The sequence below is a fragment of the Diceros bicornis genome, chromosome 32 (genome assembly GCF_020826845.1).
Source record: "Diceros bicornis minor isolate mBicDic1 chromosome 32, mDicBic1.mat.cur, whole genome shotgun sequence".
NCBI classification, from domain to species: domain Eukaryota; kingdom Metazoa; phylum Chordata; class Mammalia; order Perissodactyla; family Rhinocerotidae; genus Diceros; species Diceros bicornis.
The window spans coordinates 23,829,632-23,965,156 of NC_080771.1; the positions used below are offsets into that span (position 1 = coordinate 23,829,632).

Here is a 135,525-nt window from a genome sequence, read left to right on the forward strand (position 1 = left end):
AGACTTCACTTTCAGTTGCCCTGTTATTTAGAAGCCCCGAGACATTGGCAAGATGGCCACTCTTACCTCAAGATTCTGCCCACGTGTCGGCTTTCTCCCTGAAAGGCATCTCCCTTCCTCCCAAGATTTAGCTGTTCCCCAAATTTTCTATTAGCATCCATCTCTCACTCTACAGTGAACAGCTGTAGATGAAGGTCCCTCCCACTAGGCTGCTGTAACTGAAGGGTAAACATTATATCTTATCTTGTTTACAGCTACATAAAATGTACAAGTGATTAAGCCTCTTTAAACACTTGTTGAATAAATAAATAGTTGAAGGTGGAAAGAGGCATGGTCATTGCTAGAAAGCAGATAACTGAATGAGATCCATCGAGAAACTGAAACTTGTCGTTTTCTAAAATGCACACAGATGTCTCATTAGTATCAGTTACTAAAATTTAGGTGATTCTGTTGAGTACCGAGCAGAGAACCAACACTGTCTCAATTGCATGGAGCAAGATATTGATCAAGTCAGAGGCATAGGTTTGATGCGATATGGCACAGTTAACCTCACTCCAAAAAAAAATAGTTTCTACACTGAGCAAGTGTTAGTTAAAATCAGGAAAAAAAGTGAATATTATTTTTAAAAATGTTGATAAGAAATAAAAGCCTCTTTGGAGGGCAACAGACTACTTTCCTTGCTCTAACCAACTCAGAAAAAGAAGGAAGAAAAAACCCTTAGCACATCCCATCATCACCTCCCCCCAAAATAATTTAAAAACATGTTGCCCCAATGATGGCCGAGTAGTATCATCTTAGCACACAAAGGATAGTCCATCACTGAAGAGTCAGGAGAACTTTAGGATCTTGAAAAACATCACCAAAGGGATGGTAGTGAGGGAGCACCTACATCAGGCACAGGGACCATGAGGCAGCAGTATGGGCGACCTCATCCAGCAGGCTGAATTATAGGTGACCCCCAAATTGGTACCATGTAGCTTTTTACAAACAAAATGAGGAATCCTGAGAAAAAAGCAAACAGACATCAATTTAAGAGCCCTGGAGTCCAGCCACTGGCATATTCCTAGCTTAGATTCCCCAGTGAGATTAGGCCCCTGAAACCAGAAAGTAGAGATGGCAGGAGATATTTGCACAAACTGAGAGAGAACAGAGCTGGGTTGGGGAAACCAGCCACCACACATATAGCTGCGGACCTGGGAAACCTGGGGAGATAAGTGCACCTGGGCAAACGGTGTCTCTATAATAACTAACTAGATTGAAAGCGCCAGGAGGACTGGACGTGGATCCTCACCATTACTGTGTCTTGAGGGCCAATGACAGCGCCTGGCGCATAGTAGGTGGTCAAGAAATATCTACTGAATGGATGACCGAATGAACAAACATTTGTAGAGCATTGTTTAGCATTTGAAGTGCCTTCGTTGATCCGGGTGTGGAAGGCAGGGCAAGACATTCTTATTTTGCACATATAAAAGTATTTCAATTCCAGTTAGAAATTCCAGACTTGCCCAAGGCCATACAAGATAGAGGTCTCTTCTACCCTGGCTGATGTGCTGGCCTCATAACTTAATCTTATTTTACACCTGAATGGTGTTCCACAACTTTGAAAGCCCTTTCAGGCACAGTCATGACAAAAATGCTATTAGATAGATAGGACAGTGATGGTCCACACCCCCATTTTTCAGAATAAGTAAAGTGAACTTTGATTGACTCCGCGGTGGAAAGAGCCCTGTCTGAATCAGCCCAGGTCTTTTGGGTCCCAGGTCTGAGTGTTCAATTATCACATCACACCTCACCTGAGCTAGAGAAAACCCGCAGCTCCCTGGACCTCCACTCTGCCACTCCCCAGCACCTGAGCAGAGAAGCTGCAGGAAGTTCAGAGACTTGAGCTCAGAAGCCAGGATCTGAACAACTTAGATGCATCAGGGGACCGTCTACAAAATAGACCTCAGAACAGCCCTACCATTCTAGGCTGTTTCGGACCCTGTTAGGGATGGAGCTGGGTGGGGATAGGGGAGCTGCTGGTAGGCAGCTTGTGCTTTTTCAGGAATGATTCCAGGTGATTCTGATTCAGCCCCCCTCCACTATCCCCCTCCGCCACTGCCAACGAAATCCCCAGATTAGCTGCCCGAGTTATCGGATACTCAGCTCCAGTAGCCCTGGGATAATGGACCTGTTGTAGAGGTGTACACAGAGAGAACTCTCCTTACCTTGTGAATGGCTCAGGCTCCCCCACTGCTGTAGAGAGGTTCCCGGCTAGCCAGGCGGTGCAGCTTTTCTCCTCTGACTCACCAACTCCCCTCTCGGCTTCCTCCTCCTCCTTGCATAACCGTCACTACTCAGAGCAAATTCCACTGCCCTATCCCTTCTGCCAAAGAAATGACCCACCTTCCAAGACGGGGTTGAGAAAGCAGTCCTCCCGGGAACCCGGAGTGGGAGCCGTGGTATTAGCAGCTCTAACACTGAGAGACTCAAGGGGTGGGGTGAAGCAAAGGAGGAAGCTTGCTCTCCCACAACTGGGAGAGGATCCTGGAATATAGACTCCTTGAAAGCAGCTGAAAAACTTAACTCCCTTAGGGCAAAGTGGAACAAGAAGAGACCCATGGAGAACTGGGAGATGAGGAGATGAGGTCGATAAGGAAATCACTGACAATTACAACCCAAATGCCCACAAGATCTTAAACCTTACTCTTCTGTCTTCATCTTATCTCTGTTGCAAAAAAGATGAGAAAACGGGAAAGCTATTTTTGGATTGTACCTGCCAGCTCACTTTGCTGGATTTGGGGAGATTACATTTTTTTGGCCTCTGTCATATTCACCATCTTCACCTTTCTTGCAGGAGGTAATAACTAGATGTATTACCTAGATGTAACAACTAGATATATGGGAGAACGGAGATGTATTGGCGCTTAGTTGGGATACAGGAAAAAATATATCCACCTCAAGAGAAAAAAGAAACAAATCATCATTAGAGATTATAGTTTCTTACTAGCTGTGTGTCCTTGGACAAATCACACAACTACCCTGAGCTACTTTACATGATCATCGTGAGTATAAAACAATAGATGCAAAAACTCTTTACAACATGTGTGCGAATAAATGCCAATTGTGGTGGAGTATAAATGCCACTGACTTGGGAGTCAGATATCTGGGCAAGTCGTTCCTTCCACCTCTCTGAGCCCTAGAATATCAGTGTAAAACATATACCCATCTTACAGAATTCTTGTGAATGTTGGATTAATTGGATTGGATTAATGCCTATAATGCCTCTACCACGATATTATAACAATAGTCAGCTAAAAAGCGGTAGTTATTATTAAATCATAATAATACCTCTTTCTTCTTACTCAACTGCTGGCTCATTTTCCAGGCCTTGAAAGAGAGCAGGCAGAGTTGTATCAGTTCTGGGATAATCTAGAAGTATCTGCTGGTTTCCATCAGCTGAGCCCCCTAAGGCCTTATTATTGGCACAAAAGGCCAGACCTGTAGTGGTGCCTTGTACTGATTTCAGCTGTGTGGCCCTCCCTACAGAGAGCTGTAGGTCTCTCTGACAGGGAGAAGAAAAATTTCTCTTCCTCAAAGAGATGTAAATTGAAGAGCCAGAGCTGGGCAGTTGGTGGTTCTGCTTTTATTCTTATTATAAAAGTAATACTTGTTAATTATAAAAAATTTGAAAAACACAAAATATATAAGGAAGACAATATATATCCTTTTACATTTTGCTGCCCAGAGAAAACCACTGTTGATGTTTTTGACACGCATACAGAAATCTGCATAATTGAGATCACACTGGAAAATACACTTGTTTGTACTTGTTTCCCATTTGTCTTTATTTTATTTTAAGACATTTTAAATTATGAAATTAAAATTAGCGCATAAAGGTACAATTTAACAAATAATATAAAGGAACTGCCACTTAAAAAAATTTTACAATTTTTAGAATTAATTTCTAAAATATATAAAGAACTCATACAACTCAACAACAAAAAAATGAACAACTCGATAAAAAAATGGGCAGAGGATATAAACAGCATTTTTCCAAAGAAGATATACAGATGGCCAACAGGCACATGAAAAGATGTTCAACATCACTAATTATTAGGGAAATACAAATCAAAATTACAATGAGATATCACCTAACACCCATCAGAATGGCTATAATTAACAAGGCAAGAAATAACAAGTGTTGGAGAGGATGTGGTGAAAAGGGAACCCTTGTACACTGCTGGTAGAAATGCAAAGTGGTGCAGCCACTACGGAAAACTGTATGGCGATTTCCCAAAAAATTAAAAATAGAAATGCCATATGATCCAGCTATTCCACTACTGGGTATTTATCCAAAGAACATGAAATCAACAATTCAGAGAGATTTATGCACCCCTATGTTCATTGATGCATTATTCACAATATCCAAGATGAGGAAGCAACCTAAGCGCCCATCAAAGGATGAATGGATAAAGAAGATGTGGTGTATATATACAAAGGAATACTTCTCAGCCATAAAAAAGATAAAATTGTGCCATTTGCAACAATATGGATGGACCTTGAGGGTATTATGCTAAGCAAAATAAGTCAGAGAAAGACAAATACCGTATGATTTCACTCATGTAGAAGATAAACAAACACATAGATAAGGAGAACAGATTAGTGATTACCAGAGGGGAAAGGGGGTGGGGGGAGGGCAAAAGGGGTAAAGGGGCACATATGTATAGTGACGGATAAAAACTAGACTATTGGTGGTGAACACAATGCAGTCTGTACTGAAACCACTATATAATAACGTATACCTGAAATTTACACAATGTTATAAGCCAATATGGCCTCAATAAAATAATTTAAAAACAACAACACCCTGGGACATTGCCAAAGCTGCTTCAGTATCCCTTCCCTCCCACAACCTCCCTCACCCTCAGAGGTGATCACTTTCATGGTGAGTAGTTTCTTGCTTTTCCTTATAGTTTATCACCTTAAGCATTACAATTAAATTTCCCAATTTGACCTTTATATAAAAAGAATCAAACCACACGTATTCTTTTGAGATTTGCTCTTTTTATTTCATATTATCCTTATAAAATTCAGCACATTGTTGCATATAGTTATAGGATTTTTGGTTTTTATTACTGTGTAATATTCCATGTGTGAATATACCACAATTTGTCCATGATCTTTTTAATGGAAATTTGAGTTGTTTATAGTTTTGAGCTATGACAGAACTTTCTTGACACATCTCCTGGCACACATTTACACCAGTGTCTCTAGCAGGTGCTGGGACGTGGCGGGGTGTTTGGCTCTGATTTTTTCACTTCACACTCTATCATAAGCATTTGCTCCTGTCAACAAATATTTATGGAAGACATTATTTTGAAAGGATTTATCATATGCCAATATTTCAGTGCTCTGTTGTTAGACATTTACACTGTTCCCAATTTTTCCCTTTTACGTATAGCACTGTGATGAATACAGTGATATTAATGGTTAATGAAGCTCCTGGCACAATCCTCAGCACAAGTGGCTGCCCCTTACCTGTAATACCATAGATCTTAGCCTCTCTAGTTTGTGATACATACAGTTAGGAAGAACTTTTGGAAAGGCTGGGCTGGAAGCAGCCATTAAGAAATAGGTATTCACAGTAATCAAAAACCCGAGGTATCCAAAACAGAGGGTGTTCCCAGTAAGGAATTATGTAGCACGAAGACTATGAAAGAAGAGAATTATAGCTACTGCTTGTTCAGAGCCTGCTACAAGCCAGGTACTGCACTTAACGCTTCTTTGGGTTATTGTATTCAGTCTTGCCATGGCCTTAGGAGGTAAATCCCATATTTTCCAGGTGATAGAATCAAGGCTTGAAGAAGCTAAATAATGTATCCACAGTTACATGGCTTATAGTGGTAAAGTCTGGACTCAACTCCAGGTCTGAGACCAAAGCCCAGACTTACTCATCAGGCAATGCTGCCTCCCTACATTATCATGGACCAGGACTATGGGGACTGTTCCCTTTCGCTGTGCTCCTGAGAACAGTCAACCTGCAGGGCAGAACTCTTTCTACAGTTATAGGAATAGAAATTTAACATTCACAACGAGCAAAGAACTGCCAAAATTCCCTGTACCACCATGTAATCCCCAGCCCTGCTACCTCATGGGGGATTCTACTAACCTCATATGAAAAGAAAAAAGAAAGAAACTACATCTTTGTCAATTGCTGGTGAACACTGATAGTTTTAATCTAGCTTTCTAATGTTCTCTTCATGCTTTTTTTTTGTGTCTGTGAGGCAGATCGGCCCTGAGCTAACATCTGCCAAGCCTCCTCTCTTTGCTGAGGAAGACTTGCCCTGGGCTAACATCCATGCCCATCTTCCTCCACTTTATATGGGACACTGCCACAGCATGGCTTGACAAGTGGTGCGTTGGTCTGCACCCGGTATCCCAACCGGCGAACCCTGGCTGCCGCAGCGGAGCGCGCGCACCCTTCTTCATGCTTTTTCTAAGCCTTCCAAATACAATGTGGTCGCTCAAATACACCATAACCCCTAAATACTTCATATCACCTACCATCTTTTCCTTGATAGGAATTTGTGCTAGTAGAATGCCAAGCAGCCAAAGAAAAGCATCCTCTGGCCACTAGCATCTGGTGGTAGTCAGCACGTGTAGCTATTGGGCTTCTAAGGGTCTACAGTATTCCACAGCACCAGGAAGAAATTTGAATGTTGGCCTCTGATATCCAAGCCTTCTCGTGGAAATTTCATGGAGAAAACACCATATCTCTAAGGAAGCACTGTCCAATAGGACTTTCTGTGATGAGGGAATATTATGCATCTGCACTATCTAATACAGTAGCCACTACCACATGTGGCCATTGAACACTTGAAATGTGGCTAATGCTACCACATTGGAGAGTGCAGTTAAGGTTGCAGAGACCCAATCTCTTTCTTTCTGAGTCTCAGAAAATCTGATGAAAGATAAGGACCTCCTCTCTAGAAAAATGCACATTTACTCATCATACAAACACAAAATCGTATCCAATTTCAAGGGGTCTCAAGTTAAGAATCCCTACAAAATGCTGCGTGTACTTCAGGTGCTTCTTAAAACATGATTTGAAGACAGCTGTCTCCCAGGGACCACTATGCAGCGGAGCTTTGTGCTCCATCCCTTGACCTTGGGTCTTTACCATCTTTACAGTCTAGGGACCCACCTGAATGGTGAAGAGACCCTGAGTCAGCCACTGAGCTAGAGTCTGATTTTCTCAGGGGTGAAGAAGGATCTTTCTGCTGTACACTATCCACTCCTGCTACCTTTACCCAGACCATTGCTCCTTGTGTACTAGGATTGGAGTTTCTTTACTGCTATACTTGGCTACATGTCTTTCCTGTCTACTGCGAGATTAAAAGAACAATCAGGATTCCCTTGAGTTCATTTTCATGTGGAGGCTCCAGCATTCCTCATTATGCATCACTCAGTATGCATCAGCCTGCAAAGTGGATTCAAGACCTGAAACTTGAGTGACATTACACTCCCTACATTGGTCACCAGCTCTATGTTGCTTACCAAAGCCTGGTGTTGGACCCGACTAGGGTGCTTGCTAAGTGGCCGGGTTTAAAGATTGGATTCTGGAGGACTAGAACTTTCTGCTTTGGCTAAGCATCTGCAGGCTGTAGAATTTTGACTTCAGTATCCTAGGGCACCAGCACCTTCTGAAGAAATGTGCCAGGAAAGGAATCTTGGTTGCTATAAATGCTGTTATCAATTGGACAACTGCCTTCAGTAGAACCTGACTCTTTGAGCTGAGCCCTGGGGGTGGACACCTGGATAGGGATCCCCTGGCAATAGAATGACCCTTATCTCTGTTAGAAGTATTTGTTTCGATAGTGGGAGAACAAGTTGGATTAGGGTAGGTCAGGATGAAGGAAAAGAACATGGTTTTAAGTTTCTCGTTGGTTCTTGCCTTCTTGAGGCTCCTTAACAGGGCAGAGAGGATGACAGAATGGGAAATAAAGAGCCAGGAGTTTTTCATAAAGCCCAGTCTTGCATGTCTTTGGTAGTTCAGGAGTTGGCATTGTTGGATAGTGGATGCCTTACCTGGGATCAGGCCAGGATGTGATCTGAGAATTCTACCTCCATGCTTTCAAAAGTCTCCAGGGACTGCTGCAGGTGATCCATGATGGCCCAGTCAAGGAGTTTCTGGGGGTGAAATCTGGGGAGATAAAAGGGTATCTTCTGGTGGGCTGGAACCCCATGTATCACACTGATCACCAAGGTCTGTCTATTCTACTCCTAAATAAACTCGTTCTCCTTCTCGTTATGTCCACAGCCACTGTCTTTGCTCAGGATCTCAATTTTTCTTTCTTAAATTTCTGCCAACAACCCCTCAACTATTCCCTGTACCTCCAATCCTACTCCTTGCAGTCTTTGCCCCACCCTGCAGCTAGAGTGATCTTTCATTGTATGGATCCGATCCCTATCACTTGTCTGATGACAGCGCTACAATGGAGCTTGTTATAGATGAGATGAAAACTCCTTGGCATGCCATTAAGCACCTTTTAAGAGCTGGTGTGTCTCTACTCTCCATCATGATCTCCTTCATGCAATAAATTCCAAAAATATTTGTTGGGTGCCTGTTACATACCAGGCTCTGCTCTAGGCCCTGAAAACAGCAGTGAACAAAACAGACAAAATTCTCTGCCTTTGTGGAGCTTGCATTTTGTTGGATGGGGGACAAACATATAAATAAAATGCGTGGTATATCAGATTGTGATAAGTGCTCTGAAGGAAAATAAGGAAAGAAGAAGACGGAGATTGTGACTGGGGGTGGAGTTTGTTCCAATTTTAAATAGAGAGTCAGGGAAAGTAACATTTTAGTGTGGCCCTGAAAAAAATGAGGGGAAAAAAAACAAACAGGAAAATAGCTGAGGAAAGACCATTCCAGGCAGAAGGAACATGTAAGTGCAAATGTGCTAAGCCAGGAATTGCAGAGAAAGCAGTGTGAGAGTGAATCAGAGTGAGTCAGAGGGAGAGTAGTAACAGAGGCAGTTGAGAGGTAACAAAGGGAGGGAGGGACAAATTGTGTAGGAATGCATTAGGCCTTACTAGTGGGAGTTTGACTCCTACTTAGAGTGAGTTGGGAAGATACTGGAGGGTATGAGTTTAGGAATGACTCATCTTCTAAAAAGATCATTTGAGGGGAAGAAACCATAAGGAGTTGAAGGGAAGGAAGACTATCCTCTACCCGCTCTGAGTCCTTTCTGGCTGGGCTACAAATTAAATTGACATGAGACCGAATAGCAGGAGAACATCAAACAAAGCTTTAGAACATGTATACATGGGAGAAACCAGGGAAACTGAGTTTCTCGACAAATGGCAGAGGTTTTCACCTTAAATAGCGTATTCAGGTAGACAAAGGAGGATGTTGGGGGCGGAGGAGCCAGTTATGGGAGATGACCAGAAAGCACAGTAATCAAGAGTATGCAGATTTAAGTCCTCTCCTTCCATACTGATAAGAGTTTCTAGAGATGAGGTCATCCCCCTCTCTTCCCAGTACAGAGAAGGAGATACATTTACAAATGGAGATTTCCCTTACAAATGTAAATGTTTGGTAAACAGAACTTTGATAAGAATGGGCTTAGCAAGGGTGCTCCCAGTCTATTGTTACCCAGAGTTTTCTATGGTGATGTCCTGTCCCCCTCTTATCTTAAATCCTTTTATGCAGTTAGTGCGAGGGGAGGTCAAAGTTTCTCTCAGCCTTTATTGTCTTCATCTCGATATAATCCATGTACCAGAGTGGCACATCTTGGGGCGGCCTGCCCTGAACCCCATCAGGGTCAAGGGCAGAAGCTGGGATATCAGCTGGGAGGCTAGGCAAGAGATCAGTGGCTTGGGTCAGGGTAGTATCAGTGGAGGCAGTGGATTCTAAAATATCTATGAAAATATATGTTTTAAAGGTAGAATCAAATAACTCACTGATGGATCAGATGTGAGGATGAGAGTAAGAGAGGAGTCAAGGCTGACTCAAGGATATTGTTGCAATTTTCAAAAACAGGAAGAATTAGGTTTTGGGGTGGAAATCAGAAGTTTGATTTTGGCTGTGTTACATTCAAGGTGTCTATTGGACATCCAAACGGGAATGTTAAGCAGGCAGTTGGATATATATAAGTCTAGAGTTCAAAGGAGAGGTCCAGGTTGGAAATATACAGTTGAGAGTCATCAACATAGAGATGGTATGTAGAGCCATGAGGCTGGATGAGAACACTCAGGAAGAGTGAGAAGATGGAGAAGAGGACAAAGGAAAACCATGAAGGAGTAACCAGCAAGTTAGGAGGATGACAAGGTGAGTGTGGTATCCTGGAAGCCAAGACAAGAAAATGTTTCAAGGGGAAAGGAGTAATTAATTGTGTTAAAAGCTCCAGAAAGATTAGAAAGGATAGAGACTGTACATTGACCATTGGATAGAGCAAAATGGATGTCATTAATGACCTTGACAAGAGGATATTCTGTGGAGTCATAAACATGAAAATCTTATGAGAGGAAAGGAATTGTAGATAGGGAATATAGCCAACTGTCATTGTCTAAAGGGAAGGAGAGGGCTGGCCTGGTGGCATAGTGGTTGAGTTTGTGTGCTCTGCTTCGGTGGCCCAGGGTTCACGAGTTTGGATCCTGGGCGCAGACCTACACACCGCTCATCAATCCATGCTGTGGTGGCATCCTGGGATGCCACCACATACAAAAAATAGAGGAAGATTGGCACAGATGTTAGCTCAGGGACAATCTTCCTCACCAAAAAATAAATAAATAAAAAAAATAAAGGGTAGGAGAAATGGGACAGTGGTTGGAAGAGGAAGTGAGGTTAAGAGATGGATTTTTTTTTCTTTAAAGATGGGAGAAATAACAGCTTTTTAAATTTGCTGATGGAAATGATCCAGGAGAGAGAGGAGAATGGTTGGAGTGATGGAATCAGGTGTACACAAGTGGAGGAGTTGGCCCGAGTTAGGAGTGCATATACATCATCTTTACTAATAGGAGGGAAGGCGAAGTATATGAGCACAGATACGGGTAGGTGGGGAGATTGATGTTCTAGGAGTTTGTGGACATTCTCTTCTTATTGTTTTTATTTTCTCAGTCAACTAGTCGACAAGGTTGTCATCTGAGGGGCCGGCCCCGTGGCGTAGCGGTTAAGTGCCTGTGCTCCACTGCTGGCGGCCCAGGTTTGGATCCCGGGCGCGTACTGACGCACCGCTTGTCAGGCCATGCTGTGGTGGCGTCCCATATAAAGTGGAGGAAGATGGGCACAAATGTTAGCCCAGGGCCAGTCTTCCTCAGCAAAAAGGAGGAGGATTGGCATGGATGTTAGCTCAGGGCTGATCTTTCTCATAAAAAAAAAAGGTTGTCATCTGAGTCTGAGGATGGGGAGGAAGTTACAGAAAGTTTGAAGAGACAGGAGAAGGTAGAGAATGGCCATTTGTGAGGATGGGTTAGTGACTGTGCTAGGGTAATGTAAATGGGATTGATGAGTGACATTGCAGGCCTCTCTGAGGTGAGCGGTCATGAACTTAAAATGAGAGCAGTTAGCATAGGTGTGTGAGTTTCCCAGCCATGTTCAACTGCTGCACTTGTGCAGGCATAGGTGGAGAGTTAGATTTAGTTAAGGCTTGTGGTCTGTCAGGAAAGTACAATGAAGTGAGAGAGCGGAAAGGGAACCAATGGTGTACTGGAAGGAGTGATTATAATAATGGGCCATGGAATCTAAGCCAGATAAGAGGTGAGACAAGGACATGAGGGGAACAACTGAGCTAAGATGGAGGACACGCCTTTTGGAGGAGAGAAGATCAAGGATTTTAGAAATTAGCGTCTTGGAAGGATCATCTATAAAGATATTGAGATCACGTAGGAGCAGGATTGGAGAGTGACAGTGGCCATATGACTGCAATGAGAGTAGCATGGTCTGGTTAACATCAGAATCAAAGCTGTATAGCTTTAGGAAGGAGGGAGGCAGAATGGTCTGGAAGCAGCAATGAGGAACAAGGAGGACACCTATTCCACTGCGGCGTGTGGGAGAAAAACAGCCACTGCTTGAGAGGGCTGCAGAGGAAGCAGTGTCCTCAAAGGAGACCCAGGTTTTCTTTACAGCAAGAAGACGAAGGAAAAATTCAGAGCCTTTGAGAAAAGAAGGATTTTGCCGATCCTGACAATGTATTCCCGAGGATCTCAGAAGATGAGGAGAGTAGGAAATGGGGTCAGAAAATGGCATGGACAGGGCCATTTGGGATGAAATGCAAGGGATAAAAAGTGACCTATGATCCTAGGCTTCTTGTGTGACTGTCACAAACCAGGATAAAGGGAATAATGATAACAGATAATGAGGTCTCGATGCAGATAGTGGTGGCCAAACTGTGAATACTGAGGAAAGGGAGGTGGGAAGGACCTGCCAGGAGAGTCTGAGGTGCCCCTCTTTACTCTTGGCAATGATTAAGTGGAGGCCAGGGGAGAGGTGTTGTCTTATCCAGGGCTCCTGAATTTCCAGAAATTTAGAAACCTCATCCTGGAGATAAATAGTATCACCACTTCTGCAAATGATGCAAAGCATCTGGAGTCAGCTTGACTGAAAAAATGGGAGTTTTGATTGAAGGAAGAAAGGGAAGGAATGGTGGAGCATGAAACACTGAAGGCAGGGTAGTTCTCCAGGGGATTTTACAGGAGTTCCTGGGTGCTGACCTACATGACAAGAAGTCTGGGCGTAGTCAATTGGGGCTGTTACAGTGGCTTGGTGATGCTGTTAGGTGCCTTCTTTCTGTAGACTTTGAGCCTAATGCTTTTTGCCTCACAGTCATAAGAAGGCTGATGCACATCTAGGGCTCACACCTAAATTCCAGACAGGAAATGGGGAAAAGGTTAATAGGTGGAGGGTGTATGCATTCTGTGAGACAAAGACGCGTAAGCATTTACAATCTCTGAAATTCTTAGCTAATGTGGGTTGCTCCATTTAATTTTTTTTTTGATTTTTATTTATTTATTTTTCCCCCAAAGCCTCAGTAGATAGTTGTATGTCATAGCTGCACATCCTTCTAGTTGGTGTATGTGGGACACGGCCTCAGCATGGCTGGAGAAGCGGTGCCTCAGTGCACGCCCGGGATACGAACCTGGGCTGCCAGCAGCGGAGCGCGAGCAATTAACCACTAAGCCACGGGCCAGCCCGTGGGTTGCTCCATTTAAAGCACGTTTCTTCCTTTATTACCTAGCTATCTTCCATCTTCTCTTTCAAAATTCAACTCAAGTCAGCATCACCTTCTCGGAGAAACCATTCCTTATCTCCCTAGGCTGAGTTAGGTGCCCCTGGTGTGTGTGTTCAGAGCCTGGGATAGATTGCAGTAATGACCCCAATTCTCCTGTCTCTGTATCCATGCCCTGTGCCATATAACTCTGATTCTGGTCTCAGCCATGCAACTTGCTTTGACCAATGGGACATTTTTAAGCAGAGGCTTAAAAATCACTTGTGCACATGGGCATGCTCTTCCTCTTGTGTCTAAGCCACTGCCATGAGGACATACCTACTGGAGGAAGAGGCACGTGAAGCAGAGCTGAATCATCATGGTGAGGCCGTCCTAGATCAGCCGCCAGCAGCTAACCCCAGACACTTCAGTGACACCAACCAAAATCAGCAGAACTGCCTAGGCAACCACCACAGATGCATGAGAAAGTAACAGTTATTGTTGTATCCACTGAAGTTTTGTGGTTGGTTGTTACTTGGCATCATTATGGCATTGGATCATTGATACAGAGTCCCTTGGACATAGCACAAGCTTAGCCCTGTCTCCTAAGGCACTTAGGGAGTGCCTTTAGGACAGGGCCACCTTTTATCTGTGTAAATCTGTGTAAATCATAGTAGCACAATGCCTGGCACATAGAAGGAGCTCAGTGAAAGCTTGTGAAAGGAATGAATGAATGAACCTTTGTTCAACCTCTGTAAAGGAACTTACTGCTTTGTGCACAGCAGGTGCAAAATTCACCATAACTAAACAATGTAATCAAATGAACGCACCCACAGAAAACCTGGTTCAACAAGATACGTGAAGCTACAATATAAAATGAACTCTCATCACAGATTAAAGTGCTTTTCTACCTCAAGTATAATGGTCGTTTCTTAAACACCGGGCACTCGATTTTATATTTTATTATATAGATCAATTTAAAGATAATCTAAACCCCATAAAACATATTAAAGGATAGAGTGTAAATAAGTGGATATGACTCAGTCTAGATATCCTTACCATTATCTTCAGTACACAATACCAAACCATTGTAACTACTGATATTTCCTAAATCATGTCAAGAAACTTGCAGTGCTTAAAATTATATAACAGTATTTGTATTAATATAAAAAAAGAGAGAGAGAATTTCCACTAGGGGCCTGCAGGGGAAATTATATCTAATAGCCTAGTCAGGTATGGGGTGGGAAGGCAAGAATGTCATCCTTATGAAAGGTCAATGATCACATGGTATGGCATGTTTTGGAGATGCTGAGCAATCCAGTTTTTCCAAAGAAGAGGGTTTCTGTAGAGAAATAGTAAAAAAGGCTGGGAGTGGTAGGGCAGGATAAAGCCCAATTGTGGAAATCCTTGAATATTAAGTTAGGGGCATTTGAACATTATCTTTTACTCAGCAAGAGGGTTACAACTTTTGAGCAAGGGAGTGAAGTAATGAAGTGTTGGATCAATCTCAGCTGCTAGATTGTAGTAGTATGGTGTGGGATGGTTTTTGCAGAAACACATTTAAAAGTCATATTAAATCATTTAATGCCAAAATACTATTATGCCAATGATGTTAGCATTTATTTTTAAATCACATTTCTGATTAAAGTCTAGATTTATACTGGATGCAAATGACGAAGAAATTATTTTGAGATCATAAGGTTTGCTCTTCTCTTCCTGACAGTATTAGCCTGTTGTCCATTGGGAGTCTAGAAATTATTTGGGGTTTTTTTTTTCTTTCTTTCTTTTTGGCTATTGGGTTACCTCATTTTCTTCTATTTTGCTCCTGCTGGTCCAGTTCTGTGACAAAGTAATTATAGCCAGGGGTAGAGGTCAGAAGAATGAATGAGACTTCATGTAGCCCAAACCAGAATCAACATTGGGTTAAACCGTTCTAAGTGCCTTTTCCAAGCATATCTCACCTGAGTTGTATAGCAGCATTTACGTTTCAGGTGTGAGGGTGTCATTTTGTCCTTGAAAGTGTTTATTATCCACTAATTGTATTTGCTATGTGGTGTCACTATTTCTTTTTCTGCAAGTAGAACTTAGAGTCAGGAACGATAAATATCTTATCCAAAATCTCATGTCATGTTAGTGATAGAAGCATGTCTTCGCGCTCCTTTCTTCTATACCTGTTTTCTCTAGAATGTTTTCTGTTTTCTCCTCTCCACCTTACTCTCATCCCACGTTACAAACTCCTATTCAGCCTTCTAAACCCTGTTCAGACATGCCTTGTCTGTGCAACCTTCCCTTATCCCCATGCTCAGTTCTGTCTCCTCTCCCTTCCTCCTCCCCCCATAGAAATCATCCTCTGGGTTGTACAAACTTCTGTAATTATGCACATTCCCTTACATGTCTGTCTCCCCTATTGGATTAGAGGGGCCTTGAGGGTCTTCCCTTTTGTGTCCCCAGCACCAAGCATAGTGTCTGGTACACAGCAGGTGCTTAATTAATGTTGTGGAATCCAAGGGGGAGAGAATCTAAAGGCAAAAAGGGAAATTCTAAACTTGGCTAATAGTCTAAGCAAAAGATAAAGGGCAACATGTAAAACTATCCCCACTTAGATTCATTTGTTTCTGCTCTGAAATGTTTGAGAAAGGAGGGTTCTCAGCCCTCCTGCGGCCATCAGGGAAATGTCAGCGCGGCCGCCATATGGTGTTCCTCTCAGGGCCTCCCGTGGAGACTCCTGGCAGCGCGCTGAGCACGTAGACCTTGACCCCTCCGGGCGCCCGGCAGAGCACGGTTGCCTTGTCCGCCCTGCTGCGTACGTGGATGCTCACTCTCCTTTACTTTGTCACGGTTTCTCACATTTCCCCCACCCAGGAACTTCTCTCCTGAGGAGGAGATCCGCCTTGGCCGCCACATCCTCCTCCACCCTCCGCCTCCCAGCGCGGGCCTCCCGGAGCGCGGGGCGGAGGCGCGGGCCGGGGGGAGGGGTGGGGGGCGGGAGGGGCTTCCCCCTCTGCGCCCCGGGATGTGTTTTCTCTTACTCAGTGAATGTTCCTTCCAGCATTTAAAGTCTGTAATCAGACGGGCGTGAATTGTAATCAACAGGTGGTGAGGACTGAATGAACGTGCCCACTGTTTATTTAGGGGGCGAGGAGGAAGTCTACCTTGGCGGAACGGCTCTTCCCGCTGCCTCTAGCTCGCTGTGGACAAAACCACTGGTCCCACTGGCTTAGGGTTGAATCCGGTAGGTGCGTCTTGGGAAGCCAAGTCCTGAAGCTTCCCATACAACCCACCCAGTCCTCAGGATGCCAAAAGAAGCGGGAAAGGAGCAGGCATGGTTCAGGGGCTGGGTGGGGGGCCAGTTAGGGGAGGTTGAGGGTAGACCATGGGGCAGAGCTGTGCTGTTGCCTCCTTGAGTTCCTCAAATCTATGTCAAAGGAGGGGCCCAGGTGGCCCCAGTGCTCCAGCTCTAGGGTCTCCTTCCAAACACTTTCCCAGGTGACAGTCAGGTAATTGCCCAGCCCCACCCCTCACTATCCCTGCATTCTATTGAGGGAACAATTCAGGTTAAAGTCACCCCAGGCTTCAGGCTCCAGGCTAGAAATTGGTGGAAATAGAGTTTGGCCTGGGAGAAGAGAGTGAAGCAGGGTAACCTGTCCCTTGTAGCAGAGGCAGAAGCAAAAACAGAGAGAGCACAAATGATGATTTTTGCTTATATTTTTCTCAGGCCAGTCTTCACAAGTAGGATATTTTAAGCTAGTATAGGAACAGTTTTCCTATACACATAATATAATGACATAAAACACATAATAATATCATCTTTATGGAGCCATGAAATTAACAAACATTTCTTTCTTTAAAAAATGCCAATATCTTTGACCTAAAATGTTGAGAGTGGTAGTAACGTCAAGGTTCCTGTAAGAAACAGAGGCTCCCTGGGGCCTGCCCGGTGGCATAGTGGTTAAGTGTACGCACTCCGCTCCAGGGGTTCACAGGTTGGGATCCCGGGCGTGGACTGACAGCACCGCTTGTCAAGCCATGCTGTGGCGGTGTCCCATATAAAGTAGAGGAAGATGGGCACGGATGTTAGCCCAGGGCCAGTCTTCCTCAGCAAAAAGAGGAGGATTGGCATTGGATGTTAGCTCTGGGCTAATCTTCCTCACACACAAAAAAAGCGAAAGAAACAGAGGCTCCCTGAATTGGAATTTAGACAGAAATCCTTTCTAAAGGGTCAATTTACAGAAGTGTGGGCAGCATTAAGGGATCAGCAAGAGAACTGAGATACCCAGGGTCCCGCAAAAGCAGGAAGCCATTAGCACCTCCAGGCCTGAAGCGGGAAGGGGAACTCTGTGACAGCGGAAGGTGTGGGAGAAGGGGCTCTTTGCAGAAGAAGTAACCACTGCCAGAACTTAGGTCATGAGAAGGGAGGAAGTGGAGAAAGAAATACCTGACCCTCTGGTTTCCTACAGGTTGGCTTGTACCTTGGCTGAACCCAGCGGGAAGCCAGAAGGCAAAGAAGCCCGTTGGTGCAGTCCTCAGGGATCAGCCTCCCAGGGCCCAGAGTAGGGCAGAGAATGGATCTGGAGGGGAGAGGGGACTTACAGGGGCATGACGAAGCAGTCAGGGCCAGGATTAGGGTGGCAAGTAAGGCTGAATGGGCCAAGTGCAGGGTTGGATCCTGCCTTTATTTAAAATCGATGTATTGCCCCATCCTGGATTTTTTTAAATAATTTTGATTTTTAAAAAATATTACATTAAAATATCGTTTATCTTGATTACTGAATTTTTTAGTGCTGTGTCCCCTCCACCCCCTTTAAATTTTGCACCCGAGGCAAATGCATCATTCACCTCACCCTAATTCTGGCCCTGACGTGGATCTCTCTGGATAGGAGGATTGTGGGTGGTTCTTATTTTCTCATTTTTGCTTACCTGTATGTTGTAACTTTTTAAAGTGAGCATGTGTTCCATATATAATAAAAACAATTAAATGCAAAAATGCCTTCTTTGCAACAGAGATCCTTTGTTTGTGCAACATGGAACAGAGTCAGCAGAAAAATCAAATGTTTGGTGAATGAGTGAAAGAACATGTACATCAACCCTATTCCCACATCCTATCTCTTCTTAAGTGCTCACTCAAATACCACTTTCTTTCTTTTTTTTTTTTTGTGAGGAAGATCAGCCCTGAGCTAATATCCATGCCAATCCTCCTCTTTTTGCTGAGGAAGACCGGCCCTGAGCTAACATCCGTGCCCATCTTCCTCTATTTTATATGGGATGCTGCCACAGCATGGCCTGACAAGCGGCGCATCGGTGTGAGCCTGGGATCCGTAACCCGGCCGCCAGCAGCAGAGTGCGCACACTTAACCACTGTGCCGTGGGGCCAGCCCCACAAATGCCACTTTCTCATGAAACATTTCTTTATGTCCCCAATCACATTAGCCTACAAAGGCCTACACAGTGTGTGCATGGGCCACTCCCATCTCTTCGCTTCTCCCCCTTCTTCCCTGCTGCCCCCGCTCCCTCCCTCTCACTCGCTTGGTTCTGCTACATTGGCCCCCTCCTGGCTGTTGCTCTTGGCGCATGGGGGGCAATTGGTTAATATTTGTTGAATGAATGAATGAATGTGACCTCTCCCTCTTTTATATCATTCTTGACATAATCCGTTTTGTTCTATAGATATGTATTTATCTTATGTCCCCTACTCTTTAGCAACTCAGACCATCTTACTCACTTGGATATGACCCTCAGTTCCTGGCACAATGCTTGGTATGTAGTTAATAACAAATCTCAACAACAATAGTAGGAAGAGCCATCATTTGGGTAATTACTATGAGCCAAGCACTGTATTAAACATTTATGGGTATCGCCTCACGTATATTTAAATGATGGTGAGAATACAACATTTGCAGGAATCCACGGCATAAAAGGGACCTTCCATTATTAGTCCCACTTTACAGCTAGGGAAGCTGAGGCCTAGAGAGGTTAAGTAACTTGCGGAAAGTCACATTGCTAATAAGTGGCACTACAACAAAGTGCAATACTAAATTACATGAGATCGGTGGTTCTCAAAGAGCGGTCCAGGAACCACTGGGGTCCCCAAGACCCTTCAGGGGGTCTGTACCTCAGAACCACTCTTGTGTGCATACAGTGATGTTCCCGGGGCTACATGCCATGTGATATCAAACACCTTAAATGCAGAAGCAGAGATGAGAATCCAGCTATCTTGTATTAAGCCAGACTAAAGAGATTTTTGAAAATGTAAAATAATGCCAATCTTTTCATTTAATTTTTTTCTGTTTTGGAAAATATAGTTATTTTCCATAAAGGCATGTTATTTATGTTAACATGTAATGTGTTTTTTTATAATTATTTTAAAATAAATTAATAAATATTTTTTAAAATTTATCAGTGTTAATTTCTAATATGAAAAATATCTATAGATATAGCCCATATAAACAAAAAGTCTTTGCAGTCCTCAATAGCTTTAAGAGGATTAAGGGCCCTGAGCCCAAACTGCTTGAGCATAAATGTATTAGATAAAATTTAAGTTTCTTCTCAGCTCTAAAATGTAGGGGTTCTCTGCTTGTCAAGCAGTTTAGATCATATATAACTTTTGGAGGGCAGGGGCTCAAGATCATTAAGCAGTCTCTGGGTCAGCTCAGAAAGTGGGGCAGTCTTGGCACCTGACCCCATGCCTAGGTTCTGTGTTGTTTGACTGGTCTTGGTTACCTGGATTTATTCTGATCTTAACTGCTCTATGGACCTCTGGAAACTTCTATTCCCGTCTTGGGCTCATGCATAACTCTCCGTTATGACTGAGTACTCCCTGACTCATGATTTCATTCATTTGTCCCTCATTCTCTTTTTTTTTAATGCTTATGTGATGTGTCAGTTTTTACCTTGACCCTTGAGTAGACCCTGCTTCCAACTTTCTATACTTAGTCTTCCGAAACAAAGGTCTTGCAATATCCAAACCCTTCCTGCACTACGGATTAGCCCCAAATGGTTTATTTCAAGTTGCCCATGGTATGTGCAGGATTACAACAGATTTCATGTTTTAAATTCTTGCTTATTGGTTACCTCTGGGGAAAGGAACGGAGTGGTAGGAAAAAACGAGTGGAAGGGAAACTTCCTCTTTTGTAACACCTTTTGTATTACTAGTCAAAAGACAAACTAAACTTTGCTTCAAATGAAGCCAAAAAAAAAAAAAACTTTCTTGAATTGTAATTAGTTCTAAGAACTTCTTTGTTTGGCTGGCAGCATTCCATGCAGGGGGGAATCACCTTGCAGGGTGGTTCCAGAAGTATGAAGTATGTTACAGATCACTGGACAGGGAAGAAGGAATGTGCATTTTAGGATGGAGATTGCCTTTGGGAGCTTCAGTTTTTTGTTTCTTCCCCCTTCAGTTAACTGTGTCATAGTTTTGTGGAATAGACTAAGAATATTCATTGGCCTCTGTTTCTTAAGGAAAATGATGATTTTTTAAAAAATCTGGATGTACTATAAGCCTAGATCTTACTATATATTGTGTATAGTACACATACTGGGTATACTTCATTCTTTCTGTTTATTTGCTGATGTTTAATTTAATTGGTAATTTCTTCATGCTCTGCTTTCATTGTTTTCTTGGTACTTTCCCATGCTGATGCATTTGGAGAAAGGAGGTTAAGTGTAAGTGCTATTCTCAACCAGGTCTCTTATTTGCCGTGAGATCTTTGGCAAATCTTGCACTAGGTCTCCATGATCCCCATCTGTCACACAAGGGCAAGTCTTGCCTTTAGGGACAGTTAGGAGGGAAACACAGGACCCAGACAACAAAAGTCTTTTGAAAAGTTAAAAGTGCTATTCAAAACCTAGGTAGTGTTATTAACTCATGATTAATTCTCAAAATACCATGGGAAGGAAACAGGAAAATAGATATTGGTTCTACTCTCCAGATTAGAACAATAAGGCTAAAGAATGTTCCCCAAGTTCCAAAGCAAATTTGTGGTTAAGTCTGCTCTATCTGCCTTTTGCCAGTCCAAGGAAATATCCTCGAAAGCAGAGGTCAGCAGTCAGTGGTCTTCAAAGTGGGAACAGCAGCATGGATAGTTCTGAGGGAATCCATGTCTAGATTGTCAGCTTCACGTTCAGTCTCTGAAAGCAGGCCTGCTTGCTCATGCTGGTTGTCCTTTCCGAAGCACCTTTCATCATCTGCCCTTCTCCTGCTTTCACAAAAGGAATGCACGCTCTTAATCTGCCGGAACTGCCCCAGGGAGTCAAAACCTCTAGGTCACCAAACAAAGGGACGCTTTGAAATATGGATTTCTGAAAAGGTTCCTTTAATAATTAATCAAAGGAGGGGAAAAAACTGCCTACCATTTGTCTTCCATTGTCTTGTACATTTTTTTTATTGGGAAGCATTGGCCTGCATTGGGATATTCTGAATTCAGATATTGTGGAGAGGGATAGTGGGGTAGAAATGACTTCGCCTCCTCTGCCTCTGGTTTATTGTTGAAGAAAGCTTTGCTCCTGGCAACAACTCCATGAAAGCGAAGCAAACATCACGTCCTCAAAATGGCTTTCTCTCTCCATATTTAAGGTAAACCATTCCATTCAGTACATTCCATTCAATACTCACCCCAGGACATATCTTTTGTGGAAAGAAAGTTTCCTCCAAAGGGGTAAAAGTTAATAAAGCTGATTTTTTTCAAGGAAACTTGAATGTGTTCTGGAACTAACAAATTATTCAAGATATACTGGATAAACTTGCCACCAAATTTTTATGTGATTTCTTTAGGATTTTCTGTACATTACTCAATCTGGTAGTTAATTAAGGTAGTTTAATCAAAATATATCATGAAATGTTTATTCTAGTAGCAGTCAATCCTCATTTTATCCTACAAAATGTTTAATGATGCAAATGCTGGACCAATTAGTGCAATATACATCTTTCTCTTTCATAGGGAAAATTCAATCTTGATGTCTAGCAAAATTAATAAAGTTAATTCTGATTTTTATACATCATTTTATTTAATTATTTTCAAAAGCTGAACTCCTGCTATTGATATGTGCATATGCACATATCAAAGGAATATATCCTCCCTCATATTCTTGCTTTGTAAATAACTTACAATGTTAGCTGCACATTACATTGGAGTATTATAATTGACGTCAAATTGCATAATTATCTTGTAATTATTCTAAATGTGAATAAATTTAATTACATAACAGCTGTATTATTTGATTCCTGCCTGCTTTTAGTAATGTATCTTACAAGATGTGTTCCATAAGTTATTTCTCAGTAATTTTTATAATATTCTTCAAAAATGCCTAGTGACACATTTATTAGAATTTTAAAAGCCAGAAAGAAATTAGCTCTGATTAGTTTATTGGTTTGAAAATGAGTATCAGAGTTGCCAATTAGGTTATATGGCAAGTATTTTCCATAAATGGAATGAGATAAATCTCTAAGACTTTTAACAAAAAAATATTTAAACTGTGGGGAGAGATAAAATTATTTTTATTGAAAAAAGATTGTGGGGCCAGCCCCGTGGCTTAGCGGTTAAGCGCGCGCGCTCCACTACTGGTGGCCCGGGTTTGGATCCCAGGTGTGCACCGACGCACCACTTCTCCGGTCATGCTGAGGCTGCGTCCCACATACAGCAACTAGAAGGATGTGCAACTATGACATACAACTATCTACTGGGGCTTTGGGGAGAAAAAGGGAAAAAAAAAAAAAAGAGGAGGATTGGCAATAGATGTTAGCTCAGGGCTGTCTTCCTCACACACACTCACAAAAAGTCTAGGCAATCTGATGAATGTAAAATTTTACTTTGGGGGCCATGGAGCCAGGGACACCATTCACATTGTGTTCTATATGAACAGTGCCCCCTGGAGTTATGCAACTGCAGTGGCCCTTCCTAGAGGTCCCCCACAAAAGACGCTATCACCCTCCAGAGCAGCAGCAGGAGTTATTTTGCAAAGGAGTTGCTTCTCCCATGTGTAACTCCTATTGGCCTGTTCCCCGGGGTGTGATTGTAGTTAACGATCCTCCTGAACTATACCAGGGAGGCCAACTCGTAAGCAAGGTGAATAATAAGCAGCAAAACTTCTATTTGTGGAGATGTCCATTCCAGCATGTTGTGGGAAACCTGGGTTCCTCAAAAAAGCAGTTAATTCTTCCTCCTTCCAACCACCTTCAACCCTCAAGTCAACTCACAATTGAATGAGAATATATGGAAATTTTCCAGTTCCAACTCAAACTACAGGGTTGAAAGGAATTTAGCCATATAGTCGAATATTCTCTAGCAACAGGCCTCTAGCTTTTTTCCCCCTCAAACTTTGCTGCATATTAGAACCAAAATCCATGCCCAGGCTGAACCTGTACCTAGAGAGTCGAATCTCTAACAGGGTTTCTCAACCTTGGCCCTAATGACATTTGGGACCAGATATCCTTCACTATGGAGGGCTTTCCTCTGTATTATGGGATGTTTAGCACCATCCCTGGCGTCTACCCACTAGATGCCAGTTATTCCCTCCCCTAGTTGTAACAGCCAAAAGACATTGCTAAGTGTTTCTTGGTAGAAGGAGCAAATCACCCAATTGAGAATCACTGTGCTAGGGGGCAGGACCCAGGCATCATGTTTTTTTAAATCTTCCCAGGTGATTCCAATACGCAGCCAAGTTTGAAAACCAGTACTCTGATGGAGTTTCCTTTGGGAAGTGTACCCTGGTGGAAAGTCCCGGGACTTTTGGAGCGGGTTTGTATAAACTGTGATTTAATATTGCTTCAATAAGAATGGACATATGCCAAGCCAAATGAGCAGTTCCACTCATCCTATCTAGTAAGCATCTGTTTCTTTCTATCAAGGGGACTTTGGAAAAGAGGCTGTGAACATCTCAAGAGGCTAGCAAAGCCAGCTGAGCCTGTAACTTACAGAGGACATTTACAGTGAGCTAATAAGAGGGACCAGAGCTAATCAAAGGTCTAAGCAACACTCGAGGGCCCACAGGGTGGACCTTATTGGTGCCAGGATAGTATCTACCAGTGACTGGAGGTCCCCTGTGGTCCAAGGTTTTGTGCTTGGGATCTATTTACATGTCAGCAACCAAGAAGACATCTAAGTTAATAGTAATAATAATAATAAATAGAGTTGGCTTAAGGAATAACCATGTCAATACTTCTGAATCATGTTTTAAACCTAACTGGTGTACATAGCATTTACACATTTTGACTATGCTTCTCAGTCCCATTGTGGCAGGAACTGTAGGTTGGTTCACACAACACCCTTTCCATCCTCTTTCTACTGTGGAAGCCAGAAAGCTGAAAACTTGCCTTCCAGGTTCCTCTGCTGTTGGGAGGAGCCATGTGACATAATTTTGGCCACTAAGAATGCAAGATTTATGAGGACAGAGATTTTTGTATATTTTTTCTCTGCTGGTCAAAACTCACCAAATTGTACACTCTAAAAATGTTCACTTTGGGTGGGGGGACAGGACAGTTGTTGTGTAAGGGCACAAACTTGCAACCAGTACTAAATAAGTCCTAAAGACTTAATGCGCAGTATAGTGAATATAGACAACAATATTGTATTATAATCATCAAACTTGCTAAGAGACTAGAACGTAATCATTCTAACCACTAAAAAGAAATGATAATTATGTAATGTGATAGAGGTGCTAATTATCATTACAATGGCAATCATATTACAATATATAAATGTATCAAGTTAACATGCTGTACAACTTAAATTTACAGTTATGTGTCAAATATAGTTCAATAAAAATTAAAATGTCCAGTTTATTTTACATCAATTTTATTTCAATAATGTGAAAAATAAAAGAGCAATTGTTAAGAAAATTAAAAGGCAAATTACACATTGGAAAAACAAAAACAAATTTCTTGGCTCTGCAGGAGGCTGAGGTGAGAATCCTGAGAGGAAGGGAGGCACCAAGACCCTGTTTTTCTCTAAAGTTCAGGTAAATCACAGAGCTGTTTGAGATTTATCCAGCCAACACTAGATGTCACCATTGTTCTGTGCAAATATAGCTGACGCTCAGGCGTGCTACTTAATATTCAGACACGCTCAGCCTCTTCAAGGGTATGAAGATTGTTCATTCCCCACACCACCCCACCCCGCCCCCCACTTGATGCCAGAATGTGATTATTGTGGCCTTAGTGAAACTCCTTGAGTCTTGGTTTTCTCTTGTTTATGATTCATTCTACATCCCTTGCACCCGGTACGGCTTGGGGCCAAGCTTGAAGGAAGACGAAAGGAAGGGCACCGGCGGCTGGGTTAAGGGCGTCCCTGTGCACGGTTCCCGCCACCGGGTCTCCGCCTGGGACCTGTGTTTGCTTCTCCCCGGAGGCCTCACAGCTGCAAGCTCCGCTACGCGAACCCGAGCTGGAAAGAGAGCAGCCCAGGGATGGGGAGCATGAGGAAAGTGTCTGTAGATGGTGCTGCCCCTGCACGAGGTGGGGAGAGACGGAGAGCTCAGCCAATTCTCACTTCCTAGGGAGCCGTCCTTCAGCACTTTCAAAATGGGGAAACTTCCTGGGCCAGGGAGACTGAACAGCCCCCTGGGGTCTGTCACTGAAGTCTGAGACTTTAACCAAGGCTGTTGTAGCGTCCAGTTGCTTTGGAGTGTCCAAATCCACCAGTTTGATACCAAAAAAATACATGTAACACAAAAGTTATCGTCCCCCAAGTCTTTAATGATTCCTGGGCTTTGTCAAGAAATATCAGGAAAGCAAGTATTGTATATGAACTATAGGATAATGATTAGTGAGAAGAGATCTCCTTTATGCTTAATTTGTTGCATTAGTAATTTAGGAATTTGTTCAGGACAGTGTACTTCATGGGTATATGGGGTCCTGTTCTCAGTGAAAAGAGCAAGGGCTCTCTAGATATTAGGAAAAAGATCTTCCATTTGTGAGGACTGTTTAGGTAAAGGCAATCACCCTGTTCACAGGCTTATTTACCCTTGGACTTATGGAAAGTAACCTAATTATCTAGGCAGAGTATGTCTCATCCATTTGCTGTATTGATGCTTTTAAGAATATTTTAACCTATTTACATTTATTGTTATAAATTTTGGTCTAACATCTGTCATCTTAAGTGCTTTTAGTTTTTAATGATTTCTTGTGTCCTATTTTGTCCCTTTTGCTATATGGATTCTGTTTTCTTTGCTCTTTTATCATCCTTTATTATTTTGGAAGCTATTTCATCAGTTTTTATTCTACTAGTGGTACTATTTAGATAAAAACAAATTCTTAGAAATATTTCAGGTGTAGAAAAATATAAAGAACAATAAACACCTATGTACTTCCCATCAGCTTTATCATATCTTAACATTTTATCATGGTTTTTTCATATATTTTTGAGAACTAAAGCATTACAGACAGAATTGAACTCCCCTGTATACCTCTCTTGAATTGCATTTCCTTCTCTGTGGCTCCAGAGGTAGTTACTATCTGAATTTGGTGTTAATCATGCCCATAGATGCTCTCAAACTTGTTATATATGATTATTTTCATAAACATCATAACATTATTTTGTATGTTTTGAATTTATATAAATGGTATACTTGATATATTCTTTTGCAGCTTACTTTTTAAATTCAGCATTGTGGAACCGAGATTTAACCACATAACCCAAGTTCATTCATTTTCACATGTTTAGTATAGTAGTTCATTGTATGGGATATACTGCAGTTGATTTAGCCATTGTCTTAATAATGGACATTTAGGTTATTTGGAGTTTTTCATTTTGACAAACTGATGCAGTGAACATTGTTGGACATGTTTCCTTGTGCATATGTGAAATAATTTTTCTATGACATGCTTTCTACAACATACTTAGAAGTAGAATTGCTGGGTCAAATGTAGGGTGAGGGAAAGTACATTGCTGGTGATGGAAAGAACACGTAACTGGAGACAAGACCTGGTTTATTATTCTACCTTGGGTATTTTCCTTTTTCGAGATACTGTGCATTTCCTTTATAATAGCCTCAGCTTGTCATTGGTTAGTTGAGGTGATTGGACCAATGATATTTAATAGTCCTATGGTTTTATGATCCTGTTGCCTTTTCAGGAGCAATTCTTAAGTGCAATTTTGTTTTCTATTTCATAATATAGATGATGTAACCAAGACTGCTAATGAATTCACAACAACAAAAGATATGTCAAAGGAAGAGATTATGATATCTAGTAAGTTCCAGAGAGACATTTTCCAAGGAACTACCTTCCTAGAAGACTAGGAACTAAAGAGGCTATAGGAAATATCCATGGTGGGGAGTGTGACGGGAATAAAATTATTTTCCAATAGGTGTGGGGAGGATGAGAGTCTCCACTGGAGAGGTTATTTTAATCAATGTACAAATATCTTCTCAGTTTCAGATCATTTCCACTAAAGAGAGATCCTGTGAATGTAAGATAAGTCGGAAAGGCTTCAGTTTTAACTCAAAATTGATTCAGCACCAAAGAATGCACACTGGGATGAGACCCTTCAAATATATAGAGTATGAGAAAACCTTTGGATATAACTCCCAATTTAGCATGAGAAAATCCATACTAGAGATTTGAAACTATATCAATGTAAGGAATGTGGGAAAGCCTTCAATGTGAGTGCAAAACTAATCTGGCATCAAAGAAGCCACACTAGGGAGAAATCCTTCCAATATATAGAGTGTGGAAAAGACTTCCAGTATAGTTCTTACCATATTAGACATCAAAAAATCCATACGGGAATAAAGCTCTATGTCTTGACATGAGTACAGCCATGTTTGGCTGCTCCATTGACCTACAGCCACCAGCACAAAAAGAAATATAAAAGCTGCTTTCTGCATGGTGGGAACTGGCCCTTCTCCCACGGAGATAGTTGCAATGTGTAAAAATTTCAAGGCCCTTCTGGTGCCGCAGCCTGGGGCAGACTGGCCATCTGTGCCGGGCTGGGATGATAACCAGGGTAAACAATGCACATACACAACTGCCAGGCTGGGATGATAGCCAGGAGATTCAGTGCACGCACGCCACTGATAACCATTTGTGTATGGAAACACTGAATGCTTGCTCTGTAAACTCTGTAACTGCTTATATAAACTGCTAGAAACCAAGGCCTGGTGAGAGTCTCACCTGTGGAGGGTACGCCCAGCCCAGGACCTCTAATGATAGGATTCCCGCCCAGCCGTGTCAATCAAAGGGACTCTCCCCGGTAGTGGGGCATGGATGTTGTGAGTAACCAATCTGAGGTGTTCTCTTTTCCGTCAACCTGGTGTTTCTCTTTCCAGTTGATTTGTGTCATTTCCCTTCAGTTGATGTGGATGTTTTTCCTTTCCCGTCGATCTGATGTTTTTCCCTCTCGTTATATGACTTATTCAAATCTGCTGCCATCTCAGCCCACGTAGATGTTTTCCCTTTCCAGTTGAGCTGATGTTTTTCCCTCTTAATATTTGACCTATTTGGATCTGTTTGCGGACTATCGCCTTTACTATCCTCTATATAATAAAATATACCTTCAGTCCATTTGTTTGAAGTGGAAAGTTTCTTTTATGTCTCTGATCAAATCCTCAAACCTCTCATAACACCCTATGAATGTAATGAATGTGGGAAAGCTTTCAATGTCAATATGTCAATGCAATCTAGTCAGGCATCAAAGAAACCATAATGGGGATAAATCTTATTTGTGTATGGAATGTGGGGATGGTTCCAGCCATAATTCTAACTATCTTCAACATCAGAGAATCCACACTAAGAAGAAACCTTAAGAGTATAACGAGTGTGGGAGAGCCTTCAGATGTAGCTCCCAATGTAGAAAGCATCAGCTTATTCATACTGGAGAGAAACCACTTCAATGTAAGGAGTGTGGAAAAGCCTTTAGCATCAATGCAAGACTAATTCAGCATCAAAAAAATCCACAGTGGGGAGAAGCCATGACTGTATTAAGTGTGAGAAAGCTCTTAGGTATAACTTCAGACTTTGTCAGCATCAGAAAATCCACACTGAGGAGACACTTTATGAGTGAAGTAATTGTAGGAAAGCCTTCAGGTGTATCTCCCAAGTGAGTTAACATCAGAATACCTTCATTAGAGAAGAGCCCTGCACATTGTTAATGAAAAATTAATTGGGCATTCAGGAATCTGCCATGGGAAGAAACTTATCAAATGTATGTAGAGTGAGAAGGGCTTTAACTGTAGTTCTGAAAGTACTTTCCAATTTGATATGCATCAGGGTATGTACACTGGAGAAAAACTCTACCCATGTAAGTACTACAAGAGTCTTCTATATTGTTAATGCAAAATTAAATGGTCATCATGATAGGAAGAAACACTTCATATGTATGAAGTTGAGAAAGGTTTCAATTATAGTTCTAATGGTATTATGCATTACAGAGGTGAGAAATCCAATGACTGTAAAGCACGTGGGAAAATCTTCAAGAGTTACTCCCAATTTAGACAGCCCAGGGTATACTCAGTGGAAACGAAGTTTTAATAATATATTTGGAAGGCTTCAGTATTTAAGCAAAACTAATATATCATCAGACAGTCCACTTCAGTGTGAAAGTCTAAGAGTATAATGAATGTGATAAAGGCATTATTTCTACTTTTAAATCTTTTATTTTTAATGTGAAATAATTGATAAATATAGAAAAGTTCTAAAAGTAATCAATTCTCATGTACTGACCACTAGGCTAAGCCAATATTAGCGTTTTGCCAACATTTAAAAAATGTTTCCTCTACAGCTAAAGCCCCACTTCCCTGTCCCTCCTTCTTTCTCCTTCCCTTCCCTTCCGCCAGTGTAAATGCCTATGCTGGGGTTTGTGTGTTCATTGAACCATGCATGCTTTTCTTTTGGGACTTTTACTATATATGTATGTTCCATAAATTATACATTAATATTATATATATTTATAATTTATGTATTTTTTAAATGTACAAAAATGTTTACACTGTATCTTTTTGTCATGTGCTTTTTTTCACTTAACAATGATATTTATGAAATTTGTTCACGTTGAAGCCTGTAGCTCTAGTTCATTTTAATGGATGAAAAGAATTCTCTACAGCCTACTTATCTACTCTATCAAGGAGTGCCATGGTGAATATCCTTGTATATGTTGAAGAATTAACTCAGAGGTCTATAGAGAGAAAGCCAAAGCAAAGGGGTCTTAATGCTGAATAGTAGGTAACTTCTTGCTACTTATAATAGGAGAGATAGAGAATAAAGGTAATGACTCATAGATAGTAAGAAATAGAAAGGTAAAGCTCATTACTTATTAAGTAAATAAACTCAATTTCCTACAACAAGCATATTCTAACAAATGTTTCTTTTAGCAAATAAAGCATGCCAAAACAATTTCCCACAACAAATATGTAAAACAATTTTGCAGTCATCATAATCTTGCCATTTAGAGTAGGTTCCCTAGGAGATGAATATAAAAACTTTGTAGTCAATAGAAGTGCTTTCTCTTTATTAATGAACGGATTAGACAGAAACTCAAATTCATTATAATAACTCATAGTGTGTATTTTACAAGGTTTAGTTTAAGTAAGCCAGATTTACCACAAGGCTTTAGAAACTTACAAAATAATTGGCAAGGTTGAAGAAATAGATTCCGGCTAAACATCTGGGAATGACTCCCAAAGCAACACCGCAGGCCTGTACCATCAAAGGACCTATGATTTCTGCAATAGCCATGAAACTGCCTTCCAGACTACAGCTGGGGGCTTCTGAACCATGCTACCTCTGTGGTGAGCTGCACCACTCAAATCACCTACGTTAGTCTTTCATGAATACATGTGATCAGTGGAGCCTAAGTCATATCCAGAAGCCCCCAGCCATAGGGAATATGGGAAATTTGGTGTTTAGCTTTCCATCCTTGCAGTACAGAAAGGCACATTAGAAGAAGTTTGGAAAACATGTTGAGTGAGCCACTCCACAGTATCTACCACACAGAGGGTGCATTGACTCAACTCAGGCTGGATTGGTGTCCCATCTGGCTAATGCTCCTCTTTTTAATGCCTTTAGGGAACTGGTATGTAAATATTTTTAAATATTTCTTTAGAGAAACTTAGACATTGATTTCGTAAAAGCATCTATAAGAATATTCACCCCTTTCAGGGTTTCTCATTAAATTATCATTGTTACTTGTGACTTATGCTATTAACAAAGTTTAAACTGTAACTGAATCAAAGTTTTGGGGCTATAATTTTTTATTACACAAAATGACTCCTCGTGCATGTGTGCAAGAGTTTATTCAGTTAAAGGAATATAACCTACAGGATTCTAGGGTATACGCATTTTCAGTTTTATGTGATATTGCCCAGTTGCTCTCCAAAGCCTTTGTATATTCCCACTCTCACGAACAATGTATGAGTCACCATTTCCCTATAACTTTATCACTTGTTCTCATACTTACTGTTCTCTTCCTTTGGATCTCTATTAGCTGTATATTGGGTAGTCTCATTTTATTCTTCCTGTATCTTAGCCTCTCTTTTATATTTTCCATCTCTTTGTCAAACTGTGCTATAGTCTGTGCCTGTATTGTTTCACTTTCTCATCAACTGCATCTCCTGAGCCTCCAAGAACCTGAGTACGTTACCTGCCCTTCCCTGGAAGCCAGAGTGCCACAACCCTTCCATGGAAGCCCTCCAGGAGAGACCTTCTGGTTGTATCCAAAGCAATAAGCTAGGCAGAAGAATTCTGCGTAGAGTCTAAGCCCCCTTTATATTTCTCCTACGTCGTTGAATTTGAACTGAATTACAGAGCTTACAGTCCAACCTCATCAGGGCTTGTTACTTATCTGTCTATGGAGAAGTGGGGCTGGAAGACTGCAGATCCTCAAGAGATGTTAAGGCCCTCAGCGAGTCGAGGGAATGAGAACAGAGATAAAAGCCAGGGTCATAGTGCACAGTTGGCCAAGAAACCTCCTACATCACTGTGAGATCTCGGATGTCTCCTCTTTCTAGGATTCAGTTTCCTCATTGGAATAATGGAGTGATCTTGAAGTGAAGAAAGGGTATCTCCAAACCTTTTGCTTTGTCAAGCCAAGGGCACCAAGACAATAAACGGAGGTGCTTTTGGAGCAGTTTAGATGCTAATTACGTGTAATGGGAAATTGAGAATTAAGAAAGATTAATTTCTAGAGCGGTACCATCGAGAAGGCAGAATAAATGCATATGTGGTTCATATAAATGTGTTTGTTTGAATGTATAGTTACAGGTGTTTCCCGTTATAGAATAGCTTGTGAGAGATATTAATGTCAAAGAATTATAAACAGTACCGCCTTGATCCAGCTCTTCATTATCGTGACTCGGCCTTTTGAATAGCCTCCTGATTGCTCTCTTGCCCAACTTTAATCCATTCTTCACACTACAGTTACAATTTGATCCACAACGAAATCTGGCGCCATCTAATGACCAGAGCCAGCTTGAGCGCAGTCGAATAAGAGAATCCCGCAATGCTAGCGCTCATCCAGCTTGGCCTTTGGCTTTCTCCGCCCCCTGCGAAGCCTGAGAGGCGGTGCCACCGTAGAGCAGAGACAGCAGGCAGCCTTCTCCTCGCAGGGCTCGGCCCAGGGGAAAGAGGGAGACGCCGCGGGAAGCGCTGCAGTATCCTAGAGGAGAGGAAGCGCGGACCCCCGCGAGGTGCGCCGGCTGGTGACGCACTTCCGGAGCGCCGCTCGCTCGCCGCCCTAGGTGAGTGCGGGGTGAGGAGGCTTCTTTCCGTGTTCCGGGCGGGCGGCGCCTAGGCTTCCCGGAGCCTCCCCGGGGCCGACCGGGGAGGCGGCGCGGGGTCCGGGAGAGTGAGGCTGTCTGCGGGGGGCAGTGCCGCCCTTCCCCTGCGGCGGCCGCTTTGGGAAATGGGGGCTGAGGACTTGGGCCGCGGGTGGAAGGTGTGGCCCCGGGTGACCGACAGGCCCAGTTTAGTCCGTTCCCCTATCGTTCGCCCTATCGAGTGTTGTTGCAAGTTCCGGGGATGCAACTGTGAAGGAGACAGACGCAGGGAACTTACAGCCTAATGGGAAAGTCATTGTTAGTCAATCTGATCATACCTCTGTCCCTGCTCATAATAACCCGTTGTTTTGGGGTAGAAGATCAACGTTCTGAACGTTCACGGGCCCCTGAGGCCTGGCTCCTTGCAGCTTCTTGCCGCACACTTCCCTTCGTCTTGCCGCACACTCCCCTTGGCCTTGTACTTCTAGATCATGTGGTTCCTTCGATAAAGAGGCCCCTCTGGACTAGTTAATTCCATTTGTTACGTCCACCCTGCTTTCTGTGGCACAGCTTACCTCTTCATGGGATTTCAGACCGCCACATACGTTTTTCCCGGCACTTAATACAGTTGTAGCCTCACAGTTATTTTAGTGCAAGTTACACTAGAACAAGAATTTTTTCCCCTGGGTATTTGAATCCCTAGTGTCAACTATGTTGCCCTGCAGAGCATACCTCAATAAATATTGACTGAAAAGGCAAATATATTTATGATTTCAATGTGAGATACCTGGTATAAGAAAGGAGAATCTGACTTTATTTGGATTTTCCAGGATGTGACTTTCAATTTGAGATCTGAAGGGTGTAAAGGAGTTAACCAGTTAAAGACGGGGCAAATTGGGAAAGGCTGTTAGAGGCAGAGGGCATAGCAGGTGCTGGGATCCCGAGTTGGGACCCAGTCAGCCGTTTAATACGTGCCCTATGACATTTATTCTAATTCAAAAAGTAGTACTATATTTCTAGTAAGAAAATTGGGGAAATATCAAAATGGCACAAAGAAAAAATAAAAATCATCAATAGACCACCGCTCAGAGGTAAATACTGAGTTTTTTATTTATATCCATTAAGTGGTTTTGTAGATGTAAGTACACACGTGATTTTTACATAATTGAAGGCTGAAATGTAAGTACTTTTATAAAAATTTTTTCACTTACCGCGTTTGAGTATTTCCCCATGTTTTGAAATATTCCACATGATTTTTAATGGCTACCTTATATTTTCTCGTTTGTACCAAATTGTTGGATATTTAAGTTTGCGTCTTTTTTCTATGAGAAATAATTGCAATGAATGCTTATGAGCAGAAATCTTTGAGCACATGTCCAATAAATTCCTCAAGTTGGAATTTTTTTAAATTGGTTTTAAAATTTAACTAAACAAATTTAAACAGTACTACATGTACGTGGTAAGAAAAAAAACTACCTAAGACTGTGTGGTAAAAAAAGATATCTCCCTCTCTCTCTCATGTCCATTATCCAGAGATAACCACTAGTAACATTTTTCTATATGAAAGCAAATCACATACAACTGAACTTGGCATTTTATACTTAATGGTATATATAGATATAGATAGGAATACACTTAAACAGGTATTTGTCCTCAGGAAAAGATGTAATAATTTACACTCCTACCAGCAGAGTGTATGGTTCTGTACATTTTCTCCAGTATAAAGTATTTCTTTTTTAAGTTCCCAATTTGATAGATAGAAAAATGACATTTGGTTGTTTTAATTTGCCATCTTTATACACTAGAGAGTAAACAGCTTTTCATGGCCATTTATGGGTGAATTGCCTATTAATGATATTTTCTCCAAGGGTGTCCAGCTTTTTCTTATTGATTTTGTAGGAATTTGGGATATTAACTGTTTTTGGCTATGTTATAGATTTAGTTTCCTAGTTTGCCTTTTAGTTTTCTGTAATCTTTTAAACCAGAAGTTTAAAAGTGGTTTAATTTGTCATTTTGAGTTTTCTCTTTGCTTCTTTGTCCTTTGGCTTGTGACCTCACCACTGTGCTGGAACTGCTCTTGCTGGATGTCTGCACCCTGGCATGGAGACTTAAGTCACTTTCATTTTCTTTGGTTTTGTTTTTCACACTCAAAATTTTAGTGCATATGTAATTTATTTCAGTGTATGGTAGGAGATAAAGAATCTTATTACATATTTTCTCCTCAAATTGTTAACCAGTTGTTCTGGTGTCATTCATTGAATAATCAGTTCCTTTTCCCCACTGATTTGGAATGCCGTCTTTGTGTTATACTTGATACTTTAGTCTTTCCTGGGGTTTAGATTCTGTTTTGTTGTTCTAGTGGTCTGTTCTTGTACCAGTCTGCTTTATTTGTTATACATTTAGCATCTGGTATTGCAAGTTTTTTGTTTCCTCTTTTCCCTTTTTATTAAATTTTCATGGCTATTTTGACTATTTATTCTTCTATATCAACTTAGGAATCACTTTATCAGATTTCTAAATAAATTCTGTTCGAGGTTTGCTTGAAAGTAATACTAGTCAGCCTTTAAGAGTATGGCGTTTTGGGGGCTGGTCCCGTGGTGTAGTGGTTAAGTTCACGTGCTGCACTTTGGTGGCCCGGGGTTCGCAGGGTCGGATCTTGGGCACGGACCTACGCACTGCTCATCAAGCCATGCTGTGGCAGTGTCCCACATACAAAATAGAGGAAGACGAGCACAGATGTTAGCTCAGAGCCAGTCTTCCTCACACACACAAAAAAGAGTATGGCTTTTGGAATCCGGCAAACTTGGCTTGAAATCCAAGTTTGGCTTAAAATCCAAGTTTGACTATCGATTCATTATGTGAACTTGATAAAGTCTCTTAAACTCTTAGCTTCTGTTTACTCATCTTAGAGAGGGGAGTGAGGAACTAAAAACCTAAATCTCATTTAAAAGAATGTTGTGAGGACTAAATGAGAAGATATGTATAAAGCATTTAGCATAGTGCTGAGCATGGGGAGGCTGTTAATAAAAGGAAGTTATTGTTAAATATGTAGATTAGTTTGGAGGAAAGTTGACGTTTACAAAATACTTAATATTGATTGTATCCATCCAGGAACATGTTTTGCCTTTTCATTTATGTTTCTCAGTGATACTTTATAATTTTCTTTATATAGATTTGGTATGTTTCTTATTAAGTTTATTACCTGGGTTTTTTTTATGTTTTGTTTTGTTTATGTATATTTTTGCCCTACTGTATTGTTTTACCCAGGAGTGATAGCACTACATAGTGGTTATTAATACAGATGTTGTGGCCTAAGATAATTACTTAAACTTTCTAAGTCTCATTTCCTTGTTTTGATAAAATGAGGACAATAGCATTACATATCTCCTAGGATTATAGTGCATGTAAAGCACTGAGCTCTGAAGCTGGCACATTGTAAGCCTTCAGTGAATGTCAGCTGTTGTTATTAGCAGCTAATACAGATTTGCAGGTTTAAAGGAAAGTCATTGACTGGGCCAGGCTCACTCTTGGTTCTCTTTGCTTCTTCCCTCAGCCTCTGCCCTTCACTGAGAGGGAACCCAGGTGATGGCAGCCATGCCCCTGAAAGCCTGGCACCAGGTGAGCTGTGAATCCCTTAGGTCAGCCTTCAAGAGATCTGATTTGAAGGAAATGGGGGATGAGAGGGGTGATTCTGGCAAAAGGGTTAGAGCCAAAGCAGCATGAAGCCCCTTGTTCATCCCCTGCAGTGGGACTGGATGCTGGGGAGAAACAGCTGATGGTGACTGAGCAGCCAGAGACTGGAGGGCCCAAGAGGCAATGGCTGGAGAGTGTCCTGGGAAGAGAAGTACAGCCTCCTGCACTCTGAGGATCTCTGCTGAGCTAGAGGGTCCCCAAGTTCAGTAACTCCCCCTGTAGAGGGATCTGTGAGAATGAGGGACTTAGGCTGGTGGTGTAGGTATCCAGTATTCGGTGGGAGTGATGGAGATCAGCAAGGTCTCAAGGTTCTTGGGAAGTGGGGGCAGAGGGACACTGGGAAGAAGACAAGAAAAAAGGGGCCTATACTTGTCTTCCAAAAAGAGAGTGGAAGTTGGGGGCTCAGTATCAATGAGGGAAAGAATTGGTCCAGGAAGGGCACATAAATGTCTTTCTTGAGAGTTAGTACTTCTGGTTGAGGGAAGCAGCATGCTGCAATATGAAACTTGCTGCTAGGTGGCAGGAAATTTAATTTCAGATTAGATTTCCCCTCAGTGGCAGTGTGGCCTTGAGCCAGTCACTTAACCTCTTTGTGCCTCAGCCGACTTCATCTGTCAAATAGCAACAATACTGTTTCTTCCCAGGTTAGAGAGAAAGATTTTTCCAAGTGCCTTTCAGCTCTGCAGTCTGCTGGGTTGTTGAATGCTGCCTGATGGTCTTCTCGGGGCTACTCTGGCTTGCATCTCAGCATCCATGATCTTATCCCAAGTACTAATCCCAGAATGTCCACTGTCTCTGTGCTCCTTTCCCTTTATATCACCCTGCTTGGAAACCTAATCTCAACACATCAGAGAAACAGTTCATTGTCTTCCTTGCACCCCCCACTCCCCTCCTGCATTTCCTACCAATTGCTAGTATCCCCATGTCACCATCCTGGTCACTGTTTTTAGATTTCTGAGTCGTTATTGACTTTTCACTCTCCCCGTTACCTTGTCAATCCAATCCAAGTCCTGTTGTTCCTGTCTCAGTGTCCATTTGTCCCTTCTTTGTATGGCTCTCCTGATTTTATCATCCATCTTCTGGGACGTTGTCAGCAGAGCTTCCTGGCTATTTCCTTTGTCTCCCATCTTGGGCCTTCCTGTCATCTGATATCTGTTGCCTCTAGAGCTCAGGCTCAGGTTCTTGGATTTAAGTTTGTTGTTGTATGGTGATCCATCCAAGTGCTTTACCCCACAGAGTTGAGGTCAGTTTGGCATTAAAGATCTTTCTGTGTGTTGGACAGAAGGTGGACTTGGAGAATGAGCCTGAGTTAGGGACTGTTGCAGTCGTCCAAAGGGCAGTTGCTGAGAACTTGGGTTATACAAGTTGGGTTATAAGTTAACAAGTAACTTAGGTCACTTGTGGTGACCTAACAATGGTGAGTAGGAGTCAGATCCAAGAAGTTATTTGGGAGATGAAATTGGAAGGATTTGATTACTGATTCCTTGTCATAACTGAGCAGTGATTAGGGGGATATTTAAGAATGATTCTCAGGTTTCTAGCATAGGAGACCAGGATGAAAGTGGTGCTACTGACCGTGACAGGGGATCAAAATAATAGCCAGCATCATGTTTGAGCACTTGGCGTTTGTTTCTCCTTGCACTGAGCAGTTCATATGAATTAGGAGGAGCCAAGGAGTCAATTTAGGGAGGGAGATGATTTCAGAATTGGATTGTGGCTCAGATGTATCAGGAATGTAACTGGTGTGAAGGTCACCAGGGCATCTAGATCAGCCATGTGATGGTGCTAGAAACATGGGAGACCTTGGAGTGAGGAGGTGGGAGGATCATCACCACCCAGGGAAGGCACCAAGGAGACGAGAGGGACCAGATCATGGTGCTGTCTGGGAGGGGAGAGTGGGGCTTGCAGGCGTGTTTGCTTTGCAAAGGACAGATTATCTGAGAAGTGTAAAGAGAGACAGGCAAAGAGCTACCTAGCAGCCATTAGAATCAGGAAGCACCTTCTCCAGGAAGACCACCTGGAGTTGAGTAGGCTGTTCAGACAGCATAGTTTCCTCTGCTGGAGGGGCTTGAGCAGAGGCAGCACAGCCCCTTTTGCTGGGGTGGAGGGGTGGGTGGCACAACAGGGTTCAAGCATCAGATGAGGGGTTCAGGGGATAGAGGCCCATCTGGACAAACCATCACTGTGTTTTCGGTAGGTGGGGTAGGACAGGCAGATGTGAACACATAGCAGGGTTCAGTTTTAGTGCAGGGAGCAGGATGGAGGGCCAGGCCCTTGTCAGTGAGGTGGGAACAGGCAGCAGGTAAGTCCTGAGATGTCACCAGTGAGAAGGGCAGTCAGAGGCCAATCATCTGTTCATGGAGTGTCTCAAAGACTGGAAGTGCAAAAATGATGAGAGTTTGCTTCAGGAAGGTAAATTCATGAAAGACTTTCTCTTTTCCAACTTTTCTATAATGTGGCATTATCTTTTGTAATAGAAAATCTTGTGTGCAAGTAGAAGCTGCTCTGATAGTGAAAGGAGTTTCAGATTTGGTGGTTGTAGATGTAGTCATTCACTGGCACTCATGTCCATGTCCATTCACCCTTTCTTCATTTCCCTCCCGTCACAGGACCCTCCCTCAGGCCCTCACACTGTCCCCTGTGCCCCACACTCTGGCTCGGAGCCAGAAGACTGGCTCTGGGGCAGCAGGAACCTCTTATTTTAGGAGGTGGTGACCTTCGAGGACGTGGCTGTGTGCTTCACCCGGGCAGAATGGGCTGGCCTTTCTCCTGCACAGAGGGCCCTGTACAGGGAAGTGATGCTGACAAATTATGGAAACTTGACTTCCCTGGGTAAGGCCACTTTGCCTTTGGGTCTCAGACTCATAGGACAAGGGTAGGGGTGGAATGTGGCATGAATCTCATAACCTTCTGCATATTTCCAGGGGCAAAAACTCCTAATCCCTCAGCCCCAGAGGATATTAGGTGGGGAGGGAGGGAGAAGCCTGAGGTTAGTTTGTGTCTAATGTGGGTCTGGCTGTTCCAGTGAGAACACTTCCCACCATAAGGGGCTCTTTGCAGGGCGCCCTGGGAAAGAAGTATCTTCTGAGTTCCACCTTCCTTCAACTCTCCCAGTAGACTAAGGAAGACTTTCATCATTCCTTCCCTGTGCTTGTGTGTGTCATAGGATCTTGATAATAATCTCTAAGTGACCTTTTAGGAAGAGGTCACAAATGCTCAGTTTTCTCTTGATTAAAATCTCCTTGGGTTTCCCCGTCCTCCAGCCCACTCCTGTGGGCCATATCCAAGGAAACTTGAGGTTTCCTTCTCTGACACTGATACTGTCAGTGCAGTCTCAGGGCTACGAGGTGCCCTAGGAACACTAACATGAGACTTGCCTCCAGCGCCCTGTCTTCCTCCTTTTCAGGATACCCAGTTTGCAGACTGGCCCTGATCTCACTTCTGGAGGGAGGGGACCAGGGATTTGCCCTGGGTCCTGGAGGCACAGGATGACCCACCTGCAGAGAGGACCACGGATGTCTCTAAAGGTAAGTGAGGCAGGTTTAGAACCTGCAGCCGTAGTCCTTTGTTAGATACATGCTTTGCAAGTTTTTGAGCACTTGCCACGTGCCAAAACGGCACTTCTTTGTTTAAGAAGCTCTGGAGGATACTAGTTATAGAGACAGATGTAAAGAGCTAAAAAGGAGAGAAGATGTTAAGTGCTGTTGTTGGTATATAGGCAGTGTGCTGTGGGAGCACAACAGAAGGAGGGGTGAGAGGAATTCCCATTTAGAGGATCAAGTAATGCTCCTCCAGTGGCAGGCCATTTGTTCTGAGTACAGCAGATAAGAATGGATTGCGGAGGGGGAGAAAAGGAAGATAGTCTGGCCAGAGGAAGGGAATAAAAGATACAGTATAATTTCTGGCATAATATAATAGCTGACAAAAGACTAATATCTGGAATATATAAACAACTCTCAAAACTTAATAAAAACCAACAATCCAGTTAGAAAATGTGCTAAAGGCATGAACAGACATTTCACCAAAGAGAATACACAGATGGCAAGTAAGCACATGAAAAGATGTTTGAGATCATTAGCCATCAGGGGAATGCAGTTTAAAACCACAATGAGATATCACTACACGTTTATCATATATATCACTATATAATTTGAAGAGCTTCATAGTTTGTGTGCAGAAGAATCGCCTGAGGAGCATATTTTAAAATGGATATTTCTGAGGCCCATCTGCAAGCATTCATTTTTCTGTCTTTTTGGTAAGCATTCAAGAAGATAAGGTTTAGGATTGGAAGCCTGAGCAAGACTTTCTTTTCTCTACTTCTCTGCTGTTAACATGGTAGCCACTAGCTACATGTGCTTATTAAACTCCTAAGCACTTGAAGTGGGGCTGATTCAAATTGGGATGCACTGTAAATATAAAATACTAGATTTTCAGGGGCTGGCCCCGTGGCTTAGCGGTTAAGTGCGCGCACTCCGCTCCTGGTGGCCCGGGTGCGGATCCCGGGCGCGCATGGGTGAACCACTTCTCTGGCCATACTGAGGCCGCGTCCCACATACGCCAACTAGAAGGATGTGCAACTATGACATACAACTATCTACTGGGGCTTTGGGGGGAGAAAAAGGAGGAGGATTGGCAATAGATGTTAGCTCAGAGCTGGTCTTCCTCAGCAAAAAGAGGAAGATTAGCATGGATGTTAGCTCAGGGCTGATCTTCCTCACACACACACACAAAAAAAGGTAAAAAGAAAAATGGTGAAATTAACTTAAAAAAAAAAATACTAGATTTTGAAGACTTAGTACAAAAAAATGTAAATCATCTCATTAATTTTTATGTTGATTTCATGTTGAAATGACAATATTTTGGTATATTGGGTTAAATAAAATATATTATTAAAATTAATTTCACCATTTTCTTTTTACTTTTTTAATGTGGCTACCAGAAAATTAAAATTACATATGTAGCTTTCATTTCTGGCTCATGTTATATTTCTTTTGAACAGCATTGCTCTACTGCAGAGCATATCCTTAAGCCCCCTTACTTAGCCAACCATGCATAACCATCATTGGTGCGTGTAGAAAGCCTAGAACACAGAGATTGCGGCAGATCGGAAGAGTTCTCTCCTAGGGAACTTACAGCGTGGGAATAGGAAGTGAGAGAGCAGTGACCCCTACCTCAGTGACCTTGCCCTTGGTGACAGGCCCATAATTGCTATGTTTTAGAAATGTTAACATAGTGTGTAATTTGTTTGCACAGGGAAATTAAGGCCCTGTTACATTGTTATAAATTATATTGCAGTTAATAACTTTGAAGGCCTACACAAGGGTGGGAAGAGAGTGATGTGGGGATGGAGAGAATTGTGAGGAGTGACATGGTAGCATTGACAAAGCTTAGTAGTAAATGTATAAGTGAGTCAGGTAACATAGAGGAGTCATGATAGAAAAACAGCTCTTATGGGGAAGATGACACTAGACTTATCCCATGACGTTTGCGTTTCTTTGGGACACACAACTCCCTGGGTATAGCAGGCTGTTCAGAATGCAACTCTGTAAAGTTGGGATGAGGTTGGGTCTGGAATTATACAGGGTGTCAAAGTCTGGAAACACAGGCAGATGTACATACTGGTGTCAGGGACATCTTCAGTCTATTAAAAAATACATTATATTTGTTTCCAGACTTTATGGTCACCCTGTATATGTGGGAGTCCTCTATGTCAGTTGTTCTCACCTGGGGCCACGTTGTCCCCCAGGGGACATTTGGCAATGTCTGGAGACATTTTTGGTTGTGTAGACTGGGGAAGGGGTTGCTGCTTATCAGGGATGGTGCTAAATATCCTGTACTGCACAGGACAGCCCCCCCAAATGAAGGATTATCTGCCCCAAATGTCAGTGGTGCTGAGACTGAGAAACCTTGCTTTACATAAAGGACTCTATGTAGCTGAAATGTCCCTGAATAGAGAAGAGGGTGGGGAACAGAATCAGCGGAACAGAAGTAAGGACTACTGAGCGTTAAAGAGAGAGGGAGGAGGAAATAGATATAATTAAGACCAGGAGCACCAGAAAAGAGAAGAGTGACCTTGAAGCTAAGAGTGGGAAGATTTTCAAGGAAGATGGTGTGCAGTGGAGAATAAGGCAATTGAGGGGTAAATGGGAAGTGAACATGTTAAGGAAACAATTACAGGCCCTTCTTTTGTGAGGTTTAAGAATGAAAGGAAAGACTGTAAATAGTAACTTTAAGGCATTGTTTTGTAGTCAATTTTGACTGTAACCCACAGTAAGAAATACAGTTTGTCACAACCCAATATATACACTTCTATAAATAATTGAAACCAAAATTTCAGTGCTTACCTTTCCTGTTTGCTCTGACCTCTGGAATTTTCTATTAATTATCTATTCAAATCTAGTCTGATTTATTTCACTTTTTAAAAAATTTCTGCTCACAATCCACTACATTTATTTCATGACCCACTAGTGGTTCTCAAACAATTAAAAAGAAAAAAAACTAGCCTAGGAAAGAGAAATATCCCCAAGTGGACCTGAATATCAAACATAAGAGAAGGTTAAAGGTGAGAAGAGAGAGGATGTGCCTGATGGAGCTGCGTCCTGGAGGAGTGGGAAGAGTTGGCATCATGGTGAGTAGAGGGTGGGTCCTTAAGGGAAGGTGGGAGATGGGGCACTACCACGTGGGAGTGGAGAGTGAGGAGGTTGAGGAGCACCTTTTGGGCAGCCTTAGTTTTCACAGCAAGGAAGGGTGATACTAACTGGAGTGTTAGGTGAGGGGGGCAGTTGGGGGTTTAGGGAAAGTGGTGATTGCTTGGAAGAACTGCTGTGGGGAACGTGATCAATGCAAATGATAGGGTTATAGGGCAGCAGGGAAAGGGGTTTCTTGTCATCCTTTTTTTTTTTTTTTTTTTTTGTGAGGAAGGTCAGCCCTGAGCTAACATCCATGTTAATCCTCTTTTTGCTGAGGAAGACCGGCTCTGAGCTAACATCTATTGCCAATCCTCCTCCTTTTCTTCCCCAAAGCCCCAGTAGATAGTTGTATGTCATAGTTGCACATCCTTCTAGTTGCTGTATGTGGGATGTGGCCTCAGCATGGCTGGAGAAGCAGTGCGTCGGTGCGCACCCGGGATCCGAACCAGGGCCGCCAGTAGCAGAGCTCGCGCACTTAACCGCTAAGCCACGGGGCCAGCCCTCATCTTTTATTCTAATCCAGGTTTTGTGATACTTCTTGCCAAACAGCAAGGAAAAAGGTATGTGAGAATTGACTTCCAAGCTCCCCATTGTTCTGGTCACTGTATTTCAGATTGTTATTTACCCTGTTTACTCACAATTTCAGCTGTCTCCTTGCTCCTGTTTCCCAACACTTCTCTTCTGAACAAGCCCACTCTTCTAATTCACACATGGAGATCTCAATAGATAACCCCCCCCAGTTATTAAAATAGAACTTATCAGCCATGGTGTTATAACATGGATCCAGTTATTTATATATATAATATTTGTATAGATATATATATATTTTTTTCCTGAGGAAGATTTGCCCTAGCTAACATCCGCTGCCAATCTTCCTCTTTTTGTATGTGAGCTGCCACCACAGCATGGCCACTGACAGACGAGTGGTGTAGGTCTGCACCTGGGAACTGAACCCAGGCCACCAAAGCAGAGTGTGCTGAACTTAACCACTAGGCCACTGGGGCTGGCCTTAGATCCAGTTATTTTTGAGCCGAAATAATGTTGTTATTGCAGTACATAAGTTGTATGTCTCTTTATACAGAGTAACAAATAATTATTCAATCATTTATTTACCATATTTATTTAGTGTCTATTATGTACCAGGAATTGTTCAAGACACCTAGGATACAGCAGGAAAGAAAACCAAGCCCTTGCTCTCATGGAGCTTATGTTCTAGCGGTTAAAGAACAAGGGCAGCTAATTTGTAAAGAAAAGGAAAAATAAACAGGTATTCAGCACATAGTTTTACTTTGCAAAAGGCATAAAAATGCTAATATCGTGTTTTAGCACACAAATGTTTAACAAAAGAATACAAATTGATAAAGGTCAACACTTGAATATGAAATTTAACTCAAACTTTAAAAAAAATGAATTGAATTGAAACAAACTTAGTTAAAATGTCATCCAGTCTTTGCAAATACAGCTGCCTCTGGACAGCCTGTTACTATTGTCTGTTTCTCACCTTAGGCTTTCGTTTTCCTCAGTATGAAAAGGGGTACTGTGCAGTCTCCTCTCTTGAAGCAAACTGTGCTCTCCCCTTTCTGAGTAGTCCCGCAGACACGTTTGAGTCTGACAACAGCACATCGACTCAACAATTGCTAACAGTTATAGGGCGTACACTCAACTCTTGTCACCCATCAGGGGTTGCCTGTTGCTCTTAGACCCTGTGCCTCTTCCTCCAATGAGCATTTTCAAGCGTTTAAGTACTATGAAGTCACAAGTTATTGAGGATACGTAGGTCTAGAAAAGCTTAGGAAGCAATCTTCTGTGTTGGAAAGTATGACGACCTGGGTTCAGGATCTCATTTCCTGTTCCACAGCTACTGTTTTCTGCCTCTGTTGTATTTGGCATTTCCATTTTTAATAGCTTTGTATTTCTGGCAGGCTACATGGAGGTTGGAATAGTAATCTCTAAAGGCTCTGTAATTTCAGTGCTGTATTTTTTCTAGTATAATTCTCAGGTAGCATGTGGCTTCCATTTCTTATATCAGATGCTGAGGCCAACATTGACAGTGAGTCCACATCAACACAGGGAATTTCTGAAGAAAGAGATGTGATGTCACATGGGCTGCCAAAGAGTGTTTTTCAGGAAACTGACTTCCCAGAAACATGTGAACTGGTGAAGCACCAGGAAATCCCCATGGTGAAAAATATTAAAAGAAAAGATGAGAGAATCCACTATGCAAGGAAACCCTTCAGATGTGAGGAGTGTGGGAGATGCTTCGGCTTTTTTTCTTACTATATTAGACACCAGAGAATCCACAATGTGGAGAAATCCTTTGGGTGTAATGAGTGTGGAAAAGCCTTTAATGGCAATTCTTCATTAGTTCGGCATCAGAGAATCCACACTGGAGAGAAACCCTATCAGTGTGAGGAGTGTGGGAGAGCCTTTAATAATAGTGCAAATCTGATCCGGCAGCAGAGAATTCACAGTGGGGACAGACCCTATCTCTGCAAGGAGTGTGGAAATGGCTTCCCCAGTAGTTCTGATTTGGTTGTGCATCAGAGAATCCACACTGGGGAGAAACCTTATGAGTGTAATGAGTGTGGAAAGGCTTTCACTGGTCAGTCAACATTAAGTCGGCATCAGAGAATCCACAGTGGAGAGAAACGGTATGAGTGCATCAAGTGTGGGAAAACCTTCAGGACTTCCTCCCAGCTACATCATCACGAGTATGCCCACCCTAGAGGGAAGCCTGTCCTGGACCTTGGTTCTTGTGGCCTCCCAGCATTTTTTAGCCCCTTTTCATGGTAATTATTAACTGCGCTACTTTTTTTTTGCCACTCTGTCCCCACTCAACAGTCCATGTGGTTTAGGTGGGGCTCCATTCCCCACTGCAAGGGTGGAATTTGTGGCCTAGTCTGGCTCTTCTATGCTGTTCCTTCCACTAGCCACAATGATAGGTTCAGGTGACCCAAGTTCATCCAATCACAATGGACCCTTTCACTGTGGAAAACCTACCAGGAAGCGACATTCTTTTCTGCTGGACGTGGATGTTAGCCTTTATCCATCATGATGGCTGGGAAGAAAGCCAGCCCTGCAGATGACAGACTGAGAAATGCAGAGAACTAAGTCTACCTCTGGGTTTTTTAGCGACATGAATCAATAAATTCCATTTTTTTGCTTAAGTAGTTTTGAGTTGAATTTTCTTTCCTTACTGATATTGAGCGATTTCAATGTCTCATATGTTTCAAAGCCTTCAGAGTTAACATAAACTTGATTTGGTATCATTGAGTCCATACTATGGAGAAACATTTCATATGTGTGATCTGTTGGAAAGGATGTAGCTGTGATTCTGATGGTTTACACAGAGGCAAACACTCAAGTATTGTGAATGTGGGAAAGCCGTTAACCCTTAGTTAAGCAAGGTCGACGTTCAGGTATCCCAAATGGATGGCAGTTACAGCAATTTAGGCACTGTAGTGAAAATTTCAAGTTATCATAAAACTAAATCTCTATCAATGAATATTCTATAGGGAAGATGAATGTATTAAATAGGCTTTAAAAGAAGTGTTTATTTCCCACTTAGTTTTTAATAGAGATGGGCGCTGAATTTTATATGTTATTTTAGATCTTTCAAGATGATGTTTCTGGGGCCGGCCCGGTGGCGCAATCGGTTAAGTGCGTGCACTCCGCTGCAGCGGCCCTGGGTTCGCCGGTTCAGATCCCGGGCGCGCACCCACGCACCACTTGTCAAGCCATGCTGTGGCGGCGTCCCATATAAAGTGGAGGAAGATGGGCATGGATGTTAGCTCAGGGCCAGTATTTCTCGGCAAAAAAAAAAAAAAAAAGAAGAGGATTGGCAGATGTGAGCTCAGGGCCGATCTTCCTCACAAAAAAAAAAAAGATGTTTCTTTTTTGACCTATTATGTAACTAATTATATTAATGTTTTTCCTAATATTGAGTTGATTCATATTTATGTTGTCAATCTTAGTTGGATAGAATATTGTAAATTACTTTAAATCCTACTGGATAGTATTTGTTAATATGTTTAGGATATTGTCATCTGTATTCATAAGTGAGATTGTCCTGTAAAGTTTTTCCATCTCTGTCAAGATTTGGGAACTGAGTTATACCAGATTGCTAAAAATAGTTAGGAGGCTGTTCTTTCTTTGTGCTCTGGAACAGTTTCAAAAGCCTAGCAGTTACATGTTCCTTTGAAATTTGAAAAAAGTCTACCTATAAAGCTGCCTGGGCCAGTTGCTTTTGTTGGGGCTAGTGTAGAGGAGAGTAGAACTTTGACTACTTTATCAATTCCTTCTATGCCATTGATCAATTACATTGTCTATTTCTTCTTGAACCAATGTTGGTTAATTTGTAATTTCCTACTAACATTTTGAAATGGCTAGCCCTGGTAGTCTAGTGGTTAAGATTCGGCACTCATTCCTCAAAAAATTAAGAATAGAACTACCATACGATCCAGCTATTCCACTACTGGGTATGTATCCAAAGAACATGAAAACAGGAATGTGTAAAGATACATGACCCCTATGTTCACTGCAGCATTGTTCACAATAGCCAAGACTTGGAAGCAACATAGGTGCCCATCAAGGGACGAATGGATACAGAAGATGTGGTATATATATACAATGGAATACTACTCAGCCATGAAAAAAAGATGAAATCCTGCCATTTGTGACCACATGGATGGACCTTGAAGGTATTATGCTAAGCAGAATAAGTCGGAGAAAGTCAAATACCGTATGATCTCACTCGTGAATAGAAGATAACAACAACAAACAAACACATAGAGACAGAGATTGGATTGGTGGTTACCAGTGGGGAATGGGGGAGGGAGGAGGGCAAAAGGGGTGATTAGGCACATGTGTATGGTGATGGATGGTAATCTTTGGAGAGTGAACATGATGGTAATCTACACAGAAATCAAAATAGAATGATGTACACTTGAAATTTAAAAAAAAAGATTTGGTGCTTTCACCACCATGGCCTATGTTCATTTCCTGGTCAGGGAATCACACCACCCATCTGTTGGTTGTCATAATGTGGCAGCTGCATGTTGCTTTGATGCTGAAAGCTATGCCACTGCTATTTCAAATACCAGGAGAGTCACCCATGGTGGACAGGTTTCAGCAGCGCTTTCAGACTAGGACAGACGAGGAAGAAGGACCTGGCCACCCATTTTCAAAAAAATTGATCTGGAAAACTCTGTGAATAGCAGTGGACCATTGTTTGACATAGCGCCAGAAGGTGAGAGGGTGGTGCAAAAAGACCGGGCAGGGGTACAATCAGGGTTGCTAGGAGTTGGAATCCACTTGGCTGGCGCTAACAACAACGGACATTTACAAATCATTAGCCTAGCATTGTACTCAGATTATTTTAACTATTTTGAAAAATATTTTCAGGGGCTGGCCCAGTGGTACAGTGGTTAAGTTCGTACACTACACGTCGGGGACCCGGGGTTCGCAGGTTCGGATCCTGGTGTGGACCTACACACTACTCAAGCCACACTGTGACGGCATCCCATATACAAAATAGAGGAAGATAGGCACAGATGTTAGTTCAGGGCCAATCTTCCTCACCAAAAAAATATTTTTTGGTGAGGAAAATATTGGTGGTGAAAATAATTTTTCAATATATGCCCCTTGTCATTCCTAAATTTGTTGGTCTACAAAACCTATATGAAGAGTTTTTATTACTCATATATTTGCATGCAAAAACTTGACATTCGTCATTATAATGCCTAGAAGAGCATGTCTACCATGACCTTTGATCTGGTTAAGGGGCTTTTAAAACCAAGGAAATGGTCTTGGTTCTCAGTCTGAAGCAGTCTGTTTTCAAACTCAACACTATCGACTTGTGGGACCTGATAATTTTTTCTTGGGGCTCTCCTGTGCTGTGGAGGATGTTTACTCTACCCACTGACCTCTACCCACCAGATACTATTTATAACACTCTGCCCTCCCCTTAGTCATGAAAATCAAAATTGTCTCCACTGATCTAAAGAGATACTGAGGATATGATTTGGTAAAACTAAGGAGCAAGTCCTTCTCTTCTTTGGATGCATGGCAATCTGTGCCTTGTTACTTCCCTTGCCACCTTGTACTATCATCTACTTGTCATGACAAGTCTCAATTCCAGACTTAACCTGCTGTCTGAAATCTGGCCCTGAGAAGACGGCTTTACCCCCTCCTCCTTACTTGACAGCAATCCACTCAGTGGGGAAGATTTTTAGTAATGGACTTATAATTCTGCAGACACAAAGGTGACACAAAGGTGGTTCAGGCAAAGATATGGTTGAAGTCACTTGAGGTTTGTTAGTTCCAGTTGTTGCTTCCCCAACAGAACATAAGCCTTTAATTAGCCATACCTGTTCTTTAATAAATACTAATAACCAGTGACATTTTGTGGTGCTTACCTGTGCTAGGTACTCCACATGCATTAACTTAATCCTCCCAACAGCCTTTGAAGTAGATACTGTTATCTTGTTTCACTTAGGAAATTGAGGAACAGGAGGTTAAGTAGGTTGCCCAAAGTACAGCCAGTCAGTGGAACAGCAGAGATTGAACGCAGGCAGTCTGGCTTCAGAGCCCATGCTCTAGACATCACATAGTATTGCCCTCCTTTCTCCACTGCTTTTGTTCAGCTTTATTGTATGATTGACGTACAATTGAATCAGCTTGTTGATTTCTATAAAAGGTCTTGCTGGGATTTTGATTGAATTGCTTTGAATATATAGATCAATTTGGGGAGAACTGACATCTTAATATTGAGTTTTTCAGTCAATGAACACAGTATCTCCATTCATTAGTTATTCTTTCATTTCTTTTGTCATTATTTTGTAGTGTTTAGCATGCATAGCTTGGACATATTTTGTTAGATTTATTTCTTTTTCCTTTTTTTTTTTTTTTTGTGAGGAAGATCAGCCCTGAGCCAACATCTGTGCCTGTCTTCCTCTACTTTTTATATGGGAGGCCACCAAAGCATGGCTTGACAAGAGGTGCGTTGGTGCGCGCTCGGGATCCGAACTCGTGAACCCCAGGCCGCTGAAGCGGGAGCGCACACACTTAACCACTTCGGCACTGGGCTGGCCTCCAATATTTTGTTAGATTTATACCTAAGTATTTCATGTCTTTTTGTGCTGTTGTAAATGTTACTATTTTTTAAAACTTACTAAATTGTATTGTATCATAGGAAATTTTATTGTTGGAAATTTCAGTTTCCAACAATTGATTTTTTTTGTACCCTGACTTTAATTCTGTGACCTTGTTAAACTCACTTATTAGTTCTAGGAGATTGTAGATTCTTTGGGATTTTCCATCTAGGCAATCATGCCCTCTGCAAATAGTAGCTGTTTAATTTCTTCCTTTCCAATCTGTATGCCTCTTATTTCTTTTTCTGGCCTTCTTGCACTTGCTTGGACTCCCACTATGACGTTGAATAGTAGTGGTAAGAGCGGACATACCTGCCTTGTTTGCAATCTTGGAGGGAAGGCATTCTGTTTATCACTATTAAGTGTGTTTTCAGCTGCGAAGAGATAATCACATCAAATCCTATGTCGATATGGATACTGCAACAAAACAGTTTAACTGTACATTTTTTGGCAGCCAAGGAAAAAATGACTTTATGCATGAAACTTAAGTTCTACCATAACTAGAATCCATTTGCAGTTGGGTTTTTCAGAGAGCTGGGAGAATTTGATATTTTCCCCACCATTTTCAAGTCAGGAATAACAGCAAGTACGTCATGACCATATACTATATCCTGGGTCCCACAATCTTTCATTACTCATAATACAAGTTAAAAATAGATAACATAGGGGCCAGCCTGGTGGTGTAGCTGTTAAGTTTGCGTGCTCTGCTTTGGTGGCCTGGGGTTCGCCAGTTCAGATCCTGGGTGCGGACCTACACACTGCTCATCAAGCCGTGCTGAAGCGGTGTCCCACACAGAGCAACTAGAAGGATGTACCGCTATGACATATAACTATCTACTGGGGCTTTGGGGAGAAAAAGGAAAAAAGGAGGAAGATTGGCAACATGTTAGCTCAGGGCCAATCTTCCTCAAAAAAAAAAAAAAAGATAGCAGTTAGAGGGAGAGCTGGATATTCAGGCCATGAAGTAACCAGAAGGAGAGAAGGTGGCTCCCAATGGAATCTAAGGAAGGCCGAGGCTTTAAAATAATTATGTTTGATTATAGCGATCACCACAGATAAGAGGTATGAGTATACATTTTCTTAGAGGTGGTACAATAGACCAGCACTAATTAGCTGTTATTTATTAATCCTGAAGACTCACAGGGAGACTGTCTAGACACCTGGGAACACAAATTACTCACTAACCATTTAAGCTAAAAGGATTTTGGGATGCCTAGGCTTTTCCCCATTCAAAATGTCCAAAGGATGTCGGATTAGAGTCTTGGTCAGGGAAGCCCAGGTTGCAAAATCCTAGGATGAATTTATTTCTAAATATCAAAAAGAACAGCAATATGCAAAAAATATGACTATGCAGGAAATAAGCATGCTGTTTAACTTCTAATTCTCCCGACAGGTCACCTGCTACATAATCTAGATATAATTACCAAATGATTTGAAGAAAAAAAGACTTGCATAAAAATCAATAAAATATCATGGAGAAATGGGCACCTAAATCCACGCCTTGCTAGGGAGCATCTGCCAATGCTCACTGTGGCCGGGGTTGAAGGGCGGCGCGGTGTGTAGTTGGCGTAAAGCACCTTAAAGTATAATTCAGATCACACTGCTGCTCTGCTCGGAGTGGCCATTCACCAGGGATCATTGAAACATTTCTTCTCACTGAGGTAGTCTATGTTTTTTGTTGAGAGTTTGTGCAGATTAGAAGTACAATGTCCCTCCCGCCTCCCAGGAAAAAATCAAGCTCAGCCCGTGTCTTGCCACTAAATAAACACATAGGTTTCCATCATTCTAAAGACTAATAAAATTACCAACAATAAAAACTCCTTTTTTATTTTTATGTCCAGATTTAAAGGACATTTATATGATGTAAATGTCCGGAATAGACAAGTCTGTAGAGTCAGCAAATAGATTGGTGGTTGTCTAGGATTGGAGCAAGGCCGGAATTGGGGTATGTATTAATTTTCTGCTGCTGCTGTAACAGATTACCATGAACAGTGGCTTAAAACAACACAAATTTAATATCTTACAGTTGTAGAGGTCAGAAGTCCAAAACGGGTTTCACTAGACGAGATTCAAAGTGTTGGCTATGGAAAAAATCTGTCTCCTTGCCTTTTCCAGCTTCTAGAGGCCACCCACTTTTCTTGGCACATGGCTGCCTTCCTCCAGCTTCAAAGCCAGCAGCGTTGGTACAAGTTTCATGCTGTCATCTCTGTGGTTCTCTCTTCCCATGACCTCTTCCACTTTTAAAGACTCTTATGATTACATTGGGCCCACCTGGATAATCCAGAATAGTGTTATTTTAAAACCAGCTGATTAGCAACTTTAATGCTATCTGCAACCTTAATTCCTCTTTGTCATGTAACCTAACATACTCACAGGTTCTGGAGATTAGGACATAGACGTCTTTGAGGGGAACATTATTCTACCTATCACAGGGAAAATGGGGAGTGACTGCTGATGGTTATGGGGTTTCTTTTCGAGATGATGAAAATGTTCTAAAATTGATTGTGGTGATGGTTGCACCATTCTGTGAAAATACCACAAACTACTGAATTGTGCCCAGTAAATGGATGAATTGTATGGAATGTGAATTATATTTTAATAAAGCAAGTTTGTGTGTGTATTCAGTATTTCTTAAACCAAATTCTGTAATCTTCCTGCCTAAAACCAGCTCCTCTTCCTGAATTCCTGATCTCAGTTAATGACACCTTCATCTGTCAGGTCATCTGTACTTTATGGCTACCATAGATTGCTCCCCCTTCCTCATATCTCTTTTTCAATCATTTTTTTTTTAATGTCCACTGTTTTCACTTCCTAAACAGTTCTTTAATGTATCCCTTCTCAGTCCTGGGCTTTCTTAATGTGACTGGATCTTTACCTCTAAGGAGGGCAGCTTTTTTTGTCCAACGACCACTTTGGCAGTGTAATGACACCCGTGGACCCCTCTGAAACCAATTAAAATACTGTTAAATAGTTTAAAAAATAAATTGGTGATACACTAATATACGTGCATCTTTACCAATGTGATGAAATGAAATGACAGTATCTAAAGGTGAGCCTAATAACAAAGATGATAATTTCACTTAGCCATGAGAATAGCCTGTATTTTGAGATATCTGCATCAACTGTAAGGTGATATGAAAATATCTGTGATTTCTATTGGTGACAAAGTCACAGTGATGCTACTATAGTTTGCCACCAACACATAATTGAAAGAAATGGTAAATTTCGGTTAAAAAATTAGCGAAAACAACGATAAACTTTCTCTCCTATCAAGGCTTCTGAGGCACCTAGTTTAACAAGCCCCGCCCTGGGGAGTAAAGCCAGAGAACCATTGAGAGGCGCGCTCTGGCATCCTAGAGAGGAAGCACCTGAGTCTTGGGGGCTCGCCGACGTAGTGACGCATTTCCGGTCACGCCGCACGCTGCGCCTTCACTGAGGTGAGTGTTGGCTCTCGTTACCCAGGAGTCGGCTAGGGACGTCTATTCGCTCGTGCAGAATGCTGTCGTGTTCGTCCTTGATGCTGGGGTAGAGGGAGTCGGAGGCGGCCTGATGGCCGGTCCCGCCCTCCTTTGGGCGCCTTTGCTCCCCCCAGCCTACAGCGGCCTCTTGGCGAAATGGAGTCTGTGGAAGGAAAAGAGACGTACGGTGTGCCCGACGCAGGCACCAAGCCCCTCTGCTCGTTGGGCCAACAGCTCCTTGTTGAGCTGCTAAATGCCCGTGCCTTTCTAGATTCTCGGGATGCAGTTTTGAATGAGCTCCCGCCCTCAGGGAGCTTTCAGTCGTAATGGGAAAGTCACGTATTAGTCAAATCTGATCATTTCACTCCTGCTTGTAACTGGGTAGCTGCGGCCTGTTGCTTTTAGGTGGAAGACCAAGTTCTTAATGTGCACAAGGACCTGTGTGGTTGGGTCTGTTGCAATTTCTTCTCTCTCGTTTTGCAGCACACTCCCTTTGGCTGTGCTACAATCTTCTTGGCCTGTCACTTCTAGAATGTGCTTTTTCATTTGCTGTTACTTTTGTAAAGATTTTCCTTTTAACCTAATTCTTTTTTTTTGTGTGTGTGCTGAGGAAAATTTGCCCTGAGCCAACATCTGTGCCAGTCTTCCTTTATTTTGTATGTGGGTTGCTGCCACACCATGGCTGACGAGTCTTGTAGGTCCACGTCCAGGATCCGAACCTGTGAACCCCGGCCGCCAAAGCAGAGTGTGTGGAACTTAACCACTAGGCCAAGGGGCCAGCCCCTTAATTCTTAAGTCTTCCCATCTTGGCGAGATTCTCATTGGCACTAAACACAATTGTGATCTTAAAGTTATTTATGAGAGTCTTTGATTAATGTGTGTCTTTCCTTTAGTCTAGACTAAGCTCCATGATGGAAGAAATCACACCTTTTTTCTCTCTCCACTGTATCTCACACTTGGCCTGGAATGAAATGTGTGTGGTAAATGTTTGTTGAAGGAAGAAAGCACAAATCAATGTATAATCTCAAACTGGGAGATGTGGAATACAGGAAAGGGAATACAGTGCTAATGGAGTGTGTAACATGGGGACCTGACCTGGGCTGGAGAGGATGATCTGAAGGATGGGCTGGCATTATCTAGGTGGAGAGAGGTCAGGCTGCTGGAGAGTATTGCAGGTGGAGAGGATCAGTTATCAAGGTCCTAAGAGTGGAGTTGAGTGGCTCATACAGAGGCAACAGCAGGTACTAAGGTCCTGAATTGGCGTAGTAGGGGAAACTGAAAGAAAGCCACTGTGGCTACACTGAGAGAAAGGAGGAGGATGACGCAGGAAATTACAGCGTACAATGAGTTTCTTTAGGGAAGATGCTGCGTTTTTAGTAAAATATGACTGGGTAACGAGTACAAAGTGTCTGTAGGGGATGATATAATAGAGTAATAACTCAGACATTTTGGCATGTTGAGGTGGCCTTTCAGGGTCCATTGCTAGTAGTTTTGGTTATCACTGGGTCCTAAAATGGGGTGATAAAAAAGATCCCTGCCCCGGGGTCTAAAAAAAAGGAAGACTGGGGCTGTCCCAGTGGCGCAGCGGTTAAGTGCGCACACTCTGCTTCAGTGGCCTGGGGTTCGCAGGTTCGGATCCTGGGCGCCCACCAATGCACTGCTTGTCAAGCCATGCTGTGGTGGCATCCCATATAAAGTAGAGGAAGTTGGGCACAGATGTTAGCCCAGGGCCAATCTTCCTCAGCAAAAAGAGGAGGATTTGCACTGGATGTTAGCTCAGGGCTGATCTTCCTCACCAAAAAAAAAAAAAAGAAGAAGATTTACTCTGAGATTCTTTTTCTGAATTTTCTTGGCTTCTCATATCTATTTTTCCATCTTAGAATCACTTTATCAGGTTCTGCAAGAAGTCCTCTTGCAATTGTGACTGGTGGCAATTTAATGTAGTTATTAGAAGCATGGCCTTTGGGATCTGGCAGATCTGGTTTGGGATCCAAGTTCATCCACCAGCTGAGTGACCTTGGTAGAGAAAATTATTCTCTTAGCCTTGTTTTCTCTCATTTGGGGAAAAGAAAAGTTTCAGAGGATTATTGTGGGGACTGCATGAGAGGAGATATATATTTTTGATCCAAAAAGATATTTCTTTTTTTTTTTTAACTTTTTATGTTTCTCAGTAAAATTGTATTTTTAAAAACAAAGGTCTAAGTTTCCTCTTGTTAGCTTTACTTCAAGTTTTTTGGTGTCCTTTGCTTGTTTTGCTCTTAGTGTACTCGTGTTCGCCCTGTACTCATGCGTTACCCAGGACAGGCAGCATTGCTTGATGTTGGTGAGCACAGGCTCTGGTGACCTAGGGCAAGTTATTTACCGTTTCAAAATCTGTTTCCTCAGAATTCAAACTTCCTGGTGTGGTGTGGATTAAAAGAGAAAATATTTATACATCACTTGCCCAGTGGCAGTTAGTAAGTGACTGCTGCTATTGTTATTGGCAGGTTTGTTGGTTTAGAAGAGAACCTTTGACTGGGCCAGACTCACTCTTGGTTCTCTTTGCTTCTTCCCTCAGCCTCTGCCCTTCACTGAGAGGAAGCCCAGGTGATGGCAGCCATGCCCCGGAAAGCCTGGCACCAGGTGAGCTGTGGATCCCTCAGGTCAGCCTTTGAGAGATCTGATTTGAAGGAAATGGGGCATGAGAGGGATGATTCTGGCAAAAGTGTTAGAGCCAAACCAGTAGGAAGACACCTGTTGATTCTCTCCAGTTGGACTGGATGCTGGGTAAAATGCTGATGGTGAGGGCCTGAGCAGCCAGAAGCATAGCAAGCAATGGCTGGAAAGAGTGTCCTGGGAAGCAGAAGTACAGCCTCCTGCACTCTGAGGATCTCTGCTGAGCTGGAAGGTACCCAGTTTGGTAGTTCCCCCCACAGAGGGATCTGTGAGGATGAGGGACTCAGGTTAGTGGTGTAGGTATCCAGTGTCAGTGGGAGTGACTAAGATCATCAAGGTCGCAAGATTCTTGGGAATTGGGGGCAGAGGGACAGCAAGAAGAAGACAAGAAAAAGGGGGCTTATACCATTTATCCTCCTAAAGAAAGAAGTTTGGGCTTCAGAATCAGGGAAAATATATCCTCCTTAAGGTCAGTGCTGCTGGCTAAGGTGAGGCAGTGGGCTACGGTAGGAAAAATATGCGCTAGGACAGGACACCTGAAGTTAGGGATCCCATCAGGCCTCAGTGGCCTTGAGCCCATCACTTAACCTGTTTGCATCTTAGCTGACTTCATTTGTAAAGTGAACATTAAGTGCTACAAAATGAGGATGAAGAAGTTGTGAGAGACCCAGCCATGCAGGCCCTTGTGCCTGTTAAGAACTTGGTCTTGGACCTAAAAGCAGCAGGCCGCAGCTACCCAGTTACGAGTGGAGTGAAGGACCTACAGGTTGTCATTTTAAATAGATCATTGTATGTGCTAGCAAAGGATGGATTCAGTGGCAGGACACCTGGAATTGGAGTTGTTTAAGTGTCCCCAGCTGTTGAACTAGTGTACTGATTGTACCATGGTGAAGAAGAGTCAGGTTCCAGAAATATTTAGGCAGTAAATTGGTAGGATTTGATTACCGACTGTATGTCAGAAATGAGCAATGACTGGGGCAAGTTAGTCTAGGATGAATGTCAAATTTCTAGTGGAGGACGCTGGGCTGAAGTTGGTACTATTAACTGAGGTAGGGAAACAAAATTGTCACTCACTGTGCCAATTAGTTTATATGAATTAGAAAGGGAGCCAGTTTTGGGGGAAGATGAGATTGGTAGCAGATGGTGAGTCAGATGCGTTGGGTCCCCAGGCAGTGCCGGGACTAGTGGAAGTGGAGATCTGCAGACTGAGTTGAGGTATTGGAAGGTGGGAGGATAGTCACTGCATGTTCAGGTAACCAAGTTTGATACCAAAGTCTGAGGAGTGAATAGAGGGTCTAAACCAGATGCTGGAGCTCCCTAGGAAGGTCGAGTTAGGGCTATCAGGGAGGGGAAAGTGTGGCTGTTGAAAAAACGTGAGGCTTAGTTGGCAGAAGCTATTACAGGTTGTCTTAGAGGTATAAAGAAAAGCATCTAAAACAGCTACCCCACAGCAATGTGATTCTAGAAGCATATTCTCCCAGGCATACCCATCAGCAAGCAGAATAGACTGCCCCAGGCAGCACTTAGCTCCCTCTGCTGGCCGTTCTTGAGCACAGACAGCACAGCCCTTCAAGCGACAGGTAGGGGATGGATGAGATGGGCTCATCAGGGCAAACCATGACTCTGTTCTTGTTTTGTGGCCTGGAGCTTTAGAGCAGAGGGAGCACATGTGGGGAGCCGATGGATTGGCTGGGCACTGGGGCAGTGAAGGGGGAGCAGGTAGGTCCTGAGATGCTACCTATGATGGGTATCTAGACAGATTGAAGCTAATTGTCCACTTGTAGGTATAACAATAAAAGACTGAAAGTATTTACCACATCAAAGAGATTTTTCTCTAGGAAGGTTAATTAATGGGAGACTTTCCAACATTTTTGAAATGTTTTTATCATGTATCATAACAGTAAATTTTATGTCTTAATGGAAGCTCTCCTGGTAGTGAGAGAAGTTCCAGGTTTTTGGTTGTAGAAATAGTCGTTTAATGATCTAACACCCAGTTGTTTCACCTTTTCTCATTAGCCATCTCTAATAGGACCCCTCCCTCCTACTGTTCCCTGTGCCCCACACTCTGGTCCTGAGTCAGAGTATTGGCTCTGGGGCAGCAGGAACCTCTTGTTTTAGAAGGTGGTGACCTTCGAGGACGTGGCTGTGTGCTTCACCCGGGCAGAATGGTCTGGCCTTTCTCCTGCACAGAGGGCCTTATACAGAAGTGTGATGCTGGAGAATTATGGGAACTTGACATCCCTGGGTAAGGCCATTTTCCTACTGGGACTCAGATCTATGTTTTCCCCTCTCCTTTCTTCTTTTCTCCTTATAGGCTGGGGGTGCAGTGTGGAGAAGGAGGGGTTCTCTCTGGTATCCTCCAGTGCGCTGCTCCGGGGCCAAGGCCAAATGACCCACTTCAGAGTTTGCTGGGTAGGGAGGGGTCTTGGGTCATTTGGTCCCAATGTAGGGTATTGCTGTCCCCTGGTAAGAGTATGTCTCATCCTCCTGAGGGCTCTGCACAGTAAGGAATAAGTAGTTTCTTTTGCCAGAACTAAGTTCTCAGCTTGTTGCCATCCCCCCATTGTCTAGGGAAGGGTGTGACCCTTTCCGTGTGTTTGCACATGTCTTGCAGGATCTTACAAACTGACCTCCTCTTAAGTAGGAAAAGGTCACAAATGCTCAGTTTCTTCTTCATCAAAATTTCCTTGGCTTTCTGCAGTCCTGAGCTCTCTTCTGTAGATCTTATTCTTACTGAGGCACTTGGGGTTTTCCTTCTTCTGACCCAGCAGACTAGGGCTGAAAGGTGCCATTTTCTCGCCCCTTTTCAGGATACCCAATTCCCAAACCTGCCCTGATCTCACTTGTGGAGGGAGGGGATCTGCCTTGGGGCTTGGAGGCACAGGATGACCCACCTGCAGAGAGGACCATAGACATCTGTAAAGGTAAGCAAGGCAGGTTTAGAACTGGCAGCTCTAGAGCTTTACAGAGCAGTGTATTTTAAAGTGAACGATGCTGGGAAGGGTTTAAATAAAAGAGATGATTTCTCCTAATAGGTAAAATATGAAACCTTTCTCACCAATTTTAACTCTTCTCGGATTTATTAGATCTTAATAGATCTCATATGCAGTTTTTGAATCCATCCCTCCTTTCTGAGTTTCAGCATTGCCTGCCTCAGTGGCCCTCCTTCCTTGGGGCGGGGTGGATTTATTCAGGAGCAGTTTTTTAGCACTTGCCATGGGCCAAGCTTTATTGAAGAAGCTCTGAAAGATACAAGTTATGGAGACAGATGTAAAGAGCTAAAAAAAAAAACAAACACGTGTTAAGTGCTGTTGTTGGTCTGTGGGAGCACGGCAGAAGGAGGGCTGAGCGGAATTCTATGTAGAAGCTCAAGTAACGCTCCTTCGGTGGCAGGCCACATGTTCCAAATTTGACAGATTACAATGGATTTCATGTGGAGAAAAAGAAGGAGATTTTTATGGCCTGAGGAAGGGAGTAGAGGATCCAATAAATCATTGTGAAAAACTTTGCAGTTTAATCTGGAGGAGAATCACCTGGAAAGCATATTTAAAAATGGATGTTTCTGGAGCTCATCTGGAAGTATTATTCTGTCTTTTCTGGTAAGCAGTGCAAGAGCATGAGGCTTTGGACTCAAATCCTAAGCAAGGCTTCCTGTTCTTGACTTCTAGACTCTGCGGCTGGCAGAGTCTGCGGTGTGCCCTGACCCCCCTTAACTTAGCCAGCAGTGTAGATGAATATAGTTGGTACGTCTTACCCACCCAGTCTCGTGTGGAAAATCTAGAATGCAGAGTTTGTGGTGGACCTGAGGGCTCTATCCTAAAGAACTTACAGCGTGGGAACCAGAGATGAAAGAGCAGGCAAAACAGCGTGGAGCAAGAGCAGTGGCCCTTGCCACAGTGACGTAGGCCCATAGTTGTCTGTGTTTGTGAAATATTAACTCAACATGGTACGTCGTTTGATCGGCCTGAAGGAAATCGAAGGCATCAAGTTCTGTTAAACTGTTACTATATATCAGGCATTGACTTGTGAATGAGGGAGTGAATTGAATAGAGGATGGTGGTACTGCAAACATGGAACGAGAATGAGTGTTTCGTGCTTGGATTGACCAGATGTCACCAAAATCAGCCATAAAAGGGGCGAGTTGAGTCAGATAACATTGGGAAGTCATGACATAGGAGGAGCTTTTCAAATTCATACGAATTCAGATCTGAGCACAGAGTCTGAGGTTCCTTTAGAATATGAAAATGGATGGCTAGTGCAGGCCATTGAGAAGGCAAGTATAGAGTCTGAGATAAATGTCAGGTCTACAAGTAGAGATGCAAGTGTCCTCTACCAGAGTTTCAGCTGAAATGACCCCTAGAGAGAAAAAATGAAGGCTGAACTTAAATATTAAGTGATATTTAATTTTAGTGAGAGAGGGAAGAGAAAGTAGACAGGTAGAGGAGGGAACAGGGAAACTGAAGCCAGGGTAGATGGTTTGCAGAGAGGGAATAAAGGAGAGATGACAAAATTGAGACAGCACTTCAGCCTCATATTTTGGTAAGTTTAGAAATGAAAGAGGGGCTGGCCCGGTGGTGCAAGGGGTTAAGTGCTCGCGCTCCGCTGCAGCGGCCCGGGGTTTGCGGGTTTGGATCCCAAGCATGCACTGACGCACCGCTTGTTAAGCTGTGCTATTGGGGCATCCCATATAAAGTAGAGGAAGATGGGCATGGATGTTAGCCCAGGGCCAGTCTTCCTCAGCAAAAAAGAGGAGGATTGGCATTGGATGTTAGCTCAGGGCTGGTCCTCCTCATAAAAAAAAAAAAGAAATGGAAGAAAATATAGTAAACAGTAGCAAATGTTTTTCAAACTCTTTTTGATTATGAGCCTCAGGAAGTATTACATTTTGCACCCAAACACTGTATATTCATATGTACTCTGAAAGTGGAGCATCAGAAAACAGACTTTGCCCTTGGCATTACAATGTATGTGAATCCTATTCTGTTCTATTCTAATATAGACTACTGTATTTCATTTTAAAAATTCTTTGCAGTTACACACTGTCAGTTTCACAACTGATGTTTGAAAAACACTACTATAAGAAAAAATGGGGTGTGAAAGGATGATTGTTAAGCCCCAGTGGATTGAGGATCTAAAGAAGGAGGTTGAAGATGCAGAAAAGGAATGATATAGCTAATAGAGCAGTATGTCAGGGGAAAGGAGGAGATGGCATTCGGGATGTTGGGAAGTGTGAGGTGTGGAGGGCGGCTTGGGATGAGAGGATGTGGACATGGACGGGAAGGAAGTTGAGGGCACTGCCTCTGGGCAGCTTTATTCTTTCAGCAGGAAGGAGGTGATGATGACTTGGAGAACTAGGAAGGTGGGGGTTGCTTGGAAGAACTGCTGTGGGGATACAGATCAAGATGAATGGCTGAGTATGGGGAAGGGAAAATAGGAGTGTTTTTGTTAGTGATTGTTCAGTCCTGATTTTATAACAATGAGCACCCTAGTAGTAAGAAAGAGGCAGGGAGTGAGAGAACAGACCACTAGGTTCTCAATTGTCTTGATCGCTCTTTCAGACTATTGGTTAACTCCAATCTCAGATCTCTGCTTTCCTCCTGAGGGCCCTCACTCATTTAACTCACAAAGGATGAACTTGATTAACTAGCAGATGAGTCCCTGATAACCCAAATTAATGTTAAAACAAAATTAGTCCAACATTTTGTATAAAATGGATAGACTTTAACTTAGGTAAAATGTCATCCAGTCTTTTGTTTGTTTGTTTGTTTGTTTTTTAATTTTTTGTTTATTGCAGTAACATTGATTTATAACATTGTAAAAATTTCAGGTGTACATCATTATACTTCTGTTTCTGCATAGATTACATCATGTTCACCACCAAAGTACTAATTACAACCCATCACCACACACATGAATGTCATCCAGTCTTTAGGAATACAAATGCCGTTTTCCAGGTGACTGTCTCCTTTTTGCTAAAATGAGAAGGAATACTCCGCAGTCTTGGTGTATCTAAGTAAGCTGTGTTCTTCGCTTTCCAAACAGGCAGAGAGTCTAGGACAGTAGTTTCTGCATGTTTGAGGTTCAGACTTTTTGGAGAGTCTGATGACAAGACAGCAATTGCCAACAGTTTTAGGGTGTTCACTTGTCATCTGTGGACCTGCAGTTAAGAACCTCTGGGTGTGAGGTCCTCTAAGTGTTTCTGTGTTTCTTTTCTCTCTGTCTTGCCACAGCCTAGTGAGTGCTCCTAATGCTCAGTGTCTCCAGTCTTTGGGACATCTGCAGGGTATGAATTTTAAAAAGAACAGCAATTCATTCATAGCCTTGCATTCTGACTCTTTTCTGTTTTACTTTCAGACTCTGAGTCTTGCCAGCCCCGATGTCACTACTTGCTCTTAGAGCCTTGCCTTCTTTGTATTTTGTAGGCCTGTAAATACCATAGGATCAAAAGATACTAGAACATACCAGGGAGAAGTTATTCAAATACAGAGTCTGGAAAAGCTTAGGAAGCAATCTGATGTGTGATGTGTACTGATACCCTGTTCCTCCTTGACTGTTCTCTGCCTGTGATATTTGGCACTTTCATTTTAATAGCCTTGTCTTGCTAGCAGCCTGATGTGGAGGTTGTAATAGTAATCTCTAAAAGCCCTGTAATTTGGATGCTCTTTTGTTTCCAGTATAATTCTTAAGCGACATTTGTGTATTCTATTATGTCAGATGCTGAGACCGACATTGACAATGAGTCAACATCAACACAGGGAATTTCTGAAGAAAGAGACATGATGTTGTCACGTGGTCCACAGAAGAGTGTTCTTCAGAGAACCAACTTCCTAGAAACATGTAAACTGGAGAAGCACCAGGAAATCCCCATAGTGAAAAATATTAGAGGAAGGGCTCCAAGAATCCACTGTGATAGGATACCCTTCAGATGTGAGGAGTGTGGGAGATGCTTCGGCTATTTTTCTTACTATATTAGACACCAGAGAATCCACACTGGGGAAAAACCTTTTGAGTGTAGTGAGTGTGGAAAAGCCTTTAATGGCAATTCTTCGTTAATTCGGCATCAGAGAATCCACACTGGAGAGAAACCCTATCAGTGTGAGGAATGTGGGAGAGCCTTTAATGATAATGCAAACCTGATCAGGCATCAGAGAATCCACAGTGGGGACAGACCCTATCTCTGCAAGCAGTGTGGAAATAGTTTCACCAGTAGTTCTGAATTTGTTATACATCAGAGAGTCCACACTGGGGAGAAACCTTATGAGTGTAACGAGTGTGGAAAGGCTTTTGTTCGTAATTCACCACTACTTCGACATCAGAAAATCCACACTGGAGAGAAACCCTATGAATGTAATGAGTGTGGCAAAAGCTTCAGAAGGAATTCCCATCTTAGCCAACATCAGCGTATTCACACAGGGGAAAAGCCTTATTCTTGTAAAATATGTGGGCAAGCCTTCAATTTTCATACAAAACTAACTCGGCACCAGAGAGTCCACAGTAAGGAGAAACCCTTTGACTGTGTAGATTGTGGAAAAGCTTTTAGTGCTCAGGAACAATTGAAAAGGCATCTAAGAATCCATATTCAGGAGTCTTCCTATGTATGTGATAAGTGTGGAAAAGTCTTCACGAGCAAAAGAAATCTTCTTCAGCATCAAAGAATCCATGTTGGAGAGAAACCCTATGAGTGTGTCAGGTATGAAAAAACCTTTAGGACTTCTTCCCAGCTAGATCATGTCCACCCTGGAGAGAAGCCTATGCTGGACATTTGTCGTTTTGGGCTCCCGGAATTTTTTACCCCCTTTTACTGGTAATAGTACACTAAATTTCCTCTTGGATTCCATCTCCTGCTTGGGAGTGGAATGTGTGACACAGGCCTGGCTCAGCTGCAGATTCCTTCCCCCAAGCCATTGCTGTTGGTTCAGGTGTCAGTAGGTGACCCAGGATGGTCCATTTAGAGTCCCAAGACTTGGCAAGAGTTAACAGGAAGAAATACTCTTTTTCACTTGGTCTGAAAATTGAGAGGAACTCCTGCATTCTTGTGGAGGCTGAGAACAGCACAGCAAAAGAGGGAGCAGAGTTGGAGGACAATCAAACCTAAAGATTCTGCTTGAACAATCACTTTAAACCATATCTGAAGCTAAAAATACATCTGGGTTTTAGAATTCCAGTAACCAATAAATTCTACTTTTGGTTTTGTTTTGTTTTGTTTACTCAAGCAAGTTCAAGTTAGGTTTTCTTTCCTTGGAACAGAATCTTGACTTATATAGAGCCTTATCAGTGTAACAGTTATTTTACAAGTCTTCACAGATAACAAACCTGATGAAGGAGAAATGTTTTGTGTGTATGATATGTGGGAAAGTCTTTAGCTATAGTCCTGGCAGTCCCTAAACCCCATGATTGTGAAGAGAATGGGAAAGCCCTTGTAACACTTGAGCCCAGGCTACATCAGAATGCCAGTGGATAGAACAAAAGTTTGTGTTAGTATATCTGCATCAGTCTGTCTATTCTCAAGAAAAGTCTCAACTATGAAACCAAAAGCCATCACTCTTAAAGCTTTCATTTTCTGTTGACTCAGTTTTTGTTTGGAATGAATGCTATTCTAGACATTAAATGGGGAAATACCAGCGTACTGTAGCTTTTAAAGCTTAGCATTTACCAGTTTAATGTCTAGAATAGCATGCCCACCCTGCCCTTTGATCTGGTTAGTGGGTCAAGGAAATGCTTCTGGTTCTCTTAAGAGAGAGTGCAGAGATGTCTCAATAGGAAAACAGCTGGCCCTTTGGATGATGGATGCACCCTTTGTCTCCCATGTGCCTTTCTGCTGCCAATCATTGTGGCAGTCACCCTTCCTAATTCCAGACTTTACTTGCTCCGTGAAGTCTAGCACCTTGGTGGCTTCACCACCTCTTCTTACTTGCCAGCAGTTGGATGAGCAGTTGTATCTTGTGCTTGGACTAATCAATGAATAACAGGCTGGGGGATTGATTTTTAAGTAAACTTTTTTATTAAAGTGTAATATACATAGAAAAATGCACAAGTCATAGTTGTACAACATGAATTTTTACAGAGAACATAGCCTTATTGTCAGCACCAAGATCAGGAAATAGAACACACCAGCACCCCATAAGTCTCTCTACTCCACTGCAGTCATTACTTCTCTTTTCGTAACCTCTATTCTAAATTCTATCACCACAGATTTTTACGTAAATGAAATCATCAGCATAGATTAATGCTCATTGCTGCATGGTATTCTATTACATGAATATGCCACAATTTATTGCCTACTGTTGATGGGCATTTGAGTTATTTCTAGAGGGATCATTTTGAGGGCAGAAAATCTAAAAGTCACTCAGGAGAAAACCCCTCCAAAACTGGCTAGAGTAGCCAAAGTCAGGGACTTAGTTCCACATGTTGCTGCATCAGCTGCCTTTTAATAAATGGTCGTCACAGCGGTAATATTTTTTGTCACTCACTGTATGCTGGGCAGTTTCCTAATCACTGCACACACTCAATACAACCACTATATGAAGTAGGTGCTGTAATCAGCCTCATGTTACAGTTGAGGAAACAAATTAGGTTTCCCAAGGACGTGGGAAGTAGAGTAGGGATTCAAATGCAGGCAGACTGGTTTCAGAGCCCGTGTTCTAGCCATCACAGTATTGCCCTACAGAAATCAGAGGTAAGGTCTGACAACTGTGTCTCAGTAACAGAAGTGTGGGGTGGTTTGAGGAGACTGACTATGCTCCTTAGGGGTGGAGGAGAATTATCAGGATCAAGTCAAGATAAGGGGAGACTGCCTGACTTCACAGGTAGGTGTGTGGGGAACAGGCGGCGTGAGGGAAAGCATAGGTTGAGATACAACAGTATGACATGTCTAATACAGACTGTCTTATGAGGTTTTTCAGCTTTGAAACGGGATAGCTGAGTGACGTTTAATCATTTTCATTTTCCTGGACTTTTTTATTGAGTAGTTAGCATCCATGGTCCCTGACGCTACTGCCACTGTCAGGAAGCCCCTTCCAAGTAACTGTCCTTGAATCAGTTAATGGTTAGTATCTTAGTTTCCTGTGGCTCTGTGACAAATTATTACACACTTGGTGGCTTAAAACAGAAGTTTATTCTTTCAGTTCTGGAGGCCAGAAGCCTGAAATCAGTTTCCCTGGGCTGAGTTCAAGGTGTGGGCAGGGCCACACCCCCTCAGGAGGCTCCAGGGCAGAATCCGTGCCTTGTCTCTTCCAGCTTCTGGTAGCTGCCAGCATTCCTTAGCTTGTAGCCATGTCACTCTAATTTCTGCTTCTGTCTTCACCTCACCTTTTCTGTGTGTCTAATCTCCCTCTGCTTCTCTCATAAGGACACTTGCGATGACATGAGGATCTACTCAGATAATCCCATCTCAAAACCTTTAACCACATCTGCAAAATTTTGCCATCTTAAGGTAGCATTCACAGGTTCCAGGGATTAGGACCTGATATTTTTGAGTGGCTGTTAGCCTACTAACAGTTAATTAGGTTAACCTGTATATAACAGAAAACCCCAAAACAAGAGACTCTAATACAAGGCAAATTTATCTCATAAAAGAAGTCTTAGGACATAGGCATCCCAGGGCTAAGGTAGTTGTACAGTGTCAGCAGTGACCCAGTCTCCTTCCAGATTACCACTTGGCTATCAGTTGGGTTATTACCCTCATGGTCCAAGATGGCTGCTAGCACTCCGTCAAGTATTTGTTCCACTCAGCAGTGTGGAGGAAGGGAAAAAAGGTACACTGCTTTTTTTTTTTTTTGTGAGGAAGATTGGCCCTGAGCTAACATCTGCCAACCCTCCTGTTTTTGCTGAGGAAGACTGGCCCTGGACTAGCATCCATGCCCATCTTCCTCCACTTTATATGGGACGCCACCACAGCATGGCTTGCCAAGCGCTGTATCAGTGCACGCCCGGGATCCGAACCGGTGAACTCCGGGCCGCCGCTGCGGAGCGTGTGCACTTAACCACCTGCACCACCGGGCTGGCCCCCAACACTGCTGTTAAGAAGACTTTCTGTAAGTGCCACAGGATGCTTCCAGTTAAATGCTTTTGTCAAAAACTTAGTCAAATGGCTATGCTACCAGGCTTCTAAGGTCACTGGGAGGTGTCTTAGCTGAGTGGCAGTGTGCTACATCAAATAAACGGAATTCTGCTACTGAGGAGGAGGGGGAGAAAGGATGTTCATGTGGGCAACTAGCAGCCTCAGCTTCAATCCATGGCTACCATCTAATTCCACGTGTCTAAAAGCTTTGGAAAGGGAAAGAATTTTGGTGGACAACTGTCTGTCTGAATTTAAATTTTCATGACTGAGTTTAGCACTATGTTTATCCTCGTTTTACAGTTTGGGAACAATGAAACCCATCAGATTGATGGGAAAATAGAGCATATGCCTCTGGTACCATGTCACATCCCTTGGGACACCTCTTTTGGCTCTTTTTGTAGCTGTGCCAGATAGTTCTGTGTGAACTCAAAACTCACCTTGCACTTCTCAGGTGCTCTTTATCTTCACACGAATAACAGTTTACAATGATATTTTTATTCAGGCGCTGGTTACTTAAAGCTTGTCTCCCCTACCATACCCTATGTTCTACAAAGCCTGTAACCTGGAAGCTTTGTTTTTCCTTGTCTATAAAATGGCTATAATTATACCTGCTGCACCTTCTTCAGGATGATGTGAAGAAACAATTACATAATAAACATGAGAGGTTTACTAGCTAATAAAGTGCAGTTCAGATGAAAGATGTTTTCGTGGTTCAGGTCACTTGCATACAAGGTAACTCAGGAAGAGAGTTTTAAGGTGGCTGAATAAAGTCATTGGAACATAGGGAGTTTCCAATTTTATTACACTTTTATTATGCTTAAATTGTGTTTAGACTGTGGACTTTTATCATGTTTAAATTGTGTTGAGGTAATTTATTCTTACCAACAAGAAAAATGTAATCCTTGTCTTTTTAACTTTTCAAAGATAACTTATAATTATTAGAAATCTTTAAGGTGTAAGAAAAGTTCCTAGAAGAGCCTCCCTGAAGCCATTTGGGTCCACAGTGAATTGTCATCCTTGGCATTCTCTAGGTTTTGAAGCAGAGTGATAGGCAGAGAGAAACAGGAGCTGCAGCACTAGGTAACATGTGTCAGGTTCTGGCCAGCTGAATTAAAAAAAACTAGAATGAGACAAGTGTCTGGAGATCAAGGTTAAAATTTAGTCAGAGCGGACCATCACCAAGTCGGAGAGTGTAGGTTTTGAGGTCAGACCCAGAACCTTGGAGAGCTTGGTAAACACGCAGATGAGGCAGAGCTAGAACCTTGGACAGCGCCACGGTGTTCCCTATTTTCTCCTGTAGTCGCGTCCTTTGACAGCACTGTAAACACACTGCAGTGGATTCGCTTATTTCCTGAGACTTTTGACTCCTGTGTGCCTGGTGATTGTAATCTTCTAAAGGCAGCACTTTTTTAGAAGGCTTTTTATGGCAATATGAGGGTTGGGATTCTTCTTCTAGAGAACTTCAGCATCAGGGCTGATAATTGAATTCCCTTGGGAGTTCTGTGGGTTTGAGACCTGGTACCACTCTGTTATTCTGGGGACCAATATCCTTCAAATTTGGGGGAACTATCTGATACCTGATTTTGCTCTGTGGAGAATACTACTCAGGGTTCTTCCTAGACACAAATAAGCAAGCTATTAGTAAAAAAAAAAAAAAAAAAAAAGTGATGTTTTCCATAATCCCTCATTCCTAGGGGTATTAGTTAGGATGTGGGCTTGGGTATTAATTTGAATAACCCAAATCAATGTGGTTTAATCATGATGAAAGCTTATATCACATTCATATATCATCTGAAGGTAAGCAGTCTAGGGCTGATATAGCAGCTCCATGACTCCTCCTTCTGGCTGCTCTGTCATTCCCAGGGGCACATCCTTATCCACATGGTTGAAGATGCTCACCTCCCCCGCCCCCCCCTTCAGCATTCCATCCCGCTAATGGGCACAGGGCCAAGGAGGGCATGTCCCTTCTCTTTAAGGGCACAGCATTGATTTTTCTTATAGCCTATTTGCCAGAAGTTGGTCACATATCCACACTTTAAAGGGGGCTGGGAAGTGTGTTATTTTTTCTGGACTGTCTTCGCCTTTTTAGAGATTCTGTTACCATATAGGAAGGGAAAGACAGAGGTTGACAGACAGTGAGTGATCTGCCTCTCCAGGCCTTCCATAGAGCTTTTGTAGCTTGACATGCACCTGTCCTAGCACTCTTAGGAGTAGGAACTTCACAGTTACTTAGGGGGCCTTATTTTCTTATCTGTAAAATTAGGCTACTGGTTTATAATTCAACATTTGGAGGCAGTATTTCTGAGAAACTAACCTCCTAATTCCTTCCTATTTCTTCAGACAAACCCTCATTCCTAGCTAAAGGTCTGCTTTCTGAGCCTAGGAAGAAGTGGAAACGGCACTTACTGCCAAGACCAATGTAATCCCCAGCTATCACCCTGCCCGATAATCATGGGACTATTTTCTTATCTGAATGAGATAAGCCATGTAAAGTGCTCATTTTGGGGAACAGTGATGATCAGGGTCAGGGCAAGGCTGAGAAGGGCTCCTGGCAATGGTCAGAGTCATAATCCCAGGCATGAGACATATCCTACCTCTAGTAGCACAGAAATAAAGAGAGGTTCCACTTAAGAGTTGGGGTTGAAGTCTTTGGACCCAAATATTAAAAAAAATAGTTTGTTGCATGCTTCCTTTGTGTCAGGCCCTATGCTCTAGCTGAGGATAATGCTGTTGAACAAGATACTTTTTAAAAAACTCACCATTAAATCCATACAAATGTGCCAAGTACTGAGAAGTACAGGGTGCTGTGATGGCACATAACTGGGGGGGCCTGCCTTTTTCTGGGTGGTCAGGGAAGTCTTGCTTCCTAGAGGAAATGCGATTTGACCTGAGACTTCAAGTAACACTCAAGACAGAGGGTGGAAATGGGAAGGGAAGTGCATTCTACGTTTACAGAACAGCATGTTCAGCAAGTGGGGCTGAAGTTGAGAAAGCAGGGAAAATGGGAGTGCTAAGAGGCTGGAGAGGTGAGTGGGAGTCAACCATCTTCCCGTGCAGCATCACTGGAGGGATCAGAGCTGGAAGAAGAAAGGCCTGCACTATCAGGGTTGGGAGGGAACTTAAGGGTGGTCAATTCATTGGCTTTTAAGTACTGCCCCACCTCCCCCAGGGTCATTCTGGAATTTTATGGAGGTATTTTTGTCACAATGGTGGTGTTGGATGGAAGCCAGGAGTGCCACAAATCCTGCAAGGCACAGGATGGTTCTGCCTATCAAAAAAGTTTTCACAGACTTTCATATGTCTTGCTGGACATGCGTGTAGGTAAAAACTATAAATTACCAGAATCTAGAACCTATTTTTCAGATAAACACAACGTATTTTTGCACAGTTTTAACATATGCAGATTCTCCAGAAATATAACTACTGTATAATCTAGAGAAGATTGGACTGTGTTTCATTCAGAACTTTACCAAAAAGTGTTCACCATTTTGGATCATACCTTGTGATTTTTGAAACACCAGTATAAGACACAGCATTATGGCTGTGGCATTTAGGCATATTTTATGTGAAAAGGCAAATATCTGACCACTTCATTAGGTCTCCTACAGCAGTCATGACCAAACATTTACATACTGAAATATGTGTTTTTAATTATAAATTATTTTTCTTTATTATAAGGTAAAACTGGTTTTTAAAATATAGATTGTTTATATTATCTATGATCTTCTACGCCATTATCTTTAAGTTTCATGACAATAAAGTGCTCGTGAGGAAATATTTGTTACAAAAAGGGGGCCTTGGGTCTGAGAGTGTGCGATCCACCGTTCCAGTTCGAAGACTCCCAATCCGGTTGCACCTGCATCTTTACTAAGATACAGATCCCCGGCGCCAGCCCCGGGTTGAATCTAGTGCTCGCCTCTGATTCCGACCTTCCCCAGTCCACCCCGAAGATCCACCGCCCTCCGGACAATATCGACAATATCGCGCGAGAGGGGCGAAGGGCGCAACCGTCCTGGGCTGGGAGCTTCGCTCGCAGGGGGCGGGGCCAGAGCACCACCGAGAGGGAGCGACGCTGCTCCTAGAGAGGCTCGGCCGCGGCCTGGTGACGCACTTCCGGCCGCGCCGCGGAGCCGCCTGCTGCGGAGGTGAGTGTGGGGCCGCGGCCGGCGGGGGCGGTGCCCTGGCCCCAAAGCTGTAGGTGCGGTTGGTGCCGGGTCTTCCGCGCCTGGGGAAGGGAGCAGGGCAGCGGCCCGGCGTCCTCTTCCGCTGCACCCCCCCCAACCCCCCCTCCAGTTTCGGACTTGGTGGGCGAAGACGTTCAGTCCCGTGGAAAGCGAAGCCTGGGTTACTGTCAGAGCCACGAAGCCCCGAGCATTTAGCACTTTGTTCAGGGAAGATGCTACTGGCCTTTTGGGAACATGTGTCGAAGCAGCCAGAGGGTGGAATATTTGAAGGGGCGAAGCCGCCTGAGGTGATATCGCGAGTCTTTTGACATGTTGAGGTCGTGCAGGGGCTTTTACGTATATGCATTTCACGTATGGAGTGTATGCTCCCTGGTTCCTAACATAGGGTCGTGAATCAGGGCCCAGTGGGAGAGCAGAAAAAGCAGAGCCCTTCCCAGCCACCCGAGAGCAAAAGCAGCCCGGCTTTTGGAGGGCACTGTCAGAGCGGTATCAGTTCCGAAAGGTAACTCGGCCCTGCTTTGCTCGGGCTGAGGGATGACGAAGACCTGGTAATGATTTCTACAGTATAGTTACTGATTTGCTCAATCCTAGAATACGCATAAAATAGTTACAGAATTGCTCATTCATACCCTCATGAAAAGCAGGCTTACTAAAAATATACTATAAAGTAGTAATTAAAACATGAAATATAAAAAAAATCCTCTGGAATGTGGCAGATAGTGTATTCAAAGGAAAATTTATGGCCTTATAGGTTTTAATTGCCAAATAGGAAAGAATGAAAAATTAAAAATCATGCAACCTCAAGAAGCGTTTGGGTACAGGTGTTTTTAGCTTTATGGTATTTAGTTAAAATACTGTTTTCCAAAGTTACTTAGTTGTTTTCTTTCCCACCACTTCAGTGTGGTTATGTTATTCAATTGTAGTATAGTTAGGCTCATTTGCTGCTGTTTGTATTCCTTTTTGGGTTGTCACCCCGTCCCATCGTGGTTGGTTGGTGTTATATATGTGTGTATATGTTTATTTATTTGGATATGTGAAGCATTACTATGGTTACAAAGTCAGAACAAAAAGGCACACTCAGAGAAGTGTCACTCTCCCCTTCTACCTCATTTTTTTCCATCCTCAGGTTCGTTTCACCCACTTTCACTGGCACCTGAGGCAACCATTCTCCTTATTGTCTGGTTTATCCTTCTATTTCTTTTTGCACAAATGATGTATTTTCTTATACTCTCTTTTTTTCTTTCACAAAAGATAGCACACTACCTTTTGCACTTTGCTTTTTTCGTTTGACAGTGTATTCTGGAAATCACTCCATATCATAGAGATAAGTATGTTTTTTAAAAATGTCATTCACGTGTACAGAAGATGGCATCTACATGGCAGTTAAGAAGCATAGTAGTAAAACGAGCACCCATGCACACCCCATCCCATTAAGAGGAACATTGCCAGTACTGCTGCATCTATCTGTGTGCTCCTCCCCAACCCAAACCCCAGCTTCCCACCCCTAGAGGTAACAACTGTCTTGAATTTTGTGTTAATCATAGTCTTGCCTATTTTTAAAGATAATTTTGTCACTTATACATGTGTCTGTAGACAATGTGTTTAATTTTGTTTGTTTTTGAGCTTTATGAAAATGGCATCATAGTGTCTATAGTCATCTGGGACTTGCATAACTCCATTGTATGTTCCTGAATTCATCCATGTTGTGTGTAGCTGTGAGTCGTTCATTTTTACTGCTGGGCAATATTCCATTGTAAACGATATGAAAACTTATTTATGTATTTTCAATGGACATGTGGGTTGTTTCCAGTTTTTTGCTGTTAAAATACTGCTGATAATGAATAATTTTGTACATATCTCCTACATATGAGGGTTTCTCTGGGGTATAAGTTTTAAAATTTAGGCTTGAATGTTGAATGTTATCAAATGCCTTTGGCATCTATTGAGATGGAGAGTATGTTTATCTTTCTTTGATTTATTAATGTGGAAAAGTATACTAATCTATATCCTAATATTGAGCTTTACTTGCATTGATGGTGTGATCCCTCTTAGTCATGGTATGTCACTTTAATGAACTACTGGAGTCTATTCCTTAATATTTAGGATTTTTGCATTAGTATTCATAAATGAGACTGGTCTGTGGTTTTTGTATCAATATTGTGCTGGCATCATAAAGAGGACTGGGAAACTTATTTTGCTGTTCTCTGCTACAGTTTAAATAGTGTTGGAATTATTCATTTCTTAAAGATTTGAAAAGATTTTCCCATGATACATATGGGCTCAGTGTTTTATGGGAGTTCACTCTTTACTGGCTGTCTCAGTTTAATTAGGTAAAGGTAATCACAGATTACAGAGAAAAGTCTATATAATAAAATTGGTAGAGTTGAATTATTAGATTCAAATAGAATTATATGTTCTTCTATCATAGAATACATTTTCTTTTTAAGCATCTATAGAATATTTTTTAAATGGACACTTCTGTCACAAAAAACTCTCAAAAATCTGTAAAGCAGAGGTAAATAGATCAGGGTATTTAAATACCATGCAATAGGGGCCGGCCCCGTGGCCTAGCAGTTAAGTGCGGGCGCTCCACTGCTGGCGGCCTGGGTTCGGATTCAGGGCGCGCACCAACGCACCGCTTCTCCAGCCTTGCTGAGGCCGTGTCCCATATACAGCAACTAGAAGGACATGCAACTATGACATACAACTATCTACTGGGGCTTTGGGGGAAAAATAAATAAATAAAATTATTAAATAAATAAATACCATGCGATAAAGCCAGAAATTATGAACAGAGAAGAAATTAACAACAACCAACTATCCTAAACAATCCTTTGGTCAGGGATGAAACACAGTTGCTGACTAGCAATAAAATAGTAATGAAAACATGACATATAAAAGCCTCTGGAATGGGGCTAATGGTGTAGTCAGAGGAAAATTTGTGGCCTTACAGGTTTTAATTGACAAATAGGAAAGAATGAAAATAAATGAATAAATCATGCAACCTCAAGAAAGTAGGAAAAAATTGCCTTTTATAGTCTAACTTGCCCCCAAAGCAGAACATAGGACAAAGATTTGTGTGTGGCTAATTTATTTGGGAACGCAGTCCCAGGGGCAGAGTGAAAGACGGGGAGTGAAGCAGAGAAGGAGGGAGAGTGAATACAAGGATGTGTTGTCAGGCTGGCCCTTCTATAGCTGACTGTGTTCTATCTTGCAGCATCTTTGCGGAGCCTTGGAATCTCACGTGGGGGACTAAACGGGAAAACGTCCATTGACCTCTGTCCCCTATTTGGCACCATAGGCCTGCACTATTAGCTCTCCTGCACTTCAGGGTCCTGCAGGTGTCCACAGGTGTCCCACACAGGACACCAGAGAAGCCCCAGGGCAGGAGCCAGGTATATGTGGTATAGATCCTTGTGGAGGCATTGGTAGAATGCACCTGCACAAAGCTGATCAAAGCTTCTAGGACTGAATAAGAGTGAGACAAGAGCGTTGGAGTGGTGCATGAGGTGTCTCTTACAGAGCTAAAGAAACAAATTAAGAAAGCAGAACTTAATGAATTAAAAACAAATAGAAAAAAAAGAGTGGTGTTCTAAATAAATAAAAAAGCTTGTTCTTTGGAAATAAAAGGAAACAACATTCAAATAGATAAACCACTGCTCAGCCTAGCTTTGTCTGTTTGGGCTGCCATAACAAATACCATGGACTGTGTGGCTTAAAGAACAGAGACTTACTTCTCACAGTTCTGGAGGCTAGAAGTCCAAGATCAAGGTGCCAGCTGATTTGGTTCTTGGTGAGGGCTCTCTCCTTGGGTTTTGTCCTCACATGACAGAGACAGAGAGCTCTGGAGGCTCTTCCTTTTCTTGTAAGGGCGCCAGCTCTGTTGGCTCAGGGCTCCACCATTTTGACCTCATTTAACCTTATGACCTCCTCACTGGTCCTATCTCCAAATATAGTCACTTTGGGGGTTCGGGCTTCAAAATATGAATTTTAGGGGGACACATTCAGTGCGTAACACTAACCAAGGGGAAAAGGTCTAGAAAGCGCATATATTCAAAAGAAGTGGGAAAAGCACAGTAGCTCCAGATATGGAGGAAACGAAAAGAATCATGAGCCAGTGTTTTCCACAACTCTGCACTAAAGTTGAAATCCTGGAAGACAGATGAAATTTTAGGAAAGTATAGATTTTCAAGACTGACTTTAGGAGAATAAAAATCAGAGAATAACCAGTCCATGTGTTTTTGAATATAATGAACAAGGGGCGCTGAGCCTGGGGACCTTAGATGCTACAGTGATCCCCTCTCTCAGGGAACTGAGACCTTGGCTTCTTTGCTATCAGAAGGCTGGCAAGTGTGAGGAGGCAGCCTTGTACCTCATCCGGCCCAGCTTCCTCAAGGTAAGTCAGGGCCATGCAGGAGGCGGACCTCCCAAGGTCTGTAGAGAGGTATTAGGACTCTTGAGGGCACTCAGCTGTGTGAGGGAACAGGGCAGGATGTGGGGGAGCAGCTGTCCCCTTCTCCAGGTGCTGCGTCCCCGGGCCTGACTCAGGCCTCTATGCTGGAACTGCAGCCCCGCCAGCCTGGCTTCTCTTGCAGTGTAATCGAGGATGATACTTGTTTAGAGAAAGAGAAGTAAGTCAAAGGTCTTAGTAATGTTTGTCTCTTGAGCTGAGTCATTGATGCATGAGTCTTTGTTTTTTTATTCTCTAGGCTCTGCATACATTTTATGTAGACTGTTTTGTGTGTATGATATGTATTAGAATTGTAGAATTCTAGGGTTCCCAGCAGTGAGTGTTAGTGTCCCTGTCTGGGAGGAGTCCTGGGCACTGAGCCAGGGAACACATCCCTGCCTTCTTCCTGTGGCAGCTCCTGCTCGCACTCCCATCTGGACCCAGGCTGCCTGCATCTCAGCTCCTCTGTGCTGGGCTCTGTTGTTCCTGTTAGGGGTGGCTTGCCTCACACTCGTCTTTCTCTGTGTTTTTCCTCAGCTCCAGCTCTTCTCTGAGAGGGAGACCAGGTGATGGCAGCCATACTCCTGACAGCCTGGCCCCAGGTGAGCTGTGGTTCCTTCAGCTCTTCCTCTGAGCAGTTTCAAACTAAAGCAAGCTGAGAAGGGAAGCTGGTGAGCCTTGCTGTGAAAGCTGGAGAGGGCCTCCATGCTTTTGCCTGCCAACCTGGAACTTGTGGGAAGAGCGGTGATGTGGGGATGGAAGCAGCAGGAGAGTGTGCCCGAAGGCCGGAGTGTGGTCTTCTGAACACGAATTTTCTTTGCTCCTCTGGTTCAGGAGCTCCCCCAGCACAGGGCTCTGGTGAATGGGAGATGTGGAAGTCGCCCATGTGGGATGTTCCATGCGTGGATGTGAATGGAGGAGGATGGCAGAGGAGTAGGATTCCCAGGGACCAGGGTGTAGGTGAAGAGGAATAGCAGGGCCAGGTCAACATAAAGGATGGCTGTGCCTCTAATTCAGGGGAGGGGAAGATGAGGGGAGTGGGGTCAAGGGAGGGAAAAAGACAGGAAGTCCTGTAGGACAGGATGTCTCATTGTGTCCTGCAGAGGCTTTCAGGGCTTGGGGTGCAGTGGCTAAAAATTTAGGTCTCTGATAAGCTCTGGATCCTCTTCCCCCGAAAAATAAACATGCAAATCAGACTTTCCATACAGTTTCAGGGACTGCATGGACCCCCTGAAGCTCATCCATGGACCTCCATGGACTCCAGGTTGGGAATAATCTTAGTCACAGTAACTCCAGTAATATTTGGGGCTTGCTGTGCAGCAGGCACCATACTAAGCAGTTTGCATGGATTGCTCAGTGCTGACAACTGTGCTCTGAGATAGGTACTGTGTTGTGCTCGTTCTACCACAAAAGACATGAAGGCAATGGGGAGTAGGGTGATTTGCCCATGGTCACACAGCCATTGTGTGATTCTTAACTGCTCAGCCTTATGGCACCTGTGGAACCAGTGAAGTTAACGTGGTCAAATTTGTGACTGCTGTGTAGGGAGTAATTTTCAGGAGAAATTGAAAAGCAAAGTGACCACTTCAGAAAGAATTCCACTGGTCCAAATGATGTGGGCTTCATCAAGGAATGTTATAGTTAAAGAGGGGGATCCAATTCAAGTAATGCCTAACAAAGAAATCCTTAGGAAGTAGAGTCAGAGTGAGGAAGTGGGGTAACAGAGAGGGAGGAGTCAAGAACAAATCCCCAGGGTTCTGGCTGAGGTTTCCTGTGCAGGTGGCGGTGCGTGACACCAGCTGAGGTTTGAATTCAGGAGGTGCTAGCCTGTCGGGGTAAAGGGTGGTGGCAGTAGGCATTGAAGGCATTTAGTTTTGTGCAGAGAAGTTACTTGACCTGTCCAAGGTCACACAGTGAGTGACTCACAGAAACACCCAGAGGTTGGACTGGAATTGTTGACGGGTGGACGTCAGTAGAGTCAAGCAAGACAGGTCCTGGCAGAGAGGAGATAAGGGCAGATCCCTGCTGGTGCATCCCCAAGGTTGTTACAAAAGGCTGAGGTGGACAGAGGGAGAGCAGCCAGAGCCTGCAGCTGCCCAGGAGGGAGGAGTTGGGCCTGGGAGCAGCGCTCAGTATCAGACCTGAGGGCAGAGCCTGTGCTGACCGCATAGCATGGTGATGCACAGATGAGCAGGCAACAGGAAGGCTGACTCCCTTCTTGTCCAAACCTTCTTGGAGAAACAGTGAATTCTTGGGTGAAGTTGAAAAGGATGAGACTTGAATGGGAGGGAATAACAGAAAATGTTGAGTTTTCAGCGAGACCCATCTGGAAGCAGAATGGGCTGCTCCCCTCCACCCCCAGCCAATCTGGGCAACACAGAGCTCATAGGGGGGTCAGTGATAGGAATGAAGCAGCAGATGGGGGCTGGACGAGATGGAAATCATGGCTGTTCTTTGCGGGTGCCTTAAGGTGTGCAGGTGGGGGCAAGGTGTGGGGAGCAGGATGGAGAAGCCAAGATCTCAAGGGGATGAAGTGGGAATCTAGGGGGTCGGTTCTGAGCTGCCTCTGCTGGTGAGGGAGCAGTCTAACTGAAAGAATGGAGTTGCTTTAGGGGAACTAGGTAATGGGATGGTATCTTTCATAAGTTAAAAAATGGCTTGGCGTTTCTGTGCCATGAGAGATGTCAGATATTTCGTGGTTTACTTTCCAGGTGCTTTTTCTCAAGTCTTTCCCCTTATTATTAATTTTATGCTCTTCACGAACTCCCTCCCCAAGCCCTTATACTGCCCTCTGCCCCTCACTTAGGGCCTGAGCCATGGAATTGGCCCTAGGGCAGCAGGAACCTGTTGTTTCAGAAGTCCGTGACCTTCGAGGATGTGGCTGTGTACTTCACTCAGACGGAATGGGACAGCCTGTCCCCTGCACAGAGGGCCTTGTACAGGGATGTGATGCTGGAGAATTATGGGAATGTGGCTTCCCTGGGTAAGGCCTCTCTCCCACTGGGATCCATACTCTGCCAGTTGGGGTTTCTTGGCTTCCTGCCCCTAACAAGTTGCAGGTGGGGTCCCTGGGAATCCTTTACTGAGTGGGAACCCCAGAGGCTGAGATTCCTAATCCCCTAGACTCGGGTTGCTGGGAAGGGGGAACTTCAAACCCTTGTTGGGCGAATATAGGACTTTGCTGGGACTGGTGTGCACTTTTGATCCACCCTATGGCACCTTGATCCACCCTATAGAAGCTGTGTTTTGGAGACAGTGTGGAAAAAAGTAACTTTCTTTTCCACAGCGTTATCCTCAGGTTCTCCCACAGCTTACCTGTATCTTTTGAGGTCTCCTGGGCCCACAGTCTGGGCCCTTCCCAAAGCCGCCTACACCTTCTTAAGCACCCGTCCACCCAAAAACATACACATTTTCTAACCCCCACACCTTTCCAAGCCCAGCCTCCCCCCCAACCCCTTTCCCTTAGTCATTTGGCATGGGACTCTCTGGTGCTCTCACTCCCCATTGCTGAGACAATCTGAGAAGAGGCTGAGGAACTCATCTGTGGGAGATTATTCACCTGTCTCCTATTTCCTTTCCCCCAAACAGGATTTCCACTTCTCAAACCTACTGTGATTTCACAACTGGAGGGAGGAGGTGAGCTGGGGGGCCCATTTCTACTGGCTGCTGGAACAGAAACAGGCCCCAAGGCCCTTTGGACTGGTAAGGGAGGCCTGTGTTGCCCATTATGTTGGAAAGTTTAACTCTTTAGGAAGAAAGTCAATTTTAGCAACATGTAAGCATGCCACATACCAAGTAAAATTTAAATAAATTTTAATGATTTATAGAGATAGGTACAATTGAGACTTTTCTGAGTATGTTTGCAGTTTGCTGTTTCTTTCTAGTTCCAAGAACAGATCTTTTTTCAAATGCCTCATTCTAATTCTTTTCAATTGTAGTTTTGGAATCCTACCTTTCTCAGACAAAACGAATGGATTTAGTAATTTTTGGGGTCCTTGTTATTTTCTAATCATTGTCCACTTAATGTGGAGGATGGAAAATTAACAGTCTCTTAATGGAGAAAGGCAGAATAGCCTGGTGGTTAAAAATACAGTCTTTGGAGTAGACTTTCCTGAGGTCCAGTTCCAACTGTTTTCCTAGTTGTGTGACCTTCTAGCTGTGTGACTTTCAGCAGGTCAGTTATTTCAGTTCTCTAAGATTCAATGTTCTTATCCCTGAAAATAGAATAATAATAAAACGAGGTAATAGTGCTAGTCTTGTGGGTTGAGGATTAAACAAGCTAATGTATACAGCTCCTAGCTTACAGTCTGTGCTCAATGAAATATTAGTTTTTATTAATTTTTTTTGGCAGAGACAGCTGTACATAGTAAGCTGCCAGAAATAAGGCAGAAGGGAGGAAGTGCTCTCAATTCGGTGCTTCTCACATGATGTGCAAATGAATCACCTGGGTGTCCTGCAAATATATGTATTGTCATTCAGTAAGTCTAGCATAGAGCCAAGATTGTGTATTTTTATTAATTCCTAGGTTATGCCAATGTTTCTTGTTCCCAGACCATACTTGAAGTAGCAAGCTTCTTATTGGCTCAAGCAGAGTAGTTGCCAGATGACTTCCCATTTCCTGAGGCCCAGCTTTACTTTACAAGATTCTCTTGTATCCTTTTAATGAATCCTTTTTCTTTAAAAGATAGTTTCAGTGAGTTTTTATTCCTTGTGATCCATTCAAAGAGATGATCCCTGACCACAGAAGACATGTTTTGGAAATGGGAGTTTAAAGTGCTTGGTGTATAGAGGGGAAAAAAGTAGTGTTGTAGAGCTCCTTAATCAAAGGGGTCTGGGTTTCATTCTGTAGGCAGCAGACAGTCCTGAAGTCTTTGAACAATTCCTCATGATTTTAGCTGAGGATATAGAAACATTAATCTCATCAGTGTGTAGGTTAATTGGGGTGAGGAATCATGGGTTTTAGGCAGGCAGAAGGGGAAGGTGTAAGGCCCAAAGCCCATGTCAGTAGAGGTGACTTTCTTTTAAACAAACTTTCTCTCATTTGCTGGAACTGTGATTGGTCATCTCTACTTCAAGAGAGGGTGGAAAATATAGTTTTTAGCTGTAGTTTTAATTGCTACCTCATAAAAAATGGAGGATATACTAGTAAGGAAGAAAGGGAGACTGGATATTGGTTAAGCAACCAGTAGTATCTGTCACACCATAGAATTTGGTAAATAGAAGGTCACTAGTGTAGAAAAACTGGCAAAGAATATAAGAGATTGATCCACATAAAAGGTACAAATTTTAATCAATGTAAAAAATGTTCACCTTCAGTAGAAGCCAATGAAATATAAATTAAAACAATGAGAGATGTTTCACCTGTCTTATTGAGAACAATTAAATTATAATAAGTGATGGTGAGAGTACAGCAAAACAGGAAAGATTTCTGGAGGTGAATGTGAATTGGTAGTCTTTCCAGAAAGTACCTTAGCAATACATATAAAGAGCCTTTTAAAAGATTGTACTTGATAACCTGGATATTCTCTTCTGGGGAAGTATCCTAATAAAGTAGTCAGAGATATAGACAAAGATGAACAAGATTTCATCATAATATTATATAGTAAAATATTGGAAATAACCTGAATTTTCAGTATAGAGAGAATGGTTGAATTAAATTACCTCTGCAGATGGAATACTATTTAGCAATTTAAAAATATATTTTTACAGACTATCTAAAGACATTGAAAAATTATCATTATTAATGTTAAGGAAGAAAAATTTTCAATTTTGAAAAAATATATGTTTTCAGAAAAATGATTGGAAGGAGAATGATTGAGGAAGGAGATACATCAGAAGATTAGCAGTAGTTACTGTTAGGTGGTTATATTTCAGGTAATTTGAATTTTCTTTGTAAATTTCTGATACTACAGATAAATATTATTTTATAATTGAGAAAAGACCAATAGTATATTGAAAATTCTTGCTAGGGAAATCCAGGTCATTTGGGTCTTTTGAGGGTGATTATAATGAAATACTGGGATAGGGGGCATATTACATGTGGTTGAGGAGAGGTGAGAGATGAAAAAATAGAGGCAGCATTTTAGGGCCAATTTTGAGAAATTTGGCAACAAATACAGAGATCAGTAGCTCTATTGGGACTGTAAGGATTATAGAAAGACTAATGGGATTATAGAAAGAATTTTAGAGAATGACCAATTTTAGGATTGAGGGAAGAGATAGAAGGAAAGGCAAGGAGGATGCAGCAGTGTTCTGGAGGGGATGGGAAGAGATGGCTTCAAGAGATCAAATGGGCCTAAACAGAGCCTTTCTAAATAGAGAAAAAAAAAGTTGGAGGAGTAATTTTGGAAAGCCTAGTGTTTAACTTCTAAGGAAAACAACAAAATTCTTTTCTGGTGCTGCTAACACTTGCCATCCCCAGTGTTGCCACATGTTGTTGGATCCTGCGCCTTTTCCTCCTCAAGCAATTTCCATTTTTATTAAAAAGGGACTCAGCGACATGGGGATATTTGAGAAGAAACTGCAGAGTATGGTAAAGTAAAGTAGTCCTCCCTTACTGCAGTTTCACTTTCCATGGTTTCAGTTACCTGCAGTCAACCGCAGTCCTAAAATATTAAGTGGAAAATTTCAGAAATAAACAATTCATAAGTTTTAAATTGTGTGCTATTCTGAGTAGCGTGATAAAATCTCTCACTGCCCCACTCCATCCTGCCCAGGACATGAATCATTCCTTTGTCCAGCATATCCATGCTGTTACACTACCCACCTGTTGGTCACTTAGTAGCCGTCTCAGTTATCAGATCGACTGTTATGGTATCAGCTTTGGTAGTATCTGAGGTTTCAGGCGTACACTGGGGGTCTTAGAACATATCCCCTGCAGATGAGGAGAGACTACGCTATGGTGTAATGGAAAGAACACTCATCTAGTGGATAAGACCTAGAATTTTGTTCCATTGCTGTCACCTTTAGCCTTCATGTTATTGATTTAGAGACTGGCAATTTTTAAAAAAATCATTACAGTACTTTAAAATTTGTAATATTGACACATGCTTAAATAGTACAGAAAGTGTATAAAGTGGGAGAAAAAAGTCTACCAAACTTCCTGTGCCAGTTTGCTCAGTATATTCTAGGCATATACAAATATATATGTGTATGTTGGCACATTTTATTTTCCTTTACACAAATGTAATCTACTCTTCATGCTGTTTCTCAACTTGTTTTTTCACCTAACATCTTAGATGTCTTAGTATCTTGGACATCTTTTTGTGTCGGTGTATATGGATTTATTTCATTTTTTTTTTACCAGCTATGTATTATTCCATCTTATGGAGAAATCTTAGATTTTTTGATCTAGTCTGGTGATTTTTAAAGACCCCCTTGTTTACTATGATTCTTTATTCTTTCTAACACAATTCTTTTCTTTTTTCTAACATGGTTCTTACATGACATTTTATGTTTTCTGTTTTTTATAGTAGATATTGATATCCAGACTGATGATAATTTGACAAAGGAAATGTATGAAGAAAAAGTTAATACATCATTTGAACTTCAGAAGGACTTTTCCCAGGAAACAGACTTTGCAGAAGCCTTTATTCTAGAGAAATGGCAGGAAGTTCACGCAGTAGGAAGTATGAAGAAAGAAAACAGTGTCTTTGACGGAACACTGAAAGAAGACACAAGCCCCATGAAGGGGTGTTTCTTTCGTCAACGTCCAAACTTGAATCAGTGTCGTACCTTCTCCACTGGAGTGCAGTCCCCTGAGTGTACAGGATTGGAGAAAGCCTTCAACTTTGACACAAAACTTATTCAGCATGAAATAATTAATACTGGGAAAAGACCTTTCAAATGTGAAGAATTAGTGGAAACCTTTAGGTGTAACTCTCAACTTACTCAGCATCAAGATAGTTACACTGGGGAGAAGCCCTATCAGTGTAAGGAGTGTGGCAAAGCCTTTAGTGTTCATGCAAAATTAATTTGGCATCAAAGACTTCATAGTGGGGAGAAACCCTTCAAGTGTGTGGAGTGTGGGAAAAGCTTCAGTTACAGTTCCCATTATATTACACATCAGACAATCCACAGCGGGGAGAAGCCCTATCAGTGTAAGGTGTGTGGGAAAGCCTTCAGCGTTAATGGGAGTCTAAGTAGGCATCAGAGAATCCACACAGGAGAGAAGCCCTATCAGTGCAAGGAGTGTGGAAATGGCTTCAGCTGCAGTTCTGCGTATATCACACATCAGAGAGTCCACACTGGAGAGAAACCTTACGAGTGTAATGACTGTGGGAAAGCCTTCAATGTTAATGCAAAATTAATTCAACATCAGAGAATCCACACCGGAGAGAAACCTTATGAATGTAATGAGTGTGGGAAAGGCTTCAGGTGCAGCTCCCAGCTTAGGCAGCATCAAAGCATACACACTGGAGAGAAGCCCTATCAGTGTAAGGAGTGTGGAAAAGCCTTTAGTAATAATGCAAAACTCATTCAGCATCAAAGAATTCACACAGGTGAGAAACCCTATGAGTGTACTGAATGTGGAAAAGCCTTTAGCGTCAAAGGGAAGTTAATCCAGCACCAGAGAATCCACACAGGTGAGAAACCCTATGAGTGTAAAGAATGTGGGAAAGCCTTCAGGTGTAACTCGCAGCTTCGGCAGCATCTGAGAATCCACACTGGGGAGAAGCCCTATGAGTGTAATGAGTGTGGAAAAGCCTTCAATGTTAATGCAAAACTAATGCAGCATCAGAGGATTCATACTGGGGAGAAACCATTTGAATGTAATGAGTGTGGGAAATGCTTTACTTCTAAAAGAAACCTACTGGATCATCACCGAATCCATACTGGAGAAAAGCCTTATCAATGTAAGGAATGTGGGAAAGCCTTCAGTATCAATGCCAAACTAACTAGGCATCAGAGAATACATACTGGGGAGAAACCTTTCAAATGTATGGAATGTGAGAAAGCGTTTAGCTGTAGTTCTGACTATATTGTGCATCAGAGAATCCACACTGGAGAGAAACCTTTTCAATGTAAGGAGTGTGGAAAAGCCTTCCATGTTAATGCCCATTTAATTCGACATCAGAGAAGCCACACTGGGGAGAAACCCTTCAGATGTGTGGAGTGTGGCAAAGGCTTCAGCTATAGTTCTGACTGTATTATACATCAGACTGTCCATACTTGGAAGAAACCTTATGTTTGTAATATGTGTGGGAAAGCCTTCAGGTTTAACTTCCAACTTAGTCAGCATCAGAATTTCCATAGTGAAGGAAAATCCTAATGAGAAGGATGTAGAAAACTGTCAAGGTTCGTGCTGAAATGGATCAAGTATCATCAGATTCACCCTGGTGGAAAACGCTGAGAGGGGAAATAAATATGACAGAGTCTTCACATGGAAACAAGCCTTTTCCATTTTATTCCATTTTAAATCAGGAATGATGACCAGTTACAAAGTAACATCCAAAAATAAATTATTTTATACCAACAACCATAGAAAATATCCCATTCCGAACAGCATCAAGAAAAGATTTTCTAGGAATAGACTTAATTATTTTGGAGGACCTATATGGAGAAATTATAAATCTCCACTGAGGGCCTCAAAAGGAACCTTAAATATATGGGGGAGAGAGAGCGACCGTTTTCTTGGATATGAAAACTCATAAAGATATTCATTCTACCTAAATTAATTTATTTCCCCTTGATTTTTGACAACAAGCATGCATCCCTTTTGTAAAGAGGAAAAAAAATAAAACTTTCCTTTAAAAAGGAAAAAGATAAGTAAATCTTTTTTTATTTTCATGGAATGGAGAAAACCTTTTTAAGCACCAGATGAAAGCTAGAAATCAGCCATAAGGGAAAATACTGATAAATTCACTTTTCAAAATTAAATATTTATGTTTTTGTTTTAAATAATCTCAAATAAGGTTAAAAGATAAAGCACAAAAAGTAGAAATACCTTTGTAAGATTTGTGATATAAAAGTATAATATCTAATATACCAGAGGTCTTAAGAGAAAGATAAGTAATTTAATAAAACTCAGCAAATGACCAGCAGCTTTTAAAAAGATATAAAAATGACTAATAAAGTAAGAGATGTGTCGTCTCAGTACTCTAAAGAGTGAAAATTAAAACATACACACAATCACACACAGGAAGCCCCCACACCTCTCTCCCACAGATACAAAGGACAATTACACAGACCCTCCCATAGACACACATACAGTGTACCCCAAAGCCCCCCACATACACAGACATAGAGACGGTACACCCACACAGGCCACCTAGACATACCTGCTTCTGCGCTCTCGCTCGAGTGACCAGTGTCAGCCAAGAGTGCTGTCTTGAATACTTCAAAGGAACCATTCCTGTCAGAAACCTAATGCCATGGTATAGGACCTCAGCAGAGTGTCACAGGGACATCATTGTGTAAGTCCCCCTCCCAGCCCCCAGGCTCCTGGGAGCTGAGCATGAATGGAGGCAGACCCTAGATCCCTCAGAACACAGAGGAGGGAGCAGGGCCCTTCTTCCCCCTGACCATCTGGCCCTGCTCCTCTGGGCAGTTCCATACCACACACAGACCCAGAAGTGCCCCAGGCCATGGGGTCAAAGTCCTTCATTTACTCATAGAGAAAGTGAGGGCCAGAGATGGATGGCACTCCGCCTGGTCACACAGCAAACCAGTGGCACATGTGGTCCATTACTGAGGCCAGAGGAGAGGTCAGAAGGCCATGGCTTACCCCAACCCTCCTGGTTCATGAACAGCCTCTAGGTGGTCTCTGGATGTGGCAGTCAGGGGAGGCGGGGACAGGAAGTCCTGCAGTCCTGGCTCCCAGCAGGGTCAGGCAGTTTCTTTGCTGTGCCAGGACTGAGGCAGGGGCTCGAGGAGGATCAAGAATCACTGAGGACAGAACCTGTTGTCCCACATCTACCACCAATGCCCTGTGTGACCTTGGCTTCTGGGTGTCAGGCTCCTGGTCAGTGCAGGGTGGGGGCTGGTCTTAGGGCTCAAGGCCTTTCCCACCCAGACAGTCCCTGAGGTTTTTTCCCCTCTCTCTAGGTTTGTTCCTGTCCAGGGCAGGTCCTTTTGTTCAGATTCCAAGGACACGAGGGTGAGGAAGGCAGACACATGCAAAGCCTCCTGAAGTCATATGGGCCCATTGCCCAGGAGTCCCAATATGCTGTAGCCCCTGTGTTCACTACTACAGCGTAGAGCTGTCTGGGTCCAGTGGAGGCCTTGTGAGGAGAAAGAGGAGCCAGAGCACTGGAGACCCCTGTCCCCTCACAAAAGCATGTGTTTTCTGAACTGGAACCATGGGCCTGGAAGGGGCAGGATTAAATAAAGTCTTTCTCCCTCAGTCTGAGTCAGCACGTTCTGTCCCTGCAGTGCAGGGCAACCTCCCATCCTGGCCAGTCGTTCTGGAAGGGCCCTCAGGGAACATCTGGTCCTGCCCTGTTCAGGTCAGGAGGGGAAATTGAGGCTCAGAGGAAAACATGGCTGCCGCAAAGCACCCAGCAGGTCAGGCGGGAGCCTAGTGAGAGAGGCTTAAGCAGGGCAGGGCTGGGAGGGTCCATGGGTCGGTGGAGGCAGAGCTCCAGTGTCATCTGGAGGGATAAGGGGCTCAGCACAGCTTCCCTTGGGCTGGCGGCCCTGTCCTCCTTGTGATGGGGCTGGGGGTTCTGAGGAGAGGCTTCTGGACTCTCTTCTGTCCTCTCTGCCTCTGAAGTCCCCGTTCTCCCCAGACCACAATCCACTCTGCCCTCGTTTCTGCTGACAGAACTGAGCACACCCTTCCGCTTACACAGTCCATTCAACTGATCGTCTGCAGGCCCCTTCCACAGGCCAGGGTTCGCCAAGTGCTGGGGAACCTGAGGTGAGCAACCTCAGCCTGCTCCTCGGGGAGCTCCCTGCTCCCCTTCCCCCAGCTCTCAGGTCCCATAGGCACCACAGATCACGTGGTCCTCAGCAAATCCAACACCTCCCAGGGCTTCCAGGGCTTGAGCCCCGGGTCTGAGCCCGCTCTGCCAGGCCCTGGGCCCTCCGCCTGCTCGCGCGCTGACAGGGCCGAGCCTCCCTCCTGCTCCAGCTGTCCTTCCTACTGACCCCAGCTTGTGCCCCGCGCACGCTGGTCCCCCGGTGGCTCCAGTGATCCTGAAGTGTGCCCCCCCTCCCAGCCACTGAAATCCCACCCACGCTCAGGCCAAGCCCAGCCTCCAGGAAGCCCTCCCCGGCTGCACGGCGGCGCGGCGCCTCTCTCGGTTGGCTTCCTCCAGCCTGCCACGGTAAGGGGTAGTTCTGCCACTGGCGCCGCGTGTCTGTCACCCGTCTTTGGCCTGGGAGCCCAGAGCCCACGTGCTCCCAGGGTGGGGCCCCGAGGCTCTGGATCCCCCCCCGCGCGGCGTGGGGAGCCTGGTGGCGGCCATCTGTGGCCGCCCCCCTCCCCGGCCGGCCTGGGGCTCGCGCTCCCGCGCTGGGACTCAGTTTTGGCCTCTGTGTGATGAGGGGCAGGAACGTCGGGCCTGCGCGTCCAGGGCCCCAAGACCCGCACTTGGGCGGGGAGAAGCCATTAGGAGTCACTGGCCGCCAGCCTCGGCCTCCTGCTGCCCCTGGTGGCCAGTCCGCTCACTGCAGGGCAGGGGACGCCCGGCCCGCTCTCCTGCAGGGGCGGGAAAGAAAGCACAAAGGCTGGAAGCCTGCCCGGGGCCCCTCGGCCGCGGGAAGACTGCTCTCTGCTCTAGTCCCGAGGAGTGTCGCTTGAGCAGAGTCCTGGGGCAGTCGGGTCTGAGCTCTTGGTGGAAAATCTCCCGTGGATCCACCGGGAGTGGGGGTGGGGTAGGGGTGGACGTGATCTTAGAGACCCGAGAGGCCCCTGAGCGCGCAGAGCTGGGCTGGGGCCGGAACCCCGCGCCCTGCAGGCCAGAGTCGGAAAGACCCCCAGAACGGTTAGTCCAGCGCATTGCAAACATTTCTTAAAAGAAGCGTAAGGGTTTTTTTTCCCCTAACGAAATCTTAGAGGCCCATATTGTAAACCCACATAAGTAGAGCTGCGGTGGAGGACTGCGAGGAGAGGGCAATTGTCAGCGCCCCACTGAGAGTGAAGGGCAGGGGCCTTTGCTTAAAGATCCCTTGGGAGGTTAGAGGTTAGAATCCAAGAGTTCCATAGCAGGGCCGTGGGTGTGGGGTGGGTAGGAAGAACAATCCAAGATGGGGGAGATGGACCCGCCGCCATGCTCTCCCGGGAAGGGCGTGTGGTCAGGAATGGCGAGGTAGAGGCTCCCCGTGACCGAGAGAGAGGAATCGCAGGGACCCGGTGAGCAGTGAGGAGGCACCTGGCCATGCCATGCCGTGTCCCGTCCACCCGGAGGGCCCCCCTCCGCCTTCACACTGAGCTCAGCCAAAGGCCACCTCCCTCTTGCTGGCCTCTCTCATCTCCTTGTTCGGCACTGGGGCCCCTGCTCTGTACCCTCCGCCAGCTCTCTGCTCTCACCTCCGTCTAATCTTTACCACTCTCTGCCCCCTCTACTTCGAGCTGCTGGTTTACCGCCTTGCCCTGTGGACTGCAAGCTCACTGGGGGGCAGCTTGTTGGGCCAGGCAGGACCTTGCTCATGAATAATTTCGGTGGATGACGTCAGTGAATCAATAACGAAGAAGTGTTTTGTGCCTGTATTTATATGGTTTATACCTTTTCATCAACAACGGGCGTCCAGGTGAATTCCCCCTGGGGTTCTAGTGCGGAAAGAGAAATTCCCGGGGTAGGGGAGTAGTACCATGAGCACAACCATCAAGTGCGCTGGGCTATGAGCCCGAATGTCTTACAGGTGAAGTTAGAATTGCCCACCAGAGGGCGCTCCAGCCCCCGAATAAAGATCTGGAGGCTGATTGAGGTCCGGCTCTGATCTTAACTCTGGCCCCAGTGTTCGCCCACCAGGTGCTAGGGTTCTCTCCCCTCTCAGTTGACTGTAGCTGGCCAGGGTCTCTGGGAAGGGGCACCTGCAGCTGGCTGGCTCTTCTCCTAGGAGAGCAAAGGTAAGGAAACCACCAGCTACACTGCCTGGGCTTTGCTGGATAAAGAGGAAGAAGGAAAAAGGCTATTGGGGCTTGCAACGCCTCTAACTCACGACACAAGTCTTCTTATTTTTTTATTGTAGTAAATACATATGAAATTTACCATTTTAACTATTTTAAGGTGTATAATTCAGTAGCATTAGGTATATTCACAATGTTGTGCACCCATCACCACAATCTAGTTTCAGATCTTTTTCATCACCCCAGAAGGAACAGTGTACCCCTTAAGCAGTCAGTCCCCATGACTCACCCCCAGCCTCTGGAAACCACTAATCTGCTTTCTGTCTCTATGGATTTGCCTATTCTGGATATTTCATGTAAATGGAATCATACAGTATGTGGCCTTTGTGTCTGGCTTCTTTCACTTAGTGTAAGAAGTGATTGTTGATCACTTGTTTTCAAGGTTCATCCGTGTTGTAGCATGTACCAATACTTCATTCCTTTTTCTTGGTGACTAATAGTCCATTGTATGGATATACCACATTTTCTTTATCCATCCATCTGTTGATGGGCACTTGGGTTGTTCTCACCTTTGGCTATATAATGCTGCTATGAACATCGGTGTACAAATATCTGTTTGAGCCCCTGTTTTCAATTCTTTTGGGTATATACTTAGGAGTGGAATTGCTGGGTCACATGGTAATTCTGTGTTTAACTTTTTGAGGAACTGCCAAACTATTTTGCACAGTGGCTGCACCATTTTACATTCCTATCAGCAATGTAGGAGAGTTCCAATTTCTCCACATCCTCACCAACGTTTATTATTTTCTGTATTTTTTTTGTTGGTGTTATATCCATCCTAGTGGGTGCGAAGCAGTATCTCATTGTGGTTTTGGTTTATATTTCTCTAATGACTACTGATGTTGAGCATCTTTTCTTTTAATTGGTCTCCCAGACTCCAGTCTTGCCCCCTTCCCCAGTCTATCCACTGAAGAGCAGCTGAGTCCTACCAAATCACAAGTCTGATCATGTCTCCCCCAGCTCAGAACCCCTCAGTGCTCCCCACCCACTAACCCTAGAATAGAACACACATCCCTGCCCTCTCTGTCCCCACAACACGCACCCTCTGTGCTCCAGCCCCTAGAAAATTCTCCCAATTACTAAAGTACACTTCTCCTTTGCACCTGCTGTTCTCTCTGCCTAGAACATTCTCCTATGTTCTCTACCCCACTTCCCCCACTAACACCTCCCATCCTTCTTGTCTCAGACCTCACTCACCCCCATGACCTTTCACATTTGCATTATGTGCCCCTTCTCTGTGCTCCCGTCACAGCTCCCCTTCCCCATCATGTCACTTTCCACTCTGATTTGTAATTGCCAGTTCAACTGTCACTTTCACCCCTAAAATTGAAACCCACAAGGGTCAGGGCCAGGTCTCTAGGCTCAGCCTTGTGTCCTCAGAGCCCAGCACAGCAGGGGCTCGATAAAACTGTGCTGGCTGGCCACTTGGAGGGAAAGGTGATGGGCGAGTGGGTGGATGCACAGATGTGTTTGATTGCTATCCAGGCCCAGTTTGCTGCGTCTGCCCAGAAGCTCCTCCACTCTGGTTCAAACATTTTTGGTCCCACCAGTTGGCCACATGCGCCTGAATCTCAACCATGGCACAGCCTGGGTCCAAGCTGGGTCCACAGACATGGCCAAGGGGCAATAAGGCCATATTGTCTCTCCCCGTCTGGGTTATAAATTTCTTTCTATGTTGTGGTCATTTCTCCTTTCCATCTTACACTAAATTCCTTCTTCTGTGCCCTTGACCTCAGCCATTCCCAGGACCACAGGAGTCTTCCTCTGTCACTCTTATTTCTCTGTGCCCAGCCTCTTCAGTATCTCCCACCTGCTTCCCTCTGCCCTCTGCTGGTAACTACAGCCCTGTTTCCCTTCTCTACAAAGCCCCCTACTCCAGAGGTTTCCAACTTTAGCTCAGTTGGAATCACAGGGGGAGCTCTGAAACGCCCTGATGCCCAGGCTGCATCCCTGCTAAGTACACAGGAACCTCGGGGCTGCTGGGACAGGCGCCCGAGCATCGGTGTTTCCAGAGCACCCTCGTTACCCTAACTTGCCTCTGAGTTTGAGAACTGCTGCTCTCCTTGGCTCTGCACCCCTCAGCCCGCCCCTATTTTTTCTTTGATTCGGATGTCTCAGTTGAGTACTCTACACCCCTACTCCCTTGCTTCTCAGCGTCTGACAGTTCAGTTCTTAGCAATCCAATGGCTGGCCCAAGAGAGCACAGAAACCACCCGCTCCAGGCTGCTGAAGCCAAATGGCCCTCTGTTCCTTCATCCTCCTCCACCTCCCTGCCGTCTGGTGGAGGGCCCTGTGGGGTTGTACAGATCTGGCCTCAAACCCTAACTCTAGCACTTCCTTGCTGTGTGACCTTGAGCAAGTTACTTAAACTCTCTGAGCCTCAGTTTCCTTAAATGTAAACTTCTCTCCTGGGGCAGTTATGAGAGTGGGCTGTGATAATGCAGAAAATGCATGTCCAGTGTCCAACAGTGCACTGTATTATGATTCAGACCCCCTGCCCCTTCTGGAAACCCTCTCCATGGGCTGTCTTACTGACCACAGGGGTCCCCCACTGGCCTCTCTTACCTCTCTCTTTCTTTCCTCTTCCTCAGGCCCCTAAGATTTGGTAACCCTTTGTGAGCATTTGCTTAAAACCTGGCATCCCCAAAGCCCTATTAACCTCCAGGTCTGACCACAGTGTTAGGAAGGATGTAATCGTGTTGTCTCCATTTTACAGATGAGAAAACTGAGGACAGGCTGGCAACCTGTCAAAACTCATACTGCTTGGAAGTAGCAGGCCTGGGTTTCAAATCAGGACAGTTTGACAGAAGGGCTGGGCTCCTCACAGCTGTGCACACTCCCTCCCACTGAGAGAGGCCCAGGCTTCTGTCCTAGACCCTCTGTGTTCCCTGCTGCCTTTTCTAGATATTGCCAAGTTCCTAAATTTCATGGACTTAGATATGAAAGGTAAAATAGTGAAGCTTTTAGAAGAAAACAAAGGAGCATATCTTCATGATATTGGAAGTAACAAACATTTCCTAAGTAAGATTCAAAAAGAATTAACCTTAAGTGTGTGCGCTCTGCTACTGGTGGCCCAGGTTTGGATCCCGGGCGCGCACCGACGCACCGCTTCTCCGGCCATGCTGAGGCCGCGTCCCACATACAGCAACTAGAAGGATGTGCAGCTATAACATACAACTATCTACTGGGGCTTTGGGGAAAAAAAGGAGGAGGATTGGCAATAGATGTTAGCTCAGAGCCGGTCTTCCTCAGCAAAAAGAGGAGGATTAGCACGGATGTTAGCTCAGGGCTGATCTTCCTCACAAAAAAAAAAAAAGAATTAACCTTGAAAGAAAAGATAAATTGGATTGAATTAAAATTAAGAACTTCTGTTCGTCTAAAGACACCATTAAGAGAGTTAAAAGGCAAGCCACAGATTGGTAGAAGACATATGCAAAACACACATCTGACAAAGGCTTCGTGTTCAGAATATAGAAAGAACTCCTATGATTCAATGTGGCTCTCTCAAGCATATTTTTAAAAATCGTATAGGCCTGGATTTAGATCCTAGCTCCTCCACTTGTTTGGTGAGATCTTGGACAAGTCTCTGCGAGGTTCTGACCCCCTGAATTAATTCTTGTATTTCCAAATTGGGGATAAAATCCATGCCCATATGCTTCACTATTATGTTTCCTCTGAGAATCAGAAAAGAGGTGATTTACCGAAAGTGGATTGTGTTTCAAATAGGGAGTTATGTGTATATCAAGACCACTCCCATCCCCGCTCTCAAACCAGAGCTCCCCAAGGTCTTGGGCCAGGCCTCAGCCTGATCTCTGGTCCCTGGCACCATGCTCAGAGTACATGGGAGCATATATTTGATACATGAATGGGCAGGGAACAGCATTCCTAGATGACGGAACAGCATGAGCAAAGCATGAGGGTGGAAATGTACAGTCAAGTATGTTAGGGGTCAGGTTAGGGTACAATCAGGGGAAGAGTGAGAACATCCAGACTGGGCCTGGCTGGGGATGGATCTTAAATACCAGGCTAAGGATAATACTAGGCATTATCTGGAAGGCCATAGGCAGCCATAAAAATTTGGAGGAGAAGAGGTGTATAAATGAGGAGGAAGAGAGATAAGGAGCGACAGAGAGCTTTAGAGATTGGAGGTCGGGGTGGTAAAAGATTTCTCCCTAAGCATCAGTCATTTCAGGACTTCCACTTCAAAAGACGTTGGCCAATGAAAGACAAAGAAACCAGAGCAGAAGCGAGAGTGCATTCAGTGGCAGGGGTGGGCCTGTGGCAGGAGGCGAATGCGAGGAGCAGAGCAGGAGAGGATCCAGCTTCACTGCCCCTCGCCTCCTGCCAGGAATGGACCACCAGAGGGGTCAGGCAGTGCTTCTCACGTGGGTCCCCAGACCAGGAGCGTCTCCATCATGCCAGAACTTGTTGGAAATACAAAGTCTCGGGCCCCACCCCAGACCCTCTGGGGGTGGGCCCAGCACTGTTTTAACAAGCCCTCCGGAGGATTCTGATGAGTGCCAAAATTTAAGAACCACCGGATGAGACAGCGCAGAAAAGAGAGGCTTCCTTAGTCTTCACTTTCAGAGACACTCGTGAAAGATGAAAGATCACAGAACTGGGCTTGTTGAAACCAGAACAGGGGGAAGAAAAGGAAAAGGGGCCCCTCCTCCTTCCCATGATCACCATATTGGCATCAGCCCAAAGCCAGGCTTCAGGAGCAAAGAGGATCCACCTGGAGATGCGAAAGTGAAACAGCTCTGGGTACAGCTCAACCCAACTCTCCATCTTTGTGCAAACACTGGCTCTTGTGGGGCAGCCCAAACCCAATCCAGGACTTATCCTCCTAAAAATTTCTCACTTCTTCTTGCCTCCTGCCCTGAATTTACTTGGCAGACCGCCGTCTTATCCCTCATCCAAGGACACAAGGGTGAATCAGAAATGGCAGCCCAACAGTGGCTCCGAGGTAGGTTGTGGGTTGTGGCCACGCCTGCCCGGTGGTTGATGAGCCATTCAGGGCCTGGACACCTGACCCAGGTTCTGACCCAGGGCTTGATTATCAATTAGGCTCAAGTTTAAAAATAGCAGCACTTCCAGGGAGGGGGCAGTGCCTGGGTGTGGAAGGGAGGGTCCAGGGCTGGGGCAGGGGGTTCTCAGTGCTAGCTGAGTCTCAGGTCTGCTGACTTCCCATCTCCTGCCTTCAGAGGTGAGTTTCATGCCATGGGGGATTGGTGAGTGCCTATCTTGCCGGCAGGGTGAACCCCTAGTACTAGCATTTGTGTTGAATCTTCGGAAAGAGTTGTCTGGTGAGGGGAGGGGTCTCTGTATTCCCAGCTCTGATAGACCCCAGGGGGGATGAGTGATCTTGACCCTTCCTTCTATTCTTTCTAGAAAGCCTTGTCTTACTCTTAGGGTGAAATCCTGGTTAAATGGCCTCACTGCCTTTACGCTTTACCTAACCCCCAGCGGGGGCCGGGCAGCTTGCCCACCCCTCCTCGCCCATCTTCATCACACTAGGCTGGGAATGGGTGTGCTCCGGGCTTTCACCATCACCGGGACCAAGCCAGCCCTGGGGTCCCAGTGAAAGGAGCCCGATGCGCGTCAGGGCGAATTTGTTAAATTACTTAAACAAGTAACTAAGAATCACGAGGACCCCAAATTATCATCTGGGGGAAGATGAGAAAGAAAGGACTTGGTTGAGAAAAAGGCTCAAGGTCTGACAACTTTTAATTTAGGTTCAAATAGCCACAAATATGCAAAAACTATCCCAAGTTCTGCAATGACAAATCTCCTTCCCCTTCTTCCTTCTTATTTGCCGATTTCCATTTCCAAAGGCAGCCACTCTGCCTAATTTCTTATGTGCATACAAACACATGCAAAGATAGGTTCTAATTTCCATCCTTTTACACGAAAGCTGCATATTATGCACAGTGTTCTAAACCTTGAATCCACCCCACCCCCCATTAACACACTTTGGAATTTTCCATATCCATGCATAAGTGTCCTGCTATTTTTAATGGTTGTATAGTATTCCACTTTATGCATATACTGTAACTTATTTCACCAGTCCCCTCCTATGGCCATTGGGTTTTGTCCAATGATCTGCTGTCACAAACAATGCTGTAATGCTTCAGCTTATACATATGTTATTTTGCACATATTCAAGAGCACTTTTAGGATAAATTCCTAAAAGTGGAAATGCTAGGTCAGAGGGTAACTGCATTTGTAATTATGGTGACTATTGCCTGCCTTCCTCTGATGGGGAGGTATGAAAGGAGACTGTTTAGAGCCGTATAGGGCAGGATTTGAACCTCTTCTCTGTGCTTCCTAGCTATTTGCTCACCTGTTCTGAGCTTCAGTTTTTAAAAACCTGCAAAATGTGGCCCACACAGTTGTGAGGATGAAATGGGATCAGCTCTGTAAAGTGTTTGGTTCAGGGCCACACACAGTGAGAGCTCAGAAAGTGTGGATAGGAGTGGAGTCTGGCGATGCAGCTGCCCCCTGCATCTTTCCAAGGGCGGCAGCCTGGGTTTCCGGGGTGTCTGTTGGAGCATTTGGGGAGAGGGCGTGTCTGAGAGTTGAGGATTGGGCCTGGTCATCCAGGCATTGCTTGCAATTGGAAGACCCCCTCCCCAGCGCTGCCTGTCATTTTGTCCCCAAGGCTTCTGATGTGCTCTGTAATGGAACACGGGGTCTCCCCAGGGCCTTTCTAGGGCTTACTCTTGGGCTTCCTGAAGAAAGGCACCTGGTCTGCCTTAAATCCTCAAAGCTCTGGTCTCTGGCACAGTCCACAAATAAACACACTCTCTCTCATTTATTGACTGTTTGCCACTAGCCTTTTATAATTCTGAGTATTCTACATGTGTGATTCCATTAGGTTCTCAGAATTCCCCCACAGGGTAGGAAAGATTAATATCACTGCCGGCCAACCTCTTCATTGTGCAACCTTGCCCCATCCACATGGAACATCACGTTCACATGACCTCTTCGAGTTCTTCCTCGCTGTCCCCTCAAGGGGGCGGGAGACCCCATGATGTGTGTGGAGTTTCCTGTTGCCTCCTGTTTCATTTACCTGGGGGCTGAGCCCTCATTTGAAAAGTATCCGGCCAGACTGAAGGGTGAGTTTGATTTATAGGACCGGAAATGCAGTCCGTGTGTCTAGAAGGAAAAATATAATGCCTGGTACTGACATCTCAAAATGTCTGTGTGAAACTTCCGACCTTAACACTGTCGCTGCCAACGTTGAGTATAAAGAGTTAGTCAGCAACCAGTCTTTTGAATCCCCACACCAAGAGAGGTGTTCCCGGACTCTTCTAGATAGACCCCACAGTGCACCTGCATATCTGCACCTGTTCTCTTTCTTGCTACAGGGGATCAGGACGAATTGGGACCCGAGGATCTGTTTGACAGGCTCGTTTCTCAAGCCCTAGATCCAGGGGGCTCAGGCACATCATCGATCTCAGAACATGAGTGAAGAGAAGGAAGAGGCCTCGTTCAGTATACTCAGAATTTATGATGAACCAGAGGAGAGGAGGAATGTGCCAGAAAGCTCCGGCATTGCCTCCCAGCATGAGCATCCAGCACAGTCCGAACTGGACGGGGTGTATGGAACGCCCCAGCAGTCCCCAGGCCCCCTGACGCAGCACAGCCTGGTTTATCAGGAGATGAGCCCCATGACTCCGCAGGAGTGGGCCCTCCAGGCCCTGGACAGGTCTGAGCTCCAGGCCAGTTGGCTCTGTGAGGCGGAGCCAGGAGAAGAAGCCGAGTTCAGCCCCAGGTCAGTCTCACTTGAACTAGGCTGGTGGAGGCACTGTCCTCAGCGGGGGGTTCTGGCACGGAGCTCTCCATTTCATGCTGTTTCCCTCCGTTTGTCATAGCTTCCTACCAGGATCTGAGTTTGGTAAGTCCCAGCTGGGACGGTGTGGCAGGGAGGGTGGTAGCCCAAGGCTGGGCCTCAGATGGGGGACTAGGAATGAGGCCCTGGTGTCCGGAGAGCAGCCTTCTCCCTGAATCCCGGGATTCTGTTGCTGCCAGACGCCCTCTCTGTGAGCGGGTGGGCATTGATATTTCCCTGCAGGCCAGCCTTGCCCTTCGCCTCCTCCCAGTGAAGAAGTCTCGTCATTCCTCAGAGCAATTGTAAGTGTCGTATTATTTTTAAACTTGGGATCTTTCCCTTCCCTGTTACCTCCCCAAACAAGAAACTAGTAGGAAGAAGGTGAGGGCATGCAATGTGTTCACACTGTCATTCTCTCTCTCGTAAGTGGTGGGTGTCCTGTGCCTCCCTGCTGCTTTTGAACTAGGCTGCCCTCCTTCTCCCACCACCAATATGCAGGGCCTTCAGCTCACAGCGTCACTTCTTCTAGAGGACTCTGAAGCAGGCTCTGCTCCCATTGCTGGAGCTCAGAATTATCTCAAAACATGGCTCTGTTTATCAAGGAGGGAAACCTGGGCACCATCTGGGTTAGTGCAGAAGGATGTCAGTGGTCTGGGGACCCCAGATGAGGCACAGTTCTGCCTCGGGGTCAGAGAGGAGCTGTTGGGTGAATGGTTACGAATTTAGTCAGAGGACAGGGGCAGGCTGTCCCCTGTGGATGATGGTAAGCCAGGGCTATGGCCCTTTCATGGCCACCCACCTTCTCCTCTCCCCAGCCTCCTGTTCCAGATGAAGTGGTGGTCAGGCAGAGGACCCCACGTGAGTCCTGGAAGGTTGGCAAACTCCGCCACGGAAAGAAAGTCTATGCTGTTGCCATCAGTGGCTCAACTCACCACGTGTACACGTGTGGCCACGGCTACATCAAGGTGTGGGATGAGAGTGCTCTGCATGCCTGGGACAAGGCCCCTCGGGCCCAGCTGAACTTTCAGGTGAGGGGTGTTCAGGAAGGGCTTGGGGACCCAGACATGACCTCTGTCATGAGACTCAGAGCCCTGCTTCGAGGAGGTGACACGAGAGTGTAAACCGTTCCTACAGGACCATCAGAACTGTGTCCTCACCTGCAAGCTGTTCCCTGATGAGCAGAGCCTGATCACTGGGGGTCTGTCCCGGACCCTTACTCTATGGGATCTGGCACCTACACCCCGCATCCGGGCACAGCTGGCCTCCACAGGCCCCATGTGCTATTCCCTGGCCATCTCCTCCAATGCCCAGATCTGCTTGGCTTGTTTCAAAGGATTTGTTGAGATTTGGGATTTGCAGAACCAAATCTTGATCAGGTAAGACCTGGGGGAGGGCTTGATGGTGAGGCCTTTGGGAAATCAGGTGTCACCTTCTGGACACCACTTTCCCCTCTGTGCAGTAGGACTAGGTGAGTTGGTGTGGAGAATATATCTGGGGTCCTCCTAGGGGTTTCCTGGGCCTGAAACTTCCAGGCATCCCACCAGTGCACGACCTTTTGAGTTGTTTTCCCACCAGGAAGCACGAAGTCCCTGAATACGGATCCCGATGTGTGGACATCGTCGGCAATAAGTTCTGGACGGGAGGTGAAGACACCAGCCTGTATTCCTGGGACCTCAGGAGCTACCAGAGGCTGCAGCAACACGATTTGCAGCATGAGGTGCCTGGTCGGCCCCCGCTGGACTGAGTGCAGTCCGCAGGGACTGGGAGTTGTGGGTGCCCGCGGGGGCGGGGTCTGAGTTTGAAGAGGTGGGCACGAATGATGGCATTGGCAGCTTGGAGCGCTGACTCCAAACCTCCTTCCAAACAGATCCTCAGCATCACCCATGACCCCAGCGAGGAATGGATGTTAGTGGGCTTGAGAACGAGTGACATCATAATCCTACACTCGCACCGGAAGGAGAAGTTTAAGGCTGTCATACATAAATACATCCACCACCACAACCTCAAGTTTGCCTCCTGTGGTGAGGAGCCAGGTGACACCTGGGGGTGTCCTGTCACACTACAGGGCGTCCACTCACCTGTAGAGTCTGGGCCCAGCCTGATTTCAGACTCTTCATTCCTCCCTCTCCAGCCCCAACCCTGGGAGACCCAGGCGTCCACTTTCGCACTGCTCTCGCCTCTGTGTCAGCCTCCTTCCCCCCACCAGTGTTTCTCCCTCTGCTGGCCTGGCCCCCTTTCCCATCTTCTTTCTCCACTCACTCGCTCTCCTTTTCTGGCTCTCTCTGTAATGATAGCTTCCCACACAGAATGACAGCCTGAAGACGCCAGCAGATGGAGGAGGCACGAAGCCCCATCTGATTGTCCTGGTGTTCAGTGATACTCACATGATCCTGTGTGTGGCAGGAGGGTGGGGGCGGATGAGGGAATGGTTTGGTCATGCCTCTGATTTTTATAGACGGGAAACTGAGGCATAGAGTTGCCCTTTCCCTAGTCTAGTCTGGAACAGAGCTGGGACTAGAACGCAGGCCCGGTCTCTGGCCTCTCCATCTGTCTTTCCTTCGCCAGGGAGCTATTTTGTGACCACAATGGACGAGTCCATCCACTGCTTGGCTGCACCTTCTCTACAAAGATTGTTTCAGGTACTGGAAGGAGGGGTGCATAAACCCAGGCACTCAGAGCTTATAGCTCCAGATCCCAGTTGTCAGGTCCCAGAGACAGTGCTGGAAAGTACCTCTGAGGTGGCATCCAGGGCCATTTAATAGATCGGGGGGAAGCAGGACCTAGGGTCTCGTGAACTCATGGATTCCACCTTGAGCCCTGAGACCTGGCCCTGTCTCCAGACTGAGCCTCAGGTCTACACTGAGCCTTGAAACAGCCCTAAGTGAAGCCTTCACCTCTGGCTCAAGCCTGGCCCCTGCATGTGATCCCTCTTTTGGCCCCTCTTTCCCCCTAGGTAGAGGAGTCTACAGAAATCCTGTGCTGTGATGTGTCCTCCGACAACCAGTATCTGGTCACAGGCTCCAAGAACAGTGCCACGGTTTACCAGCTCTTGTATTGACGGTTGCGTGCCACGGTCCTGCTGGTGAAGACCCAAAGGAGGCCAGCATGCTGAGAGGATGACCTCGGGGTGCTGGGCAAGGTCAGCACCTCCCACACCTCCACCTTACCCTTGATGGTCGGTCATCTGTCGGTTCCCCTCCCCCAACACACACACCTAGCCTGCCCTCCCAGGTTTTTATTGTATAGCTGAGGGATTTTTCCCTTGTTATTTTTCTCCACTGATTTATGGGTTTTGGTGGAGAAACTTGCCTTTGTATTAATAAAATAGAAAAGCAAAAACCAAAATCGCCTGCATATGTGGTCAGTTCTTTCAAATAACAAACTCGTGATGGATTGTGGCTGCCCCCATTCAGCAAGTTCCAGGCCGGGGGAGGAATTTCAGACCAGACTTGGTTTTGTTTGTAACTTTTTTTGGGGTCAGGGAATTCTTGGAATCTTCAGAAAGCTCACAAAGAAATGTATGTACATGTATAAACTTTCAGATCGTTGTCTGGCTTGGTAGACCAACGACGCTCAACTCTTGACCCAGGTTAAGACTCTGTGAGCTGGTCTAACCATACCCCGAGGACAGACTCTCTCTCCTTTTAGCTTCCTAGTTCATGATACCTGGCTTTATCTTTCAAAGCCCTGATCCTAACTCTGGCATTTGCTACCAGTCAAAAGCTGCTTATCTCTGCTTCAGGGCAGCTTCCTCATATTTGAGGATGTGATGATGTAATATTTTGTCTGGTCTTCTCTAGGCTGAAAAAACCCCAGCTCCCAAAGTCAAGCCATGTATGCATGCTTTCTAATCCTCTTCTGTCCCGCCTCTTTGCTTGGTGTTGGCATGGCCAAGATAGCTAGCTGTTAGAGCTGTCACTGGGAGGAGGCTGCAAAGCCAAGGACCAACAGTGCCATCCTTTGCATCGAGATACTGTCAGGAATACCTAGTTCTTTTTTTTTTTTTGAGGAAGATTATCCCTGAGCTAACATCTGTTGCCAAACTTCCTCCTTTTTCCCTTTTTCTCCCCAAAGCCCCAGTAGATAGTTGTATGTCATAGTTGTACATCCTTCTAGTTGCTCTATGTGGGACACCGTCTCAGCATGGCTTGATGAGCGGTACCTAGGTCCGCACCCAGGACCCCAACTGGTGAACCCGGGCCACGGAAGCAGAGCGTGTGAACTTAACTGCTACGTCACCGGCCGGCCCAGAAACACCTAGTTCTTGCCGATGAATCACGAGTGAAGAATGTGTCTCATTTCTGGGCCAAGGCTAAAGGAGTAGGGGTGTCCCCTCCAGGTTCTCTGTCCCCTTCTACCAGCTCAAGGCAGATGATGTGGAGGCCCTGGTGGACTGCAGAACCACGAGGTGGAAGCATCCTGTGTCCACGAAGCAAACGTGGAGAAGAGGTGCCCACGTTGGACAGTTGTGTGGAAGAGAAATAAACTTGTCTTTGAGCTGTTACACATTTTGGAGTCTATTTGTTCCTACAGTCCTGGAAACAGCAAACTTTTACCTAAAGGGCCAGGTAGTAAACATTTCAGCTTTGCCATATGGTTTTTGGCCCACCTGCTCAACGTGGCTACTGCAGCAGGAAAGCAGCCACAGACGATACATGAATGAGTGCATGTGACTGTGTTCCAATAAAATTTTATTTCTACAGACGCAGCGGGCCAGATTTGGTCTGCTGACCCCCGCTGTAGCCAGTGTGCCTCTATATAATATAAGTAATTAGCGTCCATTTAAAAATATGATGCAGAGGGTAGAAGCCAACAGTAGATCTATTCTACTTCGTTAGTTACAAATAGACTCCAAAATTTATAATGAGTGTCTATTGACGGATGAATGGATAAACAAAATGTGATTTTATATAAATAATGGGATATTATTCAGCTTTTAAAACAAAGGAAATTCTGACACACGCTACAATATGAATGAACCTTGAAGACATGAGGCTAAGTGAAATAAGCCAATCACAAAAGGACAAATATTGTATGATTCCACTCATAAGAGGTACTTAGGGAGGTCATTCATAGAGACAGACAGTGGAGTGGTGGTTACAAGGGTCCAAGGGGAGGGGGAAATGGCAGCTTAGTGTTTAATGGGTACAGAGTTTCCGTTTTGCAAGATGAAAAAGGTTCTGTGGATGGATGGTGGTGATGGTTGCACGACAACGTGGATGCACTTAATGCCTCTGAACTGTGCACTTCAAAATAGTTAAGATGGTAAATTTTATGTTATGTGTATTTTACACAATTAAAAAAGAAAAAAGCTAGGGAATTATAAAGATCAAATTCAGAATAGTAGTAATCTCTGGGGAGGGAGGTAGAGAAATTGGATCATAAAGGGAGGAAAAGGGAGCTCCAACTCTATCTGAAATGTTCTTTTCTTCAAAAATAAAGTTCATCGAAATTAAAAATGAGTACCTCAAAGGAGACCATCAAGAAAGTGAACAGACAACCCACGGAATGGGAGAAAACATTTGCAAATCATATTTCTGGTAGGGGACTTATATCCAAAATATATAAAGAATTCTTACAACTCAACAATAAAAAGACAAGTAAACCAATTTTTAAAAGGGCAAAGGATTTAAATAGACATTTCTCCAAAGAAGGCATACAAATGGCCAATAAGTACAAGAAAGGATGCTCACCATCATTAGGGACATGCAAACCAAACCCACAGTGAGATGTCACCTCACACCTGCCAGGATGGCTAGACTAAAAAGGACAGACACTAACAAGTGTCAGTGAGGATGTAAGGAAATTGGGACCCCCATACATTGCTGGTGGGATCGTAAATGCTGCAGTTGCTTTGAAAATCAGTTTGGTAGCTCTTCAAAATGCTAAACATAGAGTTATCATATGACCCAGCAATTCCCCTCCTGGGTATATGTCCAAGAGAACTGAAAACAAAGGCACATAAGTTGAGAGCGTAATAATTGGGAGTGGTAAAGTAAAAGAATTCTAATTTTCGGGAAAGAAGGTAAAATGAATAGTAGCCTTGATAAGTCAAGGAATAGCATCGTAATTTCAAGGTTAATTACTAAAAGAATACTAAATCAGGGTACAGCTTCCAAATTAATAGAGGGAAAATACTGGAATAATAGACTATAATGATATATAATATTAATTTATTATTTGTATTTATAATTAATATAATTTTATTATTAACTCATTATTAATTAAACAATTATATTGTTTAATTTGATATTAATCTATTATTAATATAAATAGTATTATACAATAATAATAAAGCAACCCAAAAGAAGAGAAGAAAGGAAAGCAAAGCAACATCAAGCAGAACAAAAAGAAAAACCCTATTTAATGGTAGGGTTTAAATGGTAGATTTAAATCCAAATATATCAATAATTATATTAAATGTAAACTGAATTATATTAAATGTAAATTGTATTAAATGTAAAAAATTAAATTATATTAAATGTAAATTTACATTAAATTATATTAAATGTAAAAATTAAGTATAAAAAATTAAATTTTAAATTATATTAAGTTAAAAGTGAATTAAAATTAAATTTAAATTATATTAAATATAAAAAATATTAAATGTAAATTATATTAAATGTAAATCAGTAATTATATTAAATGTAAATTAGCAATTATAGTAAATGTAAATAAAATTAAATTAAATGTATATTAAGTCAGTAATTACATTAAATTTTCCTATTAATCTATAGAGATTATCTAACTGGATTAAAGAAATCTCAAGTAGATGTGTTTAAAAGAGACATATTAAAACATAAGGATACAGAAAGTATGAAAATAAAGAATAGAAAAAGATATTTCATGTGCAAACTAAATGAAAGCAAACTGATGATATTATATTAACACTAAACCACATAATACTCTAAAATAAAAAACAACATTTGCAATAAAGGGGAACTCTTCATAAGTGTTCAATTCAGGTTCAATTCACCAGGAAGATAGAAGAATTCTACGTTTTATGCATTTCTTACCATAGCCTCAAAATATATAAAGAAAAATTGATAAAAATAGACAAATCTATCTCTCTCAGTAACCAAGAGTTCAAACAGACAAAAAATTAATAAGACTATAGAAGGTTAAAAAAAGAATACAGAAGATTTGAATAACATGATTAGAAAACAGTACAATGCATACAACTATTACAGAATACATATCTTTTTTCCACATACACAAACCATTTACAAAACTTGACCATATCCTGAGCCATAAATTTCAGAGGATTTACCTCTGACAGAATATATTCTATGACCACAATGCAGTTAAATTAGAAATGAATAATAAAAAGAAAACTAGAAATTTCCCGATTTTGGAAATTAAGAAATCCACTTTTAAATAACTAAAAGACTAAATCACAAAGTAATTGGAAGCTATTGTAAACCGAATAATCAAAAACTGAAGGATTCAGTTAAAGCTATGGTTAGAGCTTGGCCATTCCTGGGTCATCAGTGCCACGCCCCACCTTGCTCTCCTGGGCCACGTGGGGACCAGCCCTGCCTGCCTAGGTCTTCCTGGCTCTTGAAAGCCGGGCCTGGAAGAGCGAAGATACAGGGTCTCCGGAGACAGCCGGAAAAGAACGTGGAGACATGGCCTTGAGAAGATCGGAAGTGGTGTGGGAGACTGATTTTCACAGATGTTGCAAAAGGAACTGAACCGCTCAGCAAAGCTGTGCCCATTTCCCCGCAGTCGCGCCAACACTGCGTGTTTTCCCACTTAGGGTTTTTATCCTTGGGAGAGGGGATAGTGGTCATTCCTTGTGGATGCGGCTTGTGTTTCTTTTGCTACGAAGGAAGTTGAACGATCTGTGTGTGAACCTAAGCATTTACTGACACAGCCCTCCGGCAGCAACCTGCTGGGGACATCCATCCCCGGGGCGGGGTGGGGGATCCCTCTACCGGCCTGGCCCACAGAGCCTGTAAGTGGCATAGTCGAACGTTTATTTCCTTTAAACACCACAGCAAAACATCCGTGCCCTCTCTGAGGGCTCGAACTCAGGACCTTCAGATTATGAGACTGACGCGCTGCCCGCTGCGCTAAGAGGGCCGCTGGGAATCACCCCTTCGTTATCACTCAAGGGAAAGTACCTGCAGCCCCTTCCGCTGGCAGAGCCGTCTCCGCAGCGTCGCTCTCTCCCGGTGGAGACGCGGCGGGTTCTCGGCCTCCCGCGGGCCCGAGGCCGCAGGCCCGTGCGGAAACGTGGGGACATTTGGGGATACGTGGGGAAGGAGGGTCGCTCTTCCGGGAGAGGAGCGGTCTCGGCAGAGGGAACGTGCCCCCGCAGCCCCAGCGTGCACGGAGCGCAGCCCGTGCGGACCCGGATCGAGCGCCGCGGGTCCCCGGGGAGGAGGGGGACGCGGTACAGCCGCCTGCCCGGGGCCCTCGCGGCCAGGGAGGGCGCTGCCCGGTGGGCTTCGGAAGGGTGGGCTGGAGTGGGCGTGGCCGACCATCGCGAGGGCGCGGCGGGTGCGCTCCGGGACGCCGGCAACGCGCGCCAGGCTTCGGCGTACGGGTGGGGGTGCCGAGGACGGAAGCGCACGGAGGCCGGTGCACGTGGCCCTCCGCGCTGAGGGCGTCAGTCCTGACGGCCGCCGTGGCTTGAGCGCGCAGGAGAGGAGCTCAGGCTCGCGTTGCACACAAACGGCGCGTGTCCGGGTGGACGGAGGCTGAAGGGGGCGACACCGACTGCGGGTGGGCGCCAGGGGGCGCCCCTGAGCAAGGGTGGGTAGGGCCCTGGGGAGCAGCGGTGGGGGCTGGATGAGGAGGAGCCAGGGGCTGAAAGGAGTTTGGGGCGTGAAATCTCCAGGCCCTGGTGGGGTGGGGTGATTAGGGCTGGGGATGAGGTCAGAGAAGGGAGAGAAGATTGCAGAAGACTCTTGGATGTGAATTCAGTAGGAAAAGGGAGGAAAGAAACTATGGTTACTCTGGACTTGGCAGCTTATTCATTTATTAGACCCTGCGATTTTGTTTTCTCTTCTCTTTTAAATAATTTTGCTTCGTCATTACATAGGGGCATCTCATCTCGAAGAGCAGGAGAGTAGCGCCATTCCCTTTGAGCAGGGTTTCAAATTTTGTTTACAAGAATGGAGGGCACGTGGATGGATGGGCAGAACATATAACCGTCTCTAAGACAGCATTCCTTCCTTACTCCTTCAGGGAAATTTCTGCTGCAGATGGCCAGGAGGGATGGCTACCAAGAAATCAGTATCCCATCCCACTTACCCAGCGATTACTCTGGAATAGGATGACTGCCTTAGACTTGCCAGCTTATTCCTTCTCTCCGCCCTTGGGGAATTCTTGTTTTCACCAGAGTAACACTGTATTTTCCTATCTGGTCAGACTAGTCCCTTCTGCCCACTTGCCCCTTCCAGGGTTTTGGTGCTCAATTGGAAACAAGCTCCAGGTCCTCTCTTGTACAGCTGTTCACACTGATTCCCTCTTCCTCCTCTGATTTCCTGGGGCGCTTGGTGACTGTGGTGCATCCTGTGGTACCAGGTCGTTCTCATTTGTTTCCTATGTGTCAGTCCTGTCTCCTCCGTTGGCTGCACCCAGTCTTGAGGGGCTCCTCATTGCCTCTGGGGAAATATTCCTCAGGGCCCTGCAATGATAAGACTGACCCTCAGCCTCTCAGCTTTACATGGGAGCCCATGTGGCTCTCCTAGCAGGATGAGACTGGTTATGCACTGTCCTGCAGAGCCTTCCTGCCTCCCATCCTTTGCTCCTGCCTTCCTCTCACCTATCCACTTATCCTAATCTGATGTCAGTCATCCACCAGCTCCCTCCTTCCTGGGCTCCTCTTGCACACTGGCCCAGAACTAGCAGAAGTTTCTTTCTCCATCACTTCTTTGCACCCTTACTCTTCCCCTGAGATCATTTCTCTTTCTTCAGGCAGAGGTTGGTTTGGAATTTTCTGGATCCTCTGCAGCAGGTACACAAGCACTAGTTTTAGCTTATTGATTTCTGAAATGTGCAGGTTGTAGACAGGACTATATGGGACTCAGATATCTGAGGGTTTGGTGTTGGGGTTGGGTATGTGAAGTAGGATGAGTGGTGAGAACTGCAGGAGATGTGGCCAAGGCCAGAGAGGGGAGGACCTGTGCGAAGAGGCAGTTGCGCCCAGGAAGGGGGGCATTGTAAGGAGTCGGATGTTGGAGACCCCATAGGACTTTGGTGGGGAGGGAGTGAGGAGCTGAGGGGAAGAGCAGGCACCAGGGAATGTGAGGGGAGGCGCTGGCCCTGCCTTCTCTCTTTCCCTGGGGGGTTCTTACCATCTTCTTCATTACAGAAATCTTTCTCTCTTCACGTTGAGCTCAGCTGTGATGTCCACCACAAGTCTCTCCCTCGATTCTTTAGTTCCATCCTCCCTCTATCCCCTTCTCCAGCTCTCTGCTCACCACAGATTTTGTCTGAGACACCCAACAAGTCATCAACTTCATGGGGACAGACAGGGGCATCTTCTCATATTCTGTTTCCACTGCATCCATTCCAGTGCCTCTTACATGAAAAGCCATCTCTTTCCATGTGTTTTTTGAGTCAATGATTTCAGGGACGCAGCGAGAGGAAAAACTGCTTTGTGTGTGCTGGGCCTCTGATGTGACTTCATCAACAGGGTCCTGGGGATTCCACAGGGGGATACTGGTAAGAAAGGACACACCCCCAGGGAGAGACAGAGTCATGAAATCCACCATCATGCAGAGCGAAGATGCCCAGGACTCCGGACAGGGACGCCTGCAGTTTTCCAGCCCTTCCTCCAGGGGGCAGTGTTGCATTGCCTCTAAAGCCCAAATGCATTTCCATGGATGCAAAGCGGTCTGCCTAGGAGACCCGGACTCTGGTCTCAGCCGGACAGTGACTGGCTGCATGATCTTGAGAAAGTCTCTTCCCTCTCTGGGTTTGTTGCTCCTCAATGAAACAACAGAGTCAGTTCCTTCCAGCCCATTCTAGGACACCAGCATTCAGTAATTTCACCTTGGGCTATGGCCATGCAACATGGAAAGTGGGGATGAGTGCTGTGCTTTCTACGTCTCACAGTGCCCTTGGAAGACCAGGGCCTTGGAATCAGCTGTGCATGGCTGCTGGAGTGAGGCGCCTCTGTTCACGCAGGTCTGCCATAATTGGTTGTCTCAACCTGTCTGTTCCCATAAAACAGTCATCAGACCTGAATCTACCTCACTGGGCCACTGGAAGATGAAGGGAGATATTATTCTAGAGAGTGCAGAATACGCGCAGCCCAGAAAGGTAGCTGTGGTGACAGTTACTCATCACTTGGTGGTTTGACCACTCTGAGCTGGAGGACTCCTCCTGGCCTTGCTGAGCCCTCCCTACTCACTGCCTGGGGTGGAGGGTCCAGCTGTTCTTCTGGGGAGTAGGAGCAGCCCCTGAGCTGCCAGATGCCAGTCCCATCTGTTATGTTCCCCTGGTTCCCAAACCTGGTGCACACTGGAATAACTGAGGAACGCTTGCTAATCATCCACAGAAAAGGATTTATTTCCAGTATGAAATAAATTTCTAAGTCCTTTATACTTATAGAGCTGGTGGGAGCTAAACTAAGAAGGTCAATCTATAGGAGGAAGCAGTTTAGGCAGTGGTCTTTATAGTGGGCAGACAGTTTTTTTAAACTCCAAACCACAGATTGTTGTCTGTATATGCCCTCTTGGGCAAAAGGAAGTTCTTACTCGGGGATAGTATGCATTGTATTTTCTCAGTAGGTCTAAGGGCAATCATAGGTGGAAGGACTCGGGGGCACAAGAGGTCCTCCCAGGTGGGGTGGGCATCTTTGTCTTGATGTGATCATAGAAATCATGGAAACAACAGGTGGCCTGTGACATCCTGCTCCTTAGAAGAGAAAAGTTTCTTGCAGTTATTGGTGGGACCCCAGCTGTACCATCTGGGAGGTACACCGTACACTGGAGGCCTCAGATGACCCCTAGGAACTGGTGTTGGGACTTCTGGTCCAGGCTGGGCTCCTTCAGCAAGAAGAGGAAGACCTCATAGGTTGGCATAATGCTGGTGTCGGGAGGAAGTCTTACCCTGTTTTGGTGGTTGGGCCAGAGAGTTCTGGTCGTTGAGGGCATCTTCCAGGAAGTTTCTGATGAGTGCTTACTTCTTGGAGCTGTTTTGAGGGACATGGTTTGTTGATATTAAAGTTCATATGGAAAGTAAACCTGCTAGAATAGCAGGGAAACATCAAAACAAAAGACATTAAAATAGACTGTAAAGCCTCTGTAATTAGAACCGTGTGGCCTTGGCACAGACCAATGGAATAGAAGAGAAAGGGCAGAAATAGACCTCAGTACAAATGGAAATTTAGTGTATGACCAAAGTGGTATCTCAAATCTCAGAGGTAATGATGGACTTTTTAATAAATGGTGCTGGGGCAGCTGGGTAGTCATTTCAAAAAAGATAAATTTATAGCTCACATCATGTAGAAGAATAAACTCAAATGGATCATGAATACAAACGTAAAAAATGAAACCGTATAAGTACTAGCGAAAAAAGATATAGGTGAATTCCTCTTAATCTCAGTGTAAGGAAAGGATTTCAAACCATGACTCAGAGTCCAGAGGCAATTAAATGAAATACTGGCAAATTGGACATGGCAAAAACCACCATAAACAAAGTCAAAAGACAACTGAAAAATTGAGAGAAAATATTTGCAACACATAAGACAGACAAAGGGCTAAAATCCCTAATACGTGGAGAACTCTTAAAAATTGAGGGACAGAGGATGAAATATTCAAAAGAAAAATGAGAAAAGATTTGAACAGACAATTCATATGCTCACACACAGATCAAAATGGTCCTTAATCATATGAAAAGATATCCAAGCACACTCATAGAGACACGCAAATTAAATCAACCCCCACATACTCTTTCCCACCTCTCTGAATGGCAAAAATTAGGACAATTTTCTGCTGGCGAGGCTGTGAAGAAACAGGCACTCCATCAATCGCTGGTGGGAATGCAAAAGGATATGAGCCTTTTGGGGGGAATTTGGCAGGATCTAACAAAACTACAAGGCACTTACCTTTTGACCTGGCCACCCAACATTTACGAATTTACCCTTAAGATACATCTTCAAGGGGCCGGCCCGGTGGCGAAAGCGGTTAAGTGCGCGCGCTCCGCTGCGGCGGCCCGGGGTTCGCTGGGTCGGAACCCCGGGCGCGCACCGAAGTACTGCTTGGTAAGCCATGCTGTGGCAGCGTCCCATATAAAGTGGAGGAAGATAGGCACCGATGTTAGCCCAGGGCTGTCTTCCTCAGCAAAAAAAAAAAAAAAAGAGGAGGATTGGCGGATGTTAGCTCAGGGCTGATCTCCTCACACAAAAACAAAAACAAAAAAAAAAAGATACATCTTCAAAAATACAAAAATCCATGTGCACAAGGTTATTTATTGCAGTATTATTTGTAATATTGGAAATAACTGACATGCCCATATGTAGGGAGCCGCTGAATAAACTATAGTACGTCTACACAAAGGTGTACTATGTAGTTGTGATAAAAAATAAGGAAGATTTGAAACTATAAAACTCATAGAAGAAAATATAGGCAACACACTATTTGACATTGGTTTTAAAGGAATCTTTTCGGATGACATGCCTACTCAGACTAGGGAAACTAAAGAAAAAATAAACAAGTGGGACTTTATCAGATTAAAGAGCTTTTATAAGACAAATGAAACCAGAATCAAGATGAACAGACAACCAACCAGCTGGGAGAGAATATTTGCAAAACATACATCTGACAAGGGGTTGATCTCCATAGTATATAAAGAACTCACACAACTGAACAACAAGAAAACAAACAACTCGATCAAAAAATGGGCAGAGGAAATGAACAGACTCTTGTCCAAGGAAGATATACAGATGGCCAATAGGCACATGAAAAGATGCTCAACATCACTAATCATCAGGGAAATGCAAATCAAAACAACACTAAGATACCACCTCACGCCTGTTAGAATGGCTATAATCACCAAGACAAAAAACAACAAATGTTGGAGAGGATGTGGAGAAACAGGAACCCTCATACACAGCTGGTGGGAATGCAAATTGGTGCAGCCTCTATGGAAAACGGTATGGAGATTCCTCAAAGAATTAAAAATAGAGATGCCCTATGACCCAGCCATCCCACTACTGGGAATCTATCCAACGCACCTGAAATCAACAATCCAAAGAGGCTTATGCACCCCTATGTTCATTGCAGCATTATTCACCATAGCCAAGAAGTGGAAGCAACCTAAGTGTCCCTCGACTGATGATTGGATTAAGAAAATGTGGTATATATATACAATGGAATACTACTCAGCCATAAAAAAGACAAAATCGTCCCATTTGCAACAACATGGATGGGCCTGGAGCGTATTATGTTAAGTGAAATAAGCCAGAAAGAGAAAGACAAACACCGTATGATCTCACTCATATGTGGAATATAAACCAACACATGGACAGAGAAAACTGGACTGTGGTTACCAAGGGCAGTGGGGGTGGGGGGTGGGCACAAGGGGTGAAGGGAGTCATATATATGGTGATGGACAAACAAAAATGTACAACCCAAAATTTCACAATGTTAGAAACCATTAAAACATCAATAAAAAAATAATAATAAAAAAAATAAGGAAGATTTATATGAACTGATATGTGGTAAATGCCAGGATATACTGTTAAGTGAAAAAATCAAAGTACAGAATAAGATCTATAGTTTACATGTAAAAAAGAAGGGGTTATAAAAATATCCATGTCTCCACTCCTTTGTGCAAAAAGAAATACAAGAGGGATACACTGGAAACCATGAAATTAGTCACCTATAGGATGTGGGTGGAAAAAATGGGTGAATAGGAATGGGGTAGAGGAAGAAGGTGGGGTGATATTTCTCTTTGTGCGCATTTTCATATAGTTCTGACATTTGGAAACATGGTCATGTAGTTGAAATCAACCAGGATGTGGTGCCATCTAAAATGGAATAAAAAAGTAAGCCATGAACCTGACTGTACGCCAGATGAATAATGTAACCACACTGAAGGGAGTGGGGAAGAAAATAACTCCCCCATGTAACTTGTGTAAACAGTATTTCTATGGGATAATGTAAGGCTGAAAACAAAAGGAGCTGTACATAGATGTACTTTAGTTAGTAAACTTGTTTTTCGCAGGGGAATAGTTTAGCATTTTTGAAAATCTTTTACATATATTCTAGGATCAAGCAAATAAGTACATTGCGGTAGAGAGGCAAGTTTCTCTCTGATGGAGAAAGGAGTTACAGATATGGAAAGGAGGAAGGCTAGAATGAATCCTTGGTGTTGGGTTGGAATCAAAGGTATCAGGGTGAACTCCTGGTTGCTGTAGTGCCGGGAAGTTAGGAAGTGCTCACAAAATGATGGGGGCATGCCACAGGGACACAGGAGCTACCTTGAAAGTGCTCCCAATGCCAAGTCTGGGCTAGTTTTGGCAACAAAATAACTATTGATAATAATGGATTATAACTCACAGAATAAAATTAAATATCTATGATTCCATTCTGATGTAAATAAATAATTGGCTATGTATCCATATATATGTATGTAGATATTATGTGTATATTATCTATATCCCTATATATGGAGAGAGAGAGAGACAGGATAGCTCTTTCTTATAGTAGATTTCTAGTTAATTGGAATGATAGAAATAGAAAATTGCCATTTGGCAAACAGCACAGTAATAATTATGACAGGCAAGAATCATCAATGGGAAAAACTGTAATTCTTTTTTTTAATTTTTTTTAAAAACTGTAATTCTACAGCGGAGAAACCTGGCAGATATCACCTTTCCCAAGTCAACAAAGTTAACATCAGCAATAATGGTACATGTCGATGTGATGTACTGAGGAGAGAACATCAGTTCTGTGTTATTCTTGCCCCCAATGCACAATCTGGATTTATTTACAAGGAAATAGTAGATGAACCCACATCGAGGACATTCTACAAAATTACTGGCCAGTGCTCTTCCAGAGTGTCAAGGTCATGTGAAAGTCAAAGACCATGGACTGTCTTGGTGGAGCAGTCTAAGGAGACTGACAACTGAGAGCCGTGTGAGATCCTGGATTGGCTCCTGGGACATGGAAAGGCCATCAATGGGCAACTGGCTAAATTTGAGTGAAGTCTGTAGATGAGTTAATGCATCAGTGTTAATTTTCTGGTTTTGATCATTGCATTACAGTTATTTAAGTTGTTAACATCTGGGGAAGCTGGATGAAGGATACATGGGAACTTTATTATTCCCAAACTGTTTTATAAGTCTGAAAATTACTTTAAAAGGAAAAGTTAAAAATCAAAAACAAATGAATAAAAATAGAAGCCCTCGGCCTTACTTGGATTCAGTGTCTTCCAAATGGGCTTGGAGGATTGTACTTTTAACAAACTTCCTAGGTGTTTCCAGTATTCAGGTGTAAATTCCCCTGGATCAGGTGACCTTTAACGTCTCCTTCATTCATTAGTTCAAGAAATATTTGAATGGTCAACCCATGTCAGTGGGTGGAAACAGAATAAACAAATGAATCAGTAAAAACACAGCAGGTGTGATGTGTGCATGGCAAGGGGCTGAGTGACCTGGGCTGTGGGTGTGGGCAATTTTATAAGTTTCTACGTCAGAAAATACATATACCTTCCATGCTGTTAATTTTTTTTAATCAAATGCTCCCTATAAATCAGACACTTTCTGCTTTAACTAAATCCCAAAATTCATTTACTCAAAACATGTTTATTAATGGTTTTGTGTGCCAGTTACTGTGATCAGTGCTGTGGGGACAAAAATAAGAAGACACAGTTCCTGCCCCCCAGGAGTTTAGGGTTCATGGGGTAAGTCACACACTGGGAACTAACTCTTACAGGGAGCAAAGTGTAGTGAAGCTTCATGGGGTTTGGATTTGACCTGGGCTTGCTGGAGGGCGGGATGAGCGGTTGGTCTGTTGGAATGTAGGGGAAGGGAACAATCTAAGAGGCAGTTGGGAGGCAGCTTTGAGCAGGGACGACCGTTGGAGGAATGAGAAGGCTGCTGGAGATGGATGGTTGGATGGTTGAGGGGAAAGTTTCAGATTTTAGAGGACCAGATGAATGATGTTGCCGTGAGCCAAAACAGGGGAGCTGGGAGGAAATGCTGATTTGAGAGAGAGGTAAGTCCTATATTTACTGCGCTTGGGTCTGTAAAATGCACCTGAGGGGCACCTGAGGACAGATTCCTGCTCTCCAGGATCCCACAGTTGGGGCGGGAGACCAGCACGGCCATGCTGAACTATAGAATAGTTCTAACGGATAGAATGAACTTAGTGCTCCAATGGAGGTACAAGAGATGAGCTGCCTGAGGCACAGGGGCCAGGGGCTTGGGGCTGGCTGGGTGTCCGGGGAAGACAGACATCCACTGGCCAGTGGATATATTCCACTCACCTTTGGAAAGGTGGTCTGTCGATCAAAGGAGAAGATGAAAGCTCAAAACAAAGAATTGAGATTAGCCCCCACGACTGTCAGAGGAGGAGTTATGAAGGGAGAAAGTGGCTCGAGGGTCGTGGAGGAGCCAAGGGGGAGTCCTGGGCAGTCTCACCTTGAAGCCATATGAAAGCATGCTTAGCAGAGGGGTGCTTGATCCAGTAACTTGTTTCAAACCCCTGTTTGACGTGGGAGCTCTGTCCTCGAGTTTCTCACCTTTAATTCGGGGAACAAATAGAACCTATCTCAAAGCAGTGTTGTAGGATCAAATGGGCTCATATATGTAAAGTGCTTTAATATATGCACAGTACCCAACAAATGCTACCATTAATTAGGGGGAAAGAAGAGACTGAAGGAGAAACTCAAGCAACTTGAGTTGCCCTGGGAAGAACAGGTTTTAAGAATGGAGTCATGATATCAAGCACCAGCGAGATGCCGGGTATGGAACATGTGTTATCACAGACAATTCTCACTGTAACCTTATGAGGGAGTTTCTATCCTCATCCTCACTCTATGATGTGATGTAACAAGCTCAAGGTCACAAGAGCATGACTTACATTTCCTGTTTGGATCTAGACCTTGAGGATTAAATGGCCTTTGAGTTAAAGGCCGGTTTACCTTGGAGATGGTCATTTTGAGGATGCCTTCCAAGGGTCAAGGCTCTACCAAATGCTGGTGACCTTGAGATGAACAAACCTTGAGCTAAGCCCTCAATGAGCTCCTGGGATGAGGGTTCCTGTAGCCCCTTCCTCCATTGCGCCATGTTCAATACACCCCAAAAGAGATCTCTTCTGCTCCCCTGGCTCAAACACCTTCCATGGCTCCTATGGTCTCCAGCCCAGGGACAGAATCAGCTCTACCCAGCAGTCCTCTGCCTGCTTTCAGGGCCTTGTCTGTGCTCTGAGCTACCGTCTCAACCCAGCTTTATCTCTCTTTGCTGCCCAACCTTTACCTGGTGCTGATCCCTTTCCTGCCCTATTCATACCCTCAGTTCATCTAGGTCTTTTGGCCTGAAATGTAGTCCCTTGAAATCCCTCCACCAGCCACTGAAATTTAACCCACCTCCCTCCAAGCCCAGCCTGCCGGAAGCCTTCCCTGGCTACAAATCCACACAGATCTCTTTCTCCTTTCTCTGCTTTCCTGGATTTAGAGATGATCTCACAGTGTGATTCAAGAGGAGAGGTGGTACTTGGCTGATACCATGTGTCTCTGTCCTGAGTTATATGTGAGGATGGAACTTCCTTGGGCCAGGAATGGCATCTAAACCATCTCTGAGATCCCCACAGTCCATGTGCTGAGAGCTATGGGGAAGATCCAAAACTCCACTGGACTCCTGCCACCACTTATTGCCATCTGGTGCCCAGGCCTAGCTCTGTGTTGGAGGAGCAGGGTGCTGTGGGAGTAAGAGCACTGCAAGTCAGGGGCTTGAGGTCTTTGCCATTCCGCCCAACGCATGGCCAATAACCTTGAACAAATGGGTTTTTCCCTCCAGGCTTCAGTCTCTGCATCTATAAACTATAGATATGGCATTGGACTGGACTCCTCCCAAGGGCCCTTCTTTAATATGCACATGAGTCTCCTGGAGATCTTGTTAAAGTGCAGGTTCTGATTCAACAGGTTTGGGGTGGGTCCTGAGATTTTGCGTCTCTAACAAGCTCTCCGGTAGCTGGATACTGGTGGTCCTGTGTGCCACGCTTGGAGTTACAAAGGTCAAGCCCAGTGGTTCTCAGCTCTAGCTGAAAAGCAGAATGGTCTGAGAGGTTGCTGCCTCTCCTCCTCTACCTCTTTCCCCGTGTAAAAAATTAAAGTTCCTCTGGGGAGACGAAAAATCGTGATGCTAGGGTTGCACCCCAGGCCAATTAAATCAGAATTTCTGGGGATGGGAACCTGGCATCAGTGTTGTTTAAAGCTCTCTGGGTGGATCCAGTGTGCAGCCCAAGTTGGGAACCACCTCTCTACCTCTTGGGCAGAGAATTTAGACAAATGAGCTATTTTCAGGTAAAGCTTTTGTTTTCTGCTGCCCCCTGGTGGCCATATTGTTCCCACACAGTCAGATTCGTAGCTCAAGTTGATTTCCCAATCCAGATAGGACTATCTGAAAAATAAAGAAAATGGGGCCGGCCCTGTGGCTTAGCAGTTAAGTCCGCGTGCTCTGTTGCTCGCGGACCAGGTTTGGATCCCGGGCACGGACCGACGCACCGCTTGTCAGGCCATGCTGTGGTGGCCTCTCATATAAAAAATAGAGGAAGATGGGCACAGATGTTAGCCCAGGGCCAGTCTTCCTCAGCAAAAAGAGGAGGATTGGTATGGATGTTAGCTCAGGGCTGATCTTCCTCACAAAAAACAACAACAACAAAAAGAAAATAACGCTGCTGCCCAGGGTGAACTGGCACCCCGCTCCCCCAGGACCCATCCTGCATGAGTGGGATCTTCCACTGCCCCTATGCTGAGAAGAATTCCTTAAACAAGGGCCTGGGTCCCAGAGTCATGGCAGCCCGAATGAACTGGAAAACTCCAGGTGCACCTGGGGACAGGGAGGATCCAGGGGAGGAGGGAGGCCTGGAGGAGCAGCTGAGACAGCCGAGCCAGAGGCAGGAGCCTGGATCCCAGCATCAGTGCCAGCTGGAGCTGAGCAGGCTTGCAGAGAGGGTGTACCCCAGGGCGTTGACATGTCTGTGTTTCAGGACAATGACATCTTATACAAAAGCCCGTAGTGTGAACCGTAGGAAAGTAAAAGGTCTCTTATTGACCTTGAGGGGCTGGGGTGGCCATCAGAAGGCCTTGAGGCTGAGAAGAAAGGGGTTTTCTCAAAGGTCACTTAGTGGTTGAGTGACAGATTCAGGGGGAAGGCCCAGTTGCCTGGGCCCACCTTGTGCTCCATCCCGGCTCAGCTTGGAGCCCTGAGTTTATCATCAGGACCAACCCCCTGGCGAGCTTCCTTGGGGCCTGAGGTCAGCTGGGCACTGTTTGCTCACGCACTGCAGGGGGAGGAATTCTGCCCAGAAGAACCGAGGCAGACCCCAAGGGCAGGGGAGGCAGCGCCCGCAGCAGGGAGGGGTCCTGGGGCAGAACCCAGGGGCTCACGTGGGAGCAGTGGCGCCACCCTCCCCTGTTGGAGTGCAGGTTGATCACAGCTGCTGAGAGAGCCCAGGGCGACCTCTGTCCTGGGACTCTTTATAAGCACACTTTTTATTATGCCCCTTTCCTGCTTCCAACCTTGAGTGGCTCCCAACTGCCCACTGGGAAGTACTCCTCGATGTGCTATCCCACAGACTTGTCCTGAGCCTCCCTGCTCCAAGCCTTTGCTCTTAACAACTCCTCTCCATCCCACACACACAAATCCCACCACCATTGCCCATGGGGTTCATATCTCTTCCTCCCAACTCCTCTTGCCATTACAGCCCGGGCCCAGTCCCTCCTCTGGACTTGCAGAGAAACTTCTCTTGGCATGACTCCTTGGCACGTTTTCTCCTTCCCTGGGATGATTTCTCTTTCTTAGGGGCAAAGGATGGTTTAGACTTTGCTGAATCCTCTGCATAAGAAATATTTCCTGTGTGTTGAATTCTCAAGTGTCCAGACTGGACAGGCTTGAGCAGGATTCAGGAAACCGAGTGTTCATTGGCAGGGTCAAGGTCTGAGGGCTGGGAGAGCCACAGGAATCCCACCAGACAGGAACCTGGCCAGAGAGGGGAGTGGCAGCCAGGAGAGGTGGGTGGATTCTTGAGGTGGACAGCCACACTGACCCAGGGTGAGTTAGGAGGGAGAGAGGAAGAGGAAGCTGCCAGGACAATGGACAAGTGAGGAGGGGCATTGGCTATGTCTGTTCCCTCCCCCAGAAATGACTTTCCCCTCTTTCCACATCTGGTCTGTCTACCTCTATTTCCTCTTCCAAGCTCACCATGTCTGCCATTAGAGCCCGTATGATCCATTTTCTGTATACTTGGTCCCCCCTCACCTCCATCAAATCTTTCCTTCACTAAGTTTCCTTGGTTGTCTGCCTCACTCAAGAAACTCCACAGGGGCTGGAACAGTGTCTTGTTGTTTCTGGTCTCCAAAGTACCAGACCCAGTGGCTGGTCCGCAGAAAGCCATCAATCGATGATGCTGAGTGGACACATTCAGGGATGCAGCAAGAGAGAAAAAGTGTCTTGTACATGGAGGGCATGATTTTCCCATCAACAGGGATACTGGGTATTCCCCAGGGGTGGTCTAGAGCAAAAGGAGAAACTTTCCAGGAGGGATATGCCCTGAACCCAACCCTCAGCTTTCTTGGGCCAGGACCACAAGAAATCTGAAAGGTAGACCTAAGGTTTGGGTTGCTTAGCAATTAGACAGCAGGGGACACTCTGGCCCCCCCATCCCCCAGATTCCTATCCCTGGTGCCCTGGTCCTCTCTCTCTTGACCAGAAATGCTGACCCCAGGGACAGGATGCCCACAAGTGGAATTGCAGCAGCTCAGAGCCTAGGGCAGCTGGCTGGCTTCTCTCTGGGATGGATGTGGGGGAAGGAGACCCCATCTTCATAGCCTGCTCTCTATAGGGTGAGGAGTAAGAAGGTTCTGATGATGCCACCGGCTCACAAATGCACCGTGGCTGGGCCAAGAGCACAAGCCAAGTCCCTACCTCGCCACTGACCTTGACACCTTCACTTCCCCTCTCTGGGCCTGTTTCTCCTCCAGCATGTGGTGGAGTTCATGCCTTCCAGCCTGTCCTAGGGTATAGCGCATCCCCCAAATCGTTCTGAGCCGTGGTGCTGCTGTGCGGACCACCCATGCTTTGTGGCCCTTAGGGGACCAGAGTCATGGAAATCAACCTTTGCCTGCTGTGGGGACTGGTCCTAAGCTGGGCATTTTACATCCCCTTCCCAAAAGCCACCCATGCACAACTGGGGGGATGAGATGTCCAGTCGAGGAAAGGAGCTGAGGACCCTTAGGAGATGAGCCCAAGGAGGCTCCAGAAGTGGGCAATATGATGCTTTTCCCATAAGCTGCCAAAACACGCCAGACCATATGACGTGTTGATTCTGGCTACACGAGTGTCCCGTATCAGTCAGAAATACCCAGAGATGGGGTCCTCTGATGGCTCAGATACTGCTTGTCCCAGAGCAGGGCCGGGTGACAGAAAGGAATAGCAGGGTAGTGGGGCAGGCAGCTTAGCTTTAAAATAATGTTTACTCATTTAAAAAAATTGGTCTGGAGCACGTATAGCAGAGGGGTAACATCTTTTAAGTCTGGTTGGCTGCCGTTTTTCTGAAAAGAAAATTTAGATTTGGGTACATATATTTGCAAACTATAAGAAAAATGTGCCTCTGGACACAGTTTGCTTGAACGCAGTTTCTTGATTGTCACAGGCCTCCAGGGATGCGAAGGTGCCCTGCTGAGTGGCTTTCAACTAGAACTCAGCGCTCAGACTAAAGGGTGACCAGCAGGAAATGAGGACAGAGGAGAGCCCTGGGGCACGAATGTCCAAGCCGGGGTGTCAGTCCCAGCCAGAGGAGGAAAGTAAAGTTGGTCCCTGCATGACCACTAGCCCACCTGGTCCACAAGCAATCTCTTGCTATAGAACAAAAGAAGAGAGAGACTGAAGGAACCGAGGAGAGGTTTAATGGAGACAAAATAAGGAAATCCCAGGGACTCACCATTACTGTCATAAATTTCCAGTTATTGGCTGACTGCTGGCCCCTCAGCAGACCGTCTGAGTGGGCAATGTTGGGTGACTGTAAAAGCACAGGGGACGGGCCTTGGCGCTGACTTGCTTGCTCCCTAAATGAGCTACTCGTGCCGCTGGTCATGTTCACAGGTGAGCTTGGTTTGAGATGACAAGATGCTGGCAGATGGGAGGCTTCCCGCCTGGAGCTGGAGCTGGGAGCCCCCCAGGGCGGCACCTGTGGAGACCTGCACCTGCGGAGAGTCGGGGCAGGGGCCCTCTTCCCCAAGCCCGGTGTCCGCGTCCACGTCCACGCATCTGCCCGGAGAGCGCTGTCCTGGTGGGGGCAGTGTGCTAGGGCCGGCCAGGCGCCTTTGCTGACTTCCTCTCCCAGCGAGGGGAGGGCGGCTGAGGAGGAGTGTGTGAGCCCGATGGAAAGCCGGACTGGAATCGGAGCGCCCCCACTGGCTGGGATCCCTCTGTGCGGTTCGCAGTGGTCATGGAGTTCCTGGGCCATGTCTGAGGCTCTGCCACTCACTGGCTGTCACCTTGGAAAAGTTATCTAAACCTCTCTGTACCCCCATCTCCTTCTCTGTCACCTGGTGATCATCAGTCCTGACTCCATTGGATGGCTGTGAGGTTTAAACGAGGTAACACGTGCCAAAGTTCTTTTGAGCAGGGTTTCTTTTATTCAGAAGGATTTAAAAAAAAAAAATTGGAATACTCCCTACAAAGAGTAACTGACCTCCATACCCTTGGGTGCCTGGTATTGAGGGAGGGTGTCCATGAATGGGCATCAGGGATTGATGACTCCAAAACTGCAAAGCCTTGTATCTCTGTATGTATGTGTAAATACTTTTTTTTTCCCTAGGGACCCAGTCTATGGACTAAGATACTCAGAGGGGTCGTGACTCAAGATTGGATGCCTAGCTGGTTTCAAGTGCCTTCGTTCTAGACAGGAGTCTCTGAGCCTCGGCACTATTCACATTTGGGGCCAGATAATTCTTTGTTGTGGGGGGCTGTCCTGTGCATTGTAGGGTGATTAGCAGCATTCCCAGCTCTTCCCATGAGATGCCAGGAGCAACCTCTCCAATTTGTGACAATCAAAAATGTCTCCAGACATTGCTAAATGTCCTTGGGGAGGGAAGAGGGGGTCAAAATTGCCTCTGGTTGAGAGCTACTGCTTTGCACGCTTCCCTATGGAGTGCTCCCTCAGTAAGTAAGTGCCTATGATTCACTGTGTTGAGGTTTAACAAGATTACTCTTCTGACCCTCAGTGGTCTCTGCCTACCTACTTCCGCGCACTGTCTGGAGGGTCCAGTGAAATCCTGGCCAAGGGTTTTTGAAAGCTGATGGATCACAGACTTTCCAAACCCCAGCCCCATGTGGTATAAATTACTGGTTCCTAAACCTGTAGGCTGGGCAGCTGGATTAACTGGAACTGTTTTTTTTTATTATATTTCTTTTTACTCAAACCTAAAGGATTTTTAGAGCGTTAAATGCAACATAAATCACTCAGTCCTTTAATATTAATGAAAACCTGAGCTACAATTAAATAGTTAATTCTGTGGGGAACAAGGTCTTGAGGTAATCTTCTTTTGTGGTGGGTACATTTTTTTAACCACAAATTTCAGAATTCGTAGTTCCTCATTCAGGGGAAAGACCGAAGAAGGGTTTCAAGGAGAAAACCCAGCAGGAAACAGGTGTGGAAGAAGAATTGGAAGCATATGAGGTCCCCACTATTTAGGAGATAGTCTAAAAGCACCCTACTTTTGGTGCCCTCATGCTGGGGCATCCTGGATATGATGAGTGTCATGGCCCCCCTCCCCACTTTTTAATGATCAATTGTCCTTCATAGACGAATCAGGCCCGGCTCTCCTTCTCCTGCTTAATTCCTTGTATACCTGCTCCAACATCTTGCTAGCAATGCCAAAGGAGTCTAGGTTGTGTCACTGCTTCGGAGCCTTTTTTATGAATGCTCACGGAGCTTGCTTTTGGCCAGTCCTTCAGTCTCATCTTTGGGGCTGTGATGCCTGGTACCAGGCAGCAGAAGCAAGCTTTGGAAATGCTGTGGGTGCAGCAGGGAGCACCTCTGGGTGAAGATTGTCTTAGACTAAGGGAACCAGGCGCTGGTTTTTGCCTTGAGTCAGTCCCATGCTCTGTGGCACTTGGGGATCTCATCAGTGAGCCCAGGTATAAGAAGCAGCGTGGAGCCGAACTCTGGGAGGTTCGTGTCAATAGTGTTGAGTGTGGCTATTTGAGTCACCCTTTGCAATCGGGTGTGCCTGGACTGTCATCTGCACGTCTGGTCCTGTGGGCTCAGATTAGAATTCCAAATAGCACCTCGTGACACCACGGCTGTGCCATGACAAATGTAATATATACAGAGACATCTAGAGTTTGGTAAGGCGTGTGCACCACAGCAGTGTTGCTGGCTGCTTCAAACACATCAAGGTGGCTCTCTGCAGAGTGAATGTGGCTGTTGTCATGGGAGTCTCTAAACGATACCGCTAGGACGCTGAGAGCTGCATGATATAGACCAAGTCAATGTTGCAGTTCATCATCAACCTGTGGGATCAGAGATCCTGGTTTCCCATATGAGTGTGGTAGCCATGGAACTGGGGTGTCAGGTTTGGAATTAATTGTAAATGGCATTTCCGGGAATACATCTCTTCAAGCTGGGCAAACTGCACGAAGGATTGTGGTGCAAATTGTCATAACAGTGTGGGAGGCCTCTCATTTGCTATGTAGACAGCAGAGCTGACGCTGGAATATGTCCAGTCTCCACAGTCTCATAATTCTTACTTGGAAGAGCCAGGGAGGATTGCTGAGGAAAGTGAGGATTGGATTGGCCCTGCATGGGCCATCTTTGTGGGAACCGAGATAGTTCCTCTTTGACACAGTGGCTCTTCTGCGCTGACATGAAGAAGTTAAGGGTTTCGGCAAAGCACAGTTCTGAGGTCAGGAGGGAGCTCAGATGAGCCTAGAACAAGGTATAGGGGCTTCCTCAGCAGGCATGGACCCCCGTCTAGGCTGAGCTTCTCCAGTGAGGGACGAGGAGGACTTTGTAAGTTGGTACATTGTTGTTGGTGGGAAGAAACAGTTTGGGCAGTGGTCTTTATACTGGTCAGACAGTTTTTTAAACCCCAAACTTCAGCTTGTTGTCTGCATATGCCCTCTTGAGCAAAAGGAAGTTCTTACTTGGGGAAAGCACAGATCGTATTTTCTCAGTAGGTCTAAGGGGAACCATAGGCGGAAGAACGAAGGGGTACAAGAGGTCCTCCCAGGTGGGTGGGGTGGGCATTTTTGTCTTGATGTGATCATGAAAATCATGGAAATGACAGGTGACCTGTGACATCCTGCTCTTTAGAAGAGAAGAGTTTCTTGCATTTATTGGTGGGACCCCAGCTGTACCATCTGGGAGGCACACCATACACTCGAGGCCTCAGATGACCCCTAGGAACTGGTGTTGGGACTTCTGGTCCAGGCTGGGCTCCTTCAGCAAGAAGAGGAAGACACCACAGGTTGGCTTGTTATTGGTGCTGGGAGCGAGATTTCACCTGTTTTGGTGGTTGGGCCAGAGGAACTCTCTGGTCGTTGAGGGCGTCTTCCAGGAAGTTTCTGATGACTGCTTACTTCTTGGAGTTTTTTTGAGGGACATAATTTGTTAAGAAGTCTCTCTCTTTCTTGGTGTTTGTCCTATCTCAAGTTGGCACTTCCTGCCTTCTCTATGGCAAGACTTCTTTTAACATCCTGTGCCATGAATGAGAGTTCACGGCTTTCCTGATTTAGAATGCAAATGTAAACTTTGTAGGACCTTTCTTGTTTTTCTAATTTTTTCTCCAGGTCTTGGATTTTCTGCTTGTTCATTTTCATTTCCTCAAGCAGCTTCTGCTCTTTCTCTTTCCTGATCGGCTGTCTGTGCACGTCGTGACTCCTTGCTGATGGCCTGCACTGAGACCTGCATGCTTTTGCCTTCATTTTCCAGGTGAGCATTGACCCAATGCAGGGGGCACTTGCCTCCACTGCTTTACCTACTCTTCCAACACTTGCTCACCGGACACATTATCTCACTCCGGACTGCAAGGCCGCATCTTTTCAAAGCACTCTCTTTCTTCCTGATTTTGTTAGTGTTGCAGAGCCCTGGCTTGCTGCTCGTGGCCTTCTCAAGGCTCGTGTGATGTTCCTCTTGAGTTTTCGGCAGAACACGGGCTGTACGCCCTCCTTGTTCTCCCTGCGATTACATCATCATAGCTCCTTCTCCACTTGGAAGAGCAGGAGGCTGCCTCTTTTGAACCATCATGGATAATATTTTGTCCTGGGATCGTCATGGTCTGACTCGTCAGACTTCATACTTTTTTATCCTGGAATTCGGCTGCTTTCTGCCTTGTGGCACACTGGCTGCTGGGGCCTGGGGTGTGAGCCATGAAATGGCACCAGGATGTTAGGGTATTTACCCCCGACTCCTTTCTGTTCTTCGCGGAGGGATGCTCTGCGGGTGTTAACTCTCCAGAACTTGTGGCCTCCCCGCCTTTGGGGGCCCATTTGTTACCTCTTTATGTTTTCACCCGGTGTGCTTCCGCTCCTTACCAGTTAACCCAGCTGTGTCAGCTGCTTAGTCTTTGATGAAGTGTCCTATTTTCTGAGGAGTGTCTCCTGACTTCAGTGATCGTCAGACCAGAGGCCAAGAAAAGGGACACTGCAAAGAATCCAAGAAGCAGCCCCCTTCCTTCGGGACTTGCAAAGGCTACCTCTGGGGTGAGACTCTGGGGACAGCTGGTGCTCCTTTTCTCCTTTGTGTGTGTTGACAGTAATCCGGGGGGGGCCGCGCCAGCCTGTCCACGCTCGCCGCGAAGCCAGGCTTTGCTGTGCGGGCTTTTGTGATTTAGACCGTAGTTTTGTGGTCAGGAAGGACTCTTCAAAACGTTGCTTTGGCTTTTAAAATTAACATTCAGGAAACTTGCTTTTCCCTAACCTTTAGGTTCTGTTTGCAATTTCTGCTCTTAACGAATTTCAGCTATCCCTTTAAGGGGAGTTGGTGAGATTCCGGGTCCCGTTGGGAGCAGTTGGTGATGACAGGCCATCCCCAGCTCATGACAAGCTAATAGTCACAGACCGGGCAGTGCAGGCTGGTGCTGGTCCTGTTCTGCCCTGGGCTGGTGGTCGCTAAGCTCATTTCTCTCCCCACATTCCGTTGAGGTGGAGCTGGCTTCAGGGACAGGCAACCTGTGTAGCCACACAGGCCCCACACTTGGTTTAATGTTCTGCTGTCATCGTCTCGAAATTCTTAATAATCTTTTGAAGAAGGAGGCCCGCCTTTTCTTTTAGCACTGGGCCCTACAAATCATTTACCTGGTTGGTCCTGAAGGGTGGCAGTTACAGACCAGAGTGTGTCCCTGCAGTGTTACTGAGGGCAGCGGGGGAAGAGAGAACAGCTCACTGGAGAGAGCTGTGAAAAAGAGACTGGGGTTGAGGAGAGAGAGAGTGGAGGGTGGGGACAGAGGCAGAGGGAGAGGGAGAGGGGCCATCTTAATATCAATGGGATGAATAGGATGAGAGATTAGGCATTTTTTGTGGGACTCAGGAAGGCAAGAACATTGATGTGGTGATTTGCCGTCTCATCAGACTGGGAGCCCCATGTGGGCAGGGATGGGTCTGCTTTGCTTCTTCACCACATAACCCCCAGTGTGAGTGTAGCATAATGTACAGCCTGTAGCTAAGGCTCCGAACAATAGTTTTCAAACAATGACAAACTTTGTAACTGAGCTGAATGGCGGTGGAATATAATTCTTTGACAAGCAGCGAATCCCTGGGCAGGGCACTGGTTAAGCAGAAACCAGCGGGTCATTTGGTGTTGATCACTGATATTTCTCTTGTTGGTTTACTGTGACGGAGTGCACGCCCTTCGGTACATATCTATGGGATTTGAGCCCGTGGCCCTGACCCTGTGGATCACTCTGTGCCTGTTGAAGAACTTTCTTCTCTCAGCTTCTGGCCCTCCAGTCTGGATTTTTCATGTCCTGCTGGGTTCCTTTTTCCTGCACCCCTCCCCCCACCATGGGCACCGTGGCGCTCCAACTCACACACCTTAAAAATGTCCACCTAACAGGATGATGGATGGCATGGTTGGTCCCTCCAACCACTTTAATCACTTTCTGCCTGTTTCCACATTAAGTACATGCTTCCCACCTGGCCAGCACTCCCACTCTTATCCCTGCAACTGAAGCCACCTTTGGTCAGTGTAGATGGTCTGTACATGATAAATATGCTCGCACTGCTTCTGTGGTCTCTACGCAACCTCACTTGCCTTCCCTGTCCTGGGAGCTGCTCCCTCTAAGGCCAACTCTCCCCTGCCCCTCATCGCGCATAGATTTCCTGGAGAAAATCCTCCAGGGTGAGGCATCTTTGGGAAGACAATGATGCTGGGAGTCTCCAGGAGAGGGTCTCTGTGTGGTGTCAGCTCTGTCCTGGGCACCTGCAGCAGGGTAGGGAGCCAATTAGTACTTTTCTTGGAGGAAGATTTTGGTTGCCTCGGGTACAAAGGGTGAATTTAAGCACAAGCCTCAGTTCACGGCAGTTCATTATCAGTGGTCTACGCAAGGTCCCTCTCTTGTGATTTTAGTCCCTTTGAATGAGATTTCCCATTTGAATGAGATTTCTCACTCTCACGCCTCCCTCTCCCACAGTAGGCAATTCCTCCGGCATGCTCAGTGGGTGTCCTTTGGTTTTTTAGTGCTCCAGCAAAGCACTGATGCTGTCTTGTGTGTAAGCACTTTTAATTCACATAGATAGTATTGTTGTGCCATTTCTTATTCTGTTTCCTTTCTCACTCAACACTATATTTTAAGACATGATCTTTCCTTCCACATCCTTAAAATTTATTGAGATTACCCAAAGAGCTTTTGTTTCTGTGGGTTAAAGCTATTGATATTTACCGTGTTAAAAATCGAAATGCAGATGTTTAAAAATACTTAGTTATTGATTCATTTGAAAATAGGAATGATGAACACATTGCTTGTTAACATAAATAACATTTTAGCATTATTATGAAAATAGTTTTTACCCCACAGACTCCCTGTCCTACACCAAAGTGTCAGTTTGTTCCAGAATGTGAAAGGGCGCTATGGAGGACAAAGTTTGGAAAGTGAATTTTATTTGTATTATTTTATAATACCCACATCTGAAAAGAAACTATGGAATGTATTATATTTTAGCAAAGTTTTCTCAGGTTTGATGGGCTTGTTTCCTTGGTTTACTGGTTAATACCATTGCCTACAATATGGAAGGTAATTCTAGATAGCAGAGATTCTGTGTCTTACCAGAAAATTTTTTGGTGCTTTATGTTGAATTTGTCATGTCCTAGAATCAATTATTTTAAAACACAAGGAACAAAAGCTCCTCGATTATGAACAAGCTATATCTATACTTCTCTGTTTATTTATTTATTTCACAATCCATGCCTGTATAGGCTTTTTAAAAGAAAATTAGGATATTATTCACCTTTTTAGAGAGTATAGGTCAATGGTTTTTAGTATATTATTAGGTTGTGCAACCATCACCACTATCTAATTCTATCTAATTCCAGAACATTTTCAAAATGAAACCCTGTAGCCATTAGCAGTCACTCCCCATTACCCTCCCCCCACCCCCAGCCCCTGGGAACCATTAGTCTTCTTTGGGTTTCAATGGATTTGCCTATTCTGGACATTTCATATAAATGGAATTACACAGTATGTGGCCTTTTTTGTCTGGCTTCTTTTTTTTTTTTTTTTTTTTTTTTGTGAGGAGATCAGCCCTGAGCTAACATCCGCCAATCCTCCTCTTTTTTTGCTGAGGAAGACGGCCCTGGGCTAACATCTGTGCCTATCTTCCTCCACTTTATATGGGACGCCGCCACAGCATGGCTTACCAAGCAGTGCGTCGGTGCGTGACCGGGATCCGAACCAGCGAACCCTGGGCCGCCGCAGCGGAGCGCGCGCACTTAACCGCTTGCGCCACCGGGCCGGCCCCTGTCTGGCTTCTTTTACTTAGCAGAATGTTTTTGAGGTTCATCCACGTTGTAGCATGTATGAGTACTTTGTTCCATTTTATGGGTGAATAATATTCCATTGCATGGATAGACCACATTTTATTTATCTGTTCATCAGTTGATGGACATTTGGGTTGTTTCCACTTTTTGGCTATTATGAATAATCCTGCAATGAACATTTATGTGCAAGCTTTTTGTGTACATATGTCTTCAATACTCCTGGGTCTGTTTACTTTTCAATGTTATCACTTAACTAAATGGGTAACCAAGGATTGTTTCTCAGGCACCTATGACATTTATTAACCGAATGTCCAGATCTCTTCTGACAGTTCTTTAGATTTTGCCTTCCCAAATGACTTAATAAATAAAGAAAAAAAATGAAGAGGAATTTTGAGGATATCTTTCACACCTACAGTGGTCTTAGAGATTTCCCAGAGGCCTTGGAAAATCACAAAGATTTGTTTTTGTACCTTATTAAAACAGAGATGCTAGAAATAATTAGGTTCATCTGATGTGTTATTAATGTAAGATTTGCATGAGAAGAGTTGTCAGATCAGAAGATATGTTCAGCCTTCCTGAGGTTAAGCTTATATGGATGAAATGCTAATGTAAGTATTTTAGAAATTGTATGTTTTATGGGAAGTCTCTGGCGATTTATCAGTGCTCTCACTGCCCACATGTTGTTACCCTCAGGGGAAATGCTCATCTAAAGTCTATTGAAATAGTTCTGTACTGTACCCTGATAGAGAAGTTTACTCTTCTGTATTCTGATATTATTGGTTAGAGTAGTCAATTAACCACCACTCTGAAGTCTCTGTCATCTTACAGATGTTTTTGTTTACTCTGATGCTTGCCTGAAGGCTCTGCTCTAAGACGCAGCCTGCAGCTTGTGTCTTCAATGAAAAGGGACAGTCCTAGAGCCCCATGATAAATGACTGTACCAGCTACTACAAACCGCCCGTACTTTAATGAATAGACTCTTGGGTGCAGGCTTCTGAGCTGATGTCACTTAAGCAACTTTCAGACTAGAACCGTGGACCAAGTCAGAATTTCCAGGACCTTTTTTGGTCCAGAAATAGATGGCTTCATGAAAGGAGACTGCTAATCCAAGATCCAGTGCAACAAGAATGAATTACAGAGGACTGCACGAAGTGATGTGGGAATTTCATTGTGGTTATTCGTTTAGACTATTGGTAATGTTATTTTAACGCTCTACTTTCTGGCTAATATGAGGAAGCATTTTCTCTTCAGCTCCCTGTAACCCACGACAATTTAGTAGACTCTGCTTTGGTAAATGGAAATAAAACATTTACAAATGATGCTCGGTTTTTACTGGTGTACACTGGTATCTCATTGTGGTTTTAATTTGCATTTCCCTAATGGCAAATGATGTCAATCATCTTTTATGTGTTTGTTTACCATCCATACACGCTCTTCAGTGAAATGGCCAAGTTCTCCCAGCAGATTGCGATCTCCAAATGGAAACACAGGACAGGCGTAAGGAGGACCGAGCACACTGAGCCAGGCTTCTGGGCAGTTTCCAGGCCCGCATCTCTTCAGTGTCTCCCCTGCCCCTGCCATGGGATCGTTGTGTGCAGGTCAGCTCTTGGGCCATGGCAGAAAGAATTGTCCCCTTGGGATGTCTGCCTGGTTGGAGGATTGACATCCCCAAAGGAGGAGGCAGTGCCCCAGGTGGGCACCTTCTCTGAGAGGTGAGTAGGACTTCCCATATTTGGAACCAACTGAGTCCCTGTGAGTCCTGGGGCAGCCACAGAACGCCAGCTGGAAGTGGAGGAAGCATCTGGCACTTCAACTCTAGCAACCACAGTAAATATTAGCCTCACAGCTGCCATTTGGTGATAACTATGTGCCAGGCACTGTGCTAAGTGTGTGTGCGACTAGGATTACCTCAGTCCTTACAAAACACTCTGAGGAAGATACATTAGTACCCACATCTCATCCTGTGACAGGAACACAAATACTAGTGAGTAGGTGGGACCATGTTTTTGCCTGTGTATTTACTTCCTGTTGCTGCTATACCCAATTACCACAAACTTGGTGGCTTAAAACAACACAAATTTATTATCTTACAGCTCTGGGGGTCAGAAGTCCAAAATGGGCTAAAATCAAGGTATCGGCAGGGCTGTGGCGCTTCTGCAGGTGCTAAGGGAGAACTTGTTTTCCCTCCTGTCTTAGTTTCTAGGTGCTTCCTGCTTCCATCTGCAAAGCCAGCAGTGGCTGGCTGAGTCTTTCTCACATATTGTCACTCTGACTCTGACTTCTGCCTCCCTCTTTGCATCTAAAGATCCTTGTGATTACTTTGGGCCCACCCAGATGATCCCCCTGAAGTCAGCTGATTAGCAACCATAATTCCTTCTACAACCTTAATTCCCCTTTGCCAGGTGGGATAGTGTAGTCACTACGTCTGAGGGTTAGGGCTCAGACATCTTTGGGGGGCCATTATTCTGGGGAGTTGAGGGGTACTAGGTGAGGAGGAGGCTGGAAGGAACAGGCCCCAAGGTGGGTTGAGCAGACGCCGTACGAACCATAGGTTGTGAGCAGGCTGCCCTCTGGACTTCCCGTCTAGCTGCGGGGGGACGGGGCCTAAACACATAGGTCACGTGGTCATAGTGCTATGATGGGGGGCTATGGAGTGCCGGGGGTGGCAGCGGGCTGCAGTTTAATCAGGGTGGGCCTCATTGAGAAGGTGACACTTGAGAAGAGGAAAGGAGGGGTCACGAAGCAGCCTGGGAGAAGAGAGTGCAGCCCCACTCCGTAGCAGGCCACAGGGCCCTCCATGAACTGGTTCTGTGGGCTCCTTGAGCCTTCTCTCTGGTTTCTCCCTCTGAGCCCCAGCTCTCTTGAGCAACTGGCAGTTCCCCTAAATGAGCCTGCCCACCTCTGGCTTTGGTGCCACTGTTTACGCTAATTTTTTTTTCCTGCCAGGAATTCTCCCCTACCCCCATCTGGGTTAGGGGCCCCTTCCTATGCTTTTTTCTGACCTGCCACTTACCCTGCTGAGTCGCTATTTTCCTCATCAATCAGGCCCAGGAGCCTTTAAGCTCTCGGCAGCCAGGGACTGTCATATTTGCTGCTGTGTCTCCAGCATTCAGCATTCGTTTCTCTCGCAGACTTTGGTTGAACACCAACAATGTGAACATGCCATCTGTTTTCTGTTGGTGTCCCGACAGAGATACCAAATCCCAGGCAGCATGTCCCCAATCCTAATTCCCCTCCACCCTTCCCCTAACCTGCTCCTCTCCCATCTCGGTGGCTGCACCCACTATGCACCCAATTGCTCAAGCTAACAGCCTTGGAGTCATTCTTGACTCCTGTCTTTCTCCCACGTCACTTATCCAATTCTTAGCGAGCCCTTTTGGTTCAATCTTAGCAACAGGTCCAGATCTGATATTTAATATCACCTCCCTGCCACTTCCTTGGTCCAAATCACCAGCATTTCTCAACTGCACTAGTGCATCAGCCTCCTAACTGGTGTCTCTGCTTTCTCTCTTGCCTCCTATAGTTTAGTGTCCACACAGGAGCCAGAGTGACCTTTAAAATAAATCAAATTATGTCACTTCTCTGACATCGCCCCCTCAGTGGCTTCCCTTGATACCATAAGATCCGAAATCCTTACTATCATGGCCTCCAGTGCACCACATGACCTGGCCTCACCTGTTTCCCCAACCTCACCTCCTGTTCACCCCCTTCCCTCATTCCGCTCCGGTCCCAGTGGCTTTCTTTGTGAGCACACGAGGAACTCTTCCACCTCAGGGCCTTTGTAACTGGTGTTTCCTCTGTCTGGACTCTCTTCCCCAAGATGGCAGCAAGGTTCATGCCTTCATTTCCCTCATGTCTCCACTTGAATATCATCTTTTCAGAGAACCTAAAAGAGCACCTCCCCCTTCTCTGTCCCCTTCCCTTGTTGAACTTTTCTTTAGAGCACTTACCAGTACTTTACATTATGAATATTTTTATCTATGTTTATGGTCAGTCTTTTACCTTGGAGTATAAGCTTCATGAAGGTCCTCCGTGAATATTTGATATTGAATGAAGACAATGGAGCCCAATGGACAAAGTGCCCATGGGAGTGGCACCCAGGCTGAATATTGGAAAGCCAGGGATGGGACCCAGAGGAAGGGACAGTCCCTTTGTGACTACTGCCAAGAGGGTCTGTGGGCCACACATTTAAAGCCATACATACCAAAGGGGCCCCTCCTCATGGGGTCTCATGTTCCCTGAGTGGTCAGAGCTGTGCCATCTCAGTGCCACCAGACCTATCCCTCACGTCTTTGTCTTCTCGTTGTGTCCCCATGCAACATACGGTAGAAAGTAATTATCAGGAAAATCTCTCTATTATTAGCACTTTCCTTGGAAAAACTTCAGTGGTCCAAACCCTTTAAGGTTCTTCCCGGTGATATGGCACCTTGTGGATTTGAGCAGCCTGCTCTGGGAATGTCTCATCTTGGCCTTGAGATGCAATTAATTCTAGCTTATTGAGTTAAGACTGAGAGCACTGCCCTCCTCCTTGGGACTTACTAAGCGGACTTGATGCCCCTGGGCATTTTTCTTCCTCTTAATAGACTGTTTGTGCTGACCCTTGTGTTAGAAGCTGGGGCAGTTGATGGAGAAACAGGAGCCAAGAGAAAGGTGCTGGAGACCCTCTGTATCCCTCACAGGGGCGGGGCCGTTCCTGGGGGGGACCTGGGAGACTACGGCAGAACACAGATGCCCCGCCCCCTCCAAAATATAGAGTTAGATGGGTTAGTGCCTGGCTTTTGACAATCTTTCCAAAGGGAATTGCGCGAATACAGAATGTACCCCGGAGACAATTGCCGTTAAGGTTGAAATCTCTGTATCTGTATCCTTGACTCTGGCCTCAGGTACCAAGCTCCTATTTGGGATGGGAAATCCATTCAAGGGCAGGGAGCTGGGCTAGGATCTTCCTCCAAAGGGTTGTGTTTGGAGCTCACCTGCTTCTAATGCATTCGTGAGTCAGGCAGCAACAAAGTCCAGCGTTCACGGAGAGAAAGAAGCAGTTTAAATGAATCCCAGGTACCACCTCACGCTCTCTGTCGCCTTAGCCCCTGTTCACCTGGTGGGGTCTCCTTAACACAGGAGAGTCTGAAGACATCACTAACAACGGCACCGTGATGGCCTTGGGATCGCTCTTCTCCCTTCCTTTGTCCCGATAAGCAGGTATCTGCGTTCAGAACACACTCAATGGGCTCATTAAAGAAGACTAAGTCTCCTCGAGCGCATGTTTCCCCTTCCGCTGAGCGGAAAGCGAGCCTGGGAGAAAGGGCTCCAGCAAACCCGGGTCTGGGAGCTGCAACCAGATGGAAAAGGACCCAGTTCTGTCCCTGCGTGGATCCCAGACCGGGGCAACTGCTACACCCCATCTTGCCTGGATGTTTTGAGGGGGAGCACAGACAAAGCAGTGTGTCTGGGAGGGCAGGTGTGAAACCACAGACTGGGCTACGGCACCTCATCCAGATGATGGCCAAAGACCGGGGGTGACAGGATGACTGCACTTAGTGGACAGGAAATGCCCTTGTAGGATACATGGGGAGGGCAGGGAAATCGATGGGTATTAGGAAGTGCAGCAAAGCCTCATGGGAGTGGTTAGAGGGCTCCCCTCCCCCTCAGTCTCGCTGTATGTGTCTTTCTCGTTCTGTCTCTCTTATTCTCTGTTTCTCTCTCACTCTCTCTGTCTCCCTCTTTCTTCCCTGTTTTTCTCTGCATATTTTCTCCACTACTCTGACTGGTTGCCTCCCCCATGCTCTTGGTTTCTACTCTTCCCAGCACCAGTCTGGGCTTGGTTTTGGATTGCCATGGTGCCACCTCTCACCCCCAAAGCTGAATCGCCACCCAGCTCCAATGCCACACGTTCTGCCTGACAGCCCTGGACCTCAGCCTCAGAGTCCAGGAGATGCCTGCTGGCCCAGCTTGGACCAGATGTCCACTCTCGGCCCAGTCAGCTGTGGGCAGGTGGACAGAGGTCGGATGGCTCACTGGGCCCATCATCCAGGCTGTGAACAGCATGGCTTCTCTCAGAAAAGGGTGTGGCTGGGAAAGAAATGAGACTTATGTCTGATCCAGGCATGTCCACCCTTGGGGTCCACTGCTCCAGATGGGTCCTGGACATCAAAGAGAGAACATTTCCAAAGGTGACTTTGGAGTCAGACCAGCCCATATTTGAGTCCTACTCTGCCACTTAAGAGTTGCATCACCTTGAACAAGTT

The 135,525-nt window shown here is 44.8% G+C and overlaps 5 protein-coding genes and 1 non-coding gene across 29 annotated transcripts in view; 4 read left to right on the top strand and 2 right to left on the bottom strand.

The window, feature by feature from the left end:
- The window catches only part of CHST4 (carbohydrate sulfotransferase 4), a 9,216-nt gene extending 6,720 nt beyond the window's left edge, over positions 1 to 2,496 (bottom strand). The window contains exon 1 of one of the 2 annotated variants that reach the window (XM_058528195.1): positions 2,386 to 2,496. The gene's annotated coding sequence lies outside the window, so the exon portion shown is untranslated. Of the gene's footprint in view, positions 1 to 2,207 lie in introns of both variants that reach the window. The other variant, XM_058528194.1, reaches the window with a different exon arrangement.
- A 30,334-nt stretch (positions 2,497 to 32,830) lies between these two features.
- On the top strand, positions 32,831 to 46,419 carry LOC131396175 (zinc finger protein 19-like). The gene is given in 6 exon segments (XM_058528214.1): positions 32,831 to 32,852; positions 36,424 to 36,488; positions 39,269 to 39,395; positions 39,970 to 40,016; positions 40,018 to 40,090; positions 45,282 to 46,419. Coding segments are annotated over 5 exon segments (1,044 nt in total). The 5' UTR covers positions 32,831 to 32,852; positions 36,424 to 36,455; the 3' UTR covers positions 46,046 to 46,419.
- LOC131396173 (zinc finger protein 19-like) lies at positions 40,029 to 64,728 on the top strand. 17 transcript variants are annotated; one of them, XM_058528201.1, is made up of 7 exons: positions 40,029 to 40,090; positions 47,796 to 47,952; positions 53,678 to 53,840; positions 56,419 to 56,483; positions 58,635 to 58,761; positions 59,327 to 59,440; positions 63,231 to 64,728. In XM_058528201.1, the coding sequence occupies exons 4-7, from the start codon at positions 56,451 to 56,453 to the stop codon at positions 64,322 to 64,324; spliced, it is 1,368 nt and encodes a 455-aa protein (XP_058384184.1). In that variant the 5' UTR covers positions 40,029 to 40,090; positions 47,796 to 47,952; positions 53,678 to 53,840; positions 56,419 to 56,450; the 3' UTR covers positions 64,325 to 64,728. The 17 variants fall into 17 exon arrangements, with proteins under 17 accessions (XP_058384184.1, XP_058384182.1, XP_058384188.1 ...); XM_058528202.1 differs by lacking the exon at positions 40,029 to 40,090 and adding an exon at positions 43,475 to 43,812; XM_058528199.1 differs by lacking the exon at positions 47,796 to 47,952 and having other exon boundaries at positions 40,030 to 40,090.
- Positions 64,729 to 71,838: 7,110 nt separating this feature from the next.
- ZNF23 (zinc finger protein 23) lies at positions 71,839 to 86,271 on the top strand. 5 transcript variants are annotated; one of them, XM_058528215.1, is made up of 5 exons: positions 71,839 to 72,261; positions 76,747 to 76,811; positions 79,066 to 79,192; positions 79,798 to 79,911; positions 83,682 to 86,271. In XM_058528215.1, exons 2-5 carry the CDS (start codon positions 76,779 to 76,781, stop codon positions 85,478 to 85,480), a joined length of 2,073 nt encoding a protein of 690 aa, XP_058384198.1. In that variant the 5' UTR covers positions 71,839 to 72,261; positions 76,747 to 76,778; the 3' UTR covers positions 85,481 to 86,271. The 5 variants fall into 5 exon arrangements, with proteins under 5 accessions (XP_058384198.1, XP_058384201.1, XP_058384200.1 ...); XM_058528218.1 differs by having other exon boundaries at positions 83,685 to 86,271; XM_058528217.1 differs by having other exon boundaries at positions 71,839 to 72,046.
- Positions 86,272 to 88,233: 1,962 nt separating this feature from the next.
- Positions 88,234 to 101,456, top strand: TLE7 (TLE family member 7). Of its 3 annotated transcripts, none has more exons than XM_058528220.1 (10): positions 88,234 to 88,478; positions 97,654 to 98,060; positions 98,161 to 98,183; positions 98,361 to 98,419; positions 98,933 to 99,145; positions 99,252 to 99,493; positions 99,693 to 99,834; positions 99,985 to 100,150; positions 100,683 to 100,756; positions 101,071 to 101,456. In XM_058528220.1, the coding sequence occupies exons 2-10, from the start codon at positions 97,750 to 97,752 to the stop codon at positions 101,173 to 101,175; spliced, it is 1,335 nt and encodes a 444-aa protein (XP_058384203.1). In that variant the 5' UTR covers positions 88,234 to 88,478; positions 97,654 to 97,749; the 3' UTR covers positions 101,176 to 101,456. The 3 variants fall into 3 exon arrangements, with proteins under 3 accessions (XP_058384203.1, XP_058384206.1, XP_058384204.1); XM_058528223.1 differs by having other exon boundaries at positions 88,236 to 88,478; positions 99,985 to 100,138; XM_058528221.1 differs by lacking the exon at positions 88,234 to 88,478 and adding an exon at positions 95,425 to 95,489.
- Positions 101,457 to 106,128: 4,672 nt separating this feature from the next.
- Positions 106,129 to 106,202, bottom strand: TRNAM-CAU (transfer RNA methionine (anticodon CAU)). Its single transcript has one exon. It is a non-coding gene; the product is annotated as a tRNA-Met (tRNA).
- Between the last annotated feature and the right edge of the window lie 29,323 nt (positions 106,203 to 135,525).

What these genes read in the sequence shown, in the direction of transcription:
- LOC131396173 (XM_058528196.1), top strand. Translation starts at nt 54,286, where the DNA reads ATGTGCACAAGGACCTGTGTGGTTGG. An exon ending in ACAAGGACCTGTGTGGTTGG is followed by an intron (nt 54,312 to 56,418) that starts GTCTGTTGCAAT and finishes TTCTTCCCTCAG; the next exon opens with CCTCTGCCCTTCACTGAGAG. An exon ending in GACCATAGACATCTGTAAAG is followed by an intron (nt 59,441 to 63,230) that starts GTAAGCAAGGCA and finishes CTATTATGTCAG; the next exon opens with ATGCTGAGACCGACATTGAC.
- ZNF23 (XM_058528215.1), top strand. Translation starts at nt 76,779, where the DNA reads ATGGCAGCCATACTCCTGACAGCCTGGCCCCAG. An exon ending in TCCTGACAGCCTGGCCCCAG is followed by an intron (nt 76,812 to 79,065) that starts GTGAGCTGTGGT and finishes CTGTTGTTTCAG; the next exon opens with AAGTCCGTGACCTTCGAGGA. An exon ending in CCCCAAGGCCCTTTGGACTG is followed by an intron (nt 79,912 to 83,681) that starts GTAAGGGAGGCC and finishes TGTTTTTTATAG; the next exon opens with TAGATATTGATATCCAGACT.
- TLE7 (XM_058528220.1), top strand. Translation starts at nt 97,750, where the DNA reads ATGAGTGAAGAGAAGGAAGAGGCCTCGTTCAGTATACTCAGAATTTAT. An exon ending in CTCCTGTGGTGAGGAGCCAG is followed by an intron (nt 100,151 to 100,682) that starts GTGACACCTGGG and finishes TTCCTTCGCCAG; the next exon opens with GGAGCTATTTTGTGACCACA. An exon ending in CTCTACAAAGATTGTTTCAG is followed by an intron (nt 100,757 to 101,070) that starts GTACTGGAAGGA and finishes CTTTCCCCCTAG; the next exon opens with GTAGAGGAGTCTACAGAAAT.